This window comes from Diadema antillarum, unplaced genomic scaffold, assembly GCF_040938485.1.
Source record: "Diadema antillarum isolate AM-2024a unplaced genomic scaffold, OU_Dant_1.0 seq00000593_RagTag, whole genome shotgun sequence".
Taxonomy (NCBI): domain Eukaryota; kingdom Metazoa; phylum Echinodermata; class Echinoidea; order Diadematoida; family Diadematidae; genus Diadema; species Diadema antillarum.
In genome coordinates, this window is record NW_027271524.1 from 707,571 (window position 1) to 851,749 (window position 144,179).

Below are 144,179 nucleotides of genomic sequence, written 5' to 3' on the forward strand. Positions count from 1 at the left end.
GGTTAAGCACGCATCCATTTCTCTTGCTTTTGAACAGGAAGTAATTCAAAGCAGTTTTGTAGGGAATGCACGCTGTGAAAATGTAAAATTTGCTATGACAAGTATCTTCGTACACGTAGAATTAGTCTCTGTATTTCCTTCTAAATATCCAGTTTGTATCATCTGAGGCAAGGAGCAAACTCATATCCTACCCCCTTGCATTTATATGTATGATTTGCAATAATTATACAGAAGACAGTATAAGGGTATTTAATTACTTCTTTACACACATTATGTTGTTGAAAATGTACAAGACACAGGGGCGGATCCAGGAATTCCGTAGAGAGGGGGCGCGTTTATACAAAATTAAAGGGGGGGCGCACGCACCCCTCCCCCATTTTTTTCTTTTTATTTCTTTTGTTTCAACAAAAAATAAAGGCGGGGGGGGGGGGCCGTGCGCCGGTTGCGGTCCTCCCTGGATCCGCCACTGAGACAAGATGAGCATGTAACATAATCCGTCTGATTTACGACAGGCGAAACGGAAAAAGAGATATTCGTGAAAAAAAAAATCCGAAGCATGAAAATTCAAACCAGAACACAGGACGACCTAAAAAAAGAAGTGGATATATTGATAAATTTAAACACTTAAAATCCATATAAATGGACGTTGAAATTTACAAATAATCGTCTAGTCTTGATCACCGTTGTATTATTTTTTGCTATTATTATCACGGCAGAAGGAATGAAATTTCCAATATCCCTCCGAGCCATAGCCAGTCCACACACCGACATAGTTAATATCCATGAGCATTTCGAAGTTGGCAATCAAGAAAGCATTAGTATCGTTAAAGCGACCCACCTTCAAGCAATCATCGGCGAACGATATCCAGAAGCGATCGAAACGTGGTATACCGGAAAGTATAGTGGGAACTCTTTGCTCAAAGTCGCAACCACCACTAAAATCTTTCCCAGCATGCCCAGCGCACTTGCGAACAGAGCTACGTGTATTGCCCCAACCTCCGATAGCTGATGAGACAAAGAATATTAAAAGGGAGTAGGCAGGCTACTTGCTAGGAAAGGTATTCAAATGTTACAAACGTCTTTATAGCAAGCTATTCTTCGTGATAACCAAATGTTGCCTGATTTTATAATAATAATAAAAAAAAAACTACTGATAACTAACGACATGGATTCCAAAGGTTTGAATGCTTGATTTTGTTCAGTATAGTTAGGAAGGTGGAAAAGGTGTGTTGAAGACGTTTGGAGAAAACAAATAAAAGAGAAAAAAAGGAAGATATAACTTCCATCACAAAACTAGCCTGTTGATCCGAATGACTTGTTTGCATACTCTCGTGGTTCTTTTTTTCCTTTTTACTTCGGGCTTATTTAAAAAAAAAAACTGAAATGTTTCGTTGGCACTAAATGGTTAATAATAATGGAGTTTAAATTAAAATATTCACGGCATAGAGTAGAATTCAATTCATTTATTTTCATTCTTCTTTTTCCAACAAAACATAACACATAATAAATCTGGAATTCCATCATAAACATAAGCATTTGACTTTGCAAAAGATAAATGATGCAGGTAAACGAAAGAATGCCTACTGGCCAAAAAAGTACTAAGTTATGCTTTAGTTGAGAAAAAAAAAGAACTGAGAGGTCCACTAAAAAGCAAGCTTGTATGTTGTGAACCACTCAAAGAAGGAACAAACTTATGAATTACTTATTTACAAACACTTATCACAGATATGATTTACGACAGAACGGAACAAAACAGGAGAAAACAGGAGAAATAACATTTCTAAAAATAAGGAATGCGTCGATCATTGTCACACATATATTATATCCGTTATTATCCGTTTTCACTTGTCTTCCTGAATTTACGGATCTTCTTAATGAAAGAAAGTGCAAAATTATCGACATAACGGTGTCTTGAATGAGAAAAGAAATGCAACTTGAATAGATCTCTGAATGGGAATGACAAATCTGACCAGCATCATTACATAAAGTGATAATCCAATAGGTGATATAATGTATTCATGTATTGATTGTTAGAGAGTGAGAGAGAATGATAAATAAATTCGAATGTGAATTCAATTCAATTCAATTCAATTCAAAATGATTTTATTTCCATATAAAGAAATACAAAGTAATACAAATGTGAAGGCGTATACCTCATCGCTATTCCCTAACGTTTTTTAAAGACCTTACTGAATTATAATATACCTTTAGGAAAATAGGTGGACTTTGCTCCTCGGAATCATTTGGCAGTGTGGAAATATTTGCCAGAACATAAAAAATGATACTATTAACTAAGTATCAAACTAAAAAGAAAAAGAAAAAAAAAAATCAAAACCGGCATGACAGGTGGGAGAGTAATCACATTCATATCAGTTTTTATTCTATCAAAATTTTATTCCCTATTACATAGTAGGTCAATGGGTGTGTGTGTGTGTGTGTGTGTGTGTGTGTGTGTGTGTGTGTGTGTGTGTGTGTGTGTGTGTTGTGCTGCTTTTAGTTAGGTAGGAGAGAGGAGCTCGACAGTGATATAATTGGCATTACTTAAGACGCTGCGTGCGATGTGCCATGCATGTACCTATTTCATACATATTCCGCTGTTGCATGTTGATCTCACTGAGTCCAATGTGCACATCGTTGTCGGCGCTGACTTCGAAGTCCAGTGTCGTCATATCATCCGTAACATTCCATCCAGGAAAGGTGTACTGGCGTGCTCCTTGCACATCTGGGGTATGGAGAACTTCACAGGCTGACAAAGACGACAACAACAACAACAACAAAGTTTCATACGCTGTTTTAATATCACTTCAAAGATCTTAGAGAATTCATTATACATATTTGAGATAGCAGACAGAGGTTACTTATTGCTCCCATTAGTATCTTGACTATTATGAAGGTGTAGCCTATACCACGCAACAGTTTCTCCATAAAAAGCTAATTTCTATTGATTTTCTGAGGTGGTTGCCAACTTTCATATACCGAAGACGTCATTACACGTAGTTCTCCCGATTTTACTAAGTACTTTGCGTATAAAAGTGGATATGAAGCACAAGGTCAGATTACACGCTAAGATTTAAAGGACATTGTTTAATACTATTGGCAGAGTATAATCTTGACCGTTTTTGCTTTAACGCTACACATAAACACTCACACACGCACACACACACACACACGTATATAATGTAATAGTTATATAATATAATATAATATAATATAATATAATATAATATAATATAATATAATATAATATAACATAATAATGTAATATAATATAATAATATAATATAATATAATATAATGTATTGAGAATTCACGTATTGGCTTCACAGAGAAATGAAGAAATAGACTGATAATGCATTGTTGGCCAATAAAGAATGATTTCATTCGACTCGAAGTTTCAGCGGCCTCCGCCTTCTTCAGGAGTCTTGACAATGAACACCCAAATGCTGCTAGGTCTGTTAATCGGCAAAAATATTGAAAATACACAGGGCCTATATATACAATCTGTATAGATAAAATCTATACAAATTTTATCCTGGTGAAGGTCCACTGACGGACCGAAAGCTCGGCAGCCATTAAACCTGTTGAAATCCACAGCTTTTTATATACGCCTACCTCTCCTTCCAACTTCTCATTATATATGGGTATTATGAAGAAGCAACACGGCGTCTGTACACGGTACATGCCCTTCATGGTACTTATATATTATAATACACATGTACTTCTTCTGAAACGCACAAAGAGATTCAGTAAGTGTAAATGAGTGCTTAACATTAATCAGAACCCCCCCCCCCCAAAAAAAAAAAAAAAGAAGAAGAAGAAAGGTTTACCGTGACTAAACATACTGACATGTTTGATTGGTTTTTTTTTTATTCATGTGCCATATTCCACATTTCATACAAGTTTCTTATTCCATTTGATGTTGAAAAAAGAAATGTTTTTAACACAATGGTCAGTTTGAAAAAAAAAATTGCACAAATGTATATAAGGACGTATAATTGACGTGTAATATTATGAGGAACCCACTAAAAAGCAAAGCTTGTACGATGTGGGTTCCAAAAATATAATATATTCTTTAGTACAGTATATCAATGTCAAAAGTGACGTAACACGTACAAATACAAGATGTCGAGAATATTATAAGATTTACGGAAAGTACAAAGTATTGTATAACGTTCATGATTAAACTTATTGTATCAATGCTAAGAAAAGTAGCAAGTTGATCAAACAAATGAAGTCATCCGAGCGAGGCATCCTTGAGTATGCAGAAATTTTTCAAGTGATCACTGCAAAATAATTAAACGTAGGATTTTAGAAAATTGGCTTTAAGATTTTGCTTAAAGGAACTTAAAGAACCTGATTGCAACCGAACAGAATCTAAGTCATTCCAGAAATAAGGGGCGGTCGAAGTAATTGTCTATAAAGCCCCAGTCACATAATGCTCTGCGTCCGGCGTTACGTCCAAAAAAGTCATTTTTTCCGCGGACCCCCGCGGATCCTTTGCCGTCACCAGAAATTTGTACAAAACATGCGGGCAAAAAATGCAGGCGATACGGACAGATACGACCAGATGCGAATACTTGCGTCCACTTGCGGATATTCTTACGAATTGGCACATAATAGTTCTGAACACTTGCGGAGAGTTGCGCATTTTTTCGGATAGTTACGGATAGTTACAGATTGTTATGAATAATTATGGACAATTTGGTTTTCTCTTACGATCCCTGCTAAGTCAGTGTATTATGACAGCAAGGTTATCACATTTTGGACTGTCTTACATTGTACACTGGGGAAAACTGAAATTGAATTACGTACAAGTTGTGAAAAAATCGTAATCCTTTAATTTACTTTACAATAATAAAAGATATATGAAATTTTGAACTTGAACTTTGAATTTTGTTTGTGCAACTAAAATATGAATAAATGGCGTCATAAATGTAAAGAATGTATGTGACCGTGCATCACAAAACGAACAAAAAGTCGCACACACCGATTTTGTGTGAGGACTGAAAATAGGTGAAATGGGTCAACCGAGCCGATCTTGACTTGGCTACCCTGGGTAAATAAGGCCTTATCATCATCATCATTATTATTATTATTATTATTATTATTATTATTATTATCATCATCATCATTATTATTATTATTATTATTATCATTATTATCATTATTATTACTATTATTATTATTGTTATTATTATCATTATCATTATTAATTTCAGTTTAATCTGATAATCCCCTCATTGTTGTTACTCCGGTGGTTTCCATCCTGTTTTTTGTCCCATTCATCGCACAACCAGCACGGCTTGATAAAGATTAAGCGCTTGAATAGACACTGTACTTCAGAGCCTCTTTTCTCAGTTTACACTTTTTCTGAGTGTGTGCATTCTTTCCAATATTTAGATAGGTTAGGAGAGTCCATTTGATTTGAGTAATACATCATTTTAAAGCTTAAAGTCTGCTCTTTCAGAACATGCTCCGACTAAAATTTCATGTGTGGCGACTTTTTGTGTGTTTTGTGGTGCAGGGTCACATATAACATCACTATACCACAAATAAAATACAATATAGATCGAAAAGTGAAACATTAGAGTAAGAAAATATTACTTGCAGTTATGGAATAGACAAACTGTGGTTACGCTGTCGTTGTTCAGCGATATTCATGACTTACTGGGTTATGTTAAGGAGATATTTATGATAAAGCAATGCTTATTAAATTTACAGAAAAAAAAGACATCAAAACCTTTAAACACCCCTCCCACACCCAAGTACAATATCAAGTCATCTCTTGAAGTAATGTATTTTCTGTTTGAATTTCTTGTATGCATGTCATTTTGTAATGCGCAGTACAGTATATTATTATAGTGAGCTGCGCAATATAGATGTCCTTTATTATTATTATTATTATTATTATCATTATTATTAGTAGTAGTAGTAGTATTAGTATTATTATTAGTAGTAGTATTATTATTATCCAAAAAAAAATGTAATACACATTCGATGGAGCGTAAAGTGCATGGGTAAGACTATTAAATACCAAATTCGTTCTCATTTTATATAGTTGCCCTTGTCCCACACCTTCCCCGGCCAGAAAAGTTGATAAAATGCTGTCACCCCATCCCCTCCGCAAAATATTGCTTTTTTCGAAAAATATACATTCGAAGAGTACAAGAAAAAAAGTTCAGCACCAAGAGTCAACCGATGTCATGAGTATACATGTTATATGGGTGCCACTTAAAATGACCATTAATTGTGGGAGAAATGTCATAATTTGTCCATGCAGTTCTGCCTCTGCAACAGGAGTAGTGTGCCTTCCCACGGGTCTCTGTGTTCCCATGCAAGTGGAAAACGGAAAACGTCGAAGGAAGTAATTGTCCGCAACATCCGTAGCTGTCCGTAAATATCCGTAAGCGGATAAAACTGTTGTAATACGTTAACTTCCGGTTAATTTCAGATACTTACGGTGGACGTAAGTGAACGCAAACGGACGGGAGGTAAATTTTTTTGCGGATGGTTTGCGACCAAGCCACGGGTAGTTACGTTCAGTTACGGATAGTTACGTTTGGTTACGGTTACTTGCGTAAGTTTGCGTCCGTGGCGTCCCTCTGCGAAATTTTGAACATTTCAAAATTTCGCAGGTTCGGCGACGTCATTTTGCGTTTCTTTACGGATGAGTTACGGACAGTCACGTCTACATACGTCCCTGCGGATGCCTGCGTCCACGTTGCGTCCCCCTGCGTCCACTCATTCGTATCTATCCGCGGCGGACGTAATCCATCGTAAAGCACTGTGTGACTGGGGCATTAAGGGCTAAAACTGTACGAACGGGGGGGGGGGGGGAATGATAGGATTCACTGTGTCTTGTAGGGTAAGTATGGATATCGCTATTTTAAACAAAGATTGAGGAAAATATACCAGGAATATCGCCAGTATTCAACTTATACATAAATATTCCAGCATGATACAAATACAAATCAGAAATGTTTAACAATTTACTTGAAGCAAACAATTCATTGGTGTGATCAAAAAAAAATGTGCACGATTTTCTGAATCAAAAATAACGAATCGATTTTAGTCTTTGAGCTATTCCCCCAGGCCAATGTTCCTTAATTCAAATAAGGTAATAATAGAGTTGTATAAAAAGAATGCAATATTGGTTTAGGGAAGAGATATTTCAGTTTTGAATAACTCCAACATTTTTATACAACAATTTACATAAATAATCAACATGTACCTTCCATGAAAGATTACTGTCAATATTAAAACCTAAAGATTTTGTTGAATGTATTTGGTTTAACTGTTATCCGTTCACTGATACTAAACCTGGAAGAGATTTTATTGTGTTACTGAAAACCATATAATTCTTCATATTAAGCGACAATTTATTTGCCTGAATCCACTCAAATACCAACTGAAGTTCATTATGCAAAGAATCGAGCAAAACATAAGGATCTGAGTGAGAATAAAAGAGACTTGTGTCATTTGCGAACAGAAGAAAAGACAGCAGAGGGGATGAGTTCCGGAAGTCATTGATATATAAAATGAATAAAAGAGGACCTAAGAGGGAGCCCTGTGGAACACCACAACAAATCGAATTTATTTCAGAGTCATGATTATTTACTGAAACAAATTGAGCTCGACCGGTAAGATAACTTCTGAACCACTCCAAGGCCTTTCCACGAATACCGTAATGATTTAGTTTGTACAAAAGAATTTCGTGATCTATTGTGTCAAAGACCTTGGAGTAGTCCAGAAACAGACCGACTGTATGCGACTTTGTGTCCAACTTTCTCAACCAGTAGTAATATAACACGAGTGGTTGCATTTTTTTTCCCGGAACCCGAACTGATTATCAGCTGAAATATCACATTCATTTACAAATTTGATTAAACGATTATAAACCACCTTATCAAGTAATTTAGAAAAGGAGGACATTGGTCGATAATTTCCTATAAATTCATCCTCTCTGCCTTTCTTATAGATTGGGATAACTTTAGCAGTTTTTGTTTTACTGGGCACAATACCTGTTAATAAAGATAAATTCAAAATGTGAATAATGGTGAAAGTATTTCATTTACAATACGTTTCATGAGGTGATTAGAAATCCCATCATGACCCGTACTCTTCTTGTTGCTAGAAGAATTCACAATATCTTATAGACCTCTGCTTCAAATACGGGGAGAAAAAATAAAGTCTGAGGATTGGAATTCAATAGATATGAATGTAAGGGTCTGTGTACAGATGAAATATTACGGGCCAGATTCGGACCAATATGAAAAAAAAAGAGTTAAATGCTTCCGTAATTTCCACATCATCCGTTAAATTCTTCCCTTCACAAAGGATATTATCAATAATACCCTTATTTACACGTTTATGAATAACACTATTTATTACATGCCAAGTAGATTTTGCGTCTGACTTGTGCTGTTCGAACAAAGAACAAAAAATAATCTTGTTTTGCTTTACGGAACAGGGATGTAAGAGTACGCATCATTCGGATCAGTAGAGTAAAAAACCTCATTCCAATCAATTTCAGATAAACTTTGCTTGAACAGCTGGATAACTATGATCGGAGAATACTCGTGATTGCGATAAATTTTTACACACCTTTTGTTTATACGATTCAGGTATAGCAGAAATGGAAGAAACTATAACGGGAAAATGATCTGATATGTTTGTAACAACGATGCATTGATCAACATAATTATGACTGTTTGAAAATATGTTATCGATGAGTGTTGCGGAGGCTCCAAATAATTAGTAATACAGGGAGTAAAAGAGGATGATACCATAGTAATACTCTCAACAACAAAAAAAAAACACATGTGTTTGTGGCTTACCATAATCAAATAAGTCTAAATTAAAATCGCCCGTTATATAAACTTGTTTGATGCGGAAATAGGACGAATCTAAATTTCTAAAGTTGAGATGAAATCAGAATGATTACAGTTGGGGGCTTGTAAATTTCTCCTATTAATACATTTTTACCACCTTGCATCCCTATATCAATAAAAATACTTTCAATTGAATCAGACAAATGATTCAGCTGGGTTATCGTTTACATAATTTCACATAAAATGCTACACCTCCACCTCGTTTACAAACTCTATCATTTGTGAACAGTGTGTAACCATCTAATAACTTTGTACAAGGGAAGTGAAATTTTCAGCTATCCAAGTTTCACATAATCCCAAAACTGAAAGTCCAGTTTTACTGAAAGTTATCGGCAGTAGTCACAGTAGATTATGATCTAATGATTAACCCTCTTCATGGCGATATTAATAGGTATCAAAGTAGGGGGAGTGCGGGACGAGCTAGGAGTCAAGGGATGATTACCCCCCCCCCCCCCCCCCCCGCTTTGAGGGGTAGAATCTTCTGGTAGTACCCTCTGAGAGAACTTTGAAGTGATTTCTTCGTTGTTGTTGTTGTTGTTGGGTTTTTTTTTTTTTGGGGGGGGGGGGCTAAAAAAAAGAATAACAACCGATAACTAAACAGTCAGTTAAGTGAATAATAAATGTGTATATTAATTCAACACTCACAACATGTAGGTCCGAAATACTCCTTGGTGCAATTACACCTGAATCCGTTGGGCGTATCTCTGCATTCACCTCCGTTTTTGCACGTTGAGGAATTACACACTTCACGCACGTAAAAATAGAATGCGAAAATTAGCGTGACTTTGATACCATATTTTCATTTTGTAAAACAATTCTCAAAGAATTGAGGTAATTCAGTCACACACTGTATACATGGCCATTCCAAAAATTAACCAGCAAAGCAAAACATTTTGATCATACAGAGAAGCGGAACACAATGTGGAAATATGCTTATGATGACAAAAAAAAAAATCGTCGAAATATAGCCTGAAGCTCTTTTAAATCTTTGAAATCATTACAAGTGTGATTAATGATGCTTGACTTAAAATTGAATCTGATGAATAATTGCCAGCTGTAAGAGGCCTAATTCTAGTATATAAACATGTCACATTTCAAGGAAAACAGAAATGAAAGATGTCTGGATATTGCTTTTGATGTACTTTGACCGTAATCATAAAAACGCGGGTCATACTGAGGAAGAACGCTGTAGAAGGCAGCTAAAAATCTGGGAGGGTAGTATCCTATAAAGCAATATCAAAAGTTGAAGTGTCTTTTTTGTCTTCATAACTATAGCATGAATACTTTCGTAATGGGAAATGTATATGATTATTGAAAAGGCAGTTCAGCTCTTACCATGTCTTGTCCCACACTGCCGGTTTATATATATATATATATATATATATATATATATATATATCAGATGGTATCATACAGCGAAAAATTCAGATTTATATCACCGTATGAGTGACGTCTGAATGCATCAAAGAAAAGTCAGCTTATAAATATGAGTAACGTCTTCATTGGGCCCAGCCCAACATCGAACATCGAACGCCTGAGTAACGTCTATTATTGAAGGAAATGGCTATAAGAGAATGCCAGAATGACGTCTAGCTATCAACGTCAGTTTTATTCAAGTCAAGCTTTATTTTCTATGCATGGGGTGAACACACTCGTCAACCAAAGACTGGTTTTCAGAGGGATCCACACAGGTCTGAAATGCAAACATGCACACAGAACATACATAATTTGTTTACACATGTAAAAACAAAACAGAAGAACATGAAAGTAATTCTAGACACAAATAGTGGGGCAGCTTAGCAAACTTTTTGTGCATTTTGTGATACAAGCACCAAATTTGGGACCAATGTACATTAACATATTGCAAACATTTTCAGATATTGGGCCACTTGGAATTCTCTCTTTATGTCCGCCATATTGGATTTCAAAATGGCCGCCATTTGAAATCTATATTTGCGATTATCTCTGGGTCTATGCTGCTATTGACTCGATTCTGGTGTCTAAATGTATTTTTTTTTTGGGGGGGGGGGGGCAAGGAATCCAATGGTAACAATCTGCATTGCGTATTTCACCAATGGGCAGCCATATTGGATTTCAAAATGGCCGCCGTTTGAAATCTACATTTGCGATTATCTCTGGGTCTATGCTGCTATTGACTCGATTCTGGTGTCTAAATGTATGTTTGGGGAGGGGGGGGGGGGGCAAGGAATGCAATGGTAACAAGCTGCATTGCATATTTTCACCAATGGGCCGCCATATTGGATTTCAAAATGGCCGCCATTTAAAATCTGCATTTGCAATTATCTCTGGGTCTAATATTGCTATTGACTCGATACTGGTGTCTAAATGTATGTTTTTGGGGGGCAAGGAATCCAATGGTGACAATCTGCATTGCGTATTTTCACCAATGGGCCGCCATATTGGATTTCAAAATGGCTGCTACTCGATCTACATTTGTCGATATCTTAGGATCTAATGACTTGATTCTGGTGGTGGTGGTGGCAGTTGTTGTAGTGGTAGCTGTAGTGGTGGTAATGATAACAGAAATGTTACATTGTGTCATTCCAGGTTCATTGTGATGTATGCATGCCTGTAGACTGACAGTGTTGGTTTTTTGTTTTTGTCAAAGAGGTTCAGATTAGCTCATGCTGAGCGAACTTCACCATCAACATCACCGTACCTCACCACAACTAACTGGAAATTTTGCCTCATATGTCAAGAAGACAAGATGGCGACACTGACCAAACCTGACCAATCAAAGAAGAAAGACATTGGTAGTGGGTAAAGTTTACTCGCATAGAACTTGATCAAATTCAGTGAACTTTGAGAGCTTCGAGGATCATTTCACTTGGAAAGACTCAATGATGGTCATGGCATTAAAGCTACGATGGTTGCACACGGTGCACAATATCACCAGACGTGCAGGCTCCAGTACAACAGCACAAAACTACAGAGGGCACAAAAGAGAGCACTCAAGAAAGAAGGGCAGAGAGATGAGGAACAATCTTTATGCAAACGCATCAGGGCACATTCATGTTCATCGAGTACAGAGGTCCCAGAAACATGTTTCTACTGTGGATAACCTACTGGGGCTAACAGTCTTTGGAAAGCTGCAACATTCTAAATGGGCAGACGGGTACGTGCCTGTGCAACCCTTCTTGGAGATACAGAACTGCTTAGCCGTCTCCTTAGCCGTCTCAGTGGTGGGGACATGGTAGCGTTGGACGCCCAGTATCACCCACAGTGCCTGGTAGGACTTTACAACTGCACAAGAAAGGTCCAGTCAACAGGACTACAGGACTCAGACCAAAAGCTTGCAATGTTGGCAGTTGTGTTCGCTTAACTCGTCCTCCACATTGAAGAAACCAGACAAGATGAGGAGACGACACAAGTATTCAGATTGGCCGATCTTGTCCACCTCTATCAGCCCAGAATGAAACAGCTTGGAGTGTAGCTTGACACGAAAGTCCACTCCACACGACTGAAACAGAGACTGCTATCTCAGTTTCCTGACTTGCGGGCGCACACCAAGGGGAAAGACATCCTGATGGCATTTAAAGAAGATCTCGGTGCTGCTCTTGACAAATCCTGCGAGCTGGATAGTGATAGTGATGCAGTCCATCTTGCCCGTGCTGCACACATTGTTCGCCATCACATGTTGGGAGAAGCCAAGCCCTTCACAGGATTCCCTGAAGGATGTCAAGAAGAATCTGTGCCACCGTTGCTGCTTGCTCTAGTCAGTATGATCCTAGAGGAACCCAGCATCAAGGCCCATACCGCAGACACTAACCCTGCAGCACTCACCGCAGCCCAGATACTGAAGTTCAACAGCATCAAACACAGGTGAATATGTGGCACCACATCATCCACCTGTGTCCAGCACAGTGTTGCACAGGAGACCCCACTTCCAACATACATAGGGATGATGTTTCTGCATGCTCATATACGCAAGAAGGAATTGGTCGACAGACGTCACACGTTGGCCTGAGCATCTCTCTCTCTCGTCATCTTGGGCTGCATTTCATGCCAGCCAACAGCCACCAGATGCTTGAGTCATCTGGCCCATGTCGCTGCTTCCACTCTTCCTGGAAAGTGCCCTCATTGTGGCCATGATCCGGCATTCAATGGATGTTGTGAAAAATGCTGTAGGACACCTGAATCCTGGACAGACACATGTGGTCACCTTTGATCAGTTACTGTTTGCTTTGGCCAAGCAGATACAGTGGAAGTGGCAAGAGAGTTATGGTGAAGACCACATAGTGGTGATGTTTGGTGGTCTCCACATTGAGATGGCGGTACTGAAAACACTGGGGGACTGACTGCAAGAGAGTTATTGGGTGCAAGCACATGTACAAACTGAGATTACGAGCGTGACAGCAGGGACAGCAGACTCATTCCTGCGAACATTTCATGTTTTGCGCACAAGAAGAGCACATCAAGTGACTGCAACAGCACCGTACATCCTGCAACACCATGCCTACAACCACTACTGTCTGGGAGAAACTAGGGACGCAGAGGACCTTCCTACATTTGAAGACTGGTGTCGCCAGAGACGAGACAACATCCCCCAGTTTCGCTACTGGGCAACTGTGTTAGAACTAGAACTGTTGGTTCTATAGTGTATGTGCGTTCTCTCAGGCAGGGAGCATTGATGATGATGCATCTCGATGCTCTGATAGAGCTGGTCCCACCAATGCTAGGTGGATACCAGTGCACCTAAAGGACATGGCCGAACTCACTACCAAACACCCAGACGTAGCCAGGAAATTCAGTGAAGGCTACTTCACAGTTCAGAAAACACAGAGGGTGTTCTCAATCCCGATTGACAAGGCACATGAACAGGATAATGCCTGCATCAAAGGAGACAGTGGCGCACAGTTGGGCTCAATGACAACCCTAGCTAGTGCCCTTCGTCGCTGGATGGTTGCGGGACCGGATGTTATTGCTAGGGTGATCGAAGGATTCCAGGATGGGAACCAATACTGTAGACCGCAAACAGCAGACACACGAGACAAACAAGTTTCTGGGACCGTCTCTATACTCAATGAACGTGAATGTGCCCTGGTGCATTTCCATAAAGATTGTTCCTCGTCGCTCTGCCCTTCTTTCTTGAGTGCTCTCTTTTGTGCCCTCTGTAGTTTGGTGTTGTTGTACTGGAGCCTGCACGTCTGGTGATATTGTACATCGTGTGCAACCATCGCAGCTTCAATGCCATGACCATCATTGAGTCTTTCCAAGTGAAATGATCCTGCGAAGCTCAAAAAGTTCACTGAATTTGATCAAGTTCTCTGCGAGTGAACTATACCCACTACCAATGTATTTCCTCTTTGATTGGTCAGGTTTGGTCAATGTCTCCATCTTGTCTTCTTGACATATGAGGCACAACCTGCAGTCAGTTGTGGTGAGGTACGGTGATGTTGATGGTGAAGTTCGCTCTGCATGAGCTAGTGTGACCCTCTTGGACATGCATGGTGGAACTGTCTTGAACAAAACCCAGCACTGTCAGTCTACAGGTATGCATGCATCACGATGAACCTGGAATGACACCATGTAACATTTCTGGCAACATCAATGCCACTACAGCTACCACTACAACTACAACTACTACCATCACCACCAGAATCAAGCCATTAGATCCAAAGATAACAACAAATGTAGATCGAGAAGCGGCCATGTATAAAAGCAGCCATTTTGAAATCGAATATGGCAGCCAATTTGGTGAAAATACGTAATGTAAATTGTTACCATTGGATTCCTTGCCCCCAAAACATACATTTAGACACCAGAATCGAGTCAATAGCAGCATTAGACACAGAGATAATCGCAAATGTAGACTTCAAATGGCGGCCATTTTGAAATCCAATATGGCGGCCCACTGGTGAAAATACGCAATGCAGATTGTTACCATCGGATTCCTTGCCCCCCCAAACATACATTTAGACACCAGAATCGAGTCAATAGCAGCATTAGACCCAGAGATAATCGCAAATGTAGATTTCAAATGGCGGCCATTTTGAAATCCAATATGGCTGCCCATTGGTGAAAATACGCAATGCAGATTGTAACCATTGGATGCCTTGCCCCCCAAAACATACATTTAGACACCATAATCGAGTCAATAGCAGCATTAGACCCAGAGATAGTCGCAAATGTAGATTTCAAGTGGCGGCCATTTTGAAATCCAATATGGCGGACATAAAGACAGAATTCCGAGTGGCCCAATATCTAAAAATGTTTGCAACATGTTACTGTACATGTGTGCCAAATTTGGTGCTTGTATCACGAAATGCACAATTCCTTCAAATTTTCGAGCTAAACCGCCCCACTAAAAAGGAAGAGGTTACAAACACAGTTTAGAGAAACAACACATTATTTAAAGGGGGAAAACAAAGACATGCAATAGTGAAAATAAATTTTAAAGTTTGGAACGGCCGGCGCCCATTATCGTCTTCACAAGTCTGTAAATACTCTGGAAAAAAAAAACACCTAACAATTCCAATAAAAGTTAAACGGTGATTTTCATACGAAATCGTTAAACGGCGCAGTGGGACAAGATCTGATCCAACCATAGTTTATTTACGTACCCTCAAAGGATGTTGTAGTCAAAGCAGCTGTTGAAACCTCTTCATCTGATGGTGGTTCAGGTGAGAAACAAGGTAAAGATATTGTATCCACGATCAATATGAAGATTTTTGCCCGATTGGCTACTTCGTTATCTTTTTTTTATAACATGAGTATAGGACCTACACGTATATGTATGATACTCTCTAAAAAAAATCGAGTGAAAATTGTCAATCTTGAAGGAGTGAATAACAGAAAAGAGTGAGTTTAGAGTGAAGTTGGAGTGAATTTTGAGTGAAAAGGTTCATTTTCACTCATTTTGGAGTAACCTCATGGATCACTCGAAGATTTTGGAGTAATCCCTGAAGTCACTCCAAAATGAGTGAAAAATAAACATTTTCACTCGATTTTTTTAGAGAGAAATATCTCCATTTGACCGAGCCCACGGAACATTGAACGCCTGAGTAACGTCAGCGTATTAAAAAGCATACATTGAGCGAAATTCCTAAAGAACGTCAGAACTACGTCTATCAATATCAGTTTTATTCAATTCAAGTTTTATTCTTCACTCATGGGATGGAACTCTCGATCGTCGGCCAAAGACTGCTTTTAAGAGGGGTCCACAGAGTGTAGTAATGCAAACATGTATGCGGTACATTATACCTAATTTATTTACAGTTACAAACAATACCGGAAGAAAATAATTTCAGACACACACACACACAAAAGGTTACAACCACAGTTTTCAAACACAACACATTACTTAAAGGGGAAAGGGGGACATGAAAAAGTGAATATAATTTCCAAAATTTGGAACGGCCCGTGCCCATTAACGTTTTGGCAAGTCTGTCAATCTACTGAAAAAACAACAACTAAAATTCCAATAAACATTAGACAGTAATTTTCATACTGAATCGTTAAATGGCGCAGGGGGTCAAGATGTGATCCAACCATGCTATATATTTACGTACCTTCAGAGGATGCTGTAGTCAAAGCAGTTGTTGAAACCTCTTCATCTGATGGTGGTTCAGGTGAGAAACAAGGTAAAGATAATTATTGTATCCGCGATCAATACGACGATGTTTGCCGGATTTGCTATAACCTTATCTTTTTTTTAAACATGAGTAGGCCTACAGGACGTATAATTGGTACACTTGGTGTACCATTTGATCCTTTATAGTTCAAAAACCATAAGTAGTAGCTGATAAGTGTACAATTTAGTCGGAGGAAATTTGAAGATGAGAACATGAATCAGTTTCATTAAATCCATGATTAATTTCAAAGTTAAGTTCCAGATTTTGGTCAAACTTTATGCCCTTTATACAGGAACCAATGATGTATACGTGAGTGTGTGCTTACAATGACCCTGAACAATAGACATGAATAACAAGAAAACCACCTTTTCAGAGTTCTGCTGACTAGGCTTCTGGTCTCTTGCTCCAAAGCACATGAATGCCTTATTAATAATCCATGATGGATTCCCCTGGGCACTGCTAGTCTGAATTCATGGTGTATAGTAAAATGCATGCACATGAAAAAAAGTAAGCACATGTTTTCAAGTGCTTGCATACACTACATTTCAGGATGAATAAAGACTAGCTGTGATAGTGGAATATGTTATGAATATGTATTAGAGTATTTAAACCCTGGCCATTGTTCAGGACCATTGTCTGGGTGTTAACCACACACTCCCATACACAATTATTGACCCCTGTGCAAAATTAAAGTTTTGTACAAAGGGTTGAAAATAGAGTAAAATTTGAAACCTAGCTTAAGAATAAATCTTGAATTTCATGAAAGTGATTGTATGCTCTCATCTTCAAATTACCTCCACCAAAATTGTACACTATTCAGCTATATCTGTCATATCGATGTCAGTGTTATTTGATATATAATTTATGAACTATTAAGGATCAAAAGTGAGATTAAAAAAAAACATAATGATTAACGTCTTCATTGGGCCAAGCCCAACATCGAACATCGACGACTGAGTAACGTTTGCGTATAAAAACGTTAACTGCGTGAAATGGCTATAAGACAACGTCAGAATGACGTCTATCAACATCAAGTTTATTCAAATCAAGCTTTATTCTCCACTCATGGGATTGAACACCCTCGTCAGCCATACATGGTTTTCAAAGGGATCCACACAGGTTAGAAATGCAAACATGCATACAGTACATACATGTTTTATTTACAGTTACAAACAGTAACGGACGAAAGTTAGATTTCAGACACTAAAAAGAAAAAAAAAATACAAACACCATTTGAAACACAACATATTATCTAAAGGGGAAAACAAGGACATGAAGGGCCTAATAGTGAAAGTAAATTCTAAAGTTGGAACGGCTGGCGTTCATTATCGTCTTCGTAAGTCTGTAAATCCACTGAAAAAAAAGCAAACATATAACTAAAAATTCCAATAAACGTTTGACAGTGATTTTCATACAGAATCGTTAAACGGCGCAGGGGGACAAGATCTGATCCAGCATACTATATTTACATACCTTCAGGGGATGTTGTAGTCAAAGCAGCTGTTGAAACCTCTTTATCTGGTGGTACAGTTAAGAAACAAGGTAAAGTATTGTATCCCCGATCAATATATAGATGTTTGCCGGATTGGCTACTTAATTATCTATTTTATTTGACGTGAGTATAGGACCTGCGTCATTATTTATGATAAATATAAGTAACGTCTTCACTGGGTCAGGCCTATGCAGCGCCCCCAACGGGGTTAGGCCAAGCCAAACATCGAACATCGAACGCCTGAATAACGTCTTTTTATTAAAAAGTATATAATTATTGAATAAAATGTCTATAACAGAACGTCGGAATGACGAGTTTCAACATCGGTTTTATCAAATTCAAGCTTTATTCTCTATTCATGGGGTGGAACACCCTCTTCAGCCAAAGTGGTTTTCAGAGGGATCCATGCAGATTAGAAATGCAAAGATGCACACAGTACATACATAATTTGTTTACAGTTACAAACATAACGGAAGAACATGAAAGTAATTCTAGACACAAAAGGACGAGGTTACAAACGCAGTTTTGAAACACAACATTAAGGACATGCAATAATGAAAAAATTCTAAAGTTTGGAGCGGTCCGCGCCCATTAATGTCTTTGCAAGGCTGTAAATCCACTGAAAAAAAATGCAACTAAACATTCCAATAAACATTATAAGACATTGATTTTCATACGGATTCAATGAACGGCGCAGGGTAACAAGATCTGATTAAACCATACTATATTTACCTGTACCTTCAGAGGATGTTGTAGTCAAAGCAGCTGTTGAAACCTCTTCATCTGGTGGTACAGTTAAGAAACAAGGTGAAGTTATTGTATCCACGATTAATACGAAGATGTTTGCCGGATTGGTTATTTCGTTATCTATTTTTGACATGAGTATAGGACCTACACGTGTATATATGATACTCTCTAAAAAAGATAGGGTGAAAATTTTCAATCTTGAAGGAGTGAATAACAGAAAAGAGTGAGTTTAAGGTGAAATTGGAGTGAATTTTGTGTGAAGAGGTTCATTTTCACTCATTTTGGAGTGACCTCAAGGATCACTCGAAGATTTTGGAGTGATCCCTGAAGTCACTCCAAAATGAGTGAAAAATAAACATTTTCACTCGATTTTTTTAGAGAGAAATATGAGTAACGTCTCCATTTGACCACTAAAGCCCACGGAACATTGAACGCCCGAATAACGTCAGCGTATTAAGATACATTGAGTGAAATGGCTATAACTGAACGTCGGAATGACGATTTTCAACATTAATTTTATTCAATTCAAGCTTTTTTCTCCACTCATGTAATGATACACCCTCGTGAGGCAAAGACTGGTTTTAAGAGGGGTCCACAAAGGTTAGAAATGCAAACATGCATACAGTACATTATACATAACTTATTTACAGTTACAAACATAACGGAATAAAGTAATTTCAGACACAAAGAAAAAGATTACACAGTTTTGAAACACAACTTCTATTTAAAGGGGGAAAGGGGACATGTAAAAATAAAAATAGATTCTAAAGTTTGGAACGGTTGGCGCCCATTAACGTCTTTGCAAGTCTTGTAGATCCACTGGAAGAAAAAACCCACACAATCAAAAATACCTTCAGAGGATGTTGCAGTCAAAGTAGGTGTTGAAACCTCTTCATCTGGTGGTACAGCAAAGAAACAAGGTAAAGATATTGTATCCACGATCAATACGAAGCTGTTTACCGGATTGGCTATTTAATTATCTTCTTTTTAAACATGAGTATAGGACCTATATGTATCTCTGCATATTTGTGTGTATTTGTATATGTGTGTTAGTTTATTTGTCCGTCTGTTCATATCTATGATTGACAACGATTGCTTCAAGAAGACATAATAATATGCTATACAAGTCACTGGTTCGTCACTTACACTAACACTTAATGCGACATTTACTTTGCAAATCAGACTCGGAACTACCAGTTTCTTAATGACCCCTTTTCTGTATGACTGTCATCTTTTACATTATACTTTCTAGGAAATCTTCAAAATAGTGCAATCAATACTTTAACATGATTGAGATGAACAGCTTAAAGAGGACTAATCTAAATCTTTTGAAACTTTGTGCAAAAAGCATCAAAACGAAACCTTAACTAATCATGTTAGTTGTGAAAATTGCTTCGAAATCTCTTTTAAATTGTCTCAGAAATATAATTAGCCAGATATAAAATTGTTTGATTTTCGAATGCTCAAAACGTATTCAGCTCAACTTGTCAGCTGCCTTTTTAAAATTCATTCGCTTGAGGTATAATCTTCTATCACCGACAATTTCAAACACAAACGAAAAAAAAATGTACTTCTCTCTGTCATAATCTGTCACAATCAATTTAGGAGCAAAAGATTATGACAATAACAGTAGAAGTTAATTATACCACCTGTCAATAGCATAAAGATATCTTTTAATTTCTCAGATTAACTTTCCTCCCAAGATTACAGATAAATATAGAGACCTGTGTATAATGGACGCGGACAGCTCTTTATTTCTTTGAAGAAAGTCATCAATGTGAATTATTAGAAATATCATTTGCTTTGTTTATCCCATGCAAGATAGGAAGGTATAAACTTCAATATCTGTCATTTTGAACAATAGAATTAACTAACATTAAGGACGTAAATGGTAAGATTCGACAGACGTTACTAGTGCATTACACATCGTTATCGCGCCTTAAAGATCTAGACCTTATACGCACCGTTTTTTTTTTCAAGTAGGCCTATCTATATTACCTGTCACCCCTGTTTCGACAGAGTAGTGGCAGCGGTAGCCAGTCATTGTTTCCTCACACCAGCCTCCGCCGCAAGGGTTGCTGAGGCAATCTGTAAGTTACAAGAATATCATTGGTTTTAGAGTTATAATGTACCGATGCTGGAAAGTAATAATGCCCTTGTTTTACGCTCTTTATTCGTTTATCTGTTTGTTTGTGGGGGGAAGGGATTCTGAGCATGTGTCAGTATTAGATGATCCCACTTGCGCTCTTAATTATTAAAAGGTCGCTTACCTGTATGGTTAGTCAGGACAGGATATCAATTTTGAGTGCGATCGCTCTCGTTGATTTACTTGGTATTGATGTGTTATATTATTATGATAGGAACTCATCGCATTTCCTTCAGCTCCCCCTACACACACATAGGGTAAATGCTGCAGTCACAGATGGAACATTGAAGACATTTATTTCTACAACATACCTGGTAGGCATTCATACGGATACCGTCATTATGATATTTTGATTTGTAAGAGCTATAACGATATAAATGTTTCTGTTTATTTTAATACCCCTGCCGAACGGGTAAAAATGGTGGTGGCATTCAGAGCATTCATAGATGCTAGCAGGAAGCCATACGTAGTATAATAAGATAGCACGCCTGCACAGACGGTAAAAGAATAATGAAGGTCTTATGTCTTTGCGTGTGTATAGAGTACGTCTACGAGCGGTAGGGATTAACTGCTGCGTGTACTGCCTTGCATTTATCAGTTGCACTGAAATACCCAATACACAGATATAGACATATTTGTATATTCACAATATATTTCTATGCATATATTTGTATTTAGTACAGTATATAATAGTTCGCATATACCCTTCATATCATGATTGCCACTAAAACCATTTGTAGGAGCTATAGTTTTGTTCGCATGCTTTTTGTTCGCGTGTATTTTTAATTTTAAGTGATGAATTCAATCGCTCGCTTGTTTCTCTTCGCTGGCAAACGCATTTATTTGATGGTAAAATCCATCAATAATATATCTTATTCCCAATGGATCAATCTTTGCACAGGGAGTCACAAACCACGTAACAGTGAAACAGATTGTAATATGCTAAAGTCTTACACAATCCCCCTGGTCATAATATAATGCATCATAAAATTTTAATATACAGCGGTATCAGGATATTGATATTTAAGTTCTTTTCCTAGTTGGAATATTTCTAGGTCATATCACTCCTGACATGTTTCCCCACGGCACGAAAAGAAAGAAAGAGAGAAAAAACACCTATCAGTCATTAACCAGCGCAATCCTTGTAAATACGAAATGAAGCCGTTGTTGAGAGTGCGAGCGTGAGGTAAAAAGAAAGTATTCGCAATGACATTATCACTGATTACAAACATTCATACAATTATACAGATACATTTTACTTTTCCCAGATAGTTCCTTTAGTGTTTTCACCACCGTCTAACACAGAGTCTTGCTACAAGTGTATATACTATTATTTTAATAAACATGTTGCAATAAGTGAATATATAGAATGAGTAGTTCAGAGAATTGCAACTACTACTCACAATTCTCTTATCCAAAGACACTACCTCTAAGCGGGTTTCGAAGTGAGTATATTTTTGTTTGGAAGTCAAAATGAATGAATAGCTTGAATGGTTTATTGATCATCAAACTTCGCAGCCGAATGGCTGAATTGCGTCTGATGCACAGGGATAAAAATACAGTGAGACAAATATACATATACAGAACACGAACAAAATACAACCATTACGACAACAACAGCAAGCCAACAAATCATCAGTACATCAATAGTGGCAATACATACAGGTATATAGATCACAATTACAACAAAGGCAGAGTTGAGTGAAAAAAAATCAAACCTGGTTTACATATTATGTACCTTATATCCTCCATTTTTTTGAGGAGAGAGTTTTATCCACTTTACTACAGTACTACATTTCACATTGCCTAAAACTACTGAACTGCTTGGGTATAGAAACTGGAGAGACATTTACGCTGATCTTTTTCTGACCTTTGACAGGATTGGCTATTTGTTATTATACAATACCTCATTCTGTGATGAATTGCATGAAATCTTGATGTCGCGTCTTGCATCGTACATGTATATGACTAATTGTTGACAGCAGAACTATAATTTCCTGCCATTTAATAACCATATTGTTGCAGCAAAGTACTATGTCACTTATCTTCAGTATTTGAATTAATCGTCATATTCGAGATCGGGTATCTTTTCTCCATATATTCGTGTTTTTGTTTTAGTCCTATATTTGATTGATTGAATAATGTGAGGTATCGTTTTATCTACAGAAAAGAATCGATCTTTAGAGAATGTTCAATCTTGTTAATCTGCTTGGGCTATCTTGAAGAGAGGTAAAAGAGGGGGTGTCGAAGGCAAAGAAAAGGTGATTTAGAGGTGGATAGTTCAAAATAGGAGATAGGAAAGAAGATAGAAGAGGAGGAGAAAGAGAAAGAAGGCAAAGACAAAAAAGAAAAACAAAGAACGAACGAACAAACAAATAAACAAACAAACAAACAAACAAAGAAACAAACGGAAGAACAAATATGATATATGAATGTACCTCGAATTCGACAGATTCTCTGACCCGCTGCAATGCCAAGCCTGCTTTGCCTTTGATGGTAAAATCCATCAATAATATATTTTATTCCAAATGGATCAATCTTTGCACGGGGAGTCACAAACAGCGTAATAGTGAAACAGATTGTAATATGCTAAAGTCTTACACAATCCCCTTGGTCATAATACAATGCATCATAAAATTTTAATATACAACGGTATTATGATATTAATATTTAAGTTCTTTTCCTAGTTTGAATATTTCTAGGTCATATCACTCCTGACATGTTTCCCCACGGCACGAAAAGAAAGAAAGAGAGAAAAAACACCTATAAGTCATTAACCAGCGCAATTCTTGTAAATTACGAAATGAAGCCGTTGCTGAGAGTGCGAGCGTGAGGGGAAAAGAAAGTGTTTGCAATGGCATTATCACTGATTACATATTCATATACAAATATATTTTACTTTTCCCCGGATAGTCTCTTTAGTGCTGTCACCGTCGTCTAACACAGGTCTTGCTATACAATACTATTCTAGTAATCCTGTTGCGAGAAGTGAATAGAATGAGTAATTAAGAGAATTGTAACTACTACTACTCACAATTCTCTTGTCCAATGACGCTACCTCTTGGCGGGTTTCGAAGTTGGTACATTTTTTTTTTGTTTAGAAGTCAAAATGAATGAATGATTTGAATGGTTTATTGATTTTACTTCGCAGCCGAATGGCAAAATTGCGTCTGATTTACACGGAAAAAATACAGTGAGACAATATAACTTGCACATACGAAACACGAACAAAATACAATCATTACAACCGCAACAACAAACCAACAAATCATCAGTACACCATTAGTGGCAATACATCACGTATATAAATCATATTACCACAAAGGCAGAGTTAAGTTGAAAAAAAAAATATCAAACCTGGTTTACATTTTTACCTTATATCCTCCATTATTGAGAGGAGAGAGTCTTTACCACTTTAGTACTGTACTACATTTCAAATTGCCTAAAACCCACTGAACTGCTTGGATAAATAAACTGGAGAGACGTTTACTCTGATCTTTTTCTGACCTTTGACAGTATTCGCTATTTGTTATTATACAATACCTCATTCTGTGATGAATTGCATGAAATCTTGATGTCGCGTCTTGCATCGTACATGTATATGACTGAATGTTGACAGCAGAACTATAATTTTCTGCTATTCAATAATCATAATTTTATTGTTGCAGCAAAGTACACTGTCACTTATCTTCAGTATTTGAATTAATCGTCATATTCGAGATCAGGTATTTTTTTCTCAATGTATTCGGGTTTTTTTTTTTAGTTCTTCTATATTTGATTGATTGAATAATGTGAGCTATCGTTTTATCTGCAGAAAAGAATCGATATCTAGAGACTGTTCAATCTTGTTAATCTGCTCGGGCTATCTTAAAGAGAGGTAAAATAGGGGGTATCGAAGGCAAAGAAAATGTGATTTTAGTGGTGGATACTTCAAAATAGGAGATAGGAAAGAATATAGAAGAGGTGGAGAAAGAGAAAGAAGGCAAAGACGAAAAAACAAAGAACGAACAAACAAATAAATAAATAAACAAACACACACACAAACAAACGGAAGAACAAATATAATACATGAATGTACCTCGAATTCGACAGATTCTCTGACCAGGTGGTGCAATGCCAAGCCTGCTTTGCCTTTGGCAGGGGCGAGTAGGCGACCATGCGATCAACTTTGGGATGGTATTACCCTTGCAGCGCCGGACCATCGGTAGAGTGTAGTTGAGACCGTAGCGGTCAGCATGGTCATCGAACGATGAACTACATGTGTCTTTTGTGCTACTACATTCCGATATTTTGTCTGATGGGAACCGAAATAAAATGACACACACACAAAAAAAAAAACAACACAAAAACATGCACACAATTTGATAAATCAGCGATGACTTCTTTTTTAACGGGAACAATTTCTTTCTTTCTTTGTTTTTTTTCATTCATTCATTATTTCAGCCTCATTCAAATTACGTAGGGTAATTCAGACAGAGGGACCTGCTTCACAACAGAGTCATGTGACATTAAAAAATGTTCCATAATTATTGGCTTCAGCAATATTGGGAATGACCACTGGAAAATACAACACAACATATACAGCGACCATAAATAAAGTGCACTTTGAAGTATTATATCAAAGGATGAAACCACTTTTGAAAGAGCAAAAATGACTATTTATAAATACCACTTGTTTATATGAATAGTAAATAAAAAAGAAACAACTTTGTTAAGAAAAATTACAGAGGAATCTTATTCAACAGGAACCATTTGACCTTACATATGTTTATGACCTTATATATGTTTATCATTTACACATTAATTCATTAATTTCCTGATTTATTCAGTCTCCATTTTAAATACGCAGGGTAGCCTCGTTCAGAGACGAGATTTACAACAGAATCCTGTGACTTTAAAATACATTACATAATCAAAAACTTTTAGCAATATGGGAAATTAATGAACACACATAAAACAGCATAACAGAAGAAAACATTGAAACGTGTAAAGTATTGCAGCAGCTATCATTTAACATAACTCAACTGGGATGTGTTACAAGGACAAACTCATTGGGTTCAAAAAAATGTTGGGTAAAAGTATTGCACACATAAACTACATGAACAAATGAGTATGATAAACAAAACATGTAAAAAGAACAATTGAAACGAAGATAATAAACGACCATCATGTTTGCAGAGAACTATTCGCAAAACACGAAACAGCAGCATTAAAACTTCTCACTGCTAATTTAGGGCTAGCAGCATACGTTTTATGAAAAGCGCGGTATAGCTTTGACTACAAATAGTACAAAAATGTAAATAGGAAAACATGGAGTGCATATTAAAAGTTTGCGAATTTCACATTTCACATTTGGAGGTGTTAGGAGTCTGTGATTACTGAACATAACTGGCAGTTTGTATGAAGAACAAGCAAGCATGCAAAATATGAAAAAGATCGCATTTCATAACCAGCTTTTGGATTTGAGATATATACAGAACAAGGAATTATTCGCAGCGTATCTGGTGTCAAATTTCATGTGTGTATCAAACACAACATGGTGTAGATATGTCGGCGCAGGTCCATTCTTCATTTTATGAATCAGACGCAGTACTGGTACACGATTCTCTGCTTTTGTGAAATATGCATCAGATGAGTGTTTTGGACGGAAATCTGATGGGCGTGCACACAGAAGACGACAGTAAGCCAAGTATAGTAGTAATTGTAGTCTAATGAACAGTTCGCTCAAAGACTAGAGAACAGATGTGAATGGGTCTGTAATTTGGCATGTCACTCGAGCATTTTTCTTTTGGAAAATGGTATATTTTTGAAAGCTAGATACCATTTGTGGCCGATCCCTGAAGAGGTTAAGCTACATTATTAGCTCCTATCAGATTCAAAAGGCAATGATGACAATCTAATCCATTAAAGCTTCAGTGCGTCAGTCATTTTGAGCGGGTGAATTCCTTTGGACAAAGGAGATAATGGATACACCACTCAGGGAAGTTGTATGATATTCTGGAATAACTGGAAGTAGTTATTAGTCTAGAATGAAAACAAACGAAAAAGGGAGATGGGGGGATATTGTCAGGGTCATTATTTGAATAGGAACACACACACACAAACACGCACACACACACACACACATACGCACACATACACACACACACACAAGCACAAATAAAAATGGCAGAACCAACTCACAATAAGCTCACATATTCACTCGCCAAAGCGAGAGGAATTTCATAATCTTAATGGACACACATGGGCACAATACAACATGAATACATGACCTCTTTCAGACGCTCAAGCAAATGACATGTTTCCATTTTGTTATGATTACACGCATCTCATTACTAAAGTCCCTCCTTCGTATACAGTGGTCCTATGTATCTTGCTATATGAACAGTAATGTGACTGTTGCAGTCGTTCTCGTAGATATAACGTTCATTTGTAACTGTGTGAATTTTAATTAGTACCGAATTGTTGGCATCTTGCCGGTATAATTTTAATCTATGTGAACCTGTTTCCATGATCACCGTGTACCCTATACATTTTGAGTCTCCAAACTGACACACTCCAAGATGCAAGAAATCACTGGTAAATAAGAATTTGACAGATTGCTAACACACTCCATCCAAGTAAAACTTGTGCTCGCCCCACCAAAATAAAATTCATTCTCTCGACGGACAATAAAGGCTTTGTTACCTTAGAATCGCTTGCAAAATTGCTTCCTTTTAAGTGTTCAAGGACTTATACTTTTGATTTCGAACTCTTACTTTTTCCCATTTTCTTCTTCCACATAACATAATAGAAAAAAAACCACTCAAACGATCTTGAGTAAATACGACTTTACTGTAGAATTGAAATTCGAGGTAATTATGAAATAAAAAGCATGTATGCATGTTTAGAAATCAACCTTCACATGTTACATTATCCATACTCTGAAGAAAGAGGAAATTGAGGAGTCCACCAAAAAAGCATGGCGAGTACTTGTGGACAACTCATGAAATTGACTCAAAACCTTACCCTCTAAAAATACAAATGTTGAATTAGCATTTTAAAGGGCCGAGGAGTGACAACATTTTCAAAGTGTTGATTTTCCTGCTAGATTCAACATTTAAAATGCTATCTTAAAAGTTGGATGCAACACTTCAAAATGCTGTCACTCCTCGGCCCTTTTAAATGTTGATTCAACATTTGCGTTTTTAGAGTGTATAATAATACAAAATTAATAATACAAACAATACAGGACAGATGGGATAGAAGGTACAAACACACACACACAAATCACAAATTAAAAAAAAAATCAGAACATAATCATGGCTGTAAAATAATGCCTACAAGGTGCTATTGAGGAATCGAAATATATAATCAAGAAGGTTTCTTCAATATCTGTAAAGCTGTAAGCATGCTGATAAAATAAAGTACGCATTTCCTGATCTTATAGGATGATGATACCCAAATCCCATTCTGGTATAATGGTTTAATTATGGTTTCATTCAATCTGGTTTTATGGTTTAATGTCGCCTGTTGGTTTTGATTACTTTGCATTAAGAGTAATCTGCCAGAATTGTGATAATACTTAACCCTGCACCACAAAACCAACAAAAAGTCGCCAGACATGGATTTTTACTTAAGGGCAGATTCTAAAAGAGCAGACTCTAAGCTTTAAAATGATATATAATTCAATTCAAATGGACTCTCCTAACCTATATAAATATTGGAAAGAAAGCACACACTGTGGAAAAGTTTGAACTGAGGAAAGAGGCTCTGAAGTACAGCGTCTATTCAAGCGCTTAATCTTTACTAAGCCGTGCTACCTGTGCCATGAATGGGACAAAAAACATGATGTAAATCACTCTAGCAACAACAATGAAGAGATTATCATATTAAGCTGAAATTGAGCATACTCTATAAACACATTCTGTTCAAAATGTCAATTTTCAAAGTAGTAGCATCATCCTTTCAAAAGTAATCAGAGTTGAAAATGAAGAGTGTGCAAAGGATTTTCAAGAAATTAAAAGGGACCTGTATTAAAAAAGAGAAACCATGTCACACTACTCTACCAAAAAGAGGGGTTGTAGAAAAACTGCTGAAAACCCATTTTCCCGTTCAATTTATGATCCCAAACTCAAAAATAATGTAGAAGAATAATAGCTCTTTCAGAAAATGTGGAAAACTCAAACTTGACTCGGTTGACCCGTTTCACCTTTCTAGAGTCCTGACGTAAAATCAAGGGGTGCGACTTTTTGCTTGTTTTGTGATGCACGGTCACATACATGCAGAGTGACGAGGGGTTCACATAATACTCGCGAAATGAATAGGCCTACATATCTCCGTAACACATGCACATTAAGATAATCTGGAAATGATGGTCTCATATCTCACAAGTCTCACATTTTGGCCTGCACATAATTATCGGAAAGGTAAGAAATCACACAACTAATAAGTGAAACGCACTAAAAAAGCTCATTCCACTAAAAGCATGGACAGAGGTATACGTACACATTTTGTTTTTCTTGAATAGACAAACGAGTTCAGTTTCAGCAACAAACAAATGCAATGGAAAAAGAATGTATCAACAAGAGAATACATTGATACATCAATTTGGCTTATAACTACATCACAAAGACATCACTGAACAATTCAAAGGTAAGATTTCACTGAGATGATAATCACAATCTACTATCTTACCCAGTGAAATGATGAAAAAACCTGCGATCACTGCAAGCAATTTCATCCGGACAAAAGCCTTTGCAGGAGGCTGTCGAAGTACGGAACCAACCAGCAAGTTTCAGCATGAGAAAAACAAACAGTCACAGCAGAACAAAAATGCCGTTGTATTTGGTACGTGTTATTTTAGAATTTCCATGTAACAATGCCTATGGTATTCCTATCAATGTAATATCTTTCTTGTCTATAATATTCAATTACTTTATTTCTTTTTTTTTACAGACACTGATTTAAATTGACAACGGGATGACGAGATGACGTCATGGATGTATAATTATAACTCCCTCTATACCCGTCCCCTTCATGCGATTTTCAAATTCAGTCATTCATGGGGCAAACACTGCATGAAATATAGGTTTTCCCGCTCAATTTCATCAGATTTACATTCGCATTTACAATGCGATCATTCAAGTGCGAGTGAATTTGAATGATCACCAAGATCAACATTCAAAAAGGTAACTAGTTCATTCAATTTGATTTAATCAGCATGCGATTTCACGAGTTTCTCAAATAAACGTGTAAAAAGGACGTTCAAATAAAAAAATACACGTGCAGCGCATTCAAATTCCCATCAGCTCGGCCGTGAGGAACGTTTAGGAATTTATATTCACTATATAGAGCAAACATTTATAACATATATGAGGAGTGTTTTTAGTTGTTGCTTGTATTCTTTGTAGTTACTCATCTGTTTCAATATGCAAACTAAATGTACCTTGAAATGGGACTTTTGCTGATAATAGCTAATAGCTCGTATAACTCCACTTTCAAACACATTACACGTACATTTTATTCATACACGACTTTAATTTTTAAGCGGATATCTATCCGGTTGAGTCACATCACAAGATATTCATGTATACTCTACTAGAGATGAGTAGGACGTTAGTACAATGTATGTGAATATTTCTTATATGGACAGAATTAGTAAGTGAGGTATTTGACAACCAGCAAGACTATATCACTGGCAATACCCTTGGGTGAAACAGGCCTACAGCTGAGCCGATTGTGGTAACTTATGATATGGACACGGGGAAGACAGGAATGGAATCCAAATTTTAAATATAGATGTGGAAATAAACAAGAAATTTGGAGATATGGCCATTCCCTATATACGTTACATCAATGGGGGATAGATTGAAAGTGGAATAAAGGTCGACAGGAAAGAAATAAATACAATACAACTAAAATTAACTGAGGAGGAGTCAAATGAAACTTTGAAATAAGAATTAAATTCTGTCACAAGGAAAGAAAGGACCCGTGGAAACGCGTTAAAATTTGTTCATGTGAGTTGAATTCGAATGTTCAAAGTGCGAAGTTGTGTTCCCATAAATAAAACTGAAATTGGTACTTTGGACGTAATTGAACGTCTATCCAGCTGGCATGAAATTGACTGACAACTTTGAGTCGTTAAATTGAATGAACTTCTCTCTATTAAAATTGAATGAAAAAGAATTTAAAAGGAAAGACAAGAAACGAAATTTAATGCTCAAAGAATGAAAATGAACCGTGGTGGTAGATCAGTGAAAAAATAGCTTGAATTTGAACACCTTTTCATTAATTCGAATGCAAATGTGATGAACTTGGGCTCAATGCCGAAGCTTGGATTGAGTTTCCTACCTTTCCGCATACTCATACTGTTAGTAGAAATTGTGTTATATACTGCGGAATGTCAAAGGCTGGGATTACAGAACAAAGCATTAGCTATATTCACCTATGTATACGATATACATTGTAATAATAATTATGCAGGAAATGCTGAAGGAAAAAGCTTGTCTTATAATACTGCGGTGGCTTCAGTAAACTATGCTATACGTGCAACATGGCTTGATATGAAGATCGTATTATACACTCCATATGAATGGAATAGTAATTCCAACATTTAATACGTTGTCACTCCACGAACCCTTTGTAAATCTTCCATTTAACACTGAAAATGTTGGATTCACCCATTCATTTTTTTTTTGTTCTGGCTAAAAATGATGAAATGGTAATCAAACTTTTTGAGTGGAAAAGCCAGTAGTTACAAAAGTTTGGCGGAGTAACAACATTTAACATTTCATTCATGAAATTCTTCCGTCGAGGTGTTTTTATTGCAACTGATTGACAGATTGCCCTACATTGACGTAAATAGGCCTAAGCACTGAATTGATCAGTGTTTTAGTAGTAGCCATGATAAAAAAATCATGGGCATCATCGAGCAGGATTCCAACGTACGACCTCCTACGACCGCCGGAGATCAGGAGGTCGTAGGTTCGAATCCTGCTCGAGGATTATGTAGGTCCATGATTTTTTCATCATGGCTACATATACGAAAACACTGATCAATTCAGTGCTTATTTACGTCGATGGAGGGCAATCTGTTAATCAGTGGCAACATTTAACATGTTGGTATACCATTCCTTTTTCTTTACTTTTTTTTAAAGAGTAAATGATTCTAAGATGTTGGGTTTTGGACACATGACACAAATATAATAAGGTGTTACGGCCATGCTGGATGACACTGCTCACGCCCAGACCACTAATTGCCCCCAACTTACCATAACTTCATATAATCGCATCAAGACATTCAGTAGCAGAGTTCCAAGCTGGAGCTGCAATTAGGCACTTGTTCCCAGGTCCAGTATTATCGTGTCTTTACCCCTTTGCTGAGGAGATCTATCTCACTGTTTCGAAATGTACAACACACGGTTTGTCAGTTTATCAACTCTTATTGATTCTAGCTACTCTTGCGCGCGTTTGTTCGTCTGAAGTTCAGCACTGCAATTTCCAACTGCTCGGCAGATTAAAATTTGTCGTTCAGTAATGAGTTTACAACTGACACTGACGCTCTTTGTTACTACTGTTGCCAGGGAACATTCACTCGACAACTCATTTATTATTCATGCGACTCAATCACATAATGTATGCATCACTTGTGTCGACGGTTATCCTTACAAACAGCTAATTGTTTTCAGAAACCATGGCATGAGTGGAAAAATGTATGAAAGGCGCACCGTGAATTGGACCATTTTGAAATTTTTATAATGACGGCTACAGATTATTATTATTACCTCCGCCAAGGGAGGAGGTTATCATTGTTATTATTACTATTATCATTATTATTTAATTCGGCATTTCAGACATTGCACATGTACATGGATAAACACAAAACACATTTGATTCAGCATAACAAAAATAAGATAAATTATAATACAGAGACAAAGCACAATTGAGAGACCTCCCCCGCCCCCCCAGATTGTGACATAGAAAACAGGGCCGCCAGGGGCAAGAAAAGGTTAACTTAATTACCATGACCCGCAGGTCTTCTACCCCACACCCCAATAACTATGTCAAAATCTGTTCATAAAATAACACTTACATTGTATCAGTCACAATAAACTAAACATGCAGTCATACGGGAACAAATGGGGATATGTTTCATATATGTTTCATTACAGATTTTCATTAATGATGATAATAGTCATCACCAGACCAGGTTCCTGCCTCCTTGAAAGCCCCAGGATTACCACCCCACCCATTCATACCTCCTCTGAAGTCCTATAACCCATTCAGTGTGTTAACTCCACGTTAATTTGTGGGATTATCAAAATGGTTTATTGCTAATAGTGCGCCCTGATGTAATTGCATACAAAAGGGCAAAACAAAAAACAACAACAGCCAAGAGACCGGCGGAGGGAGGTCTCGCGCTCACATGAGTATCGCAGGTTCACCTTCTTCGTATTCTTACTGAAGAAGAAGATAGAAAGGGGTCCCCAGGAGACGGGGCATAGTGCCCTTTTGAACGACTTAAGATGCTATCACATTGGGAATGCTACCTGCTAAGTTTGGTGGAAATCGGATTTGGGGTTTTCAAGAAGAAGCTGAAATTTTGACCCCCAGAGTGGTTCCGAGAAGGGTATACCCGGGTCCGCCATGAACAAACTTGAACTAGCTGATATCACCTATGTACTCAGGCACCCGAGGGACGCGCTATCTGCCAAGTTTGGTAAAATCTGTCATGGTCTTTTCAAAAGAAACTGAAAATATAAACAAAATTTACGCACGACGGACGAAGCACGACGGACGCTGGACGATAAATGATTCCAAAAGCTCACTTCAGCCCTTGCTTCAGGTGAGCAGTTTTTTCTTGTTAAACTGAAAGGGCTACCCTGTGAAAATAAAACGGAATGAATAAATGAATGAATATATAAATAAATAAACAAAGAAAAAAAAGAAAAAAATGTTTACCCAGTAAGGTGTATATATTCCAGCAAAACTAAGTTTCAGCTTCATTCTGTCTTATTTCATTTCATTTTATTTCCAACAAAAGTATGGGCATAATAGAGTACAATATGACATTTTGCATAATGAAAAAAATTGGAGTACAATGTGACTTTTGCATATTCAAGCAAAGTTAATGTAACTCATTCTTCTTCTTTTTTTTTACAATAAAGCAAAACATAGATGAAGGAAATGCATAGGCAAGCTGTAACTGAATCGTATAAAGGAAAAGATGTCGGAAATATAGGAAACTGCAAAGAAGCCTAGCTTATAGAATGCAGTCCCCTCGTAAGCAGTGCATTGTAGTAAGACCTAACAGTCAAACGCAACGACAAGACAAATTGCCTGAGAACAGAAGGAACACAATCGCACACACAGACAGAAACAAAATCATTTATCCATGTGGAGCCGGGAAATGTGCAACGCCGGGAAATGTGCAAACGCGGGGAAATGTGCAAACATGACGCCGGAAAAATAATGTGCAAATCATTTACAAAGGGAACTTGAGCGATATTGTGTATAAAGATGGTAGGTAAACCCCATATCAAAACTGCGCATGAACCTTCACCATTTATATTTTCTTAATAAAATCCTTGACAGATTTTTGCCAAAATTGGCAAATTGGCAGGTAGCAACATTATGGCGATGGGATCTCAATTTGTTTAAACTAGCCATCCCCCCCCCCCGGAAAAAAAAGGGGGATGAATGGGGATATAACTATACAGAGACGAATATGAGACAATGAGATAACTGTAATAGAGAGAAGACGACTTAACCCGTTGAGGACGGTTTGATTTTGCTACAACACGTAATTCCCATAGACACCTGCCCGAGTATACTCGGGACTCGTCCTCAACGGGTGGTGAAGCATTTAAAGCTAATACAGTGTATCAGTACGAAACAAGTACGAGAGGGTACATTGTACTACCTTGGATCCTAGGAAGGACGCAACACTGAGGGCAGCATACTCCCCAAACAGCAGGACTCTCTAGGTTTGGTCATAGTGCACATGAGTACAAAAATCAACAATAATCATACGTACGTCAGGAAGTACACACGACATTCATATCACCAGAGTATGACCCTTTGGAGCAGGGGTCTAAGTTTCATCATGATGCAGGTTCAAATTATGAGATAATGAAAAAAAAAATCATCAAGAAATTTAGAGGGTATTGAACACACATGGTATTTATTTAAGTTCAATTTTATTCTGGGTTTTCCATCTCCAACATATTAAATCAATAGCACAGCATAATCAGTAGCACATAATGGTGGCGGCATTTCATTCATTCATTAAATGTGACACTGCACCCCAAAACAAACAAAAAGTCGCCAGACATGAATTTTTAGTTAAGACCATATTCTGAAAGAGCAGACTTTAAGCTTTAAAATGATGTATAACTCAAATCAAATGGACTCTCCTAACCTATCTAAATATTGGAAAGAAAGCACAAACTCAGGAAAAGTGTGAACTGAGAAAAGAGGCTCTGAAGTACAGTGTCTATTCAAGCGCTTAATCTTTACCAAACCGTGCTGGCTGTGCGATGAATGGGACAAAAGACAGGAAGTAAACCACCAGAGTGACAACAATGAAGAGATTATCAGATTAAACTGAAATTAAGCATGCCTCATTAACAATTCTGTCCATAATCAATGCCAACTTTCAAAGCTGTAGCACTATCCTTTCAAAAGTTATTAGAGTTGAAAGTGAAGAGTGTGGACAAGGTTTTTCAGAAATGAAAAAGGGATTCTAAGGACACACCTAATCACCCTATTCTACCAAAAATGTTCGAGATAAACTGCTAAAAAAACACACTTTTCCGCCCGTTTTATGATACCAAATTTTAGCATAATGTAAAAGAAGACCCGCTCTTTCAGAAAATATGAAAAGTCAAGTTCGGCTAGGTTGACCCATTTCACTTATTTTCAGTCCTCACGCAAAATCAGTGTGTGCGACTTTATGTTCGTTTTGAGGTGCACGGTCACAAATGTTATTCTTACGTGGTGGAACATGCATACATATACATTTGTAGATGTGATGATACAGCGCGTATAAAAAAAAGAGGTAATCCAACTTTGGAGGGCTCCTATTTCTATGTCTGCGATAGACAGAGCAATTATAGTTGTAAGGAAAGAAAAACTCCTCTTTCCATTGGTACCTAATTATGTTAACAAATGTCATGCATGACTGAGAACATAAACTTTAATGGGGAAATCCAACCCAAATATAAGTTAGTTTGATAAGAAATAGTAAGATATTACGAGTTCAACGGTAAAAGTTTGATCAAAATCGGGTGAAAATAAGGAAGATATGACATTTTGAAAATTCGCTAATTTTTTAGGAAACAGTTCTTGAATGGTCAATATGAATATGCAAATGGCAAAGTGTGCATGTAATACCCTGACAGCTTGCCATATAGTTTGTACATAAAATTTTGAAATTTCCAGTCTTTCATTCAAACGCAATTTTTCCCGAGGCTCAAAATCCTGGTATATCCAACTGTTCACTATTCTAAAGTTATGCAATCAGGAATGACATCATGTTTCAGATTTCAATGACAGAAACATTGAATTTTCATTTTTCTTTTTTGTTGTTGTAAAGGATCAATGGAAAAGGTTATGAGGTTATGACATGGTTACCTTACTCATTTGCATATTCATATCCACTGTACGAGAACTGTTTTGCAAAATTTCAAAATGTCATACTTTCCTTATTTTTCATCCGATTTCAGTAAATTTTTTTCCCTTGAACTCGTAAGATTTTACTTTATTAATCACACTAACTTATATCCTAGTGGACTGGATTTCCCCTTTAAAGACAGCAATAACATATTGCACTTTTTCCAAGTTTGAGTGTCACATGAAGGAACAATTAATGTCTCACTGTATGGATGAGAACTGTGAATGAAAGTGTCCAAATAAATAGACCTGTCCGATAGCTTGGTCACTCCCACAAAGGCCATTTGTGAACATAATTAGGTAGCAATGGAAAGAGGAAGAGTTCCCCTTTCCTCACAAGTAACATGGTGCCCTCCATATACCTGACAATTATGAAGTAGTAGCCCTCTAAAATTACCTTTTTCAAGACGCACGGTATAGACTTTTTGTATGCAGACTTTTCCATATAATTTTTTTAAAACAATTTCTTGTACCATAATTATGATTTTTGTGTTTAGTTTTGAATATACAAGTTAACCTGTTCCATACAGGAACCTGGTGACCTGTGTATTAAGTCTATGCGGATTTCAGAATTCATTATGGAACAGGTTAAGATTAAGGCTAAGATTCATTTACCATAAAAAACTGCACTCTGTAATATATATATATATATATATATATATATATATATATGTAAGGGCCCTCAGATTGGGCACCCCTATATTTTTGATTTGTAATACTTCATGTGAGACTGGAGAGTGAAAAACAGGCACCCCAATTTTAAAATCCAAGCTAACAGTTATTTTCCCTCCAAGTTAAAGTTCCAAACACCCCCATTCCATAGTGGAGTAATCCAAACCTAACTCCAGAGAGAAGGAGCCAGTCAACTCCGGTGGGTCAACATCATTATGCTTGATGAGACTTTCACCAACAACAGTAACTGACTGCCTCCTCTCCTTTATTCCAGGTAAGAAACATATTTTCCTACCCATTATTTCCTGATCAAAGTAATATAAAGTGTCATGAAGTATAACAGTTGATATGTATTTTTAAGTTATTGTGTAAATGTATGAGTGCGTGTAATGAGTGAGATGTTATTGCAAAGTTCTAGTTGAGTATCGGTGTAGTAACTGGAAGTAGCAGTGCTATACAGAGAATGGGGAAACAAAAGAAGAAGGAGATATAATTGTATGTTACTGAGATGAGGTAAACATATTTATGTAGAGCTGGAAATGATTAGGTTATATTCCAGCCATCTAATTATGTTAAATGTTATATGTTATATATGTACAGCTGAGACAGTTAGTCTGTAGAGCAATGTGGAAGTTTTGCTTAAATAGCACGTGTGAACAACACCCATGTAGTATTAGCCACTATGCTGGAGTGAGAGTGGCACGTTCACATTTAGTGCATAGAATGAAGTTAACCGTTAAGAAGTAACCAAAGGAGCCAGCTGTATACAGCTGCATGAATGCCCGCCCCAGCGGCGGCAGCCATAAAGATAAGGCTGTGTGGCCAAGCATTTCCTGCCTTGACACTGGTTTCTTTGTTTTAGGGACTTTGGAATTAGATGGGGTTGGAGTACGGGTAAACAGAGGGCTCCACCCCACCGTGGTTATGTAATCACACTTGCATTTATGCCTGCAAGAAGAGATGCTGTTGAGCTTGTGGTTCTAGCAGGCAAGGAAAGAGTGCCTTGCCACTGGAAAGTTATCTTGTAAATAATCTTATGCCTTGTTTAGGTTAGCTGTAAGCCACCAACTGGCCGAGAAAGTCAGAATATTAGTGGAACGAAGAGAACAGAAAGAGGAGTACAGTGTATATATGATACAAGGCAAGTTGTACCCTATATTGCAAGCAAAGGGAACATCAAGCTGTGCTCTCTCCTCTCTCTCCCTCTCTCCTTTTCTCTCTCTTTCCTACCCATTTCTCCCCTCCATCTCACCCTTTCTCGCTCTCTCTCTGATCTATGTCTCTCCCTCTACTCTCTACTCTCTCTCTCTCTCTTTCTCTCTCTCTCTCTCTCTCTCTCTCTCTCTCTCTCTCTCGTAGCTCCATGTTTGTAAATGGACAAGTTGTGTCTGAGAGATAACAAGCTGAGTATAGGTATAGCACCTTCGAGTTCTTAGAAACTTCAGATATTATTGTTAAATTGTTGTTACATAGTGAACATTGTTCGGAACTATTAGATGTGCTAGGTTAAATTACAAATGGACCGAATTGTGTTGATAAACTCTGTTCCAATATCAGGTTGAAATCACTAGCTTTATGAGATTAGAGTCCTTGGTTAAAGCGGGATACATATATATTACTGTGGACGAATTGAATATATGTCACAGATATAATTAGAATACGAATAATAACAATAATAATAATAATAATAATAATAATAATATAATGATAATAATAAGGTGTATTTAGTTGTGATGTTATGTAAAGGAGAATAAATAGAAGAATATTATTATACTTTAATGGTACTGTGATAATTAAATTAAGGTTATTGATATTGGTATAATGAAGATTATGGATAGTTATAATAGGATTTGAAGTTAACATTAAATGGTTTTTGGTATGTTGTTGATCTCTGTATTGGATTCTCATATCAAGTACCACAGAGTACAGTAACAGATTGAGGTTATTAGATATTTCTGCTTTAATTACCCACGCCGATGAAAATCGGCAGGGGGTTATGTAAAGGGTTCCGTATGTTTGTTTGTTTGTTTGTTTGTTTGTTTGTTTGTTTGTTTTTTTGTTTGTTTGTTTGTTTGTTTGTTTGTTTGTTTGTGTACAAGATAACAAGAGAACGGGTAAACGGATTTGCACGAAATGTTCAGGGAATGTTTGGATAATGACAGGAAAGAATCGATTAGATTTTGGTGATAATCGGTTGACCCTTGCAAATTCTGTGTGACCTTGAAGTTTTGACCCCATGGTATAGTGACCATTCCGAAAATTTCCCGTTTCTCACTTTGCGATTTTCCGCTACCATACGAAGACATAAACTCCCCAACGATCCGACTTCGCTGCTCAAATGTTCGTAAGAATTCCGAAATTTACGTTTAGGCCTATTTGAGGGACTATGTCCTTCTAGATTTATGAAAGTTCGTTCTCCGTCATCACAAACTGGCCCGTATTTTGATGATTTTTCAAATTAACATTGATTGTTTTTTTCGTTGGAGGAGCATTTTGCTCGGTCGCAGTCACACTGCACGATATGCGTGCTCAATGTCAATGCGTGTGCAAGGCCGCTGAAAATGCATCGCGCTCTACACTGTTGGTGCAAAATTGCACCGGGGACGTTGCGGCGCTCGTTGGTGGCCGAATACTGGTGCAGTAGACATTTGCATTCAACCCTTGCATTGAATAATTCCCGTAGACACTAATCATAGGGGTAATTGCCTAGGGGGTACGTAAATTTTGTTTTTCTTTTTTGCTTTTGTGGATACCATCAAAGATCGTACACTCATACGACCTTTGATATTTGATGATTTTTCAAATTAACATTGATTGTTTTTTTCGTTGGAGGAGCATTTTGCTCGGTCGCAGTCACACTGCACGATATGCGTGCTCAATGTCAATGCGTGTGCAAGGCCGCTGAAAATGCATCGCGCTCTACACTGTTGGTGCACAATTGTACCGGGGACGTTGCGGCGCTCGTTGGTGGCCGAATACTGGTGCAGTAGACATTTGCATTCAACCCTTGCATTGAATAATTCCCGTAGACACTAATCATAGGGGTAATTGCCTAGGGGGTACGTAAATTTTGTTTTTCTTTTTTGCTTTTGTGGATACCATCAAAGATCGTACACTCATACGACCTTTGATATCATCACACTCTCGGCTTGCTATAATCAAAATATCCCGCAAGAAAACGGCGTATTTCTCGATTTTTAGCGCTTTTTCCGCGACCCGTCGCGTAGACAATACTCTTAAAACTGGACTTAATTCGCGCGCGCTTGGAAAAGTTCCGATTCTGCACTTTTGACGGTGGAATTTGGGATTTTCGATGGATTTTTGGAGGAGACTTAAGGACTTTCCTGTACGTGAATGAGTGTTAATACCGTATGTGTAATTATGTGATTTGCGTGTGATGTGACTGTAGAACCAAAGATCGTATACTTCAGTGTACGATCTTTGGTAGAACTCACTGGCTGGTGATAAAGCACACTGGCAATTAAGTGGCCGAATTCTGGTAGATGACCGAATGCACATTATGTTTACCCCGACTTTGTACTTAGGCGTGGGTCTGCCGCCTTTGACGGCCCCTCTCTAGTTAGAAATGTATGTATTTTGTAAAGTAATTGTGAGATATCGTAGGCAGAAGGCTACGTGTCATTAGTTAAGACATTTATGATAGATACACATGTAGATCGTAGACGTTAGTGCGTACTTGTTTTGTAAAGAGGATTTTGTCAAGTATAATTCAGATGCCTTATCATGTCATGAGTAGAAAGACGATCAGAGTCACACATATGATTGTTCTTGAACATAAGGTTAGATTGTGATGACTCCTGATTGAGTGTTATAATTGGTAAAGCCAAAGAAATGAAGAGATATGATCTGAAATTGATGATGGATTCACATGTTTGGACAAATGTTCAGTGAATCTTTGAAATAAATTTTGATCATTATGCTTGATGAGACTTTCACCAACAACAGTAACTGACTGCCTCCTCTCCTTTATTCCAGACTCATCATATTTTCCCCTTACCCTCGCGGGGACGGGGTAACATATATATATATATATATATATATATATATATATATATATGTATAGAATATACATACATAAACATATATATACATACATCTTAAACATAGTTAAACTTGACAAAGTAGAAAAGGTTGGCAAACAGGGCGCCCCATACGGTGAATGTGAGACTAATCTAAAAGTTCGCCTTTGTAGTTTCAGTAGTCTCTGCATATTTTTACTCACTAGATATTCCCCATGCTTTATATTTCATGCCATATTTCCCCATACAACAGGAAAAAGCAAAAAGTTCTCACCGTGGGAGGGAGGACACCCCCCTCCTACACCCTCCCCTCCCCCTTCGCTCCGCTCGCTCGGGCTCGGTCGCGTTCTTGATATTTAGTGTAAGAATAACTTAACAAGAATTTTATTTACATGGTACCATTTTATAGGCAAATATTGTTCTATAATAATCTACTGCAGAGTGGATTTGGCGCTATATAAATCATATCAATTAAATCATATCAATTATTACATCAAAAGTTTAATGTACTGCTACCTTAAACAAGTGGGACTGTTTCAAGTCGATGAAACACGCACAACATCAAAATCCCCCCATCCCCCGTCCCACACCCTCCGCTCGCTCGGGCTTGGTCGCGTTCTTGATATTCAGTGTAAGAATAACTTAACAAGAAGTTTATTTACATGGTACCATTTTATAGGCAAATATTGTTCAATAATATTCTACATCAAAATGTACAGCTACCGTAAACAAGAGGGACTGCTTCAAGTCCATAAAACACGCAAAAAAATGCATCAAATTGCACCATTTACATCATCAAAATGCAAAAAGTTCTCACCGTGGAAGGGGGTACACCCCCTCCCACCCCTCCCCCACCCCTCCCCCACCTCGCTCGCTCCGCTCGCTCGGGCTTAGTCGCGTTCATGATATTCAGTGTAAGAATTGATACAAGAAGATTGTTTAAATGATACCATTATAGGCAAATTGTTCAATAATACATGTAATCTACATCAAAATATACTGCTACCTTAAACAAGTGGGACTGTTTCAAGTCGATAAAACATGCAAAAGAATGCATCAAATTGCACCATTTACAACATTAAAATGCAAAAAATTCTCACCGTGGGAGGGGGGACACCCCTTCCCACCCACCCCCCCCCCCCCCCCCCCCCCCCCTCGCTCACTCCGCTTGCTCGGGCTCGGTCGCGTTCATGATATTCAGTGTAAGAATGAATACAATAAGTTTATTCAAATGATACCATTTTATAGGAAAATTGTTCATTAATAATCTACATTAAAATATATTGCTACCTTAAACAAGTGGGACTGTTTCAAGTCGATAAAACACGCGAAAACATGCATCAGTTTAATTGCACCATTTACAACATCAAAATGCAAAAAGTTCTCACCGTGACACCCCCTCCAACCTCGCTCGCTCCGCTCGCTCGGGCTCGGTCGCTTTGCTCCCTCGCATACTATCCACCCCCCTGACCACAGGACAGTACCACAGGACAGTACCACAGGACTAGTACCACAGGAACTGTCCTGTGGTATTTTGGGACATTACCACAGGACAGTACCACAGGACAGTACCATAGGAACTGTCCTGTGGTATTTTGGGATATTACCACAGGACAGTACTACAGGTCATTACCACGCAACATTACCACAGGACAGTACTACAGGTCATTACCACGCAGCATTACCACAGGGCAGTACCACAAAGCATTAGGTACCACAGGAGAGTACCACATAGGATGGATCGAAACATATCCAGGAATATTCGTTATAGGCGAGTGATGGATTTCAGGACAAACATGGCCCTGTCCTACTCCTGACATGTAACCTCAAACAACAGTCTCATATGGTCCTATATACTACAGTAGTAGATCTACATAGTCATCCTATTCCTATAGTCGTCGGTCGTATCAGTACATATATATATATATATATATATATATATATATATATATATATATATATTATATATATATATGGCCATCTATCCGTAATGCATTAAGGCATGGTTACTAACTAGATAATACTTTATTATCAAGATATTAGATTACACTTCCATAACAATATTCATGATGTTGGGAATAACATAAAATTATTAGACAATCTTTAATAAAATTCAAAGTAAGTCCCATCATAAATACTTTGCCTTTTTAAGTCTTTTATGTATTTTCTAAAATCTAGATTGCTTTTTATGAATATTCATGAGCTATGTAAAAATTTGTACCACAGGAGTACCACAGGAGCACCACAGAAGTACCACATGAAGTATCACATGCTTTACATCAGCACTATCACTTAATAGGTAATACTGTAGGAGTATCGGACAGGTTAAGCAAGGGAAAATCAATTGCTATAATTCACAGCACAACTCATCTATCAATTAATTGACGAATATGTGTTTGTTTCTTTTCTGTTATTTCAGTTGGTCCTGCCTTGAGATTTTTCTGTGTGGTACTCCTGTGTGGTACTGCTGTGTGATATTCTCCTGATGTGATAGTCCTGTTACTGTAGTATAAAATGTCAAGAAAAAAAAATAACAAGACTAACCTGTGGTATTTTTCTGTGGTACTTTCTATTGTATATGTGTGGTTTTGCCTCGTGGTATTGTTGTGTGATATTGCTATGTGGTACTACTGTGTGACACTATGCAGTTAATTCTGTGTGGTACTTCTGTGTGGAACTGCTGTGTGATATTGTCCTGTGGTAGTCCGGTGGTATATGTCCCAAAATACCACAGGAAGATCCTGTGGTATACTATCTGTTATATTTTCTCAGGTTTTGCTGTGTGGTACTTCTGTAGGGTACTGCTGTGTGGTACTGGTGTGCGACACTGTAAGGTTTTGCTGTGTGGTACTCCTGTGTGGTACTGCTGTGTGGTGCTCTGCTGTGGTTAATGTCCCAAAATACCACAGGAATATCCTGTGGTATTTTCCTGTGGTACTTTCTGTTGTATTTTCTCAGGTTTTGCTGTGTGGTACTTCTGTGTGGTACTGCTGTGTGGTACTGTCCTGTGGTAGTGCTGTGTGGTACTACCCTGTGGTAATGGTATGTGGTACTGTCCTGTGGTAATGTGTGGTACTACCCTGTGGTAATGGTGTGTGGTACTGTCCTGTGGTAATGTCCCAAAATACCACAGGACAGTTCCTGTGGTACTCTCCTGTGGTACTGTCCTTTGGTATGTCCCAAAACACCACAGAACAATTCCTGTGGTACTGTCCTGTGGTACTGTCCTGTACCACTCATCACTGCCTGTGCTGACATATGTTTGTGTTGTACGTGTGTGGTACTGACAAGTACCTAAGGGAGTAACACACGAGCCTGCGATACAGTACCACACAGTTCCTGTGGTATTTGTGTGGTACATTGTGTAGTACCGACAAGTACTACAGGGAGTACCCTACAAGCCTGTGGTACAGTACCACACAGTTCCTGTGGTAACATTGATTTTGTGTGGTACATCGTGTGGTACCGACAAGTACCACAGGGAGTACCACAGGACATTTTTGTTGTTTTTTTGTTGTTGTTTTTTTGTTGTTTTTTGATGCCACTTCCCTCCCATTCATGGAAAAAAAAGTGGGGGACGCAAACATTCAATCCCTGTGTCTTCTGTAAAAAAAAGAAAAGAAAAAAAAAGCAGTCCCCACCAAGATCCCCACCAAGCTCCCACCACCCACCAAGCTCCCCAAGCCCCCCACACACAGGTAGAGCCAGTCCGGTTACGGGCTTGTAATCGTGATTAGTTACGTTCAGACGGGAGCCCTTAACCTCGAAGTTAGGAAACTTCGAGGTTAGAGCTTGTAGTTAGGGACCGTGAAGACGCACTCGTAGTTAGCAAACCTCGAGGTTTGCTCGATGTTTCGAGCCACGAGAAATCTTATGGTTAGCGCTCTAACCACGAGCTGCGGGGGGTCCCCACTCGTAGTTAAGCACCGTGTGGACACAAAAAACAACGAACTCGAAGTTAAGAGTGACCTCGCCGTAAACTCCAGCCCCCACAATTTTCCCTCTGCTTCCGGGTCAACCTCCCAAACGTACACCACTAATACGCTACACGTGAAAAACCTATGACGCACGACACAACAACATCATATTTTCTTCCCATGCGCTTGATCTCTGAAACTGAACACGTCGAACTCGCTACTGTATTCTATATTCTTCTCCGACGCTAAAAAAAAAAAAAAAAAAAATGTTTTCGACGAATATCTTCATAAAGGCATAAAGTCATCAGTGCAGTGCTATCTCTGCATACCATGACAGAGAAAAAGAGTACCTGCAAGCGAGTCCGACAGGGTTGGACTAAAGAATAAATAGACGCCTTGTTAGCAGTGTGGGCTGAAACTTCCGGTTTTGTGGTTTTAACATCGAGTGGGACCCACTCGTAGTTACGGGGAGCAGATGCTTAACCTCGAGGTTTCGTAACCTCGAGGTTAAGATTCGTCGTGTGGACACACGTCGTAGTTAGGGGGCAAGAGCTAAACCTCGAGGTTTCCTAACCTCGAGGTTAGGGCCTGCCGTCTGAACGTAACTATTGTATGTGATGGTGACTATCGCCGGTCATCCACCCCCCCCCCCCCCCCCCCACCCCTCGGTATACGGATTTACGCCGGTGCATACTAGTAGATTAAGCCCCTTTTACACTTTCACGGATTGCTACACGGATGACCACGGATCGTCGTCCGTGGTGTTCCGGCATGCAAAATATCGATTTTCATCTCAATGACGGTGTGAACACGATCCCAACTGGGTGTTTACACGGAGAAGTACGGAGGCTACACGGACAAGTACGGTGCCTACACGGACAGACAAGGAATGAACGCGGACCAAAGCGGAAACGATACGGAGGCAACACGGATACCAAGGAAGAGCACTGATGCAACTCGGTCCCTTCACGGATTACACGGATATCCCTAAAATGTTGACAGATGACATTTGCTTTTGCTTTTGATACTTTATCATTCTCGGGCGACATACCTCCAGAGCTAAATATGAAAAGCACACCAGAAATCTGCAGCAGCGTACATACTTCTCTGCTTGTCGACACCATTAAAGCTTATCTCTTTGTTTCAAACTCTCATTTTCTGGAAAATCAAGACATAAACAAAGCAAAACAAAACAAATCAAAACACACACAAAGAAGAAAAAACAGCAAGGAGGTATGTGTGGGTCACTTAAGCTTCTCCGGTGACCACTATACGAACAGTATGAGGGGTTGATGGCTGTACTGATGGGGGAAGCTGTGAGCAAATTTCACGGACTTTATGAGCTTGTATTGGCAAAATACACGAATATTTCATCCCGGATGGCGCCGATGCTAATACGGACGTCCCGATGTCTTCACGGATTGTCCCAGAACGAGTACGGAGGCAACACGGAGTAGCCGTTGTCTACGAGGAAGGAATAAGGAGGCAGCACGGAGTAGACGGTGCCAACAAGGAAGAGTTTGTATTGATTGTCATCCGTGATGTCCGGGATGAAAAATTAAGCAAGCTTAATTTTTTCCGCGGACATGCCGGATGATCAAGGATAATGCCGGATGACTTCACGGAGTCAATACGGTCATGCCGGAAACAGTACGGATGATCCCGGATCGATGATCCGTGGTCATCCGTGATGAGATCCGTGAAAGTGTAAAAGGGGCTTTAGACTACACTTTGAACATAGACGGTTTTCCAAATACGCCACAAAATGCGTGCACCAGGACGTAGGCCCTACTGCAGTCATAAAATACAGAATCTCCCTCGTGTAGGAGGGGGAATAGGGCTTATCCCCTCCCACATCCTCCTGCCTTGTCTCCTTCCACAGTCTTGCTATACTTCTCTGATTGACAATTCCAGATATTCCAACAAAAGTGTGCGCTAGATCGTTGAATTTCAGTTCTAAAAATGAAAAAGCTCTCTCGAATAGAGGTCTATCTTGCAACCCTCCCCTTGCTTGGTCCCCTCTATAGACTTATACTTTGGGGAATGACAATTTCCGAATTTTCCACAAAAAAAAGTGTACTTCAGATCGTTTTATTTCAGTTCTAAAAATCTCACACCCTATACCCCTCTACCTCATTAGACCTTAAACATATATACACAGTGATGATGCACACGCGGCATAAGGGCTAAATTCCGTGATTTAGCTTTTAACACTTTCCTGAAAAAAATCCTTATTTATATGCATTATCTATCTAATTTTTTTTTTTCAGGAAAAAAAAAACATTTTAAGTACTTCACCAAAAGTTTGCACCATCAGATCGTTGAATTTGCGGTCTGAAAATGCAAAATCACTTTCGTTTTGAAAGAAATATACCCCTCTCCTACACACTCGTTTCCATGCTTTTCTGCTTGATTCAGACAACGTTCATGATATTCGTTCAAAGAATTAATACAAGAAATTTACTCACTAATTGATAACATTTCTAAGGCAAATTGTTCAATAATATTCTACATCAAAATACTGCTACCTTACTTAAACCAGTGGGACTGTTTCACGCAAACACATGCCTCAAATTTCACCGTTTACAGCATAAAAGTGCAAAAAGTTTACACTGTGGGAGAGGGGAACCCCCTCCCACACCCTCCACCATCCCCACTCCCCCCCCCCCCCCAAAAAAAAAAAAAAAAAAAAAATCAACTCCTGGCTATACGCAGCTGTACGCCGGGGCCGAAAGATCGGTCAGTACTATAGTATCTGGTCACTGGGGATTCTTCCGCGGAGACTGCGTCTGGCTTCACGGATCGATAACATAAAAAAGAAATAACAATAACAATGAATAAAGATAAAAAAGAAAAAGATAAATAAATAAATGAATAAATAAATAAATAAATAAATAAAAGACTCCTCCGGAAAGACGGATCTTTCTGTCTGCTGGTCAATTGAAGCCACTAAGCCCATAAATAAAAGGTTTGACCCCTTTAAAATTGGGCCATCCTTAAAAAACAACAACAAATAAACAAAAAATGAGCGTCAGCCTGACCCCTGAGGGTGGGTTCGTCCCCATGGACCCCGCAAAAACTTAAACAAACAAACAAACAAACGTCTCGCGGTGTTAATTTAACCCCGCATGGAGCATTTTGTTTTTTCTATTCAATTTCTATTTTCTACACATGGGATGTAACACCCTCGCCAGCCAAAGTTGTTGTTGATTTAAAGAAAGAAAGAAGAGAGAGAGAAAATGGGGCCCTATACAAATAATTTGCCCCAGGCAGCACCTAACATAAAACAAACATTATAAATTTTATAGAGATATAAACAAGAATAAATATACCCAGTCTTCACGAGGGAGCTCATATCGTCTCCACGAGGGAGTTCAAAGAATGGGTCAGAAAAGGTCAGCCAAAGAATGGTTTTCAGAGTGGTCCAAATGCAGTAGGCCTAGTGTGATATGTACAAACCCATAGGCCCCAACACACGCAAGGAGCATGCAGGAAAAAAAGAGTCACCCTGTTGGTAAGCTTGATTTTAGACACAAAAGGAAAAAATAAAGACATAAGAACAATTAAGGCCTTAAAAGACTCATGAGTGCAAATGAAAAGGGTTGGTATAGTCTGTCGGGTTACGCACCATATATACATTCAAAATGATTTTTATGATATTCATATCAATGTGGTTGATTTTTAAATGTAGGCCAATCTAGGGAGATATCGAAAGAAACACATTGAACTAATCAAATCATTCGATAATGAAGAAGCACTTAATACAAAAAATATCTTACCATTTAGGCTTAGAGCGAATAATGTTAAATTTCATGTCGCCCGACCTTGTGGAATATGTGATTGAAGTGCAGTAAAGAGATCATTAAAATAGGGAGGGGCAGTATGAATATGACAAACACATCGATGGGTTTTTAATGTAACTAGGGTAAGATTTCAATGACAGTACAAATCTACTATGGAATCACTGATTCACATTTAACACATGCCCTTGGGAATCTATTTTGCAGAATTTGTAATCAGTGTCTAAAATAATTTGTTTTATTAATCCCCACACCACGGAACAATAGTCAAACTAGCTTGAATAGCAGATTTAGGGCTGTGAAATAATGTTGATGTTTGCTGCGTATATATGATTATAATTATTTGTTTAATCATTTTCATTTCAACTTTTTTTCCTGCACTTCAGTTTCCATTTATTATGATTGTTGGTTCCGAACTTATCAAAAAAATTACCAAAAATCAGCAAATATTGATTAGGTTACCAAGCAAAAAATTTATCACTGAGGGTTTCCAAAAATCACCAAATTTCCCCCTTTTTGGTTACGGAGATCATCATCTGACATGTCTGATGGTAACGATAAGAGATTGCTTGTTTTCGCTGTTCATATATTCGCTGTTCAGCTCTTTGATCGTTACCATGATACTGATAACAATAACACTTGTATTATGCATGGTCGTGTTTATAAATCCAAGGTAAGCTCTTCACTGTTGCGAGTTGCGACTGCTGTACAATATAGGGCCTGCCATTATAATGACCTTTGGTATATAGCTGTATCATTTTTCATACAACACAATCATCTACTCACTGGACTCACCAGTTCGGCAAAGGGAATTACTTGGTCAAGCAATTCATTATTATCTATACGTGAACTTCACAAATGCACGGTGTCGACATAATCATAATACATGAACAGATCGCTGAAATAAATGATTATTTCGAATGAAATTTAATGGTGCAAATATACGAAGACAGCATGCAATCTTTGACAGCTGTGTGCGCTTCCACACATTATAACTATATTAACAGTTTAGAGATATGAATATAATCAATCAAAACTAAACAATATTTTTGGAATGTTAACTGTTGATTTCGTGTTATGACTAATCATGCAATCTTGAATCTTTCAAGCCAAGCAAATAAATTAAAACTTTGTACAGCAATACATTTACAAGTATCTGCGTGTGCTTCAAAAATGCATGTCGACGTATAATGCTCGAATAAATCTCTGAAATAGGGCCTACAATATTGTTACAAACGAAAAACTTTAATAGTACAAATACGAAGACAGCAGCCTAGCCATTAGTTGACATGATGTGTGAGCTTCCAAACATTAATGATAACCAGTGCAATATTCTAGAAGCATGAAGATAATACAAACCAAACAAATTATTGGAATGGTAACCGTTGATTTCGTGTTATGTCTATTCTATTTAAGCAATCAAATCAATCAAGCAAAGCAACTATATTTGCCAAGAAATCCATTTGTATCTGTGTAAACTTCACAAATGCATGGTGATGTATAATACGAGAATAGATCTTTGAAATGAAATTAGAACAGTGCAGTATTCTAGAAGTATGAAAATGGAGTATTGTGTACGAACTAAATAATTGACATAAGTGCTAATAGTTGCTATCGTATAGTTCATCTATCTTTCATAGACTTAATTAGGTAAAGCAATTTACTTAGCAAAGCAATTATCCCCTTGTATCTATGTGATTTTCACAAATGTATGTAAACATACAGCATAATACACAACTAGATTTCTGAAAAGTTTTACTCACGAAAAAAGAAATAATGGTGCAAATAAGAAGACAGCAATCTCCAGCTGTGTGAGCTCTCATACATTAACACTGAACACTTCTAAATGTATGAAAATGTGAAAGAACTTAATCGGCACTGGAATACGAGTTGATCGTTGTTACAGTATTAAAGTTAATTCGTCTCTATTGTCATAAACCAATTAGGCTAAGCAAATCAATTTGTCAAGCAATCCTATTACATGTATGTGATTTTCATAGATGCATGTAGACATAGAAATTATAATACATAAAAAAGCGCTGTGAAATATATTTCTCTTTAGAAAAAATAATGGTGCAAATACGAAGACAGCAATCTTCAGGTGCGTGATCTTAACCATGAACCCTTCAGTATTGTATGGGTAAGAAAATGTGTACGAACTAAATTACCAGCGAAATAAGAATAATAATAGTTGATACGGTATTGTAATGAATTCATCGATAACTGATTACACAAAGCAAATCAATTCGTCAAGCAATCAACTTGTATCTTTGTGATTATTATACTATATTATTATTATCATACATGAATAGATCTCTGACACATTTTACTCACGAAAAAGGAAATGGTGCAAATACGAAGACAGCAGCCTTCAGTTGTGTGATCTTTAATGTATTAACAAGGAACACGTTTATTCTACAGGTATATGGAAACATGTACGAACTAGGTCATCATTGGAACAAGCGCTAATAGCTTTTATCGTATTATAATGATATCAATACATATATCTTGTCATAAACCAAGAAGGCAAAACAAATCAATTCGTCAAGCAATCAACTTGAATATGTGTGATTTTTAAAATATGCACGTAGACATATACAGGAATAGATCTTTGAAATACATTACTCGCGAAAGAAATCAGTGGTGCAAATACGAAGGTTTCACGCATTCGATGTATGTATACTTTACTATTCTAGAGGTATGAAGATGTTTATAGACTAAATCATTATTTGCATATAGGTGTTAGCATTTATTAGGCTGAGATCAAGAGTACATTAATAAGTTATAGCATCAACGTTTACAGGCACACAAAGGAGATATGAATGGTATTTCACATCTAAAGGGAATAATTACACACTTTTGGATTTCTTGAAAAATAAACTATAGAGCATTGATCTGTAAGCTCAGTCGCTTCATCATTTTTTTCTTTTTCAACGGTGATGGCTCTGAAATCTATCAGACACACTGGACCCGATATTTGGAACTCTCTTCCTTCTGAAATTCGAACTTTAAAGTCTACGTACTCTTTTAAGAAAGCTGTTAAGGCAATGCTGCTCTCTGGATGTCAGTGATCCCATGATGTCTTTGTAATTATATTGTATGGAAATTCCCTCGTGGAAATATCGCCGTTCTTATTCATTGCGTTATACTGACCATGACCTGTAACTGTTCACTTGTACCTCGTTGAGAAATTATTTGTCATGCTATACTGATCTGTGATCCAGGTGATCTAACTTTGTGTAAACCTTTAGCGAAAGCAGACAGACCTCTCCCCTCCTCTCTCCTTCTTCTGTCCTATCTCTATGCAAGTCATCCCCCTCCTGTTTTCCTATTATCGTGATTATGTTATGTATTACGTACGAGGGCTGTTCACTTTTATCTCGTTGAAAAATTATTTGTCATGCTATACTAATCTGTAATCCAGGTTATCTAACTTGGTGTCACAGATCAAGCAATGCTTGAGCTGTAGCCCTTTTGTATTATTCATTGCATCGCTGATATGTTTTGTTGTACATTGTAAAGGCAATGAAGAAACTTACCTTGTTAACAACTAATGTTTATGTACAATCAAATGTATAACACCAGTAATATACATGTGTATGTATCTGCATGTACAATGATATAATGCAGGAACCAATAAATCAAATCAAATCAAATCAAATCAAATCTTTCCTCTTACAAAATAAAAGAAAGTAACCATGCACCTTTTTCTTTTGCTCTAAACAGATGTAGGCCTATGTATGGTGACGGAGGGAGGAGGGCTGCTGGTAGACGTTGCAGTAGTTCACTTTGCCTTGTGTTTATTGCTCCCAAACTTTCGAGCCTGTTACATGTCTTTTTCAAGGGCTTGGGACGTAAACAACGTGAACTACTGCAACGTCTGCTCGCAGCCCTCCTTCCTCCATCACAACTATACTTAAACAGCACCTATCGCGGACGAGGTCGAGCCCACTTCACCTTATACACTGCATATAAACCTCTGGGCCGTCGCATCTTATTAGTGTGTATAGGTGAGAGTAAAGAAGAGGCGGTAGACGTAGCTTTTGAATCCTCACAATTTGATTTTACTTCTCGAGCTTTCGGGCCCTGCCCTTTATCAAGACTGAGGACAATCCGGACAAATGCATAACATGGATATCATATACAAAAAAATAATAATGATGATCAAGACAATAATGATATGTATATGAGGATTCAAAAGCTACGTCTACCGGCTCTTCTTTACTCTCACCTTGTATATATATATATATATATATATATATAGGCCTATATATTCATTTTACGTAGAAAAGGCTGACAGAGATGTCATTCCTAGCCATTTAGAGTATTGCTTCAGCATGTATGGTTATAATAGGGGCCTAGGAATTTTTTGATGCTATTCGTTATAATTATTCCATTTACATTAATTGACGATAAACGTTCTCCGTCCAGTGTCCTAAAGAACCTCGTGAAGTCATATACGCCTGTGATATGTTCTTATCCTTTTATACATAATCTATATTAGGAGTCTTTTTTGTCTTTCAAGGAAAACGTTAATTGATTAAAAATCTGAATCAAGCAAACAAAACTGTACAGGATTTAAAAATGTAGGACCTATCATATAATATAATTATGATAATTATACAGCATACATTTCTTTTAAAAAACTGCTCTTTTATCAAACGAAAAGGAAGGGGCACTGTTTAAACTCTATTTGTCACTGATAGTCTTTATGATAACAATTAAAGCAGTTTTACATTGGGATATTTGCCCATATTATGGTCTTTTCCATATTATGGTCTTTTCCACAAAATGTGCAAGGGCGCGATATTTTCTCCCGATTTGCATGATCTGGGTCCTTCCACTGAATAAAGAGTGATTTATCAGCACTTACCAATAGCAGATATTCAATACAGAAACAATAAGGAAATTTCGTCACTGCTTCACATTACCTATAATATTTTTTAAATGTCATCGATGTCAATGAGTTCATGGGTCCATCCAATCAAAGAGGTATATCTTGCATCAGAATTTTTTTTTCTATCATTCCTTGAAATATAAGAATCAAGGATTAATTTTTCAAATAATTTGTAATCATCGTGTAGACGATAAAGATAATCTTTCACCAAAATACAACAGCAATACAATGGCAAAGTCAATTCTCATGAATAGAAAGATTCTTAATACATGATGTACTGTAGAAACTATTTCCAAATTCTTTTATGCATAATTTCCTTCTGAACACCGTTGCTGAAAGTACCACGTACTCAAAGACTCTGCAGATCAAGTACATTAGAAATAAGACACTGTTGTTCGGCACAGATTCCTTCAACGATATTATCTTTCATATTTCTAAAACAATTATATTGAGAGGTTTAAATATCTATAATTTCTTAACTAAAGAGAACACATAATCATTCATCATAAGGACGTCCCATTGTATCATGTATAAACAGTAGTCGCAGGTATGAAAATAATCATTACCTCTTGACTCTTTCTGTTCCCCCATTCCATGACAAATAAAAGCCAAAGTTTATCAACATCCCTATCAAATAAGCAGGGATTTGTACACAACAGTGGGAAAATGCACAGTAATTGTGGCAATTACAATGTTTATTATACTTATATTTTCAGTGAAACAAATGTCTCATGCACGCCAACAGTTTACATTACCTTCTGTTTCGGTTTAACTTTATGAGTAAGGCCAGACAATTACTTTATTTGTAATTACAAATAATGCCAAGCGGTTTAGAATTGGACATTTTCAAAGACAGGGTCATTTCTGTTTTTTCGGGGGGGGGGGGGAGGGTTGTTTCTTTTTTTTTTCAGGAAAGTGCAATCCTCACAATTTGAATGGCTGGACATCCACAAACAAAAAGAAGTCATAATCTACTGAACGGTTGGTTTCAAATGTTATCATTACTATACTTTGTTTCTCAGCCATTTAAAAACTTATTTCATCAAAATAAACTTTAATTTCCTTTTAGAATTGTATGGTTTTTCTTAATTCAAAAATAGTTTCTCATTATTTCACAAAAAATGATAACTATAACTCACGAACTCTACAGATAAAAAATAACTAAAAATGTGAAGCTCCATCTCAACTAAAGCTACACCATACCTTTATTTGAGCCTTCATGTCACCTGTGTTTACTTTGAAACTGAGAATTTTCAAGATTTTATCATTCTATTCTTTTTTCCCTCTCGACATTACATGCATACTCTTGTTATCTAACATAAGCTGACATGCATCCCAAGCGACATTATGTTTACACGACGAGTGCTAGTAGTTATTCTTAAGCTTGCTGATCCTCTGTGAGAAATAGCAAGCTTAAACCCCAATTGATAATTAAAACAAGCTAAACAAAAGAAGTCTGTACATTGCCAAATTCAAACAATAACCATTAACCACTAACCAATAGAACCTATCGTTGTAGTTGATTACAGATATTAATCTCGTCTACATCATCACGTGTAATTATTGTTTCTGCAGAAAGAATGAAATTTCCAATCTCCTTCCGAGCCATGGCCTGTCCACAGACCAACATAGTTAATATCCATGAGCCTAGTGAAATTAAAGCTCAAGAAAGCATCCGTAGCATTGAAGCGACCCACCTTCAAGGAACCGTAGACGAAAGATATCCAGAAGTGATCGTAATGTGGTATACCGGAGAGAATTTTCGATGTGTCAACTTTTTGCTTAAAACCGCAATCACCATTAAAGTTGCGCCCAGCACACTTGCGAACAGAGCTAGCCGAATTTGCCCACCCTCCGATAGCTGATGAGACGGAGAGTAAAGATAAGTAGGTTAGTTCCTAGAAAGTCAAAAGCCCAAATTCACAAGCGTATCAACATTTTACAAAATGTCTTTATAGCAAGGTGTTGTTCATGAAATAGCAAAAATTACTACCTACAAACTAGATTCCAAGGATTAGAATACTTAATTATGTTATACAAAAGGATGGAATGGCTTGCCAGTAGACATTCGGAGATAAAAGAAATGACAAAAACGAGATATCTCTTCTTTAACACAACCAGCCTGTTGCCCCGGATGATTTGTTTACATATACTTTGTACTCTTATAGGGTTTCATTATTGTTTACTCCAGGCTTATTTGAAACAACACTGAAATGTTTCGTCGGGACTGAACAGTTAATAACGCAGTTACGATTAACATACTCTTGCCATTGATTACATATACATGTATATATATATATATATATATATATATATATATATATATACTGTACATATGAAAATAAACAATATGTCGATAATCATGACACACATATTCGTCGGCAGTCGATGTGAAGGGCCTGTCATAGGTATGGGAAGCAAAGGTTATCAAAAAAACCCTCTTTTTTACATGTAAATTTGTAGGCTTATAAGTTCTCTTTCTGTCTTCCATAATTCATGGATCCTTAAAAACAAAGGAAATTGCACAATGTTGTCGATATAACGGCGTCTTACATGAGAGAAGAAATTCAAGTGACTTGACTTGAATGGATCTCTGAATATATACGACTGACAAAATCATCTGATTCGTATCATGTTACATACTCGGTGAAATAAATTGTATGTATTCATGAATTGATTGATGGGGGGGGGGGGGGTTTACTATTGAACATGGATACAAATGTGAATGAAGGCGTTTACCTCATCGCCATATTCTCTAACGTTTTAAAAGACCTTACAAGTACAATGTATGTTAATAAGAGGGGTTACGTAATTAGACGACTTCTCCTCAGAATCTGTTGACAGTGTGGAAATGTTTGTCAGAACAGGGAACTAGTGATAATAAGTTATTGTTGTTGTTTTAGGTCCAAACCGGCATGACAGGCGGGAGAGTACCCACATCCACGCATCAGATTTTTCTTTTCTATTGAATCTCTGATACATTGCATACCAATGGAAATGTGTGTGTGTGTGTGTGTGTGTGTGTGTGTGTGTGAGTGTATTGTGCTGCTTTTAGTGAGGTAGGAGAGAGGAGCTCGACAGTGATATAATTGACATTACGTGAGACGCTGTGTGCGTGTGTGCGGTTGAGTTTGAGTGTGTGTACATGTGTATGTGCCATGAATGTACCTATTTCGTACATATCCCGCTGTTCCTCGTTGATCCCACTGAGTCCAATGTGCGCATCCCTGTTGGCGCTGACTTCGAAGTCCAGTGTCGTCATATCATCTGTTATTTCCCATCCAGGAAAAGTGTACTGTCGTGTGCCTCCCACATTTGGGGTATGAAGGACACCACAGGCTGACAACGACAACAACAAAGTTTCACAGGCTGTTTTGATATTAATTCAAAGATCTCAAAAATTCATTACAATAAGTCATATTTGAGATAGGAGACAGAGGTTACCTATTGCTCCCATTAGTATCTTGACTATTATGAAGGTGTAGGCTATACCGCACAACAGTTTCTCAATAAAAAGATAATTTCTATAGATTTTCCGAGGTGGTTGCCAACTTTCCTATACCGAAGACGTCATTTCACGTAGTTTTCATGATGTTACTAAGTACTACATGGGCATCACCGGGGGGGGGGGGGGGGGGTGCGTACCCCCTTCAGACCCTTACAAAAAAAAAAAAATCACCACTTCAGTCTGCGAGCGAGTTCAACGCCGGACGCTACATAATTATTCTTGTTTTTTTATTGTTTTATTTCATCCATTTTGCACCAGGGACAAAAAATTCGTGGGCAAAAACAATTCGCACCCTGGGTTCTGGCAGCACTGATTTTATACATGTCTACTAGTATTCTACAGTGTTTACTATTCATCGACCGTACTGTACACCCGTACGGTACGGAGCACGTACACGTTTGCATGTACGTGTGCTACCTACAAGTATGTAGGGTCTATAATGTACAGCACATTACTTCTGACCAATCCATATTGATAATGCGAGCCCAAGTGCGAGCCTTAGCCTCGTTAACAAAAAAAAAAATGGAGGGGCAAGTATATCATTTTGCCCACCCCCTCCCATGATTCCAGAGACGAGAAGATTTTCTTGCTTTTTTTTTTTGACAGAAAAAAAAAGTTTCCCCCACAAAAACATTGGAGGGGTAAGCATATTATGATTTTGCCCCTCCCCCATGATTAATAATTCCCAAGATGAGAAGATTATTCTTGCTTTTTGACAGAAAAAAAAGTTGCCCTTTAATATTGGAGGGGCAAGCGCATCATTTGCCCCACCCCACATAATCATAATTCCCGAGATGAAAAGATTTTCTTGCTTTTTTGTTAGAAATCTGTCCAATTATATCATCCAAAGTGTGCACCAGGTGGCAGGTTGCTGAATTTCAATTCTAAAAAAGCAAAGTCTCTCTCGTGTGGGAGGGGGATACCCCTGCCCACACCCTCTCCCGTTCGGTCTATTTGCCATGGACTTAATACACCTCTAGATTGACAGATTTACAAATGTTTCATCGAAAGTGTGTACCAGATCTGTCACTTAACTTTATATAATTCAAGTTCCGTCGTGGGGGAAGGTATATTATCTCGTTCTCACTGGCATAGCAAAGGGGGGGGGGGGCGATGGGGCAGTCGGCCCCCCCCCCCCCAAGATTTTGACTGGGGATTTGGAAGGCGAAAAAAAATATAATCGAATATGGGAGAGGTATCTTGCCACCCTCCCATTGCCTTGTCCCTTCTATAGACTTAGTACACAATGGGGAATAACAATTTCCGAATTTTCCACAAAAAGTGTGCTTCAGATCGCTTTATTTTCAATTCTAAAAACTCAAAAGCTCCGTCGAGCGGGAGGGGGTATGCCCCTCCCACATCCTCCCCCTAAAGTCTACCTCACTATACTTTGTACATACACAGAGATGATGCACACTCGGAATAAGAGCCATTAACACCTCAATGAAATAAAAAAAAAAACTATTTGTTTAAATCATTATTTTTGGGAGGGGGCTGGAAAGAATCCAAGTAATGCACCAAAAGTTTGCACAAGATCGCTGAATTTCAGGTCGGAAAATACAAAATCACCTTCGTGTGAGAGGAGAAATGCCCCTTGTGTACATCGTCAAGTGCATGCTTTTTCTGTTTGATTGCTTAACATGCAGCGTTCATAATATTCATTGTAAGAATTAATACAAGAAGTTTATTTAGATTATACCATTTTGTAGGCAAATTGTTCAATAATAATTTATATCAAAATGTACTATACCTTAAACAAGTGGGACTACTTCAAGTCGATAAAACAAGCAAAGACATGCATCAAATTGCACCATTTACAACATCAAAATGCAAAAAGTTCTTACCATGGGAGGGGGACACCCCCTCCCACACCCTCCCCCTCGCTCACTCCGCTCGCTCTTGCTTGGTCGCGTTCATGGTATTCAGTGTAAATATTAAAACAGGAAGTTTATTTGGATTATACTATTTTATAGACAAATTGTTCAATAATAATCTACATCAAAATATACTGCTACCTTAAACAAGTGGGACTGCTTCAAGTCGATAAAACAAGCAAAGACATGCATCAAATTGCACCATTTACAACATCAAAATGCAAAAAGTTCTAACCATGGGAGGGGGACACCCCCTCCCACACCCTCCCCCACGCTCACTCCGCTCGCTCTTGCTTGGTCGCGTTCATGGTATTCAGTGTAAATATTAAAACAGGAAGTTTATTTGGATTATACTATTTTATAGACAAATTGTTCAATAATAATCTACATCAAAATATACTGCTACCTTAAACAAGTGGGACTGCTTCAAGTCGATAACACAAGCAAAAACATGCATCAAATTGCACCATTTACAACATCAAAATGCAAAAAGTTCTCACCGTGGGAGGGGGGACAACCCCCTCCTACACCCTCCCCCCTCGCTCGCTCCGCTTGCTCGGGCTCGGTCGCGTTCATGACATCAGTGTAAGAATTAATACAAGAAGCTTATTTAACATGATATCATATGGGATATTGTTCAATAATAATTTACATCAAAATGTACTGCTACCTTAAACAAGTGGAAGTGTTTCAAGTCGATAAAACAAACAAAAACATACATCAAATTGCTCCATTTACAACGTCAAAATGCAAAAAGTTCTCACAATGGGAGGGGGACACACCCTCCCCCTTGCTCACTCCGCTCGCTCCTGCTTGGTCGCGTTCATCATGATATTCAGTTGTTCAGTATAAATATCAAAACAGGAAGTTTACTTGGATGATACTATTTTATAGACAAATTGTTCAATAATAATCTACATCAAAATATACTGCTACCGTAACAAATGGGACTGTTTCAAGTCGACAAAACAAGCAAAAACACGCATCAAATTGGCACCATTTTGGAAGGGGGACACCCCTCCCCCTTGCTCACTCCGCTAGCTATTGCTTGGACGCGTTCACGATATTCAGTGTAAATATTAAAAACAAGAAGTTCATTTGAATGATACTATTTCATAGGCAAATTGTTTAATAATTACATTAAAAAACACTACAAGTCTGGGGATTGAGAGCTTCCTAAATTCCAAATGTCTGTCCAAAAAACTCGTTACATTAATGTTAAAACGCACCCCCCCCCTTGAAAAAAAAGCTGGTGACGCCCCTGTACTATTATTTGCGTATAAAAGTGGATATGAAGCACAAGGTCAGAATACACGCGTAAAGGCCGTGTAACACCTTTCCGGCAAGCTAACCGGGCTTGTTGCAAGGAGGGATTTTCCGCGGGCGGACAAGAATGTTTGCGAGTTTCGCACCTGTTTCTTACCTACTAGACGCGTACTAATACCTTCTACTTGCGTGTATTCCGTGTGACCTGCGTGAGAGCTTTAAAACCGATCCGTTTTCTGCTCCGAGCGACTTACAGGTACTGAGATGTACCTGCGTTGGAGTTGCCTGCGAGATGCTGCTGGTAAGGGTCTCCTATTGATGTCCTGCGTGTACCTCTGCGAGCGAACAACCATGACTCACTCGGAACAAGTTTGGAGCCTGCTCAAGGCCTTGTCATACCGCATCTGGGGAAGTTTTGCGGCTTGACTTGCGGGGAAACAAATTTGCTACCCGGAGCTCTCCGCAGTTGGTCCGCACCTGACAGTACCTAGCGCGTATTTCGCCTGTAGTTGCCCGGAGGTGCGCACGCAAGTCCGATTCAACCGCAGCCAAGTTTTGAGCATGACCCAATTTTTTTTCCGGGGATGCCCGGAGAGGTCACGCAGAACGCCAGTATGAGGCCCTTATGCCCCAGTCACACAGTGCTTTGCGATGGGTTACGTCCGCTGCGGATAGATACGAATGAGTGAACGCAGAGAGACGCAGCGTGGACACAGGCATCCGCAGGGACGTATGTAGACGTATCTGTCCGTAACTCATCCGTAAAGAAACGCACAATGACGGCGCCAAGCCTGCGAAATTTTGAAATGTTCAAAATTTCGCAGAGGGATTCTACGGATGCAGACTTACGCAAGTAACCGCAACCAAACGTAATTTTACCGTAACTGAACGTAACTATCCGTAGCCTGGACGCAGACCATCCGCAAGAAATTTTACCTCCCGTCCGTTTGCGTTCGTTTACGTCCACCGGAAGTATCCGAAAGTAACCGCAAGTTAACGTATCTCAACACTTTCGTCCGCTTACGGATATTTGAGGACAGTTACGGATGCTGCGGACGATTACGCCCTTCGACGTTTTCCGTTTTCCACTGGCATGGGGACACAGAGACGCGTGGGAAGCCACATAACTCGTGCTGCCAAGCTGCAGCGTATTTACCTGAAGGAATGCTACAACACAGTCGGAGCAGTGGAGAGGCAGAACCGCATGGTCAAATTATGATATTTCTCCCACAAAATGGTCATTTTAGGTGGCACCCATAATATACTCATGACATCGGTTTACCCTTTGTGCTAAACTTTTTTTTTCTTGCACTCTTTGAATATATATTGTTTACGAAAAGGCAATATTTTGGGTAAGGGATGGGGTGATAGCATTTCATTCACTTTTCTGGCCGGGAAAGGTGTGTGACAGCGATAGAAAATTCTCTGTAAATGATATGTCAAAATTCTCTATATCAATGATATGCCACACTCTTCAAAAATCCTCTCTTTCTTATTGTTTGCGGATGATAATACTGTGTTTTATCTGATTCTGATTCTGATCGATTATTGATACTTTAAACGGTAAATTAACGAAGTTACTCCATTTGATAAGAGCGAACAAACTGTCAATAAATTTGCAAAAAAGAAAAAAAGAAAAAAAATCCATGCTGTTCAGTAATTCGCCGGAAAATTTACCGAGAAATATTATTATTACAGAAAAAAAGCTCTTCGTATCATTTTTTCACGAATCGTGGAGAAGTCATACTAATAATTTACTTCACGAAAATAATATTTTGAAAATCTTTGACCTTAATCGTTTGCAATTAGGACAATTCATGTACAAACTCACTAGCCATTCTCTCCCCTTGTGATTGATTCCATGTTCTTAAAGAATGAAACTGTTCATGCATATCCAACCCGTCAATCCCATGAATATCATTTGCCTTTGACTAGGACGGTTTTTGCAAAATCTTTATTCTCATTTTCTGGACCAAAATTCTAGAATTCTCTTGACAATAATATAAAAGAAGCTTTAAGTTTTAATACATTTTCTTTAAAGTTAAAGAATTATTTAAAGACTTCGTATGCAGAAAAATAATTCATTCTTTTTTTTTACTTTTGATTTTCAAAATCGTTGTTGCGTCGGTAACCTCACTACTCTTTTGTTTATCAGCGAGCCCGTGCTTCTGTGCCTCCAGTGCCCTGGTTATGACCCACCATTTCCCTCTCCTCCGCCCTTTCCACCTCGGACTTCCTACCTTCCTTACTATCTTTCTATCCTCTCATCAATCTTTCCTTATAAGAGAGCCGCGTTGTGTTTGTTAATGTGCGTTGGTATGTGTGCATGTATGTGTGTATTACTCTGTCTGTCTTTTTTATAGTGAAATTGTTGTTGTTGTTGTTGTTTGCAATTATATTTTTTTTCTGTATGAGGGGACTGCATTCTACAAGCCCTGCTTTTTAGCAGTCCCCTCCATTTCCAGCAATATTGTCTATGCATTTACAACAGTGACGTAACAGTTATTTGTATCTCTGTTGATAATTTACCAGTATCTCTTTTATTCTGTTCATCGCATTGTGGTACTGATTTCCTGACATCTGTGTATTCGAGTGTGTCATTGTATTTCTAATTATTTTGTTAGTTGGAAGTGACATAAATCAACTTGAAAACTGAGAACGAATTTAGTATTTCTCTATAGTCTTACCCATTTTACGCTCCATGGAATGTGTATAACATTTTTTTATTTATATATATATTGTACTTGGGTGTGGGAGGGGTGTTTGAAGTCTTGATGTCTTTTTTTCTCTGGAAATTTAATAAGCATTGTTTTATCATAAAAATCTCCTTAACATAACCCAATAAGTCAGGAATATCGCTGCACAACGACAACGTAACCACAGTTTGTCTATTCCATGACTCTGAGTAATAATTTTCTTAATCTAATGTTTAAAGGGATAGTGCAGTTTTGGTGGAGATGAGAATTGGGTTTTTAACTTTTTGCGAGATACCAAGGAAACACTTAAGATATAGTACAGAATATACCATTTTAAGAGGAATTCAAGGTTTATTTGACGAATGTCGGGTTTGGAATGACTAAACATAAAAAAAACAAAGTAAAACAAAGCGATCGTAATGAAGTGTGGGTCCCACACTTTATTAGAATCGCTCTTTTTTGATATCTCAGCCATTTCAAAACCAATTTTCATCTTATAAACGTTGATTTCCTCATAGAATTACATGCTCTTTCACATTTTATAAGAGGTTTCTCATTATCTCACCAAAAATGTTAGAAACCTGGAATTACGTCTCAACCATAACTGTACAATCCCTTTAACTTATCGATCTATATTGTGTTATATTTGTGGTATAATTATGTTATGTATTCTTTACATTTATGAAGTTTATTCATATTTGAGTTGCACAAATAAAATTCAAACCTCAAATTCAAAATTTAATATATCTTTTATCACTGTAAATCAAATTAAAGGATTACGAATTTTTTCACAACTTGTACATAATTCAATTTCAGTTTTCCCTAGTCATGCCAGTGTACAATGTAAGACAGTCCAATATGTGATAACCTTGCTGTCATGATACACTGACTAAGCAGGGATCGTCACAGAAAGCAATACTGTCCATAATTATTTATAACAATCTGTAACTATCCGTAACTATCCAAAAATATCCGCAACTCTCCGCAAACGTTCAGAACTATTATGTGCCAATTCGTAAGAATATCCGCAAGTGGACGCAAGTATTCGAATCTGGTCGTATTTGTCCATATCGCCCGCATTTTTCCCGGTATGTTTTGAATGAATTTTCTAGTGACGGCAAAGGATCCGCGGGAGTCCGCAGAAAATTGACTTTTTTTTTTGGACGTAACGCCGGACGCAGAGCATTATGTGACTGGGGCTTTAGCGACAGCACTTCGCAGGCAACTCCCATGCAGGTACTTCGCAGTTCCGTACAGCCAAGATAATGACATTCTGTGTAACTTCTGCCATTCCTTCAGAGGAATTCCTTCACTGAGTTGTCAGCCCCCACGCGACTTGTACAAAAGTCACACAGTATACTCGCAAGTAGAATTTAAGTAGAACGCGTCCAGCAAGTAATCCTTGTCCGCCCTCAGGAATATCCGGTATGCTGGAAAATCCCTACACTCAACAAGCCCGAGTAACTTGCCCGGAAAGGTGTGACAGGGCTAAACATAGTTGCGGGTAAAAAGATTTATGCCCCAGTCACACAGTACCTTACGATGGGTAACGTCCGCCGCGGATAGATACGGATGAGTGGACGCAAGGGGACGCAGTGTGGACGCAGGCATCCGCAGGGTCGTATGTAGACGTAACTGTCCGTAACTAATCCGTAAAGAAACGTAAAATGACGGGGCCAAGTCTGCGAAATTTTGAAATGTTCAAAATTTTGCAGAGGGACTCCACGAATGCAGACTTACGCAAGTAACTGTAACTAAACGTAACTATCCGTAACTGAACGTAACGATCCGTAGCCTAGACGCAGACCATCCGCAAATAAGTTTACCTCCCGTCTATTTGCGTTTATTTCCGTCCACCGTAAGTATCCGAAATTAACCGCAAGTTAACGTATCACAACACTTGCGACCCCTTACGGACATTTACTGACAGTTACGGATGCTGCGGACAATTATAGCGTCCTTTGGCGTTTTCCATTTTCCTCTCGCATGGGAATAGAGACTCATAGTATCATAACAACACCACCCGTGTTGCTAAGCTGCAGCGCATTGTACCTGAAGGAATATACTGCAACACAGTCGGAGCGGTGGAGTGGCAGAACCGCTGCATGGTCGAGTTATAAAATTTCTCCAACAAATGGTCATTTTACGTGACACCCATATACTGATGACATTGTTGACCCTTGTTGCTGAACATATTTTTCTTGCACTCTCTGAATGTATGTTATTCGAAAAAAAATTAAATATTTTGGGTAAGGAATGGGGTTACAGCATTTCATTTACTTTTCTGGCCGGGGAGGATGTGGGGCAGCGATAAACTATATAAAATGAGAACGACAGTATTTCTATAAAGTCTCAACCACTTTACACTCCATGGAATGTGTATTCCATTTTCTATTTTGTATTTTGGAAATTGAGGGGTGTTCTGAAGTCCAGATGTTTATTCTTTATATATATGGAAACTTATCAAGCATTACGGTAACTTTATTACATCAGTCTCCTTAACATAACCCGGTAAGTCATGACAATCGATTCACAATTACAGCTAAATCAACCTTTGTCTATTCCATGACTGTATTTATTTTTTCTTACTCTATTGTTTAACTTATCGATCTATATTATATTTTATTTGTGGTATAATTATGCTATGTATACTGGACATTGATGATGTATATTCATATTTGAGTTGCACAAAATCAATTCAAACTTCGAGTTCAAAATTTCATTTTTCTTCTATGGCTGTAAAACGAATTACAGGAATGCGAAAAGTCTTCACAAGTTGTACGCGACGTAATTTCAGCTTTTCCCTAGTGTCCGACATGTGACAACCTTGTTGTCATAATACACTGAGTAGGGATCATCAGAGAAAACCACATTGTCCATAATTATTCATAACAATCTGTAACTATCCGTAACTCTCCCTAAGTATTCAGAAGTATTCGGAAGTTTACGCAAGTCTAAAAAACAAATAAGGTGTCGATTCGCAAGAATATCCGCAAGTGGACGCAGGTGTCCGCATCTGATCGTATCTGTCCGTATCGCCCGCATTTTTTCCGTTTTTTTTTTTTGATACAAATTTCTTGTGACGGCAAGGGATCCGCGAGAGTCCGCAGGAAAATGACTTATTTGGACGTAACTCCGGACGCAGAGTATTATGTGACTGATGGGGCCTTACGTGCGCACCTCCGGGCGACTACGGATGAGATACATGCTAGGTACAGTCATGTGCGGGTCATCTGCGGGGACTTCCGGGTATCAAAAATTGTTCTTCGCAAGTCGTACGCAAGGCTTGCCCGGAAAGGTGTGACACGTTTTTCCTTTAACGCCACACACAAACAAACAAACACACACACACACGTATAAACTATATATATATAGATAGATAGATAGAGAGAGAGAGAGAGAGAGAGTGAGAGAGAGTGAGAGAGAGAGAGAGAGAGAGAGAGAGCGAGAGAGAGCGAGAGAGAGTGCGAGAAGGGGTCCCGACCATGTACAGTACCAGTGTAGCTCCTTCATTACGTTATTTATATTCAGTGCGAGAAGAGCATTCGTGGACGTAGCTAGTAATCAACGTGCGTGTTTATTGCCGAGCTACACTCGTAAATCTAACTAGCGTGAGTCTATAATGACTATGTAATCAATAAATCCGTAATTATATAACAGAATACAATAATAATATACTTAACTAATTTCATATTATTGAATACATTTCATATCAAAAACGTGTTATTAATTGAAATGAAGATATATAACAAAAACGCCAATTCAATATCTTCATAAATAATTATTGTGTGCATGTTATATAACATAAGACTATAGTAATGATGCTCTTGATAATGATAATAAGACTAATAATGATACTCTTGTACGCATTGCTAATTCCGAATTGAAAAAAAGTTACTCAGTGGATAAGAGCTAATAATTGATTATCACTTAATCTCCAGAAAACTAAGCATATGTTTTTTAGTAATTCCATAGAAACTTTGCGCACAAATATTATTTTTGATGACACTCTGCTAGTATGTGTATCTCATATGAAATTCCTTGGTATCACAGTGGACGATAAACTTTCGTGGAGACCGCACATTATCAACATTAGAACAATAATTTCACGTAATATTGGTATCATAAATAGACTCAAGTCTCATATTCCATTGTCCTCTTTGTTGACCTTGCATTTTTCTCTAATTTTACCTTATCTTAATTACGGACTCCTAGCATGGGGTAGTGCCCATCAAACTTTACTAGACAAATTACTGTTACTGCAAAAAAGGCACTTCGTATCATTGGCGGCGTCCCGCCACGTTCCCATTCAGAGCCATTGTTTACTAAATATAAGATTTTGAAAATTAAAGATTTGTATCTTTTTCAACTTGGTCAGTTTATGTTTAATTACAATGCAAATGCACTTCCCAGTATTTTCAATTCAATGTTTCCACGGAACCAGTTTTGTCATAATTATCCCACAAGGCAATCTAATGAGTTTCATTTGCCCCTCCTAACAACTTTATTAGCTCAGAGTACATTTATTTACACCGGTCCTAGATTTTGGAATTCATCAAGCTGTGAAATAAAAAAAAAAATCCCCTTCTCTGCATTCGTTTAAGCGCAAGTTCTGATCATTTCTGTTAAATCCTCTCTGATATTTTTTTCTTTATTAGTTAGATCTCATCAACCTCAGGGTTCATCATCCATCCACCAATCTTTCGATCACTGACTTTGTTATCACGTAATGGATTACGTGGATTATTACGCAAAATCCTTGCACAGCTGCGTGCAGTACCAGCCCTCTGAAGCACATTCTCAATCACCCCTGTTCCATTTCCCTAGTTCAGCGTGTAGGCACTCTTTTTTTTTCTTCCTGTCTCTCCCTCCATTCTTTCCATCTATTCTGTCAAGACGTGTCATGTTTTTTTTTATTTCTCCTGTCTTGTTCTGTTCTGTCGTAAATTATATCTGTGATAAGTGTTTGTAAATAAGTAATTCATAAGTTTGTTCATTTTTTGAGATGTTCACAACATACAAGCTCGCTTTTTAGTGGATCTCTCAGTTCTTTTTTTTTCTCAACTGAAGCATAACTTTGTACTTTTTTGCCAGTATGCATTCTTTTGTTTATCTGTATCATTTATCTTTTGCAAAGTCGAATGTTTATGTTTATGATGTAATTCCAAATTTATTATCCGTTATGTTTTGTTGGAAAAGAAGAATGAAAAATAAATATATTGAATTGATTTGAATTGAATTGAATAATATAAAACTAAACATTTTTATATTGTCGACAATAATACAGCATGTGGCAGCAGTGCAAGACGTAAGTGGCTTTATATAATGCACTACAACAGCCACGCGTTGTCTTCTGGCAATCGAATAATAATAACATAAATAATATTGACAATATAACACAACCATTCATATACATATTATAAACCAATGATATAACATAATAGAATATTACATAAGGTACAAAATGTGAACGGTTCACATAATAAAGCAAGGGTTTACCTTATTAATGGCGGACATAAAGGCTTGCGGTGGTGTCTGTGTGGGTTGAGTGTGTCTGTTCGTGTATGTATATGTGTGTATTTTTTTAAAAAGATTTTTGTGATCATTACAGCCCTGATGAAGATTCTAACGAGACCGAAAGCTCGGCGACAAACACGCACGTTGATCACTAGCTACGTCCACGAATGCGCTCCTTCTCACACTGTATATATATATATATATATATATGTGTGTATACATATATATACATGTATATATATACATATTAACACATGTATATATGTATGTATACATATATATATGTATATATGTATATGTATATACATATATATATATATATACATATACATATATATATATATATGTATGTATATATATATATACATATATACATATACATATATATATATATATGTATATATATATATATACATATATATATATATATATATATATATATATATATACACTCAGCAAAAAAGAAAGTTAACATCTTTTTCCAGCACATATTTTTCATAGATTTTAATCAAAATCATTGTGTCATATACAAGTATGAAAGATTATTTAATTGGCTATCAATCTGGTAGATTAATACAAAGGGAAATTTCACACATGAGTGAATACAGTGATTTTTTTTTTAATATCGCAAAATTTTTTTTTCGTTCATTTGCAAACGCCCTTCAAGATAGCAATGATAGCAGAATACCAATTTGACACAATGAGAGACATGAATGTAATATCAAGTTTTCGTCCCCCTGTATTTCTTTATTATCCTCAAACACAAAGAGAGTGGGAAACTAAAGGGGAAACTAAAAGTTTGATATCGAATCTAACTACAAAATGACACAGGGAGTAAGCCACGAAGGTGATAAAATGGACAGACTTTCTTTATTTTTTTTTCTTTTGATTTAGGAATTTAACAACTTATGAGACAAATTCAAGAACCAAATATAATTTTCTAAATTCTGAATTTGAAATAACATTTGAAATTTTAATCATTTTCATTGAATTGATTAGCTCGCTTCTTAGTCTTAGCTCGCTAGTTGCCAAAACCTACAACAGAATGATCCTGAATGGGATTCGACCTCAACTAGATGAACACTGAAGAGCAAACCAAAATGGTTTTAGGGTAGGGCGCTCAACTGTCGGGCACATACTAGCATTGAGGTGGCTTATGGAAGGGGTTAAAGGTAGGGAATCCCATTTGCATGCCTTAAATGAAGAGTTGTATAAATACAGTGGTATGTTGAAGAGAGTATCATTTTAGAAACTCCCATAAAGTATTGAAAGTGGAAGGTAATTTTTAGTATATCTTTATTGACCGTTAGATTTTGAATTGAATTTTTTTCGGGGCTCACCGTAAATTCCAGTACATTACTAGGCTAGCTTTGCAAACCCATGCACTGCATGCGTGTCCATCATGTATATTTTGTGAAGAAAGTTCATCAAAACTTACAAACATTTCTATATACATTCTTGCCACACACTCTATATGTTATTACATCAGCTCTTATACTTTTAGATTTGTGTTTATAGACAAAAATACAGAAGACTGCAACATAAAGGCTTAAGTGTGGCTGACACACAGAACTACTGAGTAGTTGAGTTTTGTGCATTATTCAAATTGTAGATAACTGTTGACTTCAAAATTTCTCAGCAGTGGCCTAAACAAGTCCCCTGAGGTTCATATTGAATGTTTTGCTGCATTTTGGGAGGTCTGTAAAAGGTATCCCCTACCTTTAAGTTAAACCTGACTGCAATCATCACATTCATTGACTTCTGCAAGGCTGTCGACAGCATATATCGAGGTAAAATGTTGCAAATTTTAAGAGCCTACGGGATACCAGACTAGACTGTGGATGCTATTGGAGACATGTACCAGAATACTATGGCGAAAGTTATATCCCCTGATGGTGAAACAGACCTTTTTGAGATCTCAGCTGGTGTTCTACAGGGGGATACTCTTGCACCATGCCTGTTTGTCATCGTACTAGACTATGCCCTAAGGTCTGCAATTAAAGGAACAGATTAAAAGCTTGGATTTCATTTGTTAAAGCGAAGATCCAGAAGAATCGGGCCAGAGGTGATTACAGACCTCGAATTTGCAGACGACATCGCCCTGTTATCAGAAGAGATGCACAAGGCACAGGAACTTTTGCAAAGAATTGAAACATCAGTGGCAAAGGTTGGCTTAAAGATAAATGCAAAGAACAAAAAATTTATGTCAAGCAACCAGACTGGTGTTGTGAAGCTACACACAAAGGATGAGGCTAATATAGACGAGGTACAAGATTTCAACTATCTAGGCTCATGGATGGAAAGTACGGCTAGGGATGTCACGCAGAGGAAAGCTGCAGCATGGCGTGCCTGTAACAACCTCAATAAGCTTTGGAAGTCACCTCTCTCAAGAGAATTTAAACTCCAACTATTTGCAGCAGCAGTGGAGACAGTATTACTGTATGGCTCTGAGGCACAGACGGTCACACCAAAAATTGCTAAAGAACTGGATGGCTGTTACACACGCATGCTAAGAGTCGTTCAAAATGTTAGCTGGAGGCAGCATATGACCAACACAGAACTGTATAGGAATCTACCTAAAATAAGCCAGAAGATTAATATAAGGAGGCTTCGCTTTGCCGGTGTAGCGGCAGATAGCGTTCCGCGGCGTTTTTTTGCTCTAAAACAGTATCCGCCGGCGGTTATCGTTTCAATCCGCGATTATCGTTCCGACGTTAAGTTACGGCAGATACTGTACAGCGGCGGATTTTGTATATACATGTACTGACTACTTCGTTAGCGTTGCTTATTTTCCTGCCGCGTGCACCGTGGTCTTCGTCATCCAGTGACTGTCAGAATAGTCCCGCGCTGCGGATTAGGTTCCAAGTGGCCTGCCTACCAATAGATGCGCGAGCTTTACGGCAGCCATTTTAGTAAGCAAAATGCTGCATGAAACGTCACGCGATGGAGTGAATTCTGCCTCCCTTTGAATACGCTACAGCTAAAAGCTATATAAAAGAAGTACACTTGTGTTCATAAAAGCGTTCTTATCCCATTTGTATTTTTCTCTCTCCCTACAGATCTCATCAAAATTTGGTACAAGGCACCCATGTTGCTTTAGGTTTCAATAAATCTGAGACTTGCTCTTCAGCCATGTGCTTTGTATGTGAAATTGTCCCAAAGTTATTTCAATCGAAATATCTAATGCACAATTGTGGACAGCCCCCAAATTACTATTTTTCAATAATATTTGAAGAAATTTGAAAGCTTTAGGTGACTTTGATATAAACTCTCCTTGGTATTTGACATAGAGTTTGCCGCTCACATTTTTCACTGCCCAAAAATCTCCAAAAGAGATCCTGACTACAACTAAATAACATAATTATCTTTTCTCATGCATGGCGGTTTCCTATCTTTTATTTTATGCTAATGTTCAGTTAGCTAATACATAGACCTATTGCTGAAATATACTCCCATACTTAGTATATATGTAAAACTTGAATTCTTCACTTTACAAGTGACTTTCTGAATCAACATTTTGTGACCACTTTGTTTTAGGATAACCGTATACATAAGAAGAGCAGAGAAAAAAATCTGGGACAGCCATCAGTGTCCAATCCAGACCTTTTATTCAGAATCTGTCTTTTCTTTTTCTAAAACTTCTCTTTTGATGTCCAAATTAAATTTTTTGACAATCTTATACACACTGAACGATTTCATCTTCATTTAATAGACAAATTTAAAAAAAGGTTTATGTTTCCAGTTTTTTATCCTTCAATACAAACAGATGGGCAATGGGATTTTTTTTTACCCTGATCCTGAAGAACTGATTAAATATGATAAATTGAAATCCACTACTCATTCAGACTTGTGCAAGTCAAAGATGATTTAGAACTCACAATCTTTTAAACAGTAAATATATCATACCCGAGTTGCATTGCTTCCGATCACGTGCCCTGGTATATCAAGAGGCCACGTACGCATGCACGGATCCCGCCTTTTTTTTTCGTAGGCAGGCGAGGATTATCTTCTGAATATTTATTACTCAGACGGGGGGGGGGGGGGGGGGGGGGTGAAGTCTCGAATATGTAGCAGAGTGAATGGGGATTATCAGTAGTGCAACTAGACATGTAGATGTTCAATACATTGTGCACGTGAATAATTTTGCTATTTGATATTTTCTTTGGCTCTTGTATCATAAATCAATGAAGGCGTAAAACATATGTATTTTTGTGTTCATGGCATACAGTCTATAACAATCATGTGCATTTTGTGTTCAGCAAAATAAAGGTACATCAAGCAGAGATCGCTGGTTGTGAGTTTGGAAGTTGATAATGTAGTATACCAGGATCATGGAATGAGATGCTTTCCACCTCCATGGGGGGAAAGCGTGGATACAAATATACAGATGATCTTTATTTATTTTTTTAATAGGATATGCTATTGTGAACCATAGTCCACGAGGTGTGACTCTAAGTATCAGTAACATGCATACAAATGCTGAGCACTATATACATGACAACCTCATGGCCTAAGCAATATAAAGGTTCACAGCATGCAGTTTGTTGAGAGGGATGCTAGTAATAAAAAGAAAATATAATGGGACCTAACAAATAATGTGCTATACAATCTGGAAACAATCAAGGAATCCGGGGCATTTATCAAGTATCAAGACATTGTGAAAAGCCTACCAACTTAAGTAAAAGCCCCCTCACACCTGAGCGAATGTAGGGGGACGAAGGGGGACGAATGGGAAAAACGCACGAAATGCGCGCGAATTCAACGATTTCAAATAAGATTGCCTTCAAATCATCCGATTATAAACTAAAGTCAAATATGATTAACGAACGGTAAGCGAAGGATAAATATGACATGCGAAGGATAGCGATTTTCGGTTCACTTCTTTGAGTAAATTGCGGCCGAAGGCGAGCGAAGGGTTGATATGACCCGATAACACGAACGAACAATGAGCAATGGTTTGATATGGAGTGCGATCGGAAACGAAGACAAAAGAATGATTCAGATCAGGCGTTCTCGTACTTGTGCGTGCGCTCCTCGGGGAGTATAAAAGCGACCAGGTCAGTCCAGATTTCAGTGCGGCCAGAGAAATCATCTACGCAACATTTACATTTAAAGGACGTCAAAGATAAACAGTAAAATCAGCCGGAAGATTCCAGTATTTTTGGCACTGTAAACATTAATGGTTTTTTTTTCGCAAAAATTGTGCGAGTACGTGGAAGGTGATAGTCATCACGATGACGAGTTGGGTAGATATGAAAAGAGTTATTTCTTATGAACATAAGTGCAAAAATGTCAGAAAGCTTATCAATTGAAAATTTATACATAAAATACCAACATTATAATGAAACAAATTTTTACATAGTTTGTATTTTTTGCAAGAGATTTTAAAAAGTACAGTTATGAATATTTTATGATAATCAGTGGCACATAAATCTGTAACGCTGGATGCACCTGGAAGGGATATAGGTTAGGGCGGTCCGCGGACTACAGTTACTTTAGTTAACTTGCCCAACGCCTGGCAGCCCTGGTCAGGTGCATTCAGTGTTTAGGCATTTTTGTGTTATTGTATTGATTGATTGTTTTGAGCTTTGTAATTGATTATGTATTGCATGTTTTCTGCCAAATAAGATAATGACAATAATAATAATAATAATTAATCTATCAATCAGTTTCAGATTTTTGCTTCTACACAAAAGATCATTTGTGTGAAATAAATATCCAATATTGTTAATTATTCTTAAAGCACGTTTTTTGAGAAGAAAAAGGGTATCAAGCAAAAACTGAAATGAATTGCCCCAATTGCTATCATTTTAGCAGAAAATAAATATTGAAACAGTAACAATGGAGGTGAGGTGATAACAAATCTGACGTACCCCTAAATTGACTCGACCTACCCCCTTTCCCCTATTGTATCATACCTACCACCAACATCGCACCAGATAAATTTGTAGTCACTGTCCACTATAGCCAACAGGATTATACTAAAAAGCCCTTGTAGTTGCAGCATAGCGAGCCGGACAGAGGAGGCTTTCTGATGGCCACATGCTTGCCATCAATAGCTGCCACACAGTGGGGAAAATTTCACCGCTTGTAGAATCCACCAGCAAGTTGTTTCCATCCATCAGGGGTTGAAGGGGCTGTCATGACTTCATCTGCGTACTCGTCACATATGGCCTGACACACTTCCCTGGCCACTACAGATAGGGCGTTTTCAGGCACCCTCCACCCATACTGCATGTTGGAGTACTTGGTGCCAGACACAAGATGACGGAGAGTAGCTGCCAACTTGAGACCTTCTTCCAGCGGCTCCCTGTACCAGGTGTACTGCCTCCTGATTCTTCCTCTGACCCTCTCCAGGATTTCATCGTAGAGTTCAGGGGGCATGCAGAGAAATTTCTTGAAAGTCGAAGGGTCTTCTCTTCGGAGCTCAACCAACAGCTGGTCGTAGATTCCAAAAGCCCTTCTTCTGACTGGGTTCAGCCACGTCCTTCTCCAGATACGACGTCGTCTGAAGCCTCGTCTTCATCTGAAGCTGCCTCTGATGAACTGGTGTAGGTTCAGCTGCTGATGTATAATATCATTCTGAGCCATTGCCAGTAAATACTGGACTCTGAGGCGGGCTGCATCTTCCATTTTTCTGAAGATACTTTGAAACTTTCAGGTGGAATGTTTATAAAAATATATGAGTTGCGTGGTGAGTGGCTGGTCACATAGAGCAGCTCAGCATTCGCCAATTTTTTCGTCAGGTCATTCGCTCGTATTCGTATCACTTCGCAATCCATAGTTTGTCATAGTATCTCTTAGACTTGCCTTCGTGTATGCATCGCCTTTCAAATTTAGTAAAAGTCAATCTTAGTTTCCCTTCGCATAGAAGATGGCAAGCGAAAATACGTTTGTCATAGTATCTTCGTTTCTATGCGCAAGTCATATTTAGTCATCGTGTTGCTTCGTTTAGAGTTCTTTCGAGATCGGTCCACCTTGGCAAAAGCGCGATGAGGGACTATGCGTGACAATAACACACGAACGATAAACGAACGATTGACCTACCTTGACCTATGCCTTTCACTCCAACAAAGGGTTGAGTGATGGCATCCGCTTCATGATGTCCTGCCATTCTTGGCGGTTGCTGGTTAGATGACAGGCTTCTACTAGTGAGCATATGTTTGTGCTCCTACAGTCTGTTTTTACACAGTCTGTCCATCTCTTTGGTGGTCTTCCCTGTGGTCTCTTACCAGAAATTCTTCCCTCCATTGCTAATTTAGGAAGGCGTGTTACCGGCATACGTATGAGATGTCCAAAATATCGTAGTCTTCTTTGGGAGATTCTATTTAATACTGTTCTTGTTGCATTCAATTGGTTCCTTATTGTGGTGTTCCTTATTCTATCCATTCGTGTTACGCCACATATTTTCCGCAGGCATGTCATTTCAAAAGTCATCAGGCGGTTTTCATCTTCTTTCCTGAGTGTCCATGTCTCTGCTCCATATAGTAATATAGGGAGAATTAGTGCCCTGTATAATTCGGTCTTTGTTGATGACTTAATATTTGTTGAACTCCATATGGTGTGAAGTTTCTGGACTGCCCCCATGGCTTTTCCAATTCTGTTTTTGATTTCCGGAGCGTTGGATCCATTTTGACTAATAATTCCACCTAGGTAGGTGAAATTTTCCACTTGTGTCAGCTCTTTATCTTCTATACTGATGTGTATTTGTTTGGGCTCTTTGCTGATATACTGCACCTCTGTCTTCCTGATATTAATCTTCAGACCCAAGGAGGAGCTGCTGAGATGTACCTTGTCAACAAGAGTTTGCAGATCTTCTTCACTTTCTGCTATCAAAGCAATGTCATCTGCATAGCATAGGTTGTTGATGACTTGTCCTTGGATATTAGCTCCAATTTTGATGTCGTGGAGGGCGTATTGCATAACAAGTTCAAGTAGGATGTTAAATAGTTGTGGTGAGATTACACATCCTTGTCTTACTCCCACTGTTACCTTGAACCAATCTGTTAGGTCGCCATTTACCCTAACTGCACTTTGTGATTTCCGGTAAAGTGCTTTCAAAATATTGATGATTTTTCTAGGAAATCCAAAGAAGTTGAGTGCTTTCCAGAAAGCCTCTTGCCAGATAGAGTCGAAGGCCTTTTCAAAGTCTACATAGCATGAGAATAGTCCTCTTTTTCTTTCCATATATTTCTCAATGATTTGTCGTAGAGTAAAGAGTTGGTCTACTGTTGATCTTCCTGGTCGAAAACCTGCCTGTGATTCTGACAAAACTTGTTCTGTTCTATCTAGAATGCGTCTCTGAATGACAAGGGCTAATATTTTGCCAGCATGGCTGAGAAGACTAATTCCTCTGTAATTACGACAGTCAAGTTTGTCTTTTTTCTTATAGATGGGGGTTATAATTGCCTTTCCCCAATCATCTGGGAAAGACTCATTGTGCCATATCTTTTGGCATAGTTGATGCAAGACGTCTATCCCGGCATCTCCAGCAGCTTTTATCTCTTCAGCTGAAATGCCATCAAATCCGGTTGCCTTTCCATCAGCTAATCTCTTGATAGCACTCGCAATCTCTTCCCTTGTAATATCAGGTTCTTCATCTGTGTTCTGCATTTGGGGTATACAGCTTGCTGTGTCCTCGTCAACTTGGTTTTGATTATTGTACAGTTCCTCAAAGCTTTCTTTCCATCTAGTTTCGACCTCTTTGAGTTCTGTCAAAATTTCTCCATTCCTATCTTTTATTGTTTGCATTTTGATAGATGCTTTGTTGGTAATGATCTTTATCGTTGAGTAGACCTCCTTTGATTTTGCTGCCTGGTGAGCCTTGTCCACTTTTGCACACAAGCTTTTGAGCCAGGTGTCTTTACATCCTTTTAATTTCCTCTTAATTTCACGATTCAAAAAAATTATATCTTCTCTTTTTTGATGAATCATGTGATTTAGCTTGCTTCACTTTGCTACGTTCATTTGACAGATTAATAACTTCTTCACTGATCCATGGTTTGCTTTTCTTAGCTTTCCTGTTCCCCAAGATCTTTTCTGAGGTCTCGGCAAATGCTGTCTTTACTTCTTCCCACACAGTTTGTGTGTCAGTGTCTGGCATGTCTAGCAGAGGGGCGAATCTTCCTCCAATTTCCACTTCATAGTTGGCCCTGACCTGTGGATCTTTCAGTCTGAAGACATCATAATGTTTTGGGTAATTTATTTTCTTATTTATTTTGAATTTCAGTCGTAGGTTTGCCAGCACTAGTTGGTGATCAGATCCCACGTCTGCACTTGGGAAGCTTCTAGCATTTGTGACACAGTGTTTGTACTTTTCATTGATCAGGATGTAGTCTATCATATTGTGCGTCTTCTGGTCTGGAGATTCCCAGGTCCACTGTCGATTCTGTTTTCTCTGTTTGAACATGGTGTTGGTGACTGACAAATTATTTGCAGCACAGAAATTGAGTAGCTTCTCTCCTCGTCCGTTTTGGGAGCCATAGCCGTAGTTGCCTAATACATTCTCCCAGTTTGTTCTATCACTTCCTACTTTGGCATTTAGATCTCCCATTACAATGAGCAGATCATTCTTGTTTGTTTTGTTGACTACGGTTTGCAGTTGGTCATAAAATTCATCTACTTCACCTTCCGGATCAGCTGTATTTGGGGCATACACCTGTATAATGGTTATGGCCCCAGCTTTCATCTGAAATCTTGCTGACATGATCCTTTGTGAGACGGGGTTGTAGCCTAGTAAAGCACTTTGGGCTGTTTTGTTGAGTATGAGAGCTACCCCTTGCCTGTGGACCGATTTGTTGCTTGAACACAGGATTTTGTATCCCTGGTATATGAACTCGCCAGAGTCTGTCCAGTGAGTTTCTGAAATGCCGAGGACTTCCCAGTCAAACTTCTTCATCTGGTTAAGCAGGATTTCGAGACTTCCTTGTTGATGGAGTGTCCGTACATTCCATGTCCCGACTCCAATTTTCTTTTTCGTCGTTAGTAGCGCCTTCTTGCCTCTCGATTTATCAGCATCATATCGTCTAATCGGTGGCCTGCTATTTGCATGGCTCAGCCTAGTAGTACCCATTGGTCTTCTAGTTAGATTGAGATGTGATGCGTCATTCTTCTCTACAGGATGTAGGTTCGTTTGGCGAGATGGCTGGTTAGTAGAAGCAGGGGCTGGGACCCTGGTGCCAGTATTTTGTTCCATCATGATGCAGTTTCGCTCAAGAGTTAGCTAGGCGGGTGAGACATTCCTCTCCTAGCCACCCTGGTCTGTTCGTCACCAACTGCACAGGTCAGTTGGGTCACAACCCCCACCACGAGCAGGTAGACCAGGACGTTTACCCATAATTCCCCAAGTCGGTCATCCCCTCACATCACATACTACAGTAAGATTAAATAGAATGCTTTGCTACCGGGGATGGTCTCCTCCTTTTTGTCCATCATATAAGATATGATAAGGGAATACAGGTTTAGGGGGGTTTACAGGTTTAGGGGGGTTACAGGTTTAGGGGGGTTACCGCAGACTACCGCAGACTAAATAAGAGATGCGAATGACAGACGATTTTTCAATTCGTCGGGAAATTTTAAACATGTTCAAAAATCCCGTGCGAATTTAAATAATCGCAACTGTTAGTTCAGAAGGTGTACGAACCCAAACACGAAGGGTAAATATGACTTACTATCAATTATCATTGAAAACGATTTTTCCAAAAATGCCTTTCGCCAGGCATCGCAAGTCATATTTCAGGCAATTCGCTCAGGTGTGAGGGGGCCTTAACACAGAACTTCAACTATAAGTATCGGGTACAATCACCAATTATTAAGGGTTCGCAGCACACAGCTTATTGAGAGGAATAACAATCATAAAAAGAAAAAAAATAATGGGACTCGATAAACAATATGCTATACAATATGGAAGAAAACATTAGGTAGCCAATGTGAAAAGACTGCTCAACTACTACGACAGAACTGCAACGATTGGGTACGGACGATCACTATATAGGCAATATTGTTGAATGCATATTGTATAGGCCTATCTCTCTCACTGGTGCTTAATCACAATAATTTCATTTCATTTCATTTCATTTCATTCTATTTATTCCCATCATTCAAGGATAAAAAACACATAACCTACAAATCAAAACAACGTGGACACAAAGTATTGATACATAAAATGCACTATACAAATCAGCACAAAATTCACAATACATGTAATGATGAAAAATGAGATATACATAAGAAAGCTTTTATATGGCTTGTAAGACAAATCTGAAACGAAAAAAAAAAATGCCGACATGTATATAACATAAAATTTAAAACCAATGCTTTCACACATAACATCAGTATGAACTCAGAAGATACTTTTCAAATTGTTTTTTTCAATAAATATTATTGAATTGTAGAATAAAAATATAATTCACATTCAAATCATACCACAATACTGGTCCAGTATACCGTAGTGAATGTTTAGACTTATCGTTTTAGTGCAGGGTAGGGCCTACTTAATGCGCCAATGCCACATGACTAATGTGCTCAAGGCGAACTGGGAAAAAATGAGTGACGAAGTGTCAAAATCATTACGTGCACATTGGAAGTGAGTCCAGTTGTTAATCCTCAATTGTACTATGAGGTGTTGTAAGATTTGTAAGATGTTATTAAATTCTGCCGACGCCCGATTGGGAGTATGACAGTCTCAACAAAAACATATTTACAATAATGAACAAGTGTATATTCATGAGCATATTTTCAATGATGAATATCTCCTAAAAAATGAAGATATATACAATAATGAACACAAATGTTTGCATTGCGAATTCATTAATTAAAATATCCCTGGAGCTAGTGTTTAGCAAAATTACATTGTAAAACGCACTGGTTGTTTAACCACGCTGCCGCTCACTAGTAGTTACATTCACTGTGATAACTGTTGTATTATTATCATTTAAAAAAAGAAAACTCTCATCAATTAACGATTTAGAGAATACAACATCTATATTGTAGTGAATTTTACTTTTGTTTATGGCACCTGTTATCGCCACGCAAAACAATCTACCCATTTGGTAAGCCCCGGCACAAGGTTAGATGAAATATTGTTTTGGTATGTACAGCGACTGTTTTTCTCTAGTAAAGAAAGAGCACACAAAAATTAATGAATTAAATGGAACTCATCTCTTACAATCTAGGCCCTTCATTTATCATCATTCACTAAACTCCAGAAATCGATTGTTAGTGAAGGGTAACATATTAGACGTGCATCTGAATTTTACACAATGTAGTTGCATCGATCAGTATCACTTAAAAACTGGAATTACGTCTCAAAAGCCAAGTCTTTTTAATCATCTTATAATTCGAACAAAGACGATTTGAACATGTTGCTGCATGCCAATCTTGTTCTGTATTGTATCCTTGAAAAGAAACTTCAAAGCATGCTTTCCGTAGTATCTTCAATGTAACTCATCCATCTTGACGTGAACTACATAATTGGATCTTTGTCCATATTAAAAACAAAACCATGATAAATCAATAAAACGTGTTGCCCTAATCCATCGTAAAGCACTGTGTGACTGGGGCTTTTAATAGAGCGGAGCGCCCAGTTTCTCCACACTCCATTGCATCTGGAGTACATTTATAATTCTCTAACGTTAAACCTTTCACTGAAAATTTTCGAATTGAGCAGTATCTTCATAGCCTTATACTTCACAACCATATATCAGTATTTATGAAATCATCCGATCAAATACTAGAAGCTCCATCGCTCTACAAAGGAGGTACAATAATCATTTGCCCAAACCGCGGAAGAGAACCTCTCCTCTTCTTACTTCCAGAATACAGATCGTGGTTGGTGCAGACAGCTACAGTGCACAGATGAGTTGTACACGCGTACACACACGAGCACACACACACACACACACACACACACACACACACACACATAACACACACACACACACACACACACACACACACACACACACACACACACACACACACACCACACACACCACACACACACACACACACACACAAGATTCCGAAGAAGAAACCACCCACAGCGAGAAGTAACGATATAAACCGATACCTGCGCTTCAGAACAGTATCCGCCAGTGTTAGGACACGATCTGCCGGCGGATACTGTTTCAGAGCAAAAAAAAAAAACGCCGCGGAACGCTATCTGCCGCTACACCGGCCACTGCTTCAGAAGCAATGAGTGTGTTTCTAAACTGATACACTGGATGCCCAAGCATGGGAGCAGGAAACCAGGCAGACCAGTGATCAACTTTGTTGACATGCTGGTCTAGACACCAACGAGATAAAGACTGCAATGCTGGACAGACAAACTTGTAGTGCCATTGTGGAGCGAGAACACCACTTGAATTAAGCAAGTAAGCAAGCAATTAAATGGCTTCTTTCATGCCATTTGAATTTGGATTTGACAGAAGATTCTTAATTTTTCTTTTGAATCTTTTTTTTTTGCCTTTCTTCGTCTTTGCGGGCTACAAAATCATTATAGAGATCAAAAGATGATTTTTGAAACTTGATTTGTATGTTTTGATGTTTTGAATAGATTGTATTTTGTTGTCATTGTTATACATGGAAGAGCACATACGCCTGAATGACAACTTGTCCATTTTTGCAATTTTTGCTTTTGTGTTTTGGAAGAGAAAAACGAATGTGTTCACTCGTGCGTGAAATTTGCCTTTTTATTGACCTACCAGATTGACAGCCAATTAAATTACTGTTAACATGGTATATAAAATATAAAATATTTGGCCAAATTTTCTATGAGAAATATGAACTTGAATAAGATTTTACTTTCCTTCTTTTTGCTGAGTGTATATATATATATATATATATATATATATATATATATATATATTACATCTTATACATGTACATACATGCAGTTAAAGGACAAGTCCACCTTCATATACATAAGCATTGAGAGAATGCAGCAATATTTAGTAGAACACATCAGTGAAAGTTTGAGGAAAATTGGACAATCCGTTCAAAAGTTACGAATATTTTAAAGGACAAGTTCACCTTCATAAACATGTGGGTTGAGTGAATGCAGCAATAATACTAGAACACATCAGTGAGAGTTTGAGCAAAATCGGACAATCCGTTCAAAAGTTATGAATTTTTGAAGTTTCTGCTCAGTCACGGCTGGATGAAAAGACTACTATAGCTTGTGATGTCACATGAGTACAACGATATAAAGAAAGAATAAAGAAAATTCAACATATTTCCATTTTTCTCGCATAACAAAAGAACACTTAACTTCTCTCTTTCAGAAGGCAGGGGAAATAATATTACCCTTAACATACGTCAGTAGCAAGTCGAAGAAAATAATGTGCACTTTATTCAAAAAGTACAGTTTTGTGAAATTCTCTTTTTATTTTCCATATATAGTTGTACGCATGTGACATCATACACTGTAGTAGTCTTCTCTTCCAGCAGTGACTGCACAGATACTTCAAATTTTCATAACTTTTGAACGGATTGTCCAATTTTCCTCAAACCTTTACTGATGTGTTCTACTAATATTGCTGCATTTTCTCAATCCTTATGTATATGAAGGTGGACTTGTCCTTTAAGTATCTGCGCAGTCACTGCTGGAAGAGAAGACTACTACAGTGTATGATGTCACATGCGTACAACTATAAAAGGAAAATAAAAAGAGAATTTCACAAAACTTTACTTTTTGAATAAAGTGCACATTTCTTGGACTTGCTACTGACGTATGTTAAGGGTAATATTATTCCCCCTGTCTTCTGAAAGAGAGAAGTAGAGTGTTCTTTTGCTATGCGAGAAAAACTCTCACTGATGTGTTCTACTAATATTGCTGCATTCACTCAACCCACATGTCTATGAAGGTGAACTTGTCCTTTAAAATTTGCAAACAGGGCGCTCTATACTGCGACTATGAGATTTTAATCTGCAAGCTGTGATGTACGCCTTAATGTACATATGATTTACATGTCATATGAATGATATCGGTCCAAGGACTGAACCCTTGGGCACTCCGCACCACATGGTTATCTGATGAGACTGTATATCACCTAATCGAACATTTGATGACATTGATGATATTTTAGAATCATCGTGATGAAAAACCACGATTTCCATAATTGCTTTTGACAAATTTTTGTATCAGTATGGCTTGGTCCACAGTATCAAAAGTATCATAGTACACTGTATCAATTGTTTGTATTTCGAGATTTTTTTTCTTTTTTTACGTATTGTGCCTCTGAGAATACAAGTGTTTACAGCCACTGACAGAGCTACCCTACTGAAACAAAGCGAATAAACCACTAGGCCTATTTCCTTTCTATCAAAATCAGCAATGTTATGTCCGAATTTCAGCAAAGCGTGAGATGTGGAATGCCCACTTCTAAAACCATATAAATTATTGATATGGTGTCATACAATCTACAATATACCATAAACAATCTAAATAATAATTATTTAGAAAACAACCCAGGCAATTGAAATGGGACGTTATAATTTCAACTATGTTTTTTTCCTTTCCTACACAGGCACTAACCTTCCAACTTTTGATAAGGACACCAGTAGACAGGGATCAACTGAATAATTTATTTATTTATCACTCAATGGATAACATACAGTATAACATAAATTGGCATTTTACTCATATCAGCTTGTATTACATCAAGCCCAGAACTTTTGGCAGTGTGCAAGTGTATTAAGAACTCAATTATTTCATTTGGAACAATGGGAGGAATAAAAACAAACACCACAGTGTAATAATCCGTTGATAAACTTCTTTTTAAAGCCGTACAACTGGTCAGTTTGTGTGAAACAATAAAACCAAAATTAGTAAAATAATCAATTCAATTCAATTCAATTCAATTCAATTCAATTCATTTTATTTCCATACTTCTCATTTGTGGACATTATAACAGAAATCAAACAAGTTCTTTCACCTTGTAAACAATGTGCAAAACAAAACAATATACATGGTGATAACACAGTAATTATACGTAATAGCTGGTCAAATTCGAAATCGAGATGGGGTTGATCAAAGAAAAGTATGGCGGGACCTACATGAAAGCAAGCTTGTTTGGCTGTAAGCCCCGAGTAATAAGTGTTTGTGAAAAAGAAACGGAAAACGGATAGTAGATAAGACCAGATGATGTAAGGGTGCCAAATAAGAAGAAAAAAAAAAACTAAAATGTGAACTATTACTGTGACCGAGATATCATTGGTTTCAGGAGGACAACATGATTTGCATAATCATAAAGCCTACTTAGGTATATACATAATGTACACTATAAACTGTTGTTGCATTAAAGCTATCGCCAGGATATGATCAGTAAGACACAAGAAGTAACATGTACAGCTATTTGCTGTCCGCCGTCAAGCTCTGTATAGAAAGCTAGAGAGAGAAAGAGGGAATCATGAAAAAATCACAAAATATCATTAATGAATTGCAATGAGTAATGTATTCCACATATCTTGTCGGGAAAGGTTTAATGACAATCAATTTTATATAACAAATCATTAAATTGTGGTATTACACTTTTTTTTATAGTTTAGTTAGCAAGAGTACTTTTTTCATAATAACACTATTTACAATCTGTACTTTGTAGTTAAAAATGTTCAGCTTTGTTTTATATACACTCAGGCTATTCTCAGTTTTGTGAATATCTCTTAAACCACATGTTTCTTTTAACATACTCTCTTTAACTCCTTTATAAACCATAGCTCACTCCAATAAACATTCTTATATTTTATCTTCTTGTAGGGATGCATGGCATGTCGATACCCAAGGAAATTCTCAAGACTAACTTACAAGCGATATTAATATCCTTCTCTTTCATTGTCCAGTCGGTATCCCTGATGCAATTGTATCATTTCGAAATTTGTGCAATTTTCTTTCGCTTTACTCATGCATACTACAATTTGACTTCATATTGCTTTTCTTAGTGACATGATGTTTTGTTGAAAAGAATATCGGAATATTGGCACAAATATCCTTGAGAAATATTGCAAAATGAATATAATAAGTATCATAAGTGAAAACACAAGCATGACAAGAGTCTGCTAAGTTTGTGTAATGCAATCACAGTATAGGACCTTGAATTAAAGGTGTCAATGATAATATTATTTCAATTTCAATTTCAATTTCAATTTATTTTCGTATTTCTCGATGGAAAATACATGGTATATAACAAAATATAATACAGAATGTCCAGCTTGGATATATACATGAAGAAATAGGAATACAAAAGTAATACATAACGGTCGATGTGTCATTTTCAATCAAAGTAAAAGATGCGAAGAGAAATACGATGGAACCTACTAAAAAGCAAAGCTTGTTGAGTGTAGGTCCCAACAAAAGCCTAGTAAGGGGAACAGGATGAGGAGCACGGGTACAATTAAGACCAAAAGTAATGATAAACAAAAGAGAATGACTATTACTCGGGGCTCAGAAGATTCTTCTCACATGCATTTATGTGTGTGATAAAATGAGAACGTGTAGAAATTGATGCGTGTAGAAAGTTTTACACTAATTTGTGTAATCCTGAGTTGCATAATCATTATATCTATGCTCGCATTTTGTTTAAGATGGCACTCATTCATAAGAAAAATGATAAGAAATACACAGGGGCGATTAGTACAAATATATACATATACATTATATACATATACATATACATAATACATACACATTCTTTGTTTTCTTGGTGAATGTACAATCTCAATGTTAATAAATTCGATATAAGATTTGAACTTACATCTAATTCACATCTTCTTTCAAAACGAATATCATCTTTTACATAAATACATTCTGCACCACCTTTCCTGCCGTCAGTTCTTCCATTTACAGTGAGATTATAACCATCCTTATATCTTTTATTATTGTATTTATTATTTAGTCGAAAAAGTAAAGAATAGAGGATACATATCATAAACATTGCAAACATGAAACAAAAACTAGAATGAACATTACAAAAGGATACACTGTAGTACAGTACATGTTACACAAAATGTAAATGAAATAAATAGATACAGCATGAGGGTCAGGGCACACAAAGGTAAAGACATTACTATTGCCCGTAGGCATGTAAGCCCTCACATGCTGCCCCAAAGTGATATTTAACAATCATTCCAACAAAAAATATCTCTCGACCCCTGACCCCCTACCCTTGACCCCATGGTTCACATCAATCTCCAAAACATGAAAAACGACAATAAAATTCCAATATAATCATCCAACCATTGAATCCAAAACCCAGATCACACCATATGAAATAAATATGCAATAATACATTTATATATATCCAATATAACTAAACAACTAAATATTCATACGTTAACCAATTTCAAAAACTGAAAAAATGCAACTTCAATATTAATCTAACAGATTCCTGGATTTCTCCCTGACCCCCAACCCTAAACCTTTGACCTTATAAACAATAACCATCATCACCATCATTATAAAAATGCAGTATGTGCGTACAAATCAAAATGACTAAAAACTAGACCTATCATTAGAGATAATGAATATCCCCCGCTCAAGCTGCTGAGACTCATATGAAAAAAAGAACGAGTGTTTGTCATGTACAAACGCAAAGGATGTTTGGTAGAAAATGTGTAGTTACCATGACAATTTTTTTCCTGTTACTTACACACTGACATCTTGCATGTCAACACCTACAGATCATACATACTAAATTTGATATTAATTGCTTACATGCTGTAAATATCATAATTTCTCAAAATTTTAATTAAATTGTGGTTAATCATGGCAACTCTTTGCCTGCCAAACACAAAAATGAAACATAAAAATCTTACAGAAGATCGTGCATGTGTACATAACCATGTCTCACCTTAATATGTCAATAACAGTGAATTTCCTTTCAGTAATAATATACAAATACATGGTCATGTTATCAAAACTACTATCTACACTTTCATTGTATACGATATACACAAGGTAATTCATGAACAGAAAACTGTTTGCAGACTGTCAAACTGATATTTTTTTCTTTCGGTGGAAAAAAAAAGAATAGAGTACACAGGCTTATCATAATATTCTGCACACAAACTGTGTCACAGTCACATCACATACACAAATCTTATTTTAGCGTTACAAATATTGTTAATGATTCATTATGTCAAACTTGTGAAACATGTCAAATCGAATTTGAAGATGAATAGTTATCAATATAGACAAAGAGCAATCATATCGTACGAACAAAGGCTGATTGCCAAAGTCGTGTAATAGGAAATTTGACTTTACAGGGTTGGAAAAAGGTTCAAAAGTTTCTTTCTTACCAATTACGTGAGTTTAGCCCTTTTGCACTAAAAGATAAGGGCTGCATTTGACTAACTATTATATATATATATATATATATATATATATATATGTATCTACATGTATGCATAAACACTTACATGCATACTAGCTGAATGAAGAATGAACAACCACTGTTACATGAGAATGCAAATGTGACAGTCGCGAAGAAATAGTAAGCAAGAATGATACTCAGACTAACTGTATTTTGTAATAGAAGGAATCACGCTATCTGCCGTAATGTGCCGTATATTATGGCACATTATGGTAACTGGACATTTTTGGTAAAAGTATTTTGTTACCAAAAAGTGCAGTTAAAAGTGGATTTGCCTGCACATTTTGCACAATCTGCACATTTTGGTAGCTGAACTAAAAGCCCATGGATGGGCTAGAGAATTATTATACGGTCAAGGAGTTAAGGTGATATGGTCCTGCAGTAAAGACAGGCAAGACACTTTTTAGCTTACCCGAGTCGAAGGCTCAAGTGAGCTATTGCGATCGCTTTTCGTCCGTCGTCCGTCGTCCGTCGAGTGTCGTGCGTTGTGCGTCGTGCGTCGTGCGTAAACTGTTTACATATTCATATTCTCTTCCAGAACCGGTGGGCAAATTTAAAGCAAAGTTGGTTGGAATCATCCTTAGGGGGGTAAGTTGTTCATGTGGAGTACGTGGCCCCCAGGGGGAGGGCCCCAAGGGAAAAGGGGGGTAAACTTTAAAGATCTTCTCCTCCAAACCCCCAAACAGTACAGTCTAGATATGTTGTATGTAGATACCTTTATATTATGAAGAATGTAGTTTGTTTATGGCAAGACCCAAGAGGGCCCTTAGGCCCTAGAGGGCGTGAAAGTTTCAGAGGCGGGGGGGGGGGGGCATACATTTTCATTTTCTCCTTCAGAAGAAGTGGGCGAATTTCAATCAAACTTGGTGGGAATCATCCTCAGGGGGTAAGGACCCAGAGTTGTTCATGTGGAGTATTTGGCCCCCAGGGGGCCCAGGGGGCCCAGGGGGAGGACCCGAAGGGAAAAGGGGGTAAATTTTAAAAATCTTATTCTCTAAACCCAAACGCAGTACAGTCTAGATGTGTTGAATCTGTAGATACCTTTATATGATATGGAGAATGTAGCTTTTTAATGGCAAGACCCAAGATGGCCCCTTAGGCCCTAGAGGGGGTTAAAATCTTAGGGGTGGGGGCCAAGGGAGAAACATACATTTTCATCTTCTCCTTCAGAACCAGTAGGCAAATTTCAATCAAACTTGGTGGGGATCATCCTTACGGTGTAGGAACCCAAAGTTGTTCATGTGGAGTTTGTGCCCCCCCCCCCCCCGGGGGGGGGGGGGGGAGAGCCCTCAAGGGACTAAAGGAGTAAACATTAAAAGTCTTTCCATAACAAACAGCAATTCAGTCTAGGTATGTTGTATGTAGATACTTTTATATGTGAAGAATATAATTTGTTCATGGCAAGACCCAAGATAATCCCCTTGGGACCCTGTGGGTGAAAGTTTGAGGGGTGGGGGCTAATGGGGTAAACGCATTTTTATCTTCCTTTTTTCAGAACCAGTGGGCGAATTTCAGTCAAACTTGGTGGGAATCATTCTTCGGGGTTGGGTACTAAGGTTGTTCATGTTTGGTGTGTGGCCTCCTTTGGGACCCCCCCCCCCCCCCCACCCGAGGGGCAGTATAGGTAGAACTTTGTGCTCCCGACCAAAAAGCATTACACTCAACATATGTTGTACGTTGATATCTTTACAGCTGAAGAATAATATGTTTATGGGAATACCGGGGGGGGGGGGGGAGGGAGCAAGGGGAAAATGCATTTTCCATCTTCCTCATACCCACTGCAGAATTTTGTCTTAAACTCTGTTTCAGCAAGCCTTATTTAATGAAACAAGAAGAATCAAAATGAACTGTTAAATGTGGTAGAGGTTGCATTTTTCTTAAAATACTGAAAAAATATATTGCATATATTTTCATAAATTTGCATAATAAATGATCTGCAGAATTCTGTGTTCAGATTTGGTAGACCCATCAAAGCCCAATTAGATAAAACGGCATAAAAATCCACTGTAAAACGATAAGGCAAACAACTACAAACTATGGGCAGTCTTTTTGTTGTTGCTTTTATACTTTTAAGTTACTCAGCTGTTTGAATTATCAAGCAAACTCAATATATACTCAACAAAAGAAGAGAAAGTAAACACTTTTTCAAGTTTTTATTTCTCATAGAAATTTTGGCGAAAAGTTATTATATACCATATGAAAGGTAATTTTATTGGCTATCAACTTGGTAAGACAATAAAAAGGGAAACCTTACGCATGACGCATGAGTGGACACCTTTTGTTTTTCTCTTGCAAGTCAGAGAAGGAAAAATTGCAAAAATGATCAAGTTTTCATTTATGCGTAAATGCTCTTTAATGTAACAATAAGAACAAAAGACAAATTTAACATAATCAAGAACATGGATTTATTTGCAAAAATATACCTATGATCTCTATAATATCTTTGAAGCCCAAAAGATCAATAAAGGCTAAAGATAAAGGAGGAAAATGAAGAATATTCTGTCAAATCCCAATTCTCATGAAATGAGAGAAGCAACATTGAGAAAAATGGTAGAATTTCGATTTGGTTTCTCATATTAGGGAAATTGTAAGTTTCATATGTTTCTTGAATTTGTCTAATGAATTCTTAAATAACTAAATTAAATTAATTAAATACAGATATTGTGTTCATTAATCATCTTTGTGCCCTTACTCCCTGTAACATTGGAAGTTTTAGTTGAGAGAAAATTCTTATTTTCTGCCCTTTAATTTTCCACTTCGAATTGTTTGAGGTTAGAAAGAGATAAAGAGAACGTAAACTTATTTTTGCTATTTCATTCATGTCTCTCATTGTGTTAAAGTGGTCTTTTGTTATCCTTATTATCTTAAAGGGCATTTGCAAATGGAAAACAATATATGTCAATTTTTGCAATTTTTACTTTTGAGCCGTGGAGGACAAAAAAAAATGTATTCACTCATGCTATTTTTTCTTTATATTGTCTCCTTTCTTTTGACCTACTAGGTTGACAGCCAATTAAATTACCTTCAACATGGTATATAATACATTGATTTTCATGAAATTTTCTAAAAAGTGTTTACTTTTTTTTTGCCGTGTACCTTGAAATGTGATTTTTACTCATATCAGCTAGTAACTCGTATTACCCAAATTTCAAACACATACGTTTCGTTTTCAGCAGGCGAATATTGACAGTAGGAAGAGAAAAGATTACTCTTCCAGACAGACAAAGTTAGACAATTTCAGTTGGTCAACAAAAATGAAATATCACGGTCCTTTTTAAAGTACTCCAATCTGTAATGTTTAGGTTTTTAGATGGTGGTTATGTATGGAGTATGATGTTCCATAAAGTCTGTGAAATGCCGTTACGTTTAAAACATATAACGAATATTGTTTATGATCAACTACACAGAGAATCCAATTCTAGGAAACAGTGTTTGCTGATCAGAAATGCTACACATCTAATTATGGAGGGAAACTACAGAACTATGATTATGCACTCGGTTGTTTCCAAGTGGTCTCTTCATTTTTACATTAATATGTCTTTCGAAGGAAAAAAAAAGTACCTCTATCTAGTGAAAGTGAATACTGAAATATTCTTTTTTTTTCGATAGTGTTATTTATGTTTACACTCTTTTTTTGTACTCCCATACCCCAGAGAGGGGGTCCGTAAGAGTCAATAAAATTCAATTCAATTCAAATTCAAATTCAATTTAAAGTACCGAAGGTAATATGCAAGGTTAGTCGATATCACGGTGACTTGCATCATAGTTAGAATTCTTGTGGGATTCAGTTAAGAGTACATTATATATCTATTTTTGTGTGAAAATTATTACCTTCAGAATGGTCTCATATTCAAGTAATGTGCAGTTTCATGTCTCCAGGCTAGCATGCCTGTACAGTGATGGGGCATTAAACTGCACATTACGTGAATATGAGACCGTTCTGAACAAATAATTTTCACATAATAATAGATATATAGTGTACTCTTAAATGAATCCCACAAGAATTGAAACAATCATCCCCCAGCATTCCCACTGATTCCCACTGATCAGTTACTAGCCATCCCCTTTTAAAAAGCTAAAAATGGAGTAAGGAAGAAGTTCTCAAAGTTAAAGTTGTGAAGCTTGTTCTCATGAAATTAGTACCTATGGCATTTTATGCAAAATATTGATAGACGGGGTAATTAATAATGCTATTTTACAAGTTTCCCCTTGATCTGCAAAATGATTAAAAAAAATCTTCTTTTAGACCAAAAAAAAAAACAACTTCAAAATAGATGGTCCTTTGCATTGACTTTCCATCATGACATTGATAAATTTGAGCAGGGAAATGCTTCGTATTATCCCCTGCTTTGACTGTGAAACGGTTGTAACATAAACCATTAATAGATTGGAAACTGTGAAAAAAGAATATACATTTATTATTTTTTCCGCCTCATTTCAGTGATAACTCCTCTACCATGATTCATTATTTTCACATTGGATAGTTATTACGGGCAACATGAGCATGTAATATAATTCGTCTGATTTACGACAGGCGAAAGGGAAAAAGAGAAATTCATGAAAAAAAAAAGGAAAACATGAAAATTCAAACCCGAACTAACACAGGACAAGTAAAAAAAAAAGTAAAGAGTGGATATTTTGCTAAATTCGACCACTAAACACCCATATCAATGGACATTCAAATTTACAAAATTGATAATCGTCTCGTCTTGATCACCATTTGCTATTGTATGAGATCAGCAGAAAGAATGAAATTTCCAATATCCCTCCGAGCCATAGCCAGTCCACACGCCGACATAGTTTATGTCCATGAGCGTTCCGAAGTTGCCAATCAAGAAAGCTCCGATGTCACCGAAGCGACCCACCTTCAAAGAACCGTCGACGAAAGATATCCAGAAGCGATCGTAATGTGGTATACGGGAGAGGACGACTGGTGTGTCAACTTTTATCTCATTTCCGCAATAATGGGCATTATGGTATTTCCCAGGGCACTTGCGAATACAGCTAGCACTGTTTGTCCAACCTCCGATAACTGATGAGACAAAGAATATTAAAACGGAATATATAGGCAGGCTACTTGCTAGAAAACGTATACTATTCAAATGAATTTTCATAAACGAAAGTGATTTTCTCGACAACCAAAGATTGTCTGATTTAACAAAAAAAAAATACTGATGACAAACTGGATTCCAAAGGTTTTAATGATTGATTAGTTTCACCATAGTGAGGAGGGTGGAATAGGTCTCTGTAGAACACCTTTGGAGAAAATAAAAACAAGAAAAGAAAAAAGGAAGGTATAACTTCCATTACAAAACTGGCCCATTTTCCCGGATGACTTGTCTTTTTACTCTTTTGTGTGTTTTTTTTTCTTTCTACTTCAGGCTTATTCAAAAAACGTAAATGTGTCGTCGGTACTACATGATTAATAATGCAGTTTCAAATTAGATATCCATTGCATTGATTACGAAATATAGGCAAATTTCTAAAATAAGAAATATGTCGATCGTATCCACACATATTGGTCAGCAGTCGATATGTACTATGGTATGGGAAGCAGAAGTTATCACACACCCACACACACACACACACACACAAATAGAAAATCTCTGTTCTATGTACATTGGAATATTCGTTCTCTTCTTGTCTTCCTGAATTTACGCATCTTCTTTAATAATGAAAGAAATTGCAAAATGGAGAGTATTGTCGACACAACGGTGTCCTGAATGAGAGGATAAATATGCAAATTGAATGGATCTCTGAATGCGAATAACAGAATCATCTGATTAGCATCATGTTACATATTGGTGAAATAATGTATTTATGTAATGATTATCATAATATTGAGAGGGAGAGAGCATGATACATTTTATCGAATATAGATTCGAATAACGCTTGATGCTCGTCGAGTGAACACGCATTTTTGGAGCTCTCTCCCGATACCCCGCAACCCAAGTATTCTACAAGCATGAGTAACCCAAGAATTAGCGGGAAAGGGGCAGCGAAGCGACAACGACCAGATACTGGAACGCCGCCGAGCCCGGACGCGAGCCTGCTACCTAGCATCCGGCAGCTGATGGACAGGCAGCTAGAAAAAATTGAGGAACGTTTCGAAGTCCTGGAACTGAAATTGGAAAAACAAGTGAAGCGAATGGACTTAAAGTTTACTGAGCTTAAAGAAGCCATCACGTTCCAGGGGAAAGAAACAGAAGAGCTGAAAACAAAAGTAAAAACGTTGGAGGCGAAACTGAGAGAAAAGGAAACAAGCCTTCAGGAAGAGATAGACAGACTTTCTACCTATGTGGCGCGGGAGAATCTCGTCTTTCTTGGCATCCCGGAGAAAGGCGCGCAAGGGGAGGAGGACACCCAACAAGTAATGCATGAGTTTCTCATTAACTCCCTCAAAATGTCTGCGAACGAAGTGGATGGAATTGAATATCAACGCATTCACAGAGTGCCTTCCAAGAACAAGCCTCGACCCATCAAGGCTCGCTATGTGCGCTACCCGGACAAGGAAAAAATCCTCAAAAATGCTAAAAATTTGAAAGGCACCAGCATGTACATTACACAGGATCTTCCACATCGGATCCGTATGTCTCGGCGCGCTCAGATGCCAGCGCTGATTGCGGCACGGAAGGAAGGCAAAATGGCGTACTTCTCCTACAGCGAACCGAGTAAGCTTTTCGTGGACAAGGTGTGGGTACCTATCGCGGAGCAGTCAAAGTTCGTGGAAAATCTCCCAGACCGGGATGACGCCAATGGAAGAGATGCAACCCCGAGATCCAAGTAGCCTGCACCTAATGTAAGTCTATTGAGCCCGTTGGAGAAAGGATAGGAGCGAGTAGTTTTTGAGTGAACAATATTCACTTTGAAGGAACATGAGAAATAAGGTGCGTAACAAGTACACTGGCCTCCTGTGTTTCAAGCCATGTTAAGCTGTTAAGTTGGTAGAAAGAACCTAGTCTTCGATTTTGTGCACGTATACATATTTTCAGCTACAGCGGAAAGCTTATTTTGCGTATATCGGAGTGATAATTTATGTTTCGTGGCATAATGGAACTACAGCATATCCTTTGTAATAATCAAATCACAAGGAAAAGATATGAGTATTGCATAATCATGTATGTCACTTTATACAAATCATAAGGTAATGCTATGTTTTTGTAGTGCACCATTTTTTCTTCTAATAACTGGCATTGCAAGTAGAAAAAGAAATTAAGGCTCAATGTAAATGTGAATATGATGCATAATGAATTTTTACAGACCGTTAAATGACTTTTGTTTTAAATAAAGATCCGCAAAATTTATTTGTTTTATATAATTCTAACGGATGATAAGATGATATATTATTGCCAGATCTACAAAACCTCAGCATGTATCTTTCTCGAATAATCTGTAATTGTTTTAATGTAGAATTTCATAGGTAGAATAATTTCACGGAATTGAAATAAGCCCTGTACGTGCATTTCACTTTATATAAACCCTAGTAAGACGGTGATATGTGTTTGCAGTACACTGTCTTCCTGCTTTTTTTTTCTTTTGTGTCAAAACTCTGAACAATTTGATTTTTGATAGCTGCATAAAGTGTATGTGTTTTTTTTTCTTTATATGAACCCTATGTGTGTGAATGTAGAATGGTTAGGTATAACAGATGTTACATGAAATGAGCACTGCATGGCATATATCAATTCAGACAAACCCTGTATAGAAAATGCCATGCTTTGCAGGGCACCACTTTTTGTGTGTGTGTGTGAGTATGTGTCAATAGCTTTGAATAATTTGGTACAAAGCTATAAATGGTAACACTGAATTTTAATTTGGTTAACTGGTATTGAAAGTCTGGTATCATTTAAACCGACAGGATTATAATGAAAGGAAGTTTCGCCGGGAATGTAAATGTGACGTATAATGACCCCTGACAGATTGTCAAACGTTTTATTTCTTTGATGAAAGGTCCACCAAATTCAACTGTCTGGTATAACTTTGACGGATGATAAGATTATACGATATCATAATGCCAGGTCTCCATAACCTTGGCAAGTTTTGTTTTTTTTTTTCAAAGGAACCATATCTGTCTGAATGTAAAATTGCTACGCAGAATTAATACACGAAATGAGTACTGTACGACACATATCACTTCATACAAATCCTAAAGGAATGTCATGCTTTTGCAGTGTGCCATTTTTTTTTTGAACAATTTGATTTCTGATGGTTGCATACAATTATAAAGTGGTGATATAGAATTTTGATTTCAACAACTGGCATTAAGTTTTGTATTATTCAAACGCATGATGGCTGCATATAATTATAAAGTGGTAATATAGAATTTTGATTTCAACAACTGGCATTAAGCTCTATATTATTCAAACGCATGATTAAAAGTGAAATCAAGGTTCGACGGAAATGTGAATGTGACGTATAATGACCACTGGTTGATTATCTAATGATCTTTTTTGTGTGTGTGTTTGTGTGTATCCTAACAAAAGGTCTGCGAAATTTGCATATTTTATATTACTCTGACGGAGGAAAAGTTGGTATCAAATTGCCAGGTCTCCAAAACCTCGGAGTGTTTTCCCTCAAATGAATCATACTCGTTTGAAAGAAAATCATTAGGTTGAATAATCAATCTATGCAGTAATGAAATTGGTATCGTACGCATAATCTGGACAAGCTTTGTTTTTGTCCTCCCGTTTTTGTCCTCTCGGTTGGGACAAACCTTAATTTTGTTCTCCTGTAGGACATAATAACGTCATGTCTAATTTTTTGTTTGATTGCGTTTTCTACGCAATTGGCCCTGAATCTGGATGAATACCACAACTCAGTTAAATGTTATGTGTTGTAGTTGGTGCTGATAATCCTGACAATGAGTAAGTAATTCAAGTGCATGATCCCGAATAGAGCATCACTGTTTAATACTTTGGGGTTTTTTTTACTTTCCTTTCCTTCTCTCTTTTTTTGCGACAAATTTAATCGGCATAAACGTTGATTAATTGTTGATTACTTCAGATAGTTTACTGAAACTTACTTAGGTTTAAAAAGTCTGGTCAGGAATGAATTGACAGTGATAAGTACGCGGCGCTTGACATCACTGCATGGTTTGTTTTGCTTTATTTTGTTTCATTTCTTTTGATGGGGTTTTAAATTGTTTCGTCCTCCGCATTGGATGGAGTCGATTGACCCCGTGCTCTTGCACTCAACTCCTTTACCTTTGCGATTCTCAATTCTTACACGAACGTACGCGCAATCAAACTCTTATACCCTTGTTGTTGACCAGGAAATCACGGAGTTTATCTTTTATATACATACAAACTTCTGCAATTTGGATTTGAATGGTTTTTATTACGTGTGAAGCAATGTGTCACTTTTCCACACGATGTATATAATGAGGTACGTGATGAAGCATGCTCCTGCACCTGTTTATTACTTGGGTCTTTCCTCTGCTTGTTCGCCTTTCATTGTTTTCTTTTTTCACGCTTCCTCTCTTCTTTTCATTGCAACCAGTCTAATTTGTACAAACACAACAGGTGATCACATGCATCCTCATTTGGGGTGAGGATGTATACAACTCAATAGGTTTGACTTATTTAAAACGTTATGTAATCCAGAGTTATGATGGAGCGGGGTTATCGCTCTGACTGATTCTGTTCTGCTTTGTTTGTTGCTAGGTGATATCTTAACTCCCAGCACAACGTATCTGATTTGCATATCCACTATTTGTTGTTAGAATGTGCCAATTCTACGCAAAAGAACGTCGTATATAAGACAGATGATCTGCAGTTCTTTTATCTATGGGTCAATAGCAGTAGGGCCTTTATTTTCTTCTCTTGCTCAGCAATGTGTCATGCATAGTAACCCAAATACCTCTATGTTTGTTCATTTCGTTGCCCTTTTTCAAGACGATACTCACAATGTAGCGTGCTATGTTCGTATTGTTAGAATGTGCCAATACTATATGAAAGCATGTCGTACATTTGACAGATGATCTGCAGTTCTTTTATCTTATGGGTCAATAGCAGTAGGACCTTTATTTTCTTCTCTTGCTTAGCGATGTGTCATGCATAACAACCCAAATACCTCCGTGCTTGTTAATTTCGTTGCCTTTTTTCAAGATGATACTCACAATTAGCGTGCTATGTTCTTACTGTTGAATGTGCCGATTCAATTTGAAAACACGTCGTATATTTGACAGATGATCTGCAGTTCTTTTATCCTATGGGTCAATAGCATTAGCACTTTTATGTTATTTTCTCGCCCAGCTATGTGTCATGCATAATAACCCAAATACCTCTGTTTGTTTTCGTTGCCCTTTTTAAGACGATACTCACAATATATAGCGTGCTATGTTCGTACTTTCTTTCTATCGTTCCACCTCTCTGCTTTTCATGAAGAAATAGCTGACAATCTTTCGCACCGTGTTACACCGCGTAACAATTACCAGTCTTGTGACATGAGATAGGATTTTTTCTTTGCTACCCTCTGAATAGGTGGCGTGACATTGGCTATCAGTTCATCGAACTGTAAATTTAGTGCACAACTATGGCACGTATATTGTAATACCAATCTTGGAGAATGAACAGAAGCAGTACTGCGTTATGTAATTACGTGTTCAATTGGAATGGTGTCATGTCTTTATTCCGGGTGGTACTTATTTTCCCTCTCTTCTCTCTACAAATTGAATTTGAATTGCATTGACTCTAATTCTTTTATATTAGATGCCATGACACGCCATGAATTTGGCTTTATTCTCCGTTTTTCTTTTGTAAATAGGGTAACCAGACTGCAGACCCTGTCTCATATCATGTCATGTCCGTGGTTAATGGCGTCACTTTCTGTCACTAGGGCTGCTGTGTCATTCGTTTCTCTCTTCTCCTTTTCTTTTTCCTCTTCTGCAATTTCTAACTCCCGTGTCATCCCTCAGCTTGGTGGCGTGATGTTGTCGGTTTAAGAAAAATAAGTAATGACATAAGTATACACAGAGTTTTTTATGTATTTACGTAAAAATGGGTGGGTCATGAGGTGTCATTTAGCTTCGATTCTAATTTCAGGCTCTCCACCTGGTGGATAGCGTCAATCTGATTCTGTGATGAACTATAGGTATAATGATAAATTATATGGATAATTTGGTTGAAATGAAATGTTAAGATGATGTATTTTCTGTGTTTGTTTATTTTTTCGAGGATTGGTTTAATCTTCGTTCCTTCTCCTTTGTTAGGAAAATTCTGGTTTTGATTCAGAGTTGACAAATAATTTGATTTTCATTGAAATTTATAGTTTGGGTTCGGCAAACTTTGATGGGGTGGGAAGGGCTCTCTTTCTTGCATGTTGTTCACTACTCATGAATAAGAGCTATAGAATTATGTATAATAGGCTGTATTATTTTCTTGTCTTTGTGCTGTCCTTGTTTATTGTCGGTAATATGCTCTCTTGTAACCCTTTCACCTTGTATTCTTCTCCTACTACCCTCTCTCCCTTCTACCATTCCGACTTCATTCTTTCCGCAGCGATGCTCGCATTCTTCCGTTATCCCTTCTCTTCTGTTCTTTGGGTCATCGCCTCGTGCCCTCGAACGCACTCTGCATGGTTCTCGCTGAAACTCGAGTTCGGTCTTGTCATTCATCTTATATATTTTAGATGATGCGAATTGAAAACTTCGCTTTCAGTTTACTAAATGACGACGAATTTTTTGATATGTTTCATCAAGACCCTGTGTCATATACAATTAATGAATCCAATGATGAGTATCCTGCTGTTTATGACTTCGATTTTTTTGAAACAGATGTAGAATTTAATGAGGATAATCATGAACAATATGTAAGTTCAAAGTATTATACTATGAATCAGTTCAAATCCTTAACCGGACTTACTGATTGTTTCTCATATTGCATTTGAACATTAGGAGTTTGAATAAGAATTTTGATAATTTTTGTTGTTTTCTGGACAATACTCATGATATATCTTTTTCTATAATAGGTCTTAGTGAAACATGGATTACTCAGGATTCTGCTTCCGCATATTCTCTTCCAGGCTATGATTTCATAGAAAATAGTAGACGCGATAGAATGGGCGGAGGTGTCGGTTTATACATCAAACAAAACCTTGATTATGTTATGCACAAAGATTTAATGTGCATGAACGGAGTCATCGAGTCATTATGTGTTGAAATCAAGGTCGCCCATGCCAAAAACATACTTGTATTCATGATGTATAGACCTCCTAATTCTAACACCCAAGACTTTTTGGATTATTTGCAAATTTTATTCCATAATTCAGTATTTCATAATAAAGACTGTTATATTATGGGAGATTTCAATATAGATTTATCTAAGTTCCAAGCAATGAATACTGCTCAATCTTTTCTTGATATCATGATGTCCACATCTTTTTTACCCCTTATAACCAAACCAACTCGAGTAACCAATCACTCGGCAACTCTTATTGATAATATATTTTGTAACATTAACCCCTTACCGGTCTCTGGTATTGTTCTTTCAGATTTATCAGACCATTACCCTATTTTCACTCACATACCCCTTCAGAAAGACATTACCATGAAAGACCCGGTGTCAACTTTCCGGAAAGTTACACCTGGAAATATAGAGAGATTGCAAAACGACCTCGGTAATGTGGATTGGTCTTCTGTATATAATACCGAAGATACAAATGAGGCTTATAATTCGTTCATGAGTACTTTAATATCGCTTATGGATAAGAATGTTCCTGTTGTTAAAAAGAAATCTAGAAATTATAAGAGATCCCCTAGACTTCCATGGATATCTAAGTCTTTACTGCGATCAATCAATCGAAAGAATAATTTGTATTATGCTAACAAAATTAAACGTACCCAGCAATCTCATGATAGATACACTTCATATAAAAACGTCCTCACACAAATATTACGTTATGAGAAACGGAAATATTTTACTAATCAGATAAGTTTGTTTAAACATGATATTCAAAATACTTGGAAAGTTATCAATATGGCTATCAACAAAAATAAGGACAAACCGCGTATTACATCAATCAAATATGGTGATTTATTTGTTGATGATGTTTCTTCAATAGTTGATATTTTTAATCAGTATTTTTCACAAATAGGAAGTAATCTTGCCCAAAATATTCCACATACTCATCTGAATTTTCAAGATTATTTAGAAGGCCCGAATCCTAGCTCATTGTTTTTCATGCCTTTGCACAGAAATGAATTATTAGATATAGTTCAGAATTTAAAAAATAAAAAAAGCTCTGGTTATGACGGCATTGATAATGTCCTTTTAAAAAATATTATTGACTATATCGTTGATCCACTTGTACATGTATTTAATTTGTCTATAAGTAACGGTGTTGTCCCTGAGGCTATGAAAGTCTCGAAAGTAATTCCTGTTAGAAAGGGTTGTTTACACCAGACTCTTGAAGTTCTTGGACACTCATAAAATAATTTCTGATTATCAGTTCGGATTTCGGCAAAAGCATTGCACATCTCATGCAATCCTTACTTTCCTTGACAGGGTTTCAAAAGCGATAGATACATTTCATCATACTATTGGAGTCTTCCTGGACCTCTCCAAGGCCTTTGATACCATAGACCACAACATACTGCTTCACAAATTATCACATTATGGTATCAGGGGAAAGACCTTGGAGTGGTTCACGAGTTACCTTACTAATCGAAAACAATTTGTATTTATCAACGGTCACGCATCGACTACGCAAAATGTTGACTGTGGTGTTCCTCAGGGAAGTTTACTAGGTCCCCTTTTATTTACTCTTTATGTCAATGATATGTTAAATTCTTCAAACATCCTCTCTTTCTTATTATTTGCAGATGATACTAATGTGTTTTTATCTGATTCTGATCCCGATCGATTAATTGATACTTTAAATAGTGAATTAATGAAGTTACTTTATTGGATAAGAGCGAACAAACTGTCAATAAATTTGCAAAAAACTAAATGTATGTTGTTCAGTAATTCGCTGGAAAATTTACCGAGAAATGTTCTTCTGGAAGACACGGTCATAGAAGAAGTCTCTTCCATCAATTTTTTAGGTTTGATCCTGGACAATAAACTTACCTGGGGTTTGCATATTGATTCTGTATGTCGTGTTATTTCAAGGAATATAGGTATTATAATCAAAGTCAAATTTTATCTTCCCAAAAATGTACTTTTTATGTTATATTCTACTTTGATACTACCTTATTTAAACTACGGGATACTCGCATGGGGAAACACTTTTTCTACTTATACAGAAAGAATATTATTATTACAGAAAAAAAGCTCTTCGTATCATTTGTCACGAATCGTGGAGAAGTCATACTAATAATTTATTTCACGAGAATAATATTCTGAAAATTTATGATCTTTATCGTTTGCAATTAGGACAATTCATGTACAAACTCACCAACAATTCTCTCCCCCTGGTGTTTGATTCCATGTTTTTAAAGAATGAAACTGTTCATGCATATCCAACCCGTCAATCCCATGAATATCATTTGCCTTTGACTAGGACGGTTTTTGCTAAATCCTTATTCTCCTTTTCTGGACCAAAATTCTGGAATTCTCTTGATAATAACATCAAAGAAGCTTTAAGTTTTCATACATTTTCTTTAAAGTTAAAGAAATATTTAAAAATGTCGTATGCAGCATAATGATTCATTCTATATATATATATATATATATATATATATATATACACTTGGTGATTCTATCCTTCTATGAAGAGTGCTCATATCTTCTGTCTATATATATATATATATATATATATGTATATTTGTGATTTCCAAAACTGTTGTTGCTCGGTAATGTCACTATACACACTTTGTTTATCAGTGAGCCCGTACTTCTGTGCCTCTAGTGCCCTGGTTATGACCCATCGTTTCCTTCTCTCTCTCTCTCTGCCCCCCCCCCCCCCTTGCCCACTTCGGGACTTACTACCTTCCTCACTATATCTCTATCCTCTCATCTATCTTTCCTTACAAGAGAGCCGCCTTGTGTCTGTCAATGTGCATTGGTATGTGTGCATGTATGTGTGTATTTGTCTGTCTTTTTTTCTTTTTTCCGCTTAGGGAAATTGTTGTTTTGTTGTTTTTGTTACTATGTGTGTGTGTGTGTGTTTTTTTTTTTTTTATACGAGGGGACTGCACTCTACAAGCTCTGCTTTTTAGCAGTCCCCTCCATTCCCAGCAATATTGTGTATGCATTTACCACAGCGACACGAGTTATTTTTTGTATCTATGTTGGAAATTTACCTGTATCTGTGTTACAATGTTATTTCTGTTGATCGCATTGTGGTACTGATTTTCTGACATCTGTTTATACGAATGTTTCATTGTACTTCCAATTATTTTGTTTGTTGGAAATGAAAATAAATGAACTTGAACTTGAACTTGAATGTGAAGGCGTATAACTCATCGCTTTTCTCTATAATAATATGTTCTTGAAAGACTTTCAAGTACATAATTAACGTAACATAATTATGTGATTTTTCCTCAGAATTAGTCGGTAGTGTGGAAATGTTTGCCAGAACAGAGAAATGAAATGATAATGAGTATATGGCACAAATCAATTTGGAAACAACCAAGCAAACAAACAAACAAAAAATCCTAGCCAGCACGACAGGTGGGAGAGTACCCATGTCCACATCAGTTCGTATTCTATTGATTTATTGACTCCCTTATACATTGTATATCAATGGACTTGTGTGTGTGTTTGTGTGTGTGTGTGTGTGTGTGTGTGTGCTGTGTTGCTTTTAGTGAGGTATAGAGAAGAGCTAGACAGTGATATAAAAGGCAATCAAGTGAGACGCTATGTGCGCATGTGCGGTTGAGTTTGAGTGTATGTGTGTGTGCAATACAAACATGTACTAATGATGCACACGACAGAGTGGATCGTTGAGAATTGGATGCGCCAGTGCTTAACTTTGGAACTGTTTGAACCCACGAGTGCAGCGAGTGGGTTTTAGACTGTTGATTGATTGATTACAAGGTCTTTATTCAAAAAATCTGAGTGGGCGACTAAAAGTCAAATTACACAGATATACAAAAATTACACATTAATATAAACAGAATAATATCAGAACCATATTAGATAAAAAAAAAACCCATCACATTCAAACATACTGTATACCGTACACAATTAATACGATTTTAATACTACAAATTACCATATAAATCTTGAGTACAAAAAAAAAGACGGAAATGAAAATACATGTACATTTTGTATACAGAAAGGGTGCTAAATTTTTCAGAAAAAGAAAGGGGAAGAAAAGAAAACACATACACAAATAACCCACTCCGAGCCACACAACACATCACCAAAAAATATATATATATATCCATCTTCAACAGATAAAGGAGTATACTGTGTGGTTGGGAAAACGCGTCAAAGTTAAACGAGAGCATCCAATTCTCACTGATCCACGAATGGGCCTGTGCATCATTTGTGTTATACAATGGGCCCGTAAATTTATGAAATACAACCATTTTCCACATCATGCGTCCGGTACACCTACAACACTATAGAAGACTTGAGCCATGCGTTCGGATTTTACCGGACGCATGGCTTAGTGTGGATCAGTAAAAATCAATGCATGAAAATTGACCAATCACATTGCAGAGATTACAAAGCCATTTTATAATACCTATTTCATACATATTCTGCTGTTCATCGTTGATCCCACTGAGTCCAATGTGCACATCGTTATTGGCGCTGACTTCGAAGTCCAGTGTCGTCATGTTATCTTTTATTTCCCATCCAGGAAAAATGTACGGGCGTGTGTTTTCCATATTTAGGGTATGGAGGACATCACAGGCTGACAACAACAACAACAAATTTTCTTAGGCTGTTTTAATATCAATTTAAAGATCTCAGATAATTCATAAGGCACGGAAGAGAGGAGACAGAGGTCACCTATTGCTGGCTCCCAGTATTCCGACAATTTGTATAAAACTGTTTTGATATTAATTTAAAGATCTCAGATAATTCATAGGCTCGGAAGATAGGAGACAGAGGTCACCTATTGCTCCCAGTATTCCGACAATTATTATAAAACTGTATATAGCCCATATCACTCATAGCTTTCTCAATAAAAAAGGTCATTTCTATAGATTTTCCGTGGCTGCCCACTTACACCGAACACGTCATTAAACGAAGTTTTACCAGATTTACTTTGCATTTTGCTTTGAATGCCATACACACACAGACACACAATATATCTATCTATATATCTATATATATATATATATTCATATATAAATTATGTATATATATATATATATATATATATATATATATATAGAGAGAGAGAGAGAGAGAGAGAGAGAGAGAGAGAGATACAAGAAATGTTGTGCCAACTTTTACACTTCCTGGTGGTGGAGCCTATTATTCGAATACAAAATATTGGAAATAGGAAGAAGAAGCTACGTCTCCAGTGGAATACTATACACTATACTGCCTTACGCCGATATAACACACACACACACACACACACACACACCACATACACACACACACACACACACACACACATATATATATATATATATATATATATATATTCTATATATATATATTTTTATATATATATATATATCCTCTCTCTCTCTCTCTCTCTCTATATATATATATATATATATATATATATATATATATATATTTATTCTGAAACACATATAAGGAAATTCAATGTAAATGTGAGTACTTTACATTAATGAGCAAATCCCATGTAGTGAAAAGTAGCGTTGACTAAACTTACGGACTTCCACGATGACATAAGCATTAGTTCCCGTATTATGCAATTGACCATTTCCATGTATCTATAAAACTTAGTTTATCGGCAAAAAAGTATCAAAGGGGGATTGCGGACCAATGATGGTCAGAGGTAAAAGGTATCCCCCACCCTCGCTTCGAAGGGAAGAATTATCTCTTGGCAGTACCCTCAGAGAGAACTTTGTCGTGATTTGTAAAGTACACGTAAATTCAATACTCACAGCATGTGGGTCCGAAATACGTGCTGGTGCAATGACATTTGAAGCCGTCGGACGTTTCTCTGCATTCACCTCCGTTTTTGCACATTGAGTGAGTACAGACTTCAAGGACGTAAAAATGGGATGAGAGAATATGCGTGACTTTGAAATCATATTCTCATTTTGTAAAAGAATTTTTAAAGTGTAGAAGAAATTCAGTCACACACTGCACACAGTCATTCCAAAAATGAACCAGCAAAGTAAAACGTTTTGATCGAGAAGCAAGAAAAAAAGTGGAACTTTGCTTATGATGACAAAAAATATAAAGCTCATTTGAATTTTCGAATCATTGCAAGGTTGATTAATGATGCATAACTTACTAAAATTAAGTCTGATAAACGCTTTTCAGGTGTATGAGGCATAATTTTAGGTAGATGACAGCATAAACATTTCACTTTTAAAGGAAAAACTGAAAATTATCCAGATTGCCCTTGACATTGAATCTTAGAGAGTAGTATCCTATAAACAAAGATCAAAAGTTTAAGTGTCCTTTATTGTCTTCATAACTAGCATGAATACTGTCATTATGGGTAGTGTATATGATAAGAATTAATGAAAATGCAGTTCAGCTCTTGCAATGTCCTGTCCCACACTGCCGATTTATCTCAGACGGTGTCATACAGCGGAAATTCATATCTGTACCACAAACAGTATGAGTGACGTCTGAATACATCAGAGAAACGCCAGTTTATAAATATGAGTAACACCTTCACTGGGCCAATGTCACGGAATGTCGAACGCCTGAGTAACGTCTGCGTATTAAAAAGCATATGTAGGTTTTCCCGGCCAATTTCGCACTTTTGTCAGTCCATTTGATAAAGGGTTCATTCAATTTAGCGAAAATCCTCTTTACTGCAAATTCTGTCATTCAAACTTGCAACTTGTTCGTTCAATTTACCATTTCGATCAATGAAATCCGCACATATACCTTTCGAATTCGTAAAACGGGCATTCAAATTAGCACGTGCTCTTCAGTCATTCAAATTCGCCAGCACTGGCGGAAAATGGTATTTCAGTCATTCAATTTCGCGTATGGGCAGTCAAATTCCAAACATGTTCATTCAAATTGGCATAAAATGTTATTCCTATTTTGAAAACGTGAGAACCGTGATTTATACGAACTTATATGTGAATTTGTGTTTCATCCACACACTGTTAAGTATATAGTAAAGGTATCTTTGACCCTAAATATCTCAAGTTTGTTGTTCTGCAACGCCCCTCTTCTTTCATACATGTTATTAGAACTATACATGCACCAGTACCATAGATTCACTTCACTTTCTTATGTCCAGTCATGGCAGCACGAGTTAGATACAGGCGTATCTCTTAAGAAGACAGGGAAAGAATCATAGAAGCATTTGAGGGTAATAACCTTGATAAATTGATGGGTAGAGCTGATCCAAGAACTTTATTCCTGATGATGATTAACGAAAATAATGAAACATGCAGACGAAAGAAATAATCACGATATAACTTGAAACCTCCTTCTCCCAATTTAGTAGAGCAGATAAGCCCTCAAAATCACGTGAATTGTGCAAAATTTGACTAAAGCATGAAACTTTCACCAGTGTTAGTACATACCATAAGATTTATTTTAAGATCGGGAGGTAAGTCTGATTTGACCTCTGATGACCTCCAGAGGTCAATGTACTTTAGATATCAGAAAATCGATGTTTTTAGACATTTGCGAATGATATATGTGGTTATGTTGCACTAAACATGCATTTATACCACAGAGAAATCATTTCCAGATTCAACAGAGCACTGACAGGTTTTTACCTTTGACCTCTGATGACCTCCAGAGGTCAATGAACTTTAAATATCAAAATATCGATGTTTTTAGACATTTGTGAATGATATATGTGGTTATGATTCACTAAACATGCATCTATACTTCAGGGAAACCATTTTCTGATTCCACAGAGCATTGACAGGTTTCTACCTTTGACCTCTGATGACCTTGAGAGGTCAATGACCTCAGAATATCAGAATACTGAAGTATGACATCATTGGTGTCAAACATGGTAAAGATGTACAAAACAAGCATATCTGTGTACAATGACATCGTCTTCATATTCCAAGGCACACTGACAAGTTTCTGCCTTTGACCTCTGATGATCTCGAGAGGTCAATGACCTCAAAATATGAGAATAGTTTGGCATCATCAATGGTAAACATGATGATGTTCTAGAGAGCACTCGTAGGCCCTGCTTATTAACGAGCCATTACCGTTCACCTATGAAAATCACACAAGGTCAAATACCTCGAATGAAATGTGAGGATGTTAATATTGATATTGCGATAGTTAATAGTTAATAATTGTTTATAATGTAGGGCTTTACAAACCATGCATTTCTGTTACCAAAAAAGTGGCTACTCATTCCGCAGAACTTTTCAGGTAATTATCTAAGTCAGGTATGTGCACAGAGCAAGGGGTGTCGATCTGTTTTCACGTGGGGGGGGGGGACTTGGAAAATATGTAAAAGCATAAGTTCATGGTGCAAAGGAATGAAGCGGAGGGGGAGGGGAGGATGTGGGTGGGGGATTGGATTTTTGCAGGTTTAGACCTGAAATCAGTGATTCAGTGTAGCTCTTGTTTAATGTGTGCGTCATCACTTATACGGAAGTTGATGGGGTGTGGGCGCATCTCACCTACCCTCCTCCCAAAGACGAAGTTTTTTTTTTTTTTTTTTTTTTAAAGAATCTGATGCATACGTTTTGGGGAATATTTAGAAAATTATGGATCACCAAGGTGTACCAAGTCTATATGGATGGGAACCCAGCAAGCGCAGCGTTGGCGAGGGTAGGGTATTCCACTCCCATTCGAGAGAGCTCTTGTATTTTGAGAAATGAGATTCAACGACCTGGCACACAGGCACTTTTGAAGGAATACCTCGAAATTTGTATCAAAAAGGTGTAGTAAATCAGCCATCTATGGAGGGAGACCAATCGACAGAAGGATGTGGGTGGAGGTATCCCCCTCCCACATTATGGAGCTTTTGCATTCTTTTGTTTGCAATTCAATGATCTCGTGCCACTCTTGGTGTTGAACTACCATTTTGAAAAAAAAAGTCCATACCCAAATGTGTAGCCATAATCAATGCATGGAGGAGAGGTTGATACAGCGAGAGGAGGGTATGAAAGGGGCTGTCCCCCAATCCTTCCCATGCGAGGGAGCCTTTGCAGTAAGAATAGAAATGTAAAAAAAAAAAATTAGTATACTCATTTATGATGGAATATTTGGGAAATTATCAGTAAAAGGAGTGTACCAAATCTAAGGGTAGAAACCGAGGAGGGATTGTTAATTGAAAGATACACTACCCCCTCCAACAAGAGGGATTTTCTTTGATATGTCGGAACTGAAATTAAAGATCTAGTTCATACTTTGTGATGATATAGAACAAAAATGGGACAAAAGCACTGAGCGTATATGGAAGGGGACATGACGAAAGATAGTGTGGGGGAGGGGGTATAAATGCAAAGGAGATTCTGCCTTTTAATCTGGTGCATACTATAGCTGAAATGTTCAGTGACAATTCATTTTCTGTCAAAAAAAGTGAAGAAAAAAAACCTCCATCTCAGGAAATACTTGGAGGCAAAGTTTTATGTCCCCACCATTCCCCCTCCCATATTTTCTCGGGAGGCGGGGCAAATGCCTCTTGCCCTCCAAAATGAACAATCGTGCATATATAGGGAAGCCTTTTCATCTTTGGAATTCAAATAAAAATATCTCTTAAAAACATTTTTCATAGAATAAGGGAAATTATCATTCCCCAAAGTATGTTATATCTGTGGAAGGAACCAAGCAGGGGGAAGGAGTCTATCGAAAGGAGATATCCCCTCTCACAGAAGGGAGATTTTGCATTTCAGAATTAAATTTTAACAATCCGATGCACACTTAAAGTGAAAAACTTGGGCAGTTTTCTGTCTAAAAAGCAAAAAGCAAAAAACAACAACAAAAACTAACAACAACAAAACATAGATCATTATCTCATAATTTAATGGGGTGGGGGTCAACTATCCCTGCCACCACCCCACCCCTCCTCCAAACTGATGCCCCGGTATGTGCATGTGTTTTATTCCACTTGTTGAAAAGAAGAGAGAGTTTTAAGAAACAATATTGTTCAGTGGTCGCTATCCCAGTCAAGTAAATTGTTTATCAATAAGGTGATTTCCTTCACCTGTATACCTTAAGATGATGTAGGCCTGGTATTTGCCTTGCACGTTATTACATCTATTTCTTTTTTAGTATTCTCGTTTATATTTTGATGTGAAAGTTGTTTACTTTGCCAAGATTTTATTTGTACATAGAAAAAATAATCCAAGACTGAAAATGAAACTGATACAATATCTAATGATTGACATGATGCACATATTGTGTATTTCTACAGCAATAAAAGTGAGCAATTCAAAACGCGTGTACTCATTTCACATGAACATTAGCGATGATCCTCTGACCTCTGGAGGATATTGAAAGATATGCATCAAAATGTAAGAATATTGATGTCTGGTCTCATTGGTTTGTAATGGCCAGCTGCTTATGAAATAATAATTATATTTAAAAAAATGCATTTTGTGTGTGTGTGTGTGTGTGTGTGTGTGTGTGTGTGTCCAAAATTGTATGCAGAGTATTCCACACACAGTTCAATTTTGACTTCCATCTAGGACAATGAGCGGTTACTATTTTCTCAACTACACTGTAATATCAAAATCTATTGAAAAAACACGGTGGCGGCTGGGTCTAACACATTATCATTCCTTTTCATTGGAGATCCATGCGGGATGGTCAAAACAAACATAAAAAACAAATATCTCAGACCTAATTGTTATAACAAAGCATCATATCCTCATATACCCAACCCAACCCTATATGCCCAGACAATGTAAACCACCCCATGGACTTACTTCGAGCTTTAGAATATCCTTTGTCAACAGAGAGAGACATCCAAACCTTTGCAGTGCCGACTAAGATCTGCCATGGAACTGATTGGTATTGGCTCTGCATCATTGACAGCAGATCTCGTTTCCTTTTCTCCTTCTTCTTCTTCTTCTTCTTCTTCTTCTTCTTCTTCTTCTTCATTATACTGTGTAATCTTGTGATATTCTGCCATGCAGCCTTTTCTTAATTGGTTAAAGAAGGTATCCAAAGAGCTATATGAAGCAAAAAACAACAAACAAATGCAAAAACAAAAAGAGAGACATATGTATCTTTAATAACAGAGCTGAATATTGAGTATCTATCTCCTGAAGTGTTTCAAAGAGATACAAGAGACAGTGGCCGAGAGTAGCCGCCACCTTTTTTCGGAGTAGGCCTACTTTGTGTTCTTGCAAATGATGCCTGACATTTTTGGTCATTTGCCCTTTTTGAAGAATGCAGCAATAGAGCCACAACTTCCTGCGGAGTGGATATTGTGGGGTTCTTGATGCAGAACATCATCGCTGAATTTGCCTGTGCTGTACGTTCTTACAGGGATTGCCATTGTAGTTTTGTTTTGTTTTGTTTTGTTTTGTTTTTCAAGTGTGGCTGTAACACTGCTTGTTTTGCATATGATGGTCATTGCAGCTAAAGAGTGCGTATCTTCTCTGGATCATTCCAAACTTCATGATGTTTCACCTGGGTGAATGGATCCCAGATGATGCATGCATATTCCAGGACAGTCCTGAGCGGCATGGAGTAGCAAAACACCTGAACTTTATGATACTCGTATCTTCGTCTGGAGAGAGTCTTTGGTTGAAGTATAACCTTTTTAAGCTGCTGTGGCGATTTGATTCCAGCTGAGCCTCCTATTGGAACTCCAAAATATTTTGCACAATCCGCTTTCTCCATGGTTTGCCATGAAGGCTTATCTATTCCCTGGGTAGGTCTCGGATGGCAATAGCTAGTTGCAATACACAGGATTGCTTCATGTGGAATGAATGTTGGGCCTCACAGTATGTCGAAGTTTTCAAGATGGTCCATGATGTCGCAGCTGTGGACTGTATACTCCAGGACCATGAGTCATTCATCGCAGTCATACTGTAACAACCCACCAGCTTTACACTGGCCAATACAGGCCCACCAGCTGGAAACTATGCAAATATTGCCCATGAGCTTGACACTTAGGCAAACCAGTCCCATATTGAGTCCAACAAATGGGGGAAAAAATCTATGAGACTTACACTGAATAGATTAAACACTCTGTATATCAGTCTCGTGGGCCTTGTTTTCCTCGAGTGTCGAGATAATGGCCATATTTGCCTATATTTGCTAGTCTTCATAACTAACCCAAACATAACAGTTATATTTGAGGTCACTGCCATCACTCAAGAAACTTAAGCTTTATTTCTGAAGTAATTGACCTCTCACATTTCAGAGACCTGTTACTATAAACCAATGCTCTGTGGAATATGCATACATACTTTGATCAAAACGTCAATGCGTGATTTGTACATTATTAAGCATTTACGATTACACCAATGAAGCCAAACATCAATACAGGTAAGCCTACACATGTGACCTTAGTGACCTCTCATTGTCCTGAGAGGTCAAAGTTGGATATAATGCACAGGCTAATGACCAATGTTCCATGGAATGACAAGATTCTTCTATTATAGCATAAATGATTGTACATCGGGTATTACAAAGTTGACCATTGACTATCGATAGAATATCAATATTCTGATATTTTGAGGTCATTGACCTGTCACCTTCCTCAGAGGTCAAAGGTAGAGACACGTGAGTAATTTCTCTTGCTCTGTGGAATAGGAAAACAATTCAATTGTAATACAAATGAATATAACATCTAAATCATGTTTGTCATCAACCAATTGCACCAAATATCAATGTTCTGACATTTTGAGGTCATTGGCCTCATCATAGGTCATCTGAGGTCATCAGAGGTCAAAGGTAGAAATCTGACTCGAAAGGCTCAGTGGAACATTGAGGCAATTCCTCTTACAAAAATTAGTTTTTAGTACATAATTATCGTGTTTCAGTTATGAGTGACGCGTTAAAATATCAATTTTCTGACATTTTGAGGTCATTGACCTCTGGAGGTCATCAGAGGTCAAAGATAGAAACCTGTCATGGCTCTGTGGAATATAAAGACAATTTCACTGTGACAAAAATTAAGTTTTAGTACATCATTACTGTGTTTTATCATTAACCAATGATGCAAAATATAAATTTTCTGACATTTTGAGGTCATTGACCTCTGGAGGTCATCAGCGGTCACAGGTAGAAACCTGTCAGGGCTCTGTGGAACATAAAGACAATTTCACTGTGACAAAAATTAAGTTTTAGTACATCATTACTGTGTTTATCATTAACCAATGACGCAAAATATCAATTTTCTTAGATTTTGAGGTCATTGACCTCTAGAGGTCATCAGAGGTCAATTCAGACTTACCTCCCGATCTTAAAATTAATCTTATAGCATGTACTAACAATGGTGAAAGTTTCATGCTTTAGTCAAATTTTGCACAATTCTTCGGCTTATCTGCTCTACTAATTAATGTCAAAAGAAACTTAAGATTAATGTATCTGTGGATGAAATAATGCTATCGAACATTATAAACACACATATTTTGAAAGTAATGTTGCAAAGATGTCAAAATAAAGAATGAATACGAAAATATGAAATGTTATGATGCTTGCAAACAATACCTATGATGAATGAAAATAAAAAAGGAATAAAAGCATAAACGTTTCTGCTAAATTGACTGCAGTAAATGCGAAATTGGATGCCCTAGAATATATTCGAATAAACGAGAGCAGCGTATACGTGATCACGTGACTATCTCATGCTAAATTGAATGAACGATTTCCGAAATGGTGCTTGCCTTACGAATTTGAACTGAAAAAGTGCTGATTCGAATGATGTTAAAGGTAATTCGAATGCTCCAAAATGAATTTGAATGAAAAGATTATAAAATTGAAATACCGAACATGTCATCTAGGCTAAATTGTACCAAATTGAATGCAGCAATTAGGAATTGTGCTAAGAAAAAAGTGCGAAATTGGCCGGGAAAAACCTATAATTGAGCGAAATGGCTGGAGAACGTCAGAATGACGCCTATCAACATCAGGTTTATTCAATTCAAGCTGTATTTTCTACTTAAGGGGTGGAACAACCTCGTCAACCAAAGACTGGTTTTCAGAGGGATCCAGGCATGCAGATTAGAAATGCACACATGCATACAGTACATACATAATTTATTCACAGTTACGAACATAACGGAAGAAAATAATTTCAGACACAAAGAAAACGATTACAAACACAGTTTTGAACACAACAAATTGCTAAAGGGGAAAAGGGGAAAATGCAATAGTATAGATATGAATTCCAAAGTTTGGAACGGCCCGTGCCCATTAACGTTTTGGCAAGTCTGTAGATCCACTGAAAAGAAAAAACGCACAACGAAAAATTCCAAATAAATTTAGACAGTGATTTTCATACGAAATCATTAAACGGCGCAGGGGTACAAGATCTGATTCAACCATATAGTTTATTTACGTACCCTTAGAGGATGCTGAAGTCAAAGCAGCTGTTGAAACCTCTTCATCTGGTGGTACAGCTAAGAAACAAGGTAAAGATATTGTATCCACGAGCAATGCGAAGGTGCTTACCCGATAGGTTATTTCCTTGTTTTTTTTTTTTAAATGAGTAGGCTTACAGGATGTACAATTTGTATAATTGGTACGTTGGGATCTTTATGAGTAACGTCTTCATTGGGCCAAGCCCAACATCGAACATCGAACGCGTGAATTACGTCTTTGTATTAAAAAGTAATTGAGTGACATGGCTATAACAGAATGTCGGAATGACGTCTATCAACATCAAGTTTATTCAATTCAAGCTTTATTCTCCACTCATGGGATTGAACACCCTCGTCAGCCATACATGGTTTTCAAAGGGATCCACACAGGTTAGAAATGCAAACATGCATACATTACATACATGTTTTATCTACAGTTACAAACAGAAACGGAAGAAAATTAGATTTCAGACACTAAAAAAGAAAAAAAAAAGATTACAAATACCATTTTGAAACACAACATATTATTTAAAGGGGAAAACAAGGACATGAAGGACCTAATAGTGAAAGTAAATTCTAAAGTTGGAACGGCTGGCGCCCATTATCGTCTTCGTAAGTCTGTAAATCTACTGGAAAAAAAAAAGCAAACATATAACTAAAAATTCCAATAAACGTTTGACAGTGATTTTCATACAGAATCGTTAAACGGCGCAGGGGGACAAGATCTGATCCAGCATAGTATATTTACATACCTTCAGGGGATGTTGTAGTCAAAGCAGCTGTTGAAACCTCTTCATCTGGTGGTACAGTTAAGAAACAAGGTAAAGATAATGTATTCCGATCAATACGTAGATGTTTGCCGGATTGGCTACTTAATTATCTTCTTTTTTTTTGTATAGGACCTGTATAATTATGTATGATATCATACAAATATAAGCAACGTCTTCATTGGGTCAAGCCTATGCAGCGCCCCCAACAGGGTTAGGCCAAGCCAAACATCGAACATCGAACGCCTGAATAACGTCTTTGTATTGAAAGTGTATTAGTCCATGGGCCAAGACCCGAAAAATGGGTTGTTGGTACCACCTGAGGTGGCAAAATCTTTTTGGTGTCAGTTTGTTTGTCGGGCATAGATATGCTTATCAAGCTATGATAGCATTTCCAAATGAGTAGCTTAGTCATAATAAATGATTTTTTTAACCAATTGGTCTCGTTTTTATATCCCTATACTTCTGAATCGAAACTAACCGCTATACAAAGGAGAGCACTGTCTTCTGTATGTCCACAGGTGTTCTGTTGTAAAAGCGATGCGCTTAGTCTTTATTCAAGGCAGCGAAGGGAATATCCGAAGGGTTATGATGTCAACAGCTGTCACGCGGTTCGCTTAGTCCTTATCTAGACCGATGTACCGTTATCATATCTAAAGTTCCTCATATAAAAGGGATTATCTATACGGTTTTTATACTACCTTCTCAACAAATACATCAGTTTTAAACAAAAATCACTTTGTTTATTTACAATATTATTCATTATAATGTATTGTAGTGTACCGGTACATTGTTTTTGCATGATCTTTTATTGTTGGATGAAAATAAAGCGACATTGACGTGGTGTTAGCGTTTTCACCGGAGCGTTTTCACCGGAAAATGATAAATAATTGAAAAATACGGTAAAATTCTCGAGGAATTGCTTTTGTTGTTGTTGTTGTTTTTAGACAAAAGGATATACACTGTATCATAAGCTTTGGATATTCCCTTCGACGTCTAGAATAAAGACTAAGCGCTGTGGACATCATAACCTTTGGATATTCCCTTCGCTGCCTTGAATAAAGACTAAGCTCACCGCGTTTACAACAGAACACCTGTGAACATACCATAGAGCTGCATTTTACAGCTCTATGGAACATACAGAAAACAGTGCTCTTCTTTGTATAGCGGTTAGTTTCGATTCAGAAGTATAGGTATATAACAACGAGGCCAAATTGGTTAAAAATTCATTTATTATGACTAAGCTACTCATTTGGAAATGCTATCATAGCTTGACAAGCATATCTATGCCCGACAAACAAAATGACACCAAAAAGGTTTTGCCACCTCAGGTGGTACCAATATCTGGCCTGGCCCATGGACTATATGATTATTGAGTAAAATGTCTATAACAGAACGTCGGAATGACGACTTTCAACATCAGTGTTATTAAATTCAAGCTGTATTCTCTGCTCGTTTGCATGGGGTGGAACATCCTCTTCAGCCGAAGTGGTTTTAAAAGGGATCCACACAGATTAGAAATGCAAACATGCACACAGTACATACATAATTTGCTTACAGTTACAAACATAAGAACATGAAAGTAATTCTAGACACAAAAGGACGAGGTTACAAACACAGTTTTGAGACACAACATATTATTCAAAGGGGGAAAACAAGGGCACGCAATAGTAAAACTAAATTCCAAAGTTTGGAGCGGTCCGCTCCCATTAACGTCTTTGCAAGGCTGTAAATCCACTGAAAAATAATTATACAACTAAACATTCCAATGAACATTATAGACATTGATTTTCATACGGAATCATTGAACGGCTCAGGGGGACAAGATCTGATTCAACCATACTATATTTACCTATACCTTCAGAGGATGTTGTAGTCAAAGCAGGGGCCCGTTGCATAAAACTCCAACCGGATTTTTTTTTTCTGGTTGAAATCACAAAATTCCGGTTGGAAGCTCCCAACCAGAGTTTTTATGCAACAGATTTTACATTCTTAGGTTAGCAACCTTAAAAAATTCAGGTTAGGGCAAGGTTGCTAAAAAAGTTTTATGCAACGGGACCCAGGTGTTGAAACCTCTACATCTGGTGGCACAGCTAAGAAACAAGGTACAGATATTGAATTCATGATCTATACGAAGATGTTTGCCGGATTGGCTATTTCCTCATCTTTTTAAAAAAAACATGAGTATAGGACGTATATGTATGATATCATATAAATATGAGTAACGTCTTTATTAGGCCAAGCCTAACAGCGCCCCGCAACGGGACTAGGCCATTAAGCCCAACATCGAACATCGAACGCCTGAATAACGTGTCTTTGTATTAAAAAGTATATGTTGTGTGAAATGGCTATAAGAGAACGTAAAAATGACGTCAGTCAACATCAATTCTATTCACTTCCAGCTTTATTCTGCACTCATGGGGTGGAACACCCTCGTCTGCCATACATGGTTTTCAGAGGGATCCACACAGGTTAGAAATGCGAACATGCACACAGTACATGCATAATTTGTTTACAGTTAGAAACAACGGAACATAATGGCAGTAATTCTAGACACAAAAGGAAGAGTTTACAAACACAGTTTTAAGACACAACATATTATTCAAAGGGGGAAAACAAGGACATGCAATAATGAAAATAAATTCCAAAGTTTGGAGCGTTCCGCGCCCATTAACGTCTTTGCAAGTCTGCAAATCCACTGAAAAAAAAAAACAAGTAAAGATTCCACTACACTATCAACAGTGATTTTCATACACGGAATCGCTGAATGGCGCGACGGGAAAAGATCTGATCCAACCATAGTCTATTTACGTACCGGGTGTTGTAGTCAAAGCAGGTGTTGAAACCTTTTCATCTGGTGGTACAGCTAAGAAACAAGATAAGGATATTGAATTCACGATCAATACGAAGATGTTTGCCGGATTGGCTGTTTCCTTATCTTTTTTAACACGAGTATAAGACTTATCATGTATGATATCATATAAATGTAACCAACGTCTTCAGTGGGCCAAACCCACGGAACATCGAACGCCTGAATAACGTCAGCGTATTAAAAAGTACTGTATATATTGAGTGAAATAGCTATAAGAGAACGTCAGAATGACGTCAGTCAACATCAGTTCTATATTCAATTCCAGCTTTATTCTCCACTCATGGGGTGGAACACCCTCGTCAGCCAAAGGCTTGTTTTCAGAGGGATCCACACAGGTTACAAATGCAAACATGCATACAGTACATACATAATTTGTTTACAGTTACAAACATAACGGAAGAACATGAAAGTAATAGACACAAAAGGACGAGGTTACATACACAGTTTTGAAACACAACATATTACTTGAAGGGGAAAACAAGGACATGCCATATTGAAAATAAATTCCAAATTTTGGAGCGGCCCGTGACCATTAAAGGGATTGTACAATTTTGGTGAGATAATGAGAAACTTTTTATGAAATATGAAAGAGCATGTAATCTTAAGAGGAATTCAGCGTTTATTTGTTGAAAATTGGTTTGGAAATGGCTGAGATATCTAAACATAAAAGCGATCCTAATGAAAGTTGGGACCCAGCTTTTATTACGATCGCTTTGTTTTACTTTGTTTTTGGGTGCCTCAGCCATACCAAAACATGTTCATCAAATAAACTTTGAATTCCTCCTAGAATGGTATCCTCTGTACTATTTCATAAGTGGTTTCCTGGTATCTTGAAAAAGTTAAAAGCCAAATTATCATCTCCACCAATACTAAACTATCTCTTTAACGTCATTGCAAGGCTGTAAAATCCACTGAAAAAAAAAACCCTCAAAAATTCCAACAAACGTTAGACAGCGAATTTCATACGGAAACGTTAAACTGCGCAGGGGGACAAGAGCTGATTCAACCAGTATTACGTACCTTCAGAGGATGCTGTAGTCAAAGCAGGTAATGAAACCTCTTCATCTGGTGGTACAGCTAAGAAACAAGGTTAAGATATTGTATCCACGATCAATACGAAGATGTTTGCCGGATTGGCTATTTCCTTATCGTTTTTAACATGAGTATAGGACTTATTATGTATGATATCACAACGTTTTCATTGGGCCAAGCCCACGGAACACCGAACGCCTGAATAACGTCAGCGTATTAAAAAGCATATATTGAGCGAATGGCTAGAGAACGTCAGAATGACGTCTATCAACATCCGTTTTATTCAATTCAAGCTTTGTTTTCCACTCATGGTGTTGAACACCCTCGTCAGCCATTTTTTTTTTCAGAGGGATCCACACAGGTTAGAAAAGCAAACATGCATACAGTACATACATTATTCATTTACAGTTACAAACATAACGGAATAAAACAATTCTAGACAAAAAAGAAAAAGATTACAAACACCATATCATTTAAAGGGGAACCAAGGACGTGTAATCGTGAAATTAAATTCCAAAGTTTGGAACCGTTGGCGCCCATCAACGTCTTGGCAAGTCTTCAAATCCACTGAAAAAAACAACAACTAAGAGTTCCATTACACTATCAACAGTGATTTTCATACACGGAATCGCTGAATGGCGCGATGGGAAAATATCTGATCCAACCATAGTCTATTTACGTACCGGGTGCTGTAGTCAAAGCAGGTGTTGAAACATCTTCATCCGGTGGTACAGCTTAGAAACAAGGTAAAGATAATATTGTATTCACAATCAATACGAAGATTTTTGCCGGATTGCCTATTTCCTTAGGTTTTTGTTTTAACATGAGTGCAGGACCTATGTATGTCTGTGTGTTTTTGTATATTATGTGTGTGTGTGTGTGTGCTTGTGTGTGTGTGTGATTTTATATGTCTGACTGTTAATCAACATTATGATTGACACCGATTGCTTCAAGTAGACATAATATGGTGTACAAGTAACTGGTGTGTCACTCGCACTTACACTTTGTGCGACATTTACCTCGTAAATCAGTTTATCAATGACCTTTTCTGTATTTCATCTTTTATATTATATACTTTCCAGGAAATTTCAATATAATGCAATCAATACTTTCATATCATTGAGATGAACAGCTTCTATTTATTATGAGGATCAATCTTCATTTTTGTGAAACGTTTTACAAAAGGCATCAAAACAAATGAAACCCTAAATAGTCATGTAAGTTGTGAAAGGTGCTTCGAAATCTCTTAAACTGTCTCAGAAATATAATTAGCTAGATATGAAATTGTTTGACTGCCGAATGGTCAAATCGTATTCAGCTCAACTTGTCAGCTGCTATTTTAAAATTCATTTGCTTGAGGTATAGTCATCTATCACCGACATTTTCAGGCACAAACGGAAAACGATTATACTTCTCTCTGTCATAATCTGTCACAATCCATTTAGGAGCAAAAGATTATGACAATATCTGAGAAGTAAATTGTACCACCTGTCAATAATGTAAAGTTCTCTTTTAATTTCTCAGATTAACCTTCCTCCCAAATATAGTATCTAAATATTGAGAACTGTGTATGATAGACGGAGTCAGCTCTTTGTTATTTTTTTTAAAGAAAGTCATCAATGCGAACTATAAATTAGAAATATTATTTGCTTTGTTTATCCCATGCAGAATAGGTAGGTATAAACTTCAAAATTAACTAAAGTTAAGAACTTTAATAAGTTAAGGATATAAATGGTAAGATTCAAGAGATTTCAGATATCTATATTACCTGTCACCCCTGTTTCGGCAGAGTAGTTGCAGCGATAGCCAGTCATTGTCTCCTCACACCAGCCTCCACCGCAAGGGTTGCTAAGGCAATCTGTAAGTTACCAGAATATCATTGGTTTTAGAGTTATAATGTACCGATGCTGGAAAGTAATAATGCCCTTGTTTTACGCTCTTTATTCGTTTATCTGTTTGTTTGTGGGGGGAAGGGATTCTGAGCATGTGTCAGTATTAGATGATCCCACTTGCGCTCTTAATTATTAAAAGGTCGCTTACCTGTATGGTTAGTCAGGGCAGGATACCAATTTTGAGTGCGATCGCTCTCGTTGATTTACTTGGTATTGATGTGTTATAATATTATGATAGGAACTCTTCGCATTTCCTTCAGCTCCCCCTACACACACAAAGGGCCAATGCTGCAGTCACAGATGGAACACTGAAAACATTTCTTTCTACAACATACCTGGTATTAGTAGGCAATCATACGGATACCGTCATTACGATATTTTGATTTGTAAGAGCTATAACGATATAAATGTTTCTGTTTATGTTAATACCCCAGCCGAACTGGTAAAAATGGTGCTGGCATTCAGAGCATTCATAGATGCTAGCAGGAAATATACGTGAATGGTAAGATAGCACAGACGATAAAAGAATAATGAAGGTCTTATGTCTTTGCATGTATAAAGAGTAGGTCTACGAGCTGTGGGGATTAACTGCTGCGTGTGCTGCCTTGCATTTATCAGTTGCACTGAAATACCCAATACAAAGCATATAGACATGTCTGTATATTATTCACAATATATTTCTATACATATATTTGTATCTAGTACAGTATAGTTCGTATAACAATATCCTTCATATCATGATTGCCATTAAAACCATACGTAGGAGCTATATTTTTGTTCGCATGCTTTTGGTTGCGTGTCTCTTTGATTTTAAGTGATGAATTAAACAAATAAATAGATAAATAAATAAATGAATTCAGTCGCTCGCTTGTTTCTCTTCGCTGGCAAACGCATTTATTTGATGGTAAAATCCATCAATAATATATCTTATTCCCAAGGATCAATCTTTGCACGGGGAGTCACAAACAGCGTAATAGTGAAACAGATTGTAATCATTGGTAATCATATGCTAAAGTCTTACACAATCCCCTTGGTCATAATACAATGCATCATAAAATTTTAATATACAACGGTATTAGGATATTAATATTTAAGTTCTTTTCCTAGTTGGAATATTTCTAGGTCATATCACTCCTGACATGTTTCCCCACGGCACGAAAAGAAAGAAAGAGAAAAAAAACACCTATCAGTCATTAATCAGCGCAATCCTTTGTAAATACGAAATAAAGCCGTTGCTGAGAGTGCGAGCGTGAGGTAAAAAGAAAGTATTTGCAATGACATTATCACTGATTACATACATTCATACAATTATACAGATACATTTTTCTTTTCCCGGATAGTTCCTTTAGTGTTGTCACCACCGTCTAACACAGAGTCTTGCTACAAGTGTATATACTATTATTATAATGAACATGTTGCAATAAGTGAATAATATAGAATGAGTAGTTTAGAGAATTGCAGCTACTACTAACAATTCTCTTGTCCAAAGCCACTACCTCTCAGCGGGTTTCGAAGGTGGTATATTTTTGTTTGGAAGTCAAAATGAATGAATAGCTTGAATGGTTTATTGATCACCAAACTTCGCAGCCGAATGGCTGAATTGCGTCTGCTGTACAGGGATAAAAATACAGGGAGACAAATAAATTACATATACAAAACACGAACAAAATCGCCTACAACCATTACGACAACAACAACAAACCAACAAATCATCAGTTCGTCAATAGTGGCAATACATACAGGTATATCGATCATAATTACAACAAACGCAGAGTTGAGTGAAAAAAATAAAAATCTGGTTTACATATTATGTACCTTATATCCTCCATTATTGAGAAGAGGTAGTCTTATCCACTTTAGTACAATACTACATTTCAAATTGCCTAAGACTACTGCTTGGGTGTAGAAACTGGAGAAACATTTACGCTGATCTTTTTCTGACCTTTGACAGGATTCGCTATTTGTTATTATACAATACCTCATTCTGTGATGAATTGCATGAAATCTTGATGTCGCGTCTTGCATCGTACATGTATATGACTGATTGTTTACAGCAGAACTATAATTTCCTGCCATTTAATAATCATATTGTTGCAGCAAAGTACACTGTAACTTATCTTCAGTATTTGAATTAATCGTCATATTCGAGATCAGGTAATTTTTCTCAATGTATTCGGATTTTTTCTTAGTTCTTCTATATTTAATTGATTGAATAATGTGAGGTATCGTTTTATCTACAGAGAAGAATCGATCTTTAGAGAATGTTCAATCTTGTTAATCTGCTTGGGCTATCTTGAAGAGAGGTAAAAGAGGAGGTGTCGAAGGCAAAGAAAATGTGATTTTAATGGTGACTAGTTCAAAATAGGAAATAGGAAAGAAGATAGAAGAGGAGGAGAAAGAGAAAGAAGCCAAAGAAAAAAAATGCAAGCAAACGAAAGAACGAACGAACGAACGAACAAACAAACAAACAAACAGAAGAACAAATATGATATATGAATGTACCTCGAATTCGACAGATTCTATGACCCGGTGGTATAATGCCAAGTCTGCTTTGGCATGTTTGCCTTTGGCAGCGTCGAGTAGGCGACCATGGAATCAACTTTGGGATGGTATTACCCTTGCAACGCCGAACCATCGGTAGAGTGTAGTTGACACCATAGCCATCATCGAACGATGAACTACATGTACCTCTTGCGCTGCTACATTCCGATGTTTTGTCTGATGGGAAGAGAAATAAAGTGACACACACAAAAAACAACAACACAAAAACATGCACACAATTTGATGAACAGGGATGACCCTTTTAAAAAAAAAAGTGAACATTTTCTTTCGTTCTTTGTTTATTCATTTATTCATGAATTCAGTCTTATTTAAACTACTTTTATCAGACAGAGGGACCTGCTTTACAACAAAGTCATGTGACATTAAAATATACTGCATAATTATAGGTTTCAGCAGTATTGGCAATGACCACTGCATAATACAATAAAACAGATGCAGCGACCATAGATAAAGTGCACTTGGAAATATTATATCAAAGGATGAAACCATTTTTAGAAGAGCAAAAATAGTTATTTATAAATATATTTTTATATGAATAGTAGATGAAATAAAAGAAACAACTTTGTCAAGAAAGATTACAGAGTTTTCTTATTTAACAGAAACCATCTATAGGCTTACATATTTTTATCATTTACACATTAATTCATTGATTTTATGATTTACTCAGTATCCATTTAAAATACGCAGGGTAGCCTCGTTAAGAGACGAGATGTCTGAGTTACAACAGAATCCTGTGACTTTGAAATACATTACATAGTCATAACTTTTAGCAATATGGGCAATTAATGAACACACATAAAACAGTATAACAGAAGAAAACATTGAAACATGTAACGTATTGCAGCAGCTATCATGAAATACAACTCAACTCGGATGTGTTATAAGGACAAACCCATTGGGTTAAAGAAAACATTTAGGGTAAAAGTATTGCATATATAAAAATGAGTATGATAAATAAAGCATGTAACAACGTCAATTGAAACGAAGATAATAAACGACCATTACGTTTGCACAGAACTACACGCAAAACACGAAACAGTAGCATTAAAACTTCTCACTCCTAAATTAAGGCTAACAGTATACGTTTTGTGGAAAGCAAGGTACAGCTTTGAATACAAAAAGTACAAAAATGTTAGTAGGAAAACATGGAGTGGATATTAAGTTTGAGAGTTTCACATTTCACGTTTAAAGGTGCTAAGAGTCTGTGAATACTGAACATAACTGGCAGTTTGTTTAAAAAAACATGTAAGCATGCAAAATATGAAAAGGATCACATTTCATAATCAGGTTTTAGATTTGCGATATATATCAGAAACAATATGGTTTTGATATGTCGGTGCAGGTCCATTCTTGATTTTAATATACATGTATATATATACATTAATTCATCCATATAGAGACTCTAAATAATATTCCATGACACAAAATGAATTCAAATCAGTCTAGAGTACGTTGCATTCATTATTGGATGATTAAGATTATGTGCGGGCGAACGCACAGAGAAACAGATGCTCGTGGGGGTAGGTTCCCCCCCCCCCCCCCAAAAAAAAAGTTTAACGTAATATAACTCACACACGAACACACAATGCACGCACGCAAGTGCACCTTGACAAGTATGCGCACACACAACAAAGAGAAAAGAATGAGAGAAGGAGGAGGAAGAGAAAACACACAACAATACCGTCATAGGGACAGTATCAAATAGAAAACGATAAGGGTGGCTGCAGCTGCGAGAAAAAAAATGAAAGTAAAAAAGTTGGAACTTTGTCCATGTGAACCTGTTCAGCAACCATGCCGAAGAGTCTTAATCAATATTAATACATGTAATTTCAAATCATCTGTTGATTGATGCTGTCACCAGAGTATTGCGAAAATAAACTTACGTTTAAATTAATAACATCCATGTGTTTGTTGTATATCAGTATCTAGAAAATTCATTTTCATTTATTGTTTCTGTATGGCACAATATAATCAACTCTGATCACTTTCAGAAATAAACATATGATTCATAATAATTCATGGCTGATTTTGCACATGACAGGTAATCAAATCTTAGTGACAAAGAACAAAGACATAATGAAAATAAACAAAAAGTCAAGGTACCATACAGGAGGATCCCCAGTAAGCCGAGCTTGATATTGGGGCCTCATACACAGATAAATGAATAAACAGTTTCAACCAACTGTCGGTTCACTTAACTACAACAAGACAAACTAGTTTTACACAACAAAAACAGTTACATAACAAAACATACACGGACATGTACGCAGGTAATGCTAAGAAAGAAAAATAAAGAAGAAGGGGACAACGATAATGAAAGATGGTGAGAAAGAACAGGAGACAGAGAGAAATAGAAAGACTCCTCGTTCGCTGTACAATAACACACTGTGCAAATACAACACTATTGCAGGTGCATACACCCTGTTGCCAGGTAACGGCTGGGTGTAGCAACGTACGGACCAGTTACACCTGTATATAAAAATAGAGAAACATTCCATGGCATGCCTACAACAGAAGGCAGAGTACAACATAGAATGAAGATGCTTCAAGTAACAAATGAAATTCATGTTCTGGATATGTTAATTAAGTCACTGATATTTAGCAACAAGCATATGTTTAACAAATCTTTTGAAGGAACCAATCGTGCGAATTGCACGGGACTGAGATGGTAAAGAATTCCATACGTCTGGGCCAGTGTGCCGAATTGATTTTTTAGCTAAACAAGTTCTGGGATTTATAAGATGAATATTGGAGGCATTTCTTGTAGGGTAGGAGTGGATTTGTTTATTGAGTTGGAAAATATTCATGAAATAAGAAGGTAAACACTGAATGTTGTAGCGAAACATGAAGGCAGCAGTCTGTAAAAAATTAATGTCATCAATTTTCAGAATTCTATGCTTTTGAAATATTGGGTCTGTGTGAGTTCTATAATCAGTCCCAGCACAAATACGCATGGCTTTCTTTTGGAGCAAAAATATTGAATTTGTACTACTGTATGAAGTTGCCCAGACAATGTTGCAATAATTTATATATGGCAAAACGAGTGAGTTATACAATACAAAAAGAGTTTCTACCGGAAGAAAATACCGTAATTTACGTAGAACACCAATATTGCGTGCAATAGGATTTGATATATGTCTGACATGATCAGACCAATTTAAATATTCGTTAATAACAACACCCAAAAATTGTATACATGATTTTTGTTCAATTGCAATATCATCTATGAGTAACACATTATTTTCTGGATCATGATTTGTTCTTCTATAACCTTTAAAATGAATAAAACTCGTTTTCGACAAGTTGAGAGATAACACATTGCTCCGGAACCAACGTGACAAATAAGACTATTGTAATCAGCATGGGAAAAGAATACATTGGTATCATCGGCAAAGAGAATATATTGCAATGAATCTGACACATTAACCAAATCATTTACATATATCAGGAATAAAAGCGGGCCTAAAATGGATCCTTGGGGGACACCACATGTTAACGGAAGCAAAGTAGATGAATGAGAATCGTGAACAGTATATTGATATCTATTTGATAAGTAACTAAGAAACCAATCAAGGGCGACGCCCCGTACACCATAATACTGCAATTTGGAAAGTAAGATACCATGATCTAGAGTATCGAACGCCTTGCTGAGGTCCATAAACACGCCTATCACGTGCTTATGGTCCGCCAAGGCGCTCGATACTCTGTCGTATAGTTTCAAGAGTGCAGCATCAGTGGAATGGGCTTTACGGAAACCATACTGATCATGATTAAGCAAATTATTGCGTGTGATAAAATTATCAACTCTGTTATACACAATTTTTTCAAGAATCTTTGAGAAGGCAGGCAGAATAGAAATGGGGCGGTAATTCGATATATTTGAAGGATCATCCTTTTTATGGATTGGTACCACCTTAGCTACTTTAAATGACTGTGGATATACACCTGTAGATAATGAAAGGTTGAAAATATATACCAGTGGTGTCAAAACATATCGTATTATTTTCTTCAATGAATATGAGCTGATTTCATCATGACCAGTTGCATAACTATTTTTTAATGATTTTGTGATTTTTAATATCTCACTATCACTTACAGGATAAAAAAAAATAACGTTTTATAAAAACTTCTATTCAAAAATTCTCGAAAATCAATTCCAAAATCTTAGCTTGATTTTGACCAATTCCGGTAAAATACTCATTAAATTTATTTGCAATTGTTAATGGTGTGTCATATGACACTTCTTCAAAAAATAACATCTCAATCTTATTAACACGACCTTTATTCAAAATTTCTTTGATTACTTTCCAAGTAGAATTACAATTATTTCTGACTTTTACAAGTCTATTATGAAAATATGATTTACGAGATGCCCTTATTATTTCTGTCAATTTATTTCTATATTTCTTATATCTGTCAAAACATTCTAAATCAAATCTATTATTTATATGCAATTTATATAACATATTCCGTCTCTTAATTGACCTCAGAATACCATTCGTGATCCACGGGTGCTTTTTCTTCTGTTTAACATTCATTTCTTTTAAAGGCATATTCTTATCAAAATAATATAAAAATTTATTCAGAAAACAATCATAGGCAGAATTAACTTCCTCGCATGCAAAAACGTCTCTCCAAGTTTCTACTGCCAAATCATTTTTCAATCTATTAATTGAATCAAAAGTTATTTTACGTTTAACATATTTGGCAGACTGAGAAAATCTTTTTGAAATCAAATTGGTAAAGATCAAAAAGATTGGAAGATGATCAGATATATCAGCATAAAATATACCTGACTTTAATATATCTCGTTGCATATTAATAAAAATGTTGTCTATCAGAGAAGCTGACTGAGGTGTAATTCTTGTCGGTTTATCAATTGTATTATAAAATGAATGCGATAATAAAATATTAAGAAAGGTTGAAGTTGAGTCATTTTCAGTTGCCAGATCAATATTGAAATCACCCATTAAACAGCACATCTTATTGGAAGAGTTAATTTTCTTAAGCAGGGTTTCTAAGTCCTCAAAAAATAATTCCAGGCTTGTATTTGGAGGTCTGTAAATTACACATATGATAAAAGAGTTACCAGGTGTTACATCAACTTGAATAGAGAGTATTTCAGCACTGGATAAAGAAAATGTCAAATCATTTCTAATTTTGGGGACCAATGAATGGGTAACATAAAAACCAACACCTCCACCTCTACCACATTTCCTGTCAGCACGAATAAATTTATAACCATCAAGGTTTACAAGATCAGGAGATGTATCATTCAACCACGTTTCTGTTACCCCAATGATAGAAAAATTTAACTGTATGGAGGACAGAAAATGAGAAAAATCATCAAAATTTTTTATTATGCTACGAGTATTAACATGTAATAAGCTTAAATCGGAAGATACACTATAATCTGACATTTGATGATAAAATTCGTGAGGTAGAAAATATCTGCAGTTGCCATCTATATCAAATTGTTGATCATTTGTGTTATCATTAAACATAGTGAACATGGGATATCAATGACTTATCAATTATCGAAGTACAGATGTAACGAAAGCATGGCTTTGCTACATAGAATCGAACGAGGAGGAAGTAAGAGGTATAGGAGAAGGATGCATCACAAGACACATGAACTAGACTTACAATACAAGTAGAAACATAATATATCGTCAACATGTAATTATAAAGTATGATAGAATGAATTGTTCCTCTCCATTTTGTACAGAAACAGCGTAAAGACAAGTACAAGGACTGTGTGGCTACTCCATGTTGGGTTATGCAGAATAGAAGCAATTCAGAGTAAAGCGTACAAAGAATGCAAAAGGGCTGAGAAGAGCAACAGTGTGAATGCAAGACACAGGCAAAGAAGGGCAGACAAGCTTACAGATGTTACGAAGGAATGCACGTTCTACTCAATAATGCATAACAAAAGCATTGGGAAATTGAGGTGGCTTAAAGCTACATTGCACTAATGAGTCAAAAGTCATAGGGGATACCGTTGTAGGTGCGCCATTTCCCTGCAAAGAAACGTAATTTGGTCCCTTTCGCGTACAACTCCTTCACTTCTTTCCCCCACTTTTTCTTCTCCTCCACGTCAGGCTTCGTGAGATCGTCGATGACGTAGAATGACTCCCTTGCGAGATTTTTCCGTGCATTTTTCATGATCTCAACTTTCTCACGATACGACAACATTTTCACCAGAATGTGCCTTGGTCGATCATTAGCTTTCCTGCCGTCGCGATGAGCTCGCTCAACTTTCGTATCCATGCCAAACTTCTCCTTCATGATTTTCTCCACAATCTTAGGGCAATCCTCCCGGGCGTTATCCTTGGCTTCAGGGACGCCGACGATGCGGAAGTTGTTCCTCCTGGAGAAGCGTTCGGCCTTGTTTACCTCAACTGCATGGCGGCTTAGCTGATCCTTCATGGATGAAACTTCCTTTTCCATTGCTGCTACCCTTTCCTCCAGGTGTTTGTTTCTCTTTTCCAGTTCGTCGGCTCTAGCACTCTGATACTCCACAGCCTTTTCCACATTCTGTATGCGATCAATGAGTGAGTCGACCGCTCTCTTGATCATTCGTTCGAAATCGGCGGTTGCAGCTTTAAAGTAGGCGTTAATAGACTGTGTAGAGAGTTCAGGTGCTTTCTGCTGCTCAGGCGTATCGGGGATCTCATCAACGTCAGAACGGGCAGCTTCCCCGACAGCAGTGGCGCCAAATCCTGTCCCAGACGAACTGTCGTCGCTACAGGTGCCGCCATCTTCCAAATCCAGCAGTTTCCCACGTTTTGGATACCTTTTGCGTCCGTCCTTGCTCATGGTGGAATTAGCAGATGATTATATGATAATAAATCCAGGTAAGTATTCCGAGAAATTAGGCTAAATCCAGGAAATGGAATCTAAAAGTGGAGAGGACGATTCGCGTGTCTACCAATGACGAGGCGCCATCTTTGCAAGATTCCAAAGTGAATATTTTTTATCAGACTGTTTCAATTTTTTTTTTCTCAGTAGCGGGTGAACCATACGTACACCATACGCAATACACAAGCAGTAACCTGCTAAATTGACTGCAGAACATGTTGAATTGGATGACCAAACATGAATGTGAATAAATGAAAGCAGCATATTCAGTGATTTGTAACTGTGAATTTCAGTGCCGAACTGTTGGCATGTCTTGCCGGTCTGTAAGTTTAATCTATGTGAACGTGTTTCCATGATCACCGTGTAACCTATACATTTTGAGTCTCCAAACTGACTCCAAGCTGCAAGAAATCACTGGTAAATAAGAATTTGACAGATTGCTATTAACACACTCCCTCCAAGTAAAACTTGTACTCGCCTCACCAAAGTAAAATTCATTCTCTCTGTGAAATATAGGCTTCGTCACCTTAGAATCGCTTGCAAAATTGCTTCCTTTGAGTGTTCAATGATTGATGCTTTTGATTCTTTAATGTTTTTTTTTCATTTTCTTCTTCCACATAACATAATGGAAAAAATCACAAATGACCTTGAGTACATACGATTTTACTGCAGCATGAAAATTAGAGGTAATTATGAATCAAAAACCATACATAGTTACAAATCAACCTTCACATGTTACATTAACCATACTCCGAGGAAAGAGAAAAATTGAGTGCACTAAAAAGCAGAGCTTGTACATTGTGGACAACTCATACAATTGACTCAAAAACTGTAGCATTAGAATTAGAGGTAATTATGAAATAAAAAGCATGTATGCATAGTTACAAATCAACCTTCACATGTTACATTATCCATACTCTGAGGAAAGAGAAAAAATTTGGAGTCCACTAAAAAGCAGAGCTTGTACATTGTGAACAACTCATACAATTGACTAAAAAACTTGTGACAATACAAAATAAATAATACAAACATTACAGGACAGACAGGATAGAAAGAACAAACACAAAAATCACAAATACAAAAATAGAATAGCATATCATGACTGTATAATAATGCATACAAGCTGCTATTGAGGAATTGAAATATATAATCTGAACGTTTCTTCAATATCTGTAAAGCTGCGCTGATAAAATAAAGTACGCATTTCATGATCTTAGGGTGATGATATGCAAATCCCATTATGGTTTAATGGTTTGATTATGATTTTATGGTTTAATGTCGCCTGCTGGCTTTGATTAATTTGACAATAAAAGCAATCTATCAGAATCGTGATAATACATGCAGAATGACGAGGGTTTCACATAATACTCGCGAAATGGTATAGGCCTGCATATCTCCATAGCACACCCACATTAAGATAGGGTGGAAATGATGCTATCATCTCACAAGTCTCACATTTTGGCCTGCACAAAATTATCGGAAAGGCAAGAAAATAATAAATTTTAGTTATATGCACTAAGAACGTCATTCTACTAAAAGCATGGACAGAAATATACATATTTTTTGTTTTGTTTTTGCATACAAACGAGTTCAGTTTCACCAACAAACAAATGCAATGGAAATAAAATGTATCAACATGAAAATATGTTGATTCATCAATTTGGCTCATAACTACATCACAAAGACAATACTGAGCAACTCAAAGGTAAGATTTCATTCAGATAATAATCACAATCAACTATCTTACCAAGTGAAATGATGAAAAAGCCTGCGACCGTTGCAAGCAATTTCATCCAGACAAAAGCCTTGGCAGGAGGCTGTAGCAGTACGGAACCACAGCAAGTTTCACAATGAGAAATACAAACAGTCACAACAGAACAAAAATGCCGTTGTATTTGGTACGTGTTATTTTCGAATTTCCCTGTAACAATGCCTATGGTATACCTATCAATATAATTTTCTTCTTATCTATAATATTCAATCACTTTTTTTTTGACAGACACTGATATAAATTGGCAACGGCATGACGAGATAATGTCATCGATGTACTTATAATTTCCTCTATACTCCTCCCCTTCATCCGATTTTCAAATTCAGTCATTCATGTTACAAACGCAACATATATTAAAAATTGAAGCATGACTGTTGTGTCTTAATGCTGAGGCTTGGATTGAGTTTCCTGCCTTTCAGCATACACATATCTCTGAATATAACAATAGTAGAAGTTGTGTGATATACTACGGGATGTCAGCGCTTGCAATTATTACAGAACAAAGGATTAGCTATTTATATACACTATAATGTTATAATGTAATAATAATTATGCTGGAAACGCTTAAGGAAAAAGCTTGTCTTACAATACTGCTGTGGTTTCATGCAATTTATACGTGCAAGGATAGTGTCCTCGTCCTTAAAACAACACGACTTGACATAAAGATTGCATTATACGCTCCATATAAATGGGATGGTAATTCCAACTTTTTATAATATGTTGTCACTCCACGAACCTTTTGTAAATCTTCCATTTAACACTGAAAATGTTGGATTCACCGTTTCTTTTTTTTTCTGGTTAAAATGATGACATTGTTATCAAACTTTTTGAGAAAATCTAACATTTACAACAATTTGGTGGAGTAAGAACATTTAACATATTGGGTTTGGTTCTTTTTAAGAGTAAACGATTCTTAGATGTTGGGTTTTGGACTCATGACACAAATGTAATAAGGTATGGCCATTATGCTGGATGACGCTGCTCACGCCCAGACCATTAATTGCCACAACTTACCATAACTTCGTATAATCGCATCAAGACATTCAGTAGCAGAGTTCCAAGCTGGAGCTGTAATTAGGCACCTGTTCCTAGGTCCAGTATGATGAATTATCGTTTCTTTACGCCTTTGCTGAGTATATCTATCTAACTGTTTAGAAATATACAACACACGATTAGTTTGTCAGTTGATCAACTCTTATGGATTCCAGCTACTCTTGCGCGCGTTTGTTTGTCTGAAGTTCAGCACTGCAATTTCCAACTGCTCGGCAGATTAAAATTTGTCGTTCAGTAATGAGCTTACAACTGACCCTGACGCTCATCGCTACTGTTGCCAGGGAACATCAACTCGACATTTAACACCTTAATTATTCATGCGACTCAGTCACATAATGTATACATCATTTTTGTCGATGGTTACCCTCACAAACAGCTGCTGTTAGTAATTGTTTTCAGAAACCATGGCATGAGGGGAAAACTAATGTACAAAATGAAAGGCGCACCGTGAAATGGACCATTTTGTAATTTTGGCAAACACGGCTACATATTGTTATTGTTATCATTATTATTATTATCATTATTATTGCTATTATTATTATTATTATTATTATTATTATTATTATTATTATAGTTATTGTTATTTTTCCCCAAAACAAAACATAAAAAATGCGAAATCCAAATCAGCCGCAGCGGCAGAATAAACTTTCACCCGCTATCCCCATCTCATACCTGCGGCTACCCTCCTCCTCCCCCCCCCCCCTTCCCGGGGAAAAAAAAAGAATCTACAGCCAATACCACATATAAACCGTAAACATCTGCTCCTGTATATTATACAAACAATAAATATCTATACCAATAATTATAACATACCTCAAACAATATTCTATAATTATATCACATACATAACACATGATTACAAACAGACTTACAGACCAGCAAACATATTCCTGTACTTCCACTTTGGCTTCATAGTGGGTGTGAATATTGCATAACTATTAAGTCATGGATCTAGGTGCCGTACCTCCCCCCAAGCTCTCTCTTTCCTGGCATAAAATATTGAAAAAGAGGAGAGTATGGCGAGTTTAGAGAGTGTCTGGAAAAATTCGTTTGGACGAATCTTTGAACCTGTTGTTCTCAGAATTCGCTTTAAGGCCCCCTCACACCTGAGCGAATTGCCTGAAATATGACTTGCGATGGCTGGCGAAAGGCATTTTTGGAAAAATCGTTTTCAATGGTAATTGATAGTAAATCATATTTACCCTTCGTGTTTGGGTTCGTACACCTTCTGAACTAACAGTTGCGATTATTCAAATTCGCACGGGATTTTTGAACATGTTTAAAATTTCCCGACGAATTGAAAAATCGTCTGTCATTTGCATCTCTTATTTAGTCTGCGGTAATCGTTCGTTTATCGTTCGTGTGCTATTGTCACGCATAGTCCCTCATCGCGCTTTTGCCAAGGTGGACCGATCTCGAAAGGAACCTAAACGAAGCAACACGATGACTAAATATGACTTGCGCACAGAAACGAAGATACTATGTCAAACGTATTTTCGCTTGCCATCTTCTATGCGAAGGGAAACCCAGATTGACTTTTACTAAATTTGAATAGCGATGCATACACGAAGGCAAGTCTAAGAGATACTATGACAAACTATGGATTGCGATGTGATACGAATACGAGCTAATGACCTGACGAAAAAATTGGCGAATGCTGAGCTGCTCTCTGTGACCAGCCACTCATCACGCTACTCAATAAACATTCCACCCGAAAGTTTCAAAGTTTCTTCAGAAAAATGGAAGATGCAGCCCGCCTCATTTTATGTTTCTGTGAATGTATACTGCTCAATGCAATTACTCATGTGTATCTATGTGTGTTCTAATATAGTTTTATTTCAGTGCACTTGTTATTCTTTGTCTTTGTACTTTTAAAATTTGTATTCAATTTGTATTAGATTGAATGCGGAAATAAATCAAATCAAATCAAATCAAATCAATATAAATGAAACTTGTTCATTTTTGCAAGTTTTACTTTTGTGCTTTGGAAGAGAAAAAAAGTGTTCACTCATGCGTACATTTTCCCTTTGTATTAGTCCACCAGGTTGACAACCAATTAAATAACCTTGAATGTGGTATATAAAACACCAGTACTGTATTAGCCAAATAATCCATCAGAAATATGAGCTTGAAAAAGTGTTTACCTTTTTTTTTTTTTTTTTTGCTGAGTGTATATATACACTCAGCAAAAAAAAAAAAGAAAAGAAAAGAAAGGAAACACTCATTCGAGTTCATACTTGTCATAGAAAATTTTGATGAAAATCAATGTATATTACATGATACCAAATTGAGGTAATTCAATTGGCTATCAAACTAGTAGGTCAATATAAAGGGAAACGTTATACATGAGGAAACGCATTTGTTTTTGTCCTCCAAGGTACGAAAGCAAAAATTGCAAAAATTGACATGTTGTCTTTCATTTGGAAATGCCCTTCAAGATAACAATGATAACAAAAGACCAGTTTAACAGAGTGGGAGACATGAATGAAATAACAAAAATAAGTTGTGGTTCTCTTTATGTCTCTATAACCTCAAACAAAATCAAAGTTAAAAAAACTAAAGTGGGAAAGTAAGACTTTTCTATCAATTCAAACTTCAAATGACAAAGGAAGTCAGGGCACAATGATGATTAAATGAACAGAATATCTTCATTTATTTCTTTTAATGTCGTAATTTAAGAATCCATGAGACAAATTCAACAAAAAAGTATGATTTATGATTTTCCGAATTTGAGAAATTGTTGTTTATATTGCTTCTCTTCGCATTTCATTTTAATTTGGATATGATAGAAATTTCTTCAGTTTCCTTTAAAAGGTAATCACCGGATGATTTCTCTGGCTGCACTGAAATCTGGACGGACGTGGCCCCATTTCATAAAGAGTTGATTTGATGACAACTCTTTGCTGGAATGACAATTGTCATGGTAACGACAAGAATACAGCTTCCTGATTGGCTGTTTGCTGTGGGAAGTTGTCATTCCAGCAAGAGTTGTCATCCTAACATCTTTTATGAAATGGGGCCCTGGTCGCTTTTATACTCTCCGAGGAGCGCACACAAACGTACGAGAACGCCTGATCTATTCTTCCGTCTTCGTTTCCAATCGCACGTCATATCAAACCATTGCTCATTGTTCGTTCGTCTTATCGGGTCATATCAACCCTTCGCTCGCCTTCGGCCGGAATTTACCCAAAAAAGTAAACCGAAAAATCGTTATCCTTCGCTTGTTATACTTATCCTTCGCTTACCGTTCGTTAATCATATTTGACTTTAGTTTATAATCGGATGATTTGAAGGCAATTTTATTTGAAATCGTTGAATTCGCGCGCATTTCGTGCGTTTTTCCCATTCGTCCCCCTTCGTCCCCCTACATTCGCTCAGGTGTGAGGGGGCTTTTAAACGGCTTTTGTTCCCCCGGTCTATTAGGCCCCTTGCCCCGACTTCTATCGCGTGGAATGACACTGAGTAGCCCTTAACCTGGATATCCCACACAATGGAATTATACTTTTCTACTTTTCTTTGATGTGCATCCTTGAGGTTCATTTCAAAGGGAACAGTTAGTTCAACAATCGTGATATCTTGTTCTTCCTTAAAGATAGCTAAATCTGGGCGCAAACTTGTAGTGAGAACATGGGGAGGTATGGTGCCCCCGGCGATTGAGTGCCCCTCTAAGTCAGTGTAAATCGTCCCGTTGGACAGATTTTCAAGAAATGTTTTATGCATATACCTCAGCAGGTTGTTATGACGCCACTCGTACCTATCTAGAAAAACTGGGCAGTTTGAAAGTATATGATGCAAAGTGCCAGTGGTGCCCGGGCAGAAGACACATTTATCACTGAGGCGTTTACCCCAGGTGTGCAAATTTGTGTAGGAGGGCAGAGAATCTATACACGCATTGATAATGAAACTGAGAACTCTTTTGGGGAGGTTATACATGATCGATTTCCATGTTAGATTCTCATTTTCCAGTAACAGTAATGATGTGAATTTCCCCTGCACTAAGAGTGGCGCTACTCGATCAGTCCAGTATTTCACTGTATCCTCCTCTATTACCTGCTTAACCATTTTCTTTACTGCGTTCCATGAGCTTGTCTGCACATTAACTAAATTTTCCACTTTACCATGAGTTACGTTACAATTCACAACAGTGGACTGTTTACGTGCCCAATTTGACTCTCTTTCAATGGCGGAGTCAATCGCTTGGTTAACGACACTATCAGCTTTGACTCTCGATCTGGTGAAAGCTAGAGATTGAGACTGGCGGTAGATGTCAGATAGGCTGGGGATGTTGAGACCATGGGGTAAGTGAACAATGGCGATGTTAGCACCACGAGCGGGAATACCTAACCATTTTTTCAGATATTCAACCCTACACCCCATAAACTATGTCAATATCTGTACATAAAATAACACTTACATTGTATCAGTCACAGTAAATTAAACATGCAGTCATACGGGAACAAAATGGGGATATGTTTCCCTATGTTTCATTACAGATTTTCATCAATGATGATAATAGTCATCACCAGACCAAGTTCCTGCCTCCTTGAAAGCCCCATGATTGCCACCCCACCCATTCATACCTCCTCTGACGTCCTATAATCCATGCAGTATGTTAACTCCAACTGTATTTCTTAAGATTATGAAAATGGTTTATTGCAAGAGTGTACCCTTACGTATGTACATGCATAAAAAAGGAAAAGGGCAAGTCCAAGCTATTTGATCACACAAGACTGAAAATCCACAATGGGTCAATCTACATAAACTTGGTATCATTTTAAAGCTAAGAAGTTAAAATGCATAGATTTCAAAACGAAAAAGTAAAAGTCCTTCTGCATAACCAGCAATAAATTAATTAATGTGCATAAATTAAAATTTTTGAGTAACGCGTGGGACATTCAAAAATTCTGCATTTTAAAATATATCTTTTGATTTTTATAAGTTTTTATGAAAATAAGTATGGTGACCTTAAGTCTGACTAACAAGTTATCATGACTGTGATTTTCAGTTTCTCAACTGATTTAATATGCAAATGAGGATGGGCCAAAATTTGCATGTCCCACGCGTTACTTTTTTAGGTCATTATTTCTCATTTGCATAAAAGTTAATGATTTAATTGACTTGAAACTTTCAAAAGACCAAATTCACAATGGACAATTTTTGTGGTCCCACGTGTTACTGGAGAATAAATTTGCATAAATTAGATACTGAATGCGTGATTCTCATTATTTCTATTGTTTTGAATGAAGATACCTACTAGCAATCAAAAGCAACCCAACATATGAAGTTTGAATCTTAACAGTGCAATATAGGGCTAAATCTTCTTGTGATGTCCCACGCGTTACTGGTGCAAAATAGCTTGGACTTGCCCAAAACAGACCAAAAAAAAAAAAAAAAACCCAAAGACAAACAACTACAACCAAGAGACCGTGGGAGGGAGCTGGCATGAGTATCGCAAGTTCACCTTTTTCACATTCTTGCCGACTAATACCGAAGTAGAACATGGAATGGGGGTCCCTAGGAGACGGGGCATAGTGCCTTTTTGAACGACGTAAGATGCTACCACCCTGGGAATGCTACCTGCTATAAGTTTGGTGGAAATCTGATTTGGGGTTTTCAAGAAGAAGATGAAATTTTGGCCCCCAGAGCGGTACCGAGGAGGGTATCCCCATGAATAAACTTGAACTAGTTGATATCACCTATGTACTCAAGCATAGATAATAGCTCGAAGCATTGTCACTCTATAGGGACGCGCTATCTGCCAAGTTTGGTAAAATCTGTCATGTTCTTTTCAAAAGAAACTGAAAATATAAATAAAATTTACGCACGACGGACGAAGCACGACTGACGTTGGACGATAAATGATTCCAAAAGCTCACTTCAGCCTTTGCCTCGGTTGAGCTGTAAAGATAAAACATAAAAAAAGATGTTTGGCCAGTAAGGTGTACACAGTCCAGCAAACTAAGTTTCATCTTCATTCTGTCTTATTTCATTTCATTTCATTTCATTTTATTTCCAACAAAAGTATAGGCATATAGAGTTCAATATGACATTTTGCATACGAAAAAATTAGAGTATAGTGTGACTTTTGCATATTCAAGCAAAATTGATGTACTAATTCTTCTTATTTTACAATAAAACAAAACATAGGCAAAGGGAATGCATAACCAAAGTGTAACCGAATCGTATCAAGGAAACTATGTCGGAAATAAAGGGAACTGCTACGAAATATAGCTTGTAGAATGCAGTCCCCTCGTGAGCAGTAAATAGTAGTAAGACCTAATAGCCACACGAAACGATATAATAACAAATTTCCTGACAAACTGAAGGAACATGAAAGAAATCATAAGCACACAATAGCACACAGAAGAAAAATGGTAGATCAACGCCAATTGAAATAAATCAGTCATGAATAAACTAACCCATACCATGAGATAAGACATACAGGTACATGATATAAAGACATTAATACGCATTAATATATTTTGAGATTCAAGTGCATGAGATAAGCAGCATGGGATGACGGCGTCAGAGTAACATAGTTTGTATAAAAGTAAGTTCAAAATGGAACTGAAGGAACAAAAACATAATCTTATCTTGAGTCTCAGGCACGTATACAATTGACTCATTAAATCAACTTTAGCATAGAATATACAAATACGAATATAAGAGAATGATAGAGACGACAGAAAAGGGATATTTACAGTGATTACGCATTTGGAGCTGATATCAGTATAAAGAAACAAGTACGAGGGGGTACTACTTTGGATCCTATGAAGGACGCAACACTGAAGGCAGCATACTCCCAAAGCAGCAGGACTTCAAGGCTTGGTCACAAATACCAGTAAGAACTGCTACGAACGCCGTATGAACGATTTTGAGACAATCTCGTAAGATCTTCTTAAGAAGGCCGTACGAAACCAGCGTTTGTAGACTGTGCGTAGACCGTTCGAGAGTTCGTAGCCTGGTCGATGATCTTGTCTAAGATTTTTTTTTTTCAAATTTCGTACGAAACTCTCTCTTCGTAAGGGGTCGTATACGAGCATCGTTTGTTTTTTGTTTGTTTTTTATTGTTCCATATTCCACATAACATAACATAAAACATAAACATCACAATACAAAAGCATGGATGAATTGTCAAGTACAGCTTATAAGACAATAAAACATGTGAAATATGAGGAATCTACATAGAAGCATTGCTTGTAGGGTGTAGATTCCCAGATGCGGATGTGAAATTATTTCTTACTTGGTATATGTGATTAAAGGAATGACAATTTGTGAATTGGAGAAATATAAACGCCGAAAAGTAAAAAAGAAAAAGAAAAAGAAACAAAGAAAACAATGTCCGCGGCACAAGACTTCTTGAGAGTTGCGTGCTCACCCGAGCGAGGTACAAGTCAGATGCAATGTACAATAGCAGAGATACCAAATGTGTACAAAGGAAGTTCAGGAGATAATACAGAAATCACGAGCGAGGCACATGTTACATAATCGATAATGTCAGTAATGTGAAGTATGAACAGAGAATGTCGAGGAGGATTGAAGAATAGCTATAGATATGAATTCAGAAAAACTAGTTTAAGTTTATACTTAAATGAATAAAGAGACTGAGATTGAATTATTTCTCTATCCAACTCATTCCAAAATTTAGGCCTTGTGGTGGTTATTGTTTTTAAAGCAGAACCGGTCCGTACAGGAGAAAGATGAAAATAATCTTTTTGGCTAGTAGGGTAAGAATGAACTTCAGTATTTTTGACAAACATCGAAGAAAACACATCAGGGAGACCACCTGAGTTTAATTGATGCATAAATGACCCGATATTGAAATGACATAAATCCTGGATCTTAAGTGTTCTACTGGAAAAGAATAAGACATTAGTGTGTTCCAAAAATGTGGCGAAGTTAATTATCCGTATAGCTCTTTTCTGTATCAATAATAAAGAATTAAGTCTAGTTGTACAGCAGTTTCCCCATGCCAGGATTCCACAACCTACATAAGTCAAAAAAGAGTAGAATACAATGAATGCAGAACATGTTTAGGAAAATACTGTTTTAACTTATACATAACATCTACATTTTTTTATAGTAATTTACGCAAAGAATCAACATGAACTTTCCATGTCAACTTACAATCAATATAAAGACCAAGGAATTTTATATATTCCACCTGGTTCAATTCCACGTCGTTTACGACCAACTTACCTGGTAAAATATTGATTATATTGCTAAAGACCATAAATTTTGTCTTGGTCAAATTCAGTGACAACTACACAAGACTTTGAAGGGTCGAGAGACAATTCTAGACGCTCTAAATTCCTACAATGATTGTAAAAACGCCTTAGGTAGTTCATATAGAGGGCTCTTACGTCTTTCGTAAGAATGCCTGACGAAAGGAGATTCGTACGACCTTCTTACGAACAACTCTTCGAGTTTGTAAGGCGTTCGTAAGGGACTCGTAAGGCGTAGGTACACAATTTGTTCTTGCGAATTAAACAGCGTTCGTACGACATTCGTAAGAAGGCCGTAAGACTCTGTGCCCCATTTACGAGTCTCTACGAACTCCAGAATTCGTACGAACAGTGACATTCGTACGAACGCATCGTTCGTACGAACCTTTGTGACCGTAGCTTTAGATTTGGTCATACAAACTGTTGAAGGGCACACGGGTACAAGATTCAACAATAATCATACGTGTATACAATGTCATGTACGTCAGGAAGCGCCATCTTCATGGCGCACACACGAGATTCACATCACCAGAGTATTACCTTTTGGAGCAGGGGTGTAAGTTTCACCATGATACAGGTACATAATAATTATCATGAGATTTAAAAAAATCATCAAGAAATTTGGGGGGTATTGCACACACATGGTATTTATTCAAGTTCAATTCTATTGTTTTTTTTTTCTATGTCCAACATGTTAAATCAATAGCACAGCATAATTAGTACCACATTTATAACATGATGGTGGCATTTCATTGATTCATTTATTCCTTTATTTGTACGTGGTGGAACATGCATGCATATAGATGTGACAATTATCAATGATTATTATGAATATGATAGGACTACAATGATACATCCCGTATAAAGAAAAAAGTAGTCCAACTTTGGAGGGAGAGAGCAACTATAGTTGTAAGGAAAGAAAAAACTCTTTCTCTTTCCATTGGTACCTAATTATGTTAACAAATGTCATGCATGACTGAGCACATTAAATTTAGAGGGGAAATGCAGCCCAAACGGTAAAAGTTTTATCAAGATCGGGTGAAAAAATAGGAATTTATGACAAAAATTCACCAATTTTTCAGAAAATTGTTCTTGATTGGTCAATATGAATATGCAAATGGAAAAGTGAGCATGTCGTACCCTCACAGCTTGCCATATAGTTTGTACATAAGATTTTGAAATCTCCAGTTTTTCATTCAACCGCAATTATTCCCGAGGCTCAAATCCTGGTATATCCAACTGTTCACTATTCTCAAGTTATTCAATCAGAAATAACATCATGTTTCAGATTTCAATGACAGAAACATTGAATTTAATTTTCGTCGTTTTTCTTTTTGTAAATGATCGATGGAAAAGGTTATGAGGTTATGACATGGTTACCTCACTCATTTGCAGATTCATATCCACTCTACAAGCACTGTTATGCAGAAATCAGCAAAATTTCAAAATGTCATACTTTCCTTATTTTTCATCCGATTTCAGTCAAATTTTTACTCTTTAACTCGTAAGATTTTACTTTATTTTTATCAGACTAATCTATGTTTTAGTGGACTGGATTTCCCCTTTAAAGACAGCAATAACATACATGTATTGCACTTTTCCAAGTTTGAGTGTCACATGAGTGGACAATGAATGTCTCACTGTATGGATGAGAACTGTGAATGAAAGTGTCCAAATGAATAGACCAGCCTGTTTGAATGCAAGGTTGCATTTAGGGTTCTTCTAACATTTTATGGTCCACCTGTCCGATAACTGTCACTCCCAGAAAGGCCATTTGTCAACATAATCAGGTAACAATGAAAAGAGGAAGAATTCCCCTTTCCTCACAAGTAACACGGTGCTCTCCGTAGTTGACTATTATGAAATAGTAGCCCTCCAAAGTTCGATTATCTTTTTTTGATACGTGCTGTATAGACTTTTTGTAGGGGGACTTTTCTACGTATTTCTTTTTACAATTTCCATTTGTACAATGATTATGATTTCTGTCTTTAGTTTAGAACATACAAGTTAGGATTCAAGGCTAAGAATGCATTTACCATAAAAACTGCACTCTGTAGTATAATATATATATATATATATATATATATATATATATATATATATTGATATATATATATGTGTGTATATATATATATATATGTTGATATATATATTGATATATTTATTGATATATTGTATTGGATTTATATCAGGGTTTATACAATCTACTATAAAAAAAATCAAAATCTTTAGAAAGCAACCCAGGCAATTGAAATTGGAGGTTAATTTCAACTATATTTTCCCTTTCCTATTAACAGATCCTAACCTTCCAACTTTTGATAAGAACACCAGTAGATAGGGACCAATTGAATAATTCATATCACTCAGGGGATATCATACAGCATTACATGAATTAACTTTTTAATAATATATTATCATGTTGTATTACATCAAACCCAGAATTTTTGCCAGTGTATCACGAACTCAGTTATTTCTTTTGGAACAATGGGAGCAATAAAAAACACCACGGTGTAATGTGTTGATAGATATATT

At 37.2% G+C, this 144,179-nt stretch overlaps 1 protein-coding gene across 1 annotated transcript; it reads right to left on the reverse strand.

Annotated features, from left to right (window-relative positions):
* Positions 1-19,515: 19,515 nt before the first annotated feature.
* Positions 19,516-78,784, reverse strand: LOC139735712 (craniofacial development protein 2-like). The gene is made up of 3 exons (XM_071646460.1): positions 77,704-78,784; positions 20,724-20,813; positions 19,516-19,544 (listed from the first exon to the last, which is right to left on the reverse strand). The coding sequence occupies exons 1-3, from the start codon at positions 78,782-78,784 to the stop codon at positions 19,516-19,518; spliced, it is 1,200 nt and encodes a 399-aa protein (XP_071502561.1).
* Positions 78,785-144,179: the final 65,395 nt, after the last annotated feature.

What these genes read in the sequence shown, in the direction of transcription:
- LOC139735712 (XM_071646460.1), bottom strand. Translation starts at nt 78,784, where the DNA reads ATGGGTACTACTAGGCTGAGCCATGCAAATAGCAGGCCACCGATTAGA. An exon ending in GAAAAGCAAACCATGGATCA is followed by an intron (nt 20,814 to 77,703) that starts GTGAAGAAGTTA and finishes TGTAACTTACAG; the next exon opens with ATTGCCTCAGCAACCCTTGC. An exon ending in TGTCGAAACAGGGGTGACAG is followed by an intron (nt 19,545 to 20,723) that starts GTAATATAGATA and finishes TTTTTCTTCCAG; the next exon opens with TGGATCTACAAGACTTGCAA.